The sequence below is a fragment of the Pleurodeles waltl genome, chromosome 7 (genome assembly GCF_031143425.1).
Source record: "Pleurodeles waltl isolate 20211129_DDA chromosome 7, aPleWal1.hap1.20221129, whole genome shotgun sequence".
NCBI classification, from domain to species: Eukaryota; Metazoa; Chordata; class Amphibia; order Caudata; family Salamandridae; genus Pleurodeles; species Pleurodeles waltl.
Window position 1 is genome coordinate 1,504,779,904 of NC_090446.1, and position 144,179 is coordinate 1,504,924,082.

Below are 144,179 nucleotides of genomic sequence, written 5' to 3' on the forward strand. Positions count from 1 at the left end.
TGCCAATTGTGGGTGAAATACTGGGTTACCAGTATGCAGTGACAACATTTAGAGGAGAGAGAACATAATCACTGGGGTCCTGGTTAGCAGGATCCCAGTGAACACAGTCAAACACACTCACTGTAGGAAGTTGGCTCTGTATGTACTATTTCAAAGGAAGAAATAGCATGCACAGAGTCCAAGGGTTCCCCTTAGAGGTAAGATAGTGGCAAAAAGAGATAATTCTAATGCTTTATTTTGTGGTAGTGTGGTCTAGCAGTAGGCTTATCAGAGGGTAGTGTTAAGCAGTTGTTGTACACACACAGGCAATACATGAGGAACACACACTCAAAGACAATTCCAGGCCAATAGGTTTTTGTATAGAAAAATATATTTTCTTAGTTTATTTTAAGAACCACAGGTTCAAGATTTACAATCAATACTTTAAATGAAAGGTATTTCACTGAGGTATCATAGGAACTTTGAATCAGCAAAATAGCATGTACAGTTTTGACAAAAATGGCAATAAGCTATTTTAAAACTAGGCACTTCGTGCAAATTTCAACAGTTCCTGGGGGAGGTAAGTATTTGTTAGCTTTGCAGGTAAGGAAACCACCTACAGGGTTCAAAGTTGGGTCCAAGGTAGCCCACCGTTGGGGGTTCAGGGCAACCCCAAAGTTACCACACCAGCAGCTCAGGGCCGGTCAGGTGCAGAGGTCAAAGTGGTGCCCAAAACGCATGGGCTTCAATGGAGAAGGGGGTGCCCCGGTTTCAGTCTGCTAGCAGGTCAGTACTGCGACTTCGGAGGGCAGACCAGGGTGGTTTTGTAGGGCACCGGGAGGGACACAAGTCAGCACAAAAAGTACACCCTCAGTGGCACGGGGGCGGCCGGGTGCAGAGTGCAAACAGGCATCGGGTTTGTAATAGGGTTCAATGGGAGACCCAGGGGTCTCTTCAGCAAAGCAGGCAGGCAAGGGGGGGGGCTCCTCGGGGTAACCACCACCTGGGCAAGGGAGAGGGCCACTTGGGGGTCGCTTCTGCACTGGAGGTCGGATCCTTCAGGCCCTAGGGGCTGCGGGTGCAGTGTCTTTACCAGGCATCGGGTTCTTAGAAGCAGGCAGTCGCAGTCAGGGGAGCCTTTGGATTCCCTCTGCAGGCGCCGCTGGGGGAGGCTCAGGGGGGTCAACTCTGGCTACTCACAGGGTAGCAGTCGCTGGGGAGTCCTCCCTGTAGTGTTGTTTCTCCGCAGGTCGAGACGGGGGCGTCGGGTGCAGAGTGGAAAGTGTCACGCTTCCGCCGGGAAACTTGCAGTCCTTTAAAAGTTGTTTCTTTGTTGCAAAGTTGTATCTTCTTTGGAGCAGAGCTGCTGTCCTCTGGAGTTCTTGGTCCTTTTAGATGCAGGGTAGTCCTCTGAGGCTTCAGAGGTCGCTGGACCCTGGGGGACGCGTCGCTGTTGCAGTTTTTCTCGAAGTGGGGAGACAGGCCTGTAGGGCTGGGGCCAAAGCAGTTGGTGTCTCCGTCTTATCTTCAGGGCTTTCAGGTCAGCAGTCCTTCTTCGTCTTCAGGTTGCAGGATTCTAGTTTCCTAGGTTCTGGGGTGCCCCTAAATACTGAATTTAGGGGTGTGTTTAGGTCTGGGTGGGCAGTAGCCAATGGCTGCTGTCCTTGAGGGTGGCTATACCCTCTTTGTGCATCCTCCCTGAGGGGAAGGGGGCACATCCCTATTCCTATTGGGGGATCCTCCAAAATCAAAATGGAGGATTTCTAAAGGCAGGGGTCACCTGAGCTCGGGACACCTTAGGGGCTGTCCTGACTGGTGGGTGACTCCTCCTTGTTTTTCTCATCATCTCCCCTGGACTTGTCGCCACAAGTGGGGGCTGTGTCCAGGGGGCGGGCATCTCCACTAGCTGGTGTGCCCTGGGGCATTGTAACACGAAGCCTGAGCCTTTGAGGCTCACTGCTAGGTGTTACAGTTCCTGCAGGGGGAGGTGTGAAGCACCTCCACCCAGAGCGGGCTTTTGTTTCTGTCCTCAGAGACCACAAAGGCCCTCACCACATGGGGTCAGAAACTCGTCTCTCAGCAGCAGGCTGGCACAGACCAGTCAGTACTGCACTGAACAATTGGGTAAAATGCAGGGGGCATCTCTAAGATGCCCTCTGTGTGCATTTTTTTATAAATCCAACACTGGCATCAGTGTGGGTTTATTATTCTGAGAAGTTTGATACCAAACTTCCCAGTATTCAGTGTAGCCATTATGGAGCTGTGGAGTTTGTTATTGACAGACTCCCAGACCATATACTCTTATGGCTACCCTGCACTTACAATGTCTAAGGTTTTGCTTAGACACTGTAGGGGCATAGTTCTCATGCACCTATGCCCTCACCTGTGGTATAGTGCACCCTGCCTTAGGGCTGTAAGGCCTGCTAGAGGGGTGACTTACCTATGCCACAGGCAGTGTGGGGTTGGCATGGCACCCTGAGGGGAGTGGCATGTCGACTTAGTCATTTTCTCCCCACCAGCACCCACAAGCTGGCAAGCAGTGTGTCTGTGCTGAGTGAGGGGTCACTAGGGTGGCATACGACATGCTGTAGCTCTTAGAGACCTTCCCTGGCATCAGGGCCCTTGGTACCAGGGATACCAGTTACAAGGGACTTACCTGGGTGCCAGGGTTGTGCCAATTGTGGAGACAATGGTACATTTTAGGTGAAAGAACAGTGGTGCTGGGGCCTGGTTAGCAGGGTCCCAGCACACTTCTCAGTCAAGTCAGCATCAGTATCAGGCAAAAAGTGGGGGGTAACTGCAACAGGGAGCCATTTCCTTACACTCACATCAGGCAGAAAATGGTGGTAACATGCCAAAAAAAGGGTTCTTTCCTACACTAGGGGTTACCAAAAGAAAGGGGTCACAAAGCTTCCCCATGGGAGGGGTGGTGAGACACCTAAGGACAAAAACAAAGATTATTCGCAAGGGCCCCAAAAAACTGCTCAGGGGAGTGGGCCCAAACTTCCTCACAGTCCACAAATGGGTACAAGGGTAAATCCTTTGATCGCAAGAAGGCCTGGTGTCACAACTGTAAACAGCATGGACACCAAACTAGAGACATGGCCTGTCCCAAGAAAAATCCCACTAGCACTACTCCAGTTAGTACTGGAATAGCCAGTCTCCAGGTGGGATCAAGAGTGTGCTCAGAGTAAATCAGGGTTCACACTGCAACTACTCTAGTCTCTGAGGGTGGGGTGGATATAACCACACTGGGTGCCTGGCCGCCTAACATGCAAAAATACAGACAGACGCTCTTAATCAATGGGACAAAGGTAGAAGCCCTGAGGGATACAGGTGCTAGTGTCACCATGGTGACTGAGAAACTGGTTTCCCCACGACATTATTTGGCTGGACAAACATATCCATTTTCCAGTGCTGACAATGTAACTAAAGTCCATCCCATGGCTATGATGACTTTAGAATGGGGAGGGGTTACTGACCTGAAACAGGTAGTGGTCTCTTCTGCAATTCCAGTGGAATGCTTGCAAGGGACTGATCTTGAGTCCTCAGCTCGGGCTGAGGTTGAGCTCAAAACCCAGCCAGCCATGCTGGGAATCCCTAAACTGGTGTGTGTGAAAAACAGAGCAGAGCACATGGTGAAAAAGAAGTGTTGGAGCCTGGAATTATGGCCCAAACTTGCAAGAGAAAGGGTAAGAGGACTGGGGGACCGGCCTCTGAACAGCAAAAGAAACAAGACCTCTGTTCCCAGGAAGATGTCTTATCCCCTGAGGGAACTGAGTCCATGGTGCTGGAGCTTTATCATGAACAGCTGTGCCAGGGACAAAAGACTTGTCCCACTCTTGAAGGCCTGAGACAGTAAGCTGCTGAACAGGAGAAGGGAGATGGCAGCGACTCCCACAGGATCTATTGGGAGGATGGAGTCCATTAAGCTGAGGCTAGAGACCCAAACCTGGTGCCACTAGGAGAGTGGTGGTGCCTCAGGAGTTTAGAGAGTTTATCATCACTTTGGCCCATGCCATCTCACTAGCTGGGCCTTAGGCACAGACCAAAACATGGAGCAGACTTGAAACCACTTTTATTGGCCCAATATGTCCCAGAAAGTAAAGGCGTTTTGTAGCTCCTGTGAAACATGTAAAGCCAGTAGCAAAATAGGAGGCCATCCAAAGCCCCCCCTTATTCCACTACCTGTGGTGAGGGTTCCCTTTGAAAGGGTTGGGGTGGACATTGTGGGTCCACTTGAACCATCCACTGCCTCAGGGAACTAGTACATACTGGCAGTAGTGGATCATGCTACCAGATATCCTGAAGCAATTCCCCTTTGGTCTACTACAGCTCCTGCACTAGCCAATGCCTGAATGGTATTTTTACCAGAGTGGGTTTCCCTAAGGAGGTGGTTTCTGACAGAGGTACAGACTTCATGTCAGCCTACCTAAAACACATGTGGAATGAGTGTGGGGTGACTTATAAATTCACCACACCACACCATCCACAAACCAATGGTCTCGTAGAAAGGTTTAACAAGACTTTGAAGGGCATGATCATGGGGCTCTCTGAAAAACTCAAAAAGAGATGGGATATCCTCCTGCTATGCCTGCTTTTCACCGACAGAGAGGTGCCACAGAAGGGAGTAGTGTTTTCCCCTTTGAGCTTCTGTTTGTCCATCCTGTGAGGGGACCACTAGCACTTGTTAAAGAAGGCTGGGAGAGACCTCTCCATGAGCCTGAACAAGATGTGCTTTGCCTCCGCTCTAGGATGGCTGAGTACATGGAAAAGGCATCAACAACCTTGAAGCCAGCCAACAACTACAGAAGTTGTGGTATGACCAAAAGGCTGCAATGGTTGAATTTCAGCCAGGGCAGAAAGTCTGGGTTCTAGAGCCTGTGGCTTCCAGGGCACTTCGGGACAGATGGAATCACCCTTACCCAATCCTAGAAAAGAAGAGTCAGGTCACCTACTTCGTATACCTGGGCACTAGCAGGACACCCAAGAGGGTGAATCACGTTAACTGCCTGAAACTCTATAATGATGGTTACTGATGAGGATCAGGAAGCAGAGAGTGAACCTCTCCCTGACCACCTCTCAACTGACTCTAAGGATGGGTCAGTAGATGGAGTTGTCTATTCAGACATCCTCTCTGCCCAACAGCAAGTTGACTGCAGGTAAGTGCTGAGCTCTTCTTTTTGACCCCTGGTCAGACCCAAGTTTATACCCATGATGTGGACACAGGAGACAGTTTACCTGCCACAAACACAATTTATAGACAATCTGACCAAGTCAAAGAGAGCATCAAAGTGGAGGTCCACAAGATGCTGGAGTTAGGGGTAATATAGCACTCTGACAGTCCATGGGCTAGCCCAGTGGTCTTGGTCCCCAAACCTCACACCAAAGATGGCAAGAGAGAAATGGGGTTCTGTGTGGACTACAGAGGGATCAGCTCTGTCACCAAGACAGATGCACACCCTATACCCAGAGCAGATGAATTAATGGACAAGTTGGGTGCAGCCAAAATTTGAAGTAACTTTGACTTAACTACAAGGTACTGGCAAATTAGGATGGGACCTGGAGCAAAAGAAAAGACAGCATTCTCTACACCTGATGGGCTTTGTCAGTTTATTGTTATGCCCTTTGGCTTAAAGAATGCCCCTGCCACCTTCCAAAGGTTGGTGATTCACGTCCTTGCTGGTTTGGAGTCCTGTCTTTAGCTCCAGCTGGCAGGATCACCTGGCCCACCTGGGGAAGATTTTGCAGGCCTTGCAATCAGCAGGCCTCTCTATTAAAGCATATATGTGCCAAATAGGACAGGGCACAGTTGTATACTTGGGCCACCTTGTAGGTGGGGGGCAAGTGCAACCTTTACAACCCCAAATCCAGACAATTCTGGACTGGGAGACTCCAAAACCTAGACTCAAGTCAGGGCATTCCTTGGCTTGACTGGGTAGTACAGGAGGTTTGTGAAAGGATGTGGGCCCATTGTGACTCTTCTCACTGAACTGAGCTCAAAGAAGATGCCAACGAAGGTAAGGACTCTTGACTGTCAAAAGACCTTTGTCCCCTGAAAGAAGCAATATGCTCAGCACCAGTTCTTAAAGCTCGAGATTATTCTAGGCAGTTCATGGTGCAGACAGATGCCTCTGAACATGGGATAGGAGCAGTCCTATCCCAAACCAATGATGATGACCTTGACCAGTCTGTTGCTTTCTTTTGCCAGAGGTTACTCCCAGGGAGCAGAGTTGGAGTGCCATTGAGAGGGAGGCCTTTTCTGTGGTTTGGTCCCTGAAGAAGTTGAGGCCATAATTGTTTGGTACTTACTTTGTGGTTCAAACTGACCACAGACCTATCAGATGGTTAATGCAAATGAAAGGTGAGAACCCTAAACTTTTGAGGTGGTCCATTTCCCTACAAGGAATGGACTTTGTAGTGGACCACAGACCTGGGGCTGCCCATGGTAATGCAGATGGCCTTTCCAAGTTCTTCCACTCAGACAATGAAGACTCTCTTGGGAAAGGTTAGTCTCATCCTCTTTCATTTGGGAGGAGGGTTGTGTAGGAAAGTGCCACTGTTGGCATGGTAACCTCCCCACTTTTTGCCTAGTGTTGATGCCAACTTTGATTGAAAGTGTGCTGGGATCCTGCTAACCAGGCCCCAGCACCAGTGTTCTTTCCTAAAAAGTGTACTGTTGTTTCCACAGTTGCACAACTCTGGCACACAGTTAAGTTTCTTGTATAAGGTACCCATGTTTCAAGGGCCCTTTGGCCAGGGAAGGTCTCTAAGGGCTGCAGCATGTATTATGCCACCCTAGGGGCCCCCTCACCATGCACATGTACACTGCCTTGCAGCTTGTGTGTGCTGGTTGGGAGAAAAAGATAAATTCAACATGGCACCCCTCCCAGGGTGCCACGCCCACAAACCACTGCCTGTGGCATAGTTAAGTCATCCTTCTAGCAGGCCTTACAGTCCTAAGGCAGGGTGCACTATACCACAGGTGAGGGCATAGCTTCATGAGCAATATGCCCCTACAGTGTCTAAGTCCGTTCTTAGACATTGTAAGTGCAGTGTAGCCATATGCTCTGGGAGTTTGTCATTACGAAGTCAAAAGCTCTGTAATGGCTTTACTGAACACTGGGAAGTTTGGTATCAAACTCTTCAGCACAATAAACCCACACTGATGCCAGTGTGGGAGTTACTGAAGAATGCACACAGAGGGCATCTTAGAGATGCCCCCTGGTTGTTAGCCCAACTGCTACTGTAGGACTGACCGTTCTGTGCTAGCCTGCCTCTTTCAGACAAGTTTCTAACCACATGGGGTGAGTGCCTTTGTGCACTCTGTGGTCAGAAACAAAGCCTGTCCTGTCCATAATGGCTACACTGAATTATGGGATTTATTGAAAAATACATGCAGAGGGCATCTTAGAGATGCCCCCTATATACCAGTCCAAATGCTAGTGTTAGGCTGACCAGTTCCTGGAGTAGGGGCACCGGCGAGTGGGGAGGCTGCAGCCCACGCGGCCCAAGAGGCGGTGAGCACAGAAGACGAGGGGACCAGTTCCTGCCAGCCTGCCACATCCAGACGGGTTTCTGGCCACATGGGGTGAGTGCCTTTGTCACTCTTTGGCCAGGAACAAAGCCTGCACTGGGTGGAGGTGCTTCACACCTCCCCCCTACAGGAACTGTAACACCTGGTGGTAAGCCTCAAAGGCTCAAGCCTCAGATTACAGTGCCCAGGGTACTCCAGCTAATGGGGCTGCCTACCCCGTGACAAAGCCCCACTTTTGGTGGCAAGTCCGGTGGGAAAATTAGGAAAAACAGGGGGGAGTGACCATCCCAACCAGGACCACCCCTAAGGTGTCCAGAGCTGAGGTGACCCCCACCCTGCAGAATCCTCCATCTTGGTTTGGAGGACAGGGACCAATAGGTTTAGGTTTGGGCCCTCTGACCCCTAAAACATCCCTAAATCTAGGATTTAAGGGCCTCCTTGAACCCAGCTCACTAGAGTCCTGGCAACCTAACAAGAAGAAGGACTGCTAAGCTGAAACCCCCCACCAGAGAAGGAAGACAACAACTGCTTTGGCCCCAGCCCTCCCGGCCTGTCTCCTGCTTCAAAGAACTTGCAAAAGAACAGCGACACGTCCAGGGGGACCCGTGACCTCTGCCCAGCTCCAGAGGACTGCCCTGCACCCAAAAGGACTAATAACTCTGGCCCTGTCCAAGAAAAGTCAACAACCAAGGACTCCAGCCTCACTCTGAATGCGTGAGTCCTAACCACTCTGCTCCCGATGTCCATGGTCCATGTCCAGGTGGCTCAACCAGCAAGCCAGTCCCTAGACAATTCTGACGAAGTCACAACCTGGTTTGACCTCTCCACCCCATCCACGATGCCTGCAGAGGGAATCCTGGGGACTCTCTTGACCGCGAAAGCTCCGGACAAAGATATCCGATGCAAAAGGACCCACTGCACCGCAGCCTCCATCCCTTGGAGAAACCGACACCTGGTGCAGCCACATTGAGCAGGTGGCCGTCCTCCCTGTCCAACTGGTGGTGTGCCTGAAACACAACCTGGACCTCGTCTGCAGCCTCTGAGTGACCTCTGGTGTCCCCTCATAGATCAGCATTTGAAGCCTGATGTCCTGTGCCCCTGATGGTGTGTGTTTGGTGCCTACTTGTGTCCCCTCCAGTGCTCCTTTAATCCCCTCGGTCTGCCCTCCGATTTGCAGGCAGACCTGATTCCAACTACCCCGTCTCCATAGAAGCCCACGTTAAAATTGCTCATCTTTGACCTCTGAACCTGGCCTGCCCTGTATTGCTGGTGGTGGGTGTTTGGGGTTAACTTGAACCCCAACTGGTGGACTTCCTAAATACCGGACACTGAAACTATAAGTGTTGTACTTACCTGCAAATCGAACTAACATTTTTTTCCCCCAGGAACTGTTCTGAAGATTGCGCAGTGCCCATTTTTAAAACCAAAAATTGCAAATATTTCAAAAACTGGATAACTTATCGATTTCAAACACAGTACTGTTGATACCTGTGTAAAATACGAATCTATTGAAGTACTTACATGCAACTTGAATCTTGTGTTTCTAAAAATAAATTAAGAAAATATATTTGTTCTATATAAAAACCATTGGCTCGGAGTTAAGTCATTGAATGAGTGCTTCTTCTATTGCCTGTATGTGTACAACAAATGCTTTGCACTTCCCTTTGATAAGCTTAACTGCTCAACCACACTACCACAAAAGAGAGCATTAGTATTATCTTCTTTAGCTTCTGTTAAGCCTCTGGGGAACACATGGCTCTGTGCACACTATATCTCACTTTAACATAATAAATACAGTCAGCTTCCTACAGTGATGCATCAGACATGCATGCTGGAATAGGAAGTGTATGTGTCCTGTTGTGGATGGAAGTGTGCGAATACTGTTTGTGATCCTATCATATTTCTGCATGATGTGTCTACATGACTGTGTCCTTCTTACTGTGTCTCCCATCCAGGTCAGCGTCGATCAGAAAAAATCCATGTGGAAACCCATCGCCAAGAAAGTGCAGACCCTGGGGGTCCATAGCGGCCGAGCACCCACTGCAGGAAGCAGTGGGAGGCCCTAAGATGCTAGGCATGGACGATCACGAGAAGCACCGGTTGAGGACCGCCTCCCAGCGAGGAGGGGTTGCGCATCAGACCCTGAGCCCCCTAATGGCCTGCATGCTGATGGTGGTGTATCCGAAGTTGGATGGGTGCTTGGGGGCAACACAGCAGCCACACTGGGGTGAGTAACAGAGTGTAGTTCTTGTGTTATTACACCCGGAATGGACAGGATGAGTGTGATGTTCAAAGGTAAATGTCTATTGTACATATGATACGAATGTAGCTAGGCCATTTGTGTAAATGGTGTGTAGGTATGTTTGATTGGTAGTGTATGTACCTATGGCTGTCAGACCTGTGTAAAGTTGTACTGTCTGGGATTGAATTGGGGGAAAGTGACAGTCAGGTTCAGTTCTGATCATGAAAAGTTGGTTCTGTGAGGGCATATACAGGTTGGCATCACAGTGCAAGGTTGTTACTCTGGGATTCCCTTAGCATAGCTCTGATCTGGATTCATAGAGGCATGCCATTATGCAGCAGATACTGAGTTGTACTGTTCAAATGTGATGGTTGTGTTCACTTACGTTTGTGCAGCTATTTGGGAGTTTTGATGAATGTGATACTGTAGTAGCTGTTGCATACCTGTAATTGCTATACTTATGGCTAAAAATGTGCTGATATATGCTTGATGTGTAGATACTGACCCTGTGCTCCCGTTCATGCTGTCCCACCCTCCCTCCTTGTCCTTTTCTTCCCATGTGTGCATTAGCAGCAGGCAAAGGAGTAGGGGCACTAGTGAGTGAGGCGGCTGCAGCCCACACGGCGCAAGAGGCGGTGAGCACAGACGCAGAAGGGGCCAGTGGGTTAGAGGGAGAGGGGAGCACCACGGGGTGGACAGGAACTGCAACATCTGACTTCGATACCTCCTCTAATGGAATCTTCCTGGCGGTGGCGGACCCTTCTGGGACCAGCCCAGCAACATCCTTATTCGCCACCCCCTGACCAGCACCGCCTTCTATAGGAGGCTGGCCTGGTTTGTAGTGGGTACCTAAGGTACTTAAACCTTATACCAGGTCCAATTATCCCTTATTAGTGAAGTGTAGACAGTGTCTAGAAGCCATGCTCCCTATGGGTAGAGTGGATGAGCAGCCAAGGCCTAACTAGGAGACATGTAAAGCTCATTCATTACCACTGTAGTAACACAGTACTCACACACATGAAAGAAAATACTCAGTGCTACAAAAATAAAGGTACTTTATTTTGGTCACACAAATGTCAAAAATACCATCCCTTAGGAGGTAAGTACTACATAAATTATATAGACTCGTATGCAGAAATAGCTGTAGAAACAGTTAGAAAACAGTGTAAATAGTGAAAATCACAATAGTTAGAAATGGGCCTAGGGGGAATACAAACCATTGACTAAGTGGAATGCAAAAGTCAATTTCCTAGCTAGTCAAATGTAGTGTGTAGAGGGGTGCTGGGAGTATTAGAAAACACTAATGGTAAGTAATAGAACCCACCCCAGATCCCAGGAAAGCAGGAGTAAATCACAGTAAGTTTCCTACAGCACGCACAGAGAAGTAAAGAAGAATATTCAAAAACCCAGAAGAGACTTGAAAACACAAAAAATTGATTCATGGACCTGAAGACCTGAAGAAGGGGACCAAGTCCAAGAATCACTGAAGAGTCCTGAGAGAACAGGAGCCCCTGCTAACCCGGAAGAAGGTGCAAAAGAAGAACGACTGGTAAAGAACAACAGTCAGTACTGCACCCAAGAAGACTGATGCGGGTTCCTTGTTAGTGCATGTAGGAAAGTACCATCTTGCCTGGCATGTTAACCCCCAATTTCACTGTATATACGTTTGTTTTTGCCCATGTGTCACTGGGATCCTGCCAGGCAGGACCCCAGTGCTCATAATGTATGCCCTGTATGTGTTCTCTGTATGGGTCCTAACCGTATCACTGAGGCTGTGCTGAGGTACCCAGGGTATTGGGGTTCCAGGAGATCCCTATGGGCTGCAGCATTTCTTTTGCCACCCATAGGGAGCTCTGACAATTCTTACACAGGCCTGCCAGTGCAGCCTAAGTGAAATAACGTCCACGTTGTTTCACAGCCATTTACCACTGCATTTAAGTAACTTACAAGTCACCTATATGTCTAGCCTTCACCTGGTGAAGGTTGGGTGCAAAGTTACTTAGTGTGTGGCCACCCTGGCACTAGCCAAGGTGCCCCCACATCGTTCAGGGCAAATTCCCCGGACTTTGTGAGTGCGAGGACACCATTACACGCGTGCACTATACATAGGTCACTACCTATGTATAGGGTCACGATGGTAACTCTGAACATGGCCATGTAACATGTCTAAGATCATGGAATTGTCACCCGAATACCATTCTGATATTGGGGGAACAATTCCATGATCCCCCGGGTCTCTAGCACAGTACCCGGGCACTGCCAAACTGCCTTTCCGGGGTCTCCACTGCAGCTGCTGCCAACCCCTCAGACAGGTTTCTGCCCTCCTGGGGTCCAGGCAGCCCTGGCCCAGGAAGGCAGAACAAAGGATTTCCTCTGAGAGAGGGTGTTACACCCTCTTCCTTTGGAAATAGGTGTGAAGGCTGGGGAGAAGTAGCCTCCCCCAGCCTCTGGAAATGCTTTGATGGGCGCAGATGGTGCCCATCTCTGAATAAGCCAGTCTACACCGGTTCAGGGATCCCCCAGCCCTGCTCTGGCGCGAAACTGGACAAAGGAAAGGGGAGTGACCACTCCCCTGACCTCCACCTCCCAGGGGAGGTGGCCAGAGCTCCTCCAGTGTGTCCCAGACCTCTGCCATCTTGGAAACAGAGGTGTTGGGGGCAGACTGGACTGCTCTGAGTGGCCAGTGCCAGCAGGTGACATCAGAGGCTCCTTCTGATAGGCTGTTACCTCTCTTGGTAGCCAATCTTCCTTCCTTGGTAGCCAAACCTCTTTTTCTGGCTATTTAGGGTCTCTGCTTTGGGAAATTCTTCAGATAACGAATGAAAGAGCTCACCAGAGTTCCTCTGCATCTCCCTCTTCACCTTCTACCAAAGGATCGACCGCTGACTGCTCAGGATGCCTGCAAAACCGCAACAAAGTAGCAAGATGACTACTGGCAACATTGTAGCGCTTCATCCTGCCGGCTTTCTCAACTGTTTCCAGGTGGTGCAGGCTCTGGGGGCAGCCTGCCTTCACCCTGCACCGGAAGCTCCGAAGAAATCTCCAGTGGGTCGACGGAATCTTCCCCCTGCTAACGCAGGCACCAAAAGACTGCAACACTGGTCCTCTGGGTCCCCTCTCATCCTGACGAGCATGGTGCCTGGAACTCAGCAACTCTGTCCAATTGTCTCCCACAGTCCAGTGACTCTTCAGTCCAAGTTTGGTGGAGGTAAGTCCTTGCCTCCCCACGCTAGACTGCATTGCTGGGTACTGCATGATTTGCAGCTGCTTCGGCTCCTGTGCACTCTTCCAGGACTTCCTTCGTGCACAGCCAAGCCTGGGTCCCCGACACTCTATCCTGCAGTGCACAACCTTCTGAGTCCGGTGTCGTGGGACTCCCTTTTGTGACTTTGCGTGGACTCTGGTTCACTTTCCTTCCAAGTGCCTGTTCAGGTACTTTTGCATGTGCTGCCTGCTTCTGTGGGGGCTCCCTGAGTTGCTGGGCACCCCCTCTGTCTCCTCCTCCAAGTGGCGACATCCTGGTCCCTCCAAGGCCACAGCAGCTCCCAAAAACTTCTACCGCGACCCTTGCAGCTAGCAAGGCTTGTTTGCAGTCTTTCTGCGTGGGAACACCTCTGCAAGCTTCATCGCGACGTGGGACATCCGTCTTCCAAAGGAGAAGTCCCTAGCTCTCTTCTTTCTTGCAGAACTCCAAGCTTCTTCCATCTGGTGGCAGCTTCCTTGCACCCTCAACTGGCATTTCCTGGGCTCCTGCCCACTCTCGACTCTGTCGCGACTATTGGACTTGGTCCCCTTGTCTTCCAGGTACTCAGGTCCGGAAATCCACTGTTGTTGCATTGCTGGTGTTTGTTCTTCCTGCAGAATCTCCCTATCACGACTTCTGTGCTCTCTGGGCGTAATAGGTGCACTTTACACCTACTTTTCATGGTCTTGGGGTGGGCTATTTTTCTAACCCTCACTGTTGTCTTACAGTCCCAGTGACCCTCTACAAGCTCACTAGGTCTGGGGTCCATTTGTGGTTCGCATTCCACTTTTGGAGTATATGGTTTGTGTTGCCCCTATACCTATGTGCTCCTATTGCAATCTATTGTAATTCTACACTGTTTGCATTACTTTTCTTGCTATTACTTACCTAATTTTGGTTTGTGTACATATATCTTGTGTATATAACTTATCCTCATACTGAGGGTACTCACTGAGATACTTTTGGCATATTGTCATAAAAATAAAGTACCTTTATTTTTAGTAACTCTGTGTATTGTGTTTTCTTATGATATTGTGCATATGACACCAGTGGTATAGTAGGAGCTTTACATGTCTCCTGGTTGAGCCTAAGCTGCTTTGCTATAGCTACCTTCTATCAGCCTAAGCTGCTAGATACACCTCTTCTACACTAATAAGGGATAACTGGACCTGGCACAAGGTGTAAGTACCTCTGGTACCCACTACAAGCCAGTCCAGCCTCCTACACCCTGGGGATCATGGAATTGTCCCCTGGATACAAGAATGGTATTGGGGTGACAATTCCATGATCTAAGACATGTTACATGGCCATGTTCGGAGTTACCATTGTGACGCTATACATAGGTAGTTACCTATGTATAGTGCATGCGTGTAATGGTGTCCCCGCACTTACAAAGTCTGGGGAATTTGCCCTGAACGATGTGGGGGCACCTTGGCTAGTGCCAGGGTGCCCACACACTAAGTATCTTGGCACCCAACCTTCACCAGGTGAAGGTTAGACATATAGGTGACTTATAAGTTACTTATGTGCAGTGGTAAATGGCTGTGAAATAACGTGGACATTATTTCACGCAGGCTGCAGTGGGAGGCCTGTGTAAGAATTGTCAGAGCTCCCATTGGGTGGCAAAAGAAATGCTGCATCCCATAGGGATCTCCTGGAACCCCAATACCCTGGGTACTTCAGTACCATATACAAGGGAATTATATGGGTGTACCAGTATGCCAGTGTGAATTGGTAAATTTCTATCCTGCAGTGACAAATTTAGAAAGCAGAGAGAGCATAAACACTGAGGTTCTGGTTGGCAGAGCCTCAGTGATACAGTTAGGCACCACACAGGGAACACATATAGGCCACAAACTTATGAGCACTGGGGTCCTGGCTAGCAGGATCCCAGTGACACATAACAAACATACTGACAACATAAGGTTTTCTCTATGAGCACTGGGCCCTGGCTAGCAGGATCCCAGTGAGACAGTTAACACACCCTGACATATACTCACAAACAGGCCAAAAGTGGGGGTAACAAGGCTAGAAAGAGGCTACCTTCCTACACCAAACGACAGTCTACAACCTCACATAGGCCTAGAGTCCATTCGTGATTCGCATTCCACTTTTGGAGTATATGGTTTGTGTTGCCCCTAGGCCTATGTCTACCTATTGCATCCTATTGTGATTCTACATTGTTTGCACTACTTTTCCTACTGTTACTTACCTGTTTTGGGTTTGTGTAAATATAATTTGTGTATAATACTTACCTCCTAAGTGAGGGTATCCTCTGAGATACTTTTGGCATATTGTCACTAAAATAAAGTACCTTTATTTTTAGTAACCCTGAGTATTGTGTTTTCTTATGATATAAGTGGTATAGTAGGAGCTTTGCATGTCTCCTAGTTCAGCCTAAGCTGCTTTGCTATAGCTACCTTCTATCAGTCTAAGCTGCTAGAAACACCTCTATTCTACTAATAAGAGATAACTGGACCTGGCACAAGGTGTAAGTACTACAAGGTACCCACTATAAGCCAGGCCAGCTTCCTACAGTGCAGATGATGTCCCACGCCAGATGGATGATTGCAGTCTGGTTTGTGCTGCTGGATTCTGACAACAAGCCTTGGCACACGTAAAGCTCTCAGTTAGAAAATTGCGCTGCCTGGGACCAGGAGGGACTCAGTGGACTCTATCCAAGGGGGAGAGTTAGAGGGGACTCTCTGCATCTCAGAGAGTCCTCAGAAGACCTGACATACAGGTAAAAATGGGGGTAACATGCCAAGGAAGATGGTACTTTTTGTAAAAAATTTATTTATTTATGCGTTAGTAACAAATAAAAGATGCCCTTACAACATTAATGCTGGCATAGCCACGTTCTATTACATCAAAGAAACATCTCAGTCGGCTCATAATAAGGAGGATCTCAGGAAAGTCCCTCTCGGTGGTACTAGACAAAGTCCAAACGTAATGTTAGATGTCAGTCCTCAGATAGCGTAGAGCCGGACTAACCACAATAAACACTTTGGCTGTAAGGGCGAAGAACAGAATAGCAATCAACAGACATACAGCAAGGAAGTCAGGAAAGGGAGCAGACATCTCCATCATCAAACTTCACCGCCAGCAACAGCACACAGGAGGGGCGACACAAGGAATTCCCACAAGCGTACCCAATCAGCAAGAGCGCACTTTAATTGTGAACTGACTCCAGATAAGAGCGCAGAGGCGCCCAAATATCTTGCGGCCTAGAACTCACTGGAGCCAACTCCCAATAAATCGGCAATTGTTCCTGACAGAACGCAGCATCACGCAGAAAGTCAGAGACCCGAGGAGGCCGGCTGCGGCCCCAACAAATCACAACCCGGCGTTTAGCTAAAATCAACAACATGCCCACTAATCTCCGCACAGCCAGCGGCACCCCATCCAACCTGCCCAGCAGCGCCTGCACAGGACAGGGGGCCAACTCCAGCCCAGTCATCGCCTCAATCGCATGTAAAACTTCGAGCCAGAAGTTGTGTACTTCCTCACAGTGCCATGCCAGATGAAGAAATTCAGCATCAGGAGCATGACATCTTTCACAATTAGCATCTGCGCGCAGCCCCATAGCACAAAGCCTCGAGGAGTATAATATAGGCGATGTAGAAATTTGAAGTGAATGAGGCGCAGCCTGTAATTTGGTGATAACGCCCTCATATGCGCACAACACGCCCTCCAGACTTCATCCGAGATGTCCTCTCCTACATCAGCCGCCCACTTTGCTTTAGCAGCCATCGCCAATCCGCCCCTTTGTTCCTCCATACAGCCATACAATTTAGTAATAATCTTCTTCGGCGACCGTGCACTCCACAGAACCTCCAGCGCACGACATGTTAGCGGAATCTCAGGGAGACCAGGATAGCGAGCACGAAGCACTGCACACACCCGCAGCACATATTACTGATGTAGCGCTCCACCACGCTCATCACCAAGCGCCGCTTCCGGGAAGATCAACCTCCCTTCCACAAACCAGTCCCCCAGGAGCGACAGATCCGAATCACTGAGATAGTTTTGCAGCTGCGAGTTGCGAAACATCGCCTCATCGGCCACAACGGCCACCGCCATCGACGGCACAAAGGGCTCACGCACCCCGGAACGCTTCACTAAAGCCAACCAAGCCCTGACAGTACATGCCACCGTGTCCACACACCTGGGGCGAGGCCGAGCCAAGCCCCCCAGTACTCGCTCCAGAACACCCGGCCACACCGCATCGCTTTCTGGGGCGAGATGCGGCATGTAACGAATCGGGCGGATCCAGTAATATGCAAAATGGGCCTGCGTACAAAAGTAATAAAGCTCTAGGTCAGGCACCGCAAGCCCACCCAATTCAAACGGTAATGTCAGTTTTCCCCATGCGGTACGAGGTTGACCACCGACCCAGACCAGTCGAATCATAGCGGAGCGGAGGCGCTGTAAAAAGCAGGCCGTGAGGACGAGAGGAAGGTTAACAAAGAAGTGTAGGAATTTAGGCAGCACCACCATTTTAGCTATAGCGATCCACCCCGTCAATGACAATGGCAGGGAGCACCACATCTCAATTCTATCTTCCAGCCAAGATATAGCTGTACCATAATTGGCCAACCAGAGCGTCTCAACATCACAGCTCAGCCAAACTCCCAAATACCGAACCAGGCCGCACGCCCACCCAATAGGGTATCGTGAAACGCAAGCCGCCGTCCCCAGCGAAAGAGGCAGCACAACAGACTTAGACCAATTTATCGCTATTCCAGAAAGGCCACCAAATCGAACAGTCTCATCCAACAGAACAACTAGATTTCGACCAGGCTCACGCACATACAGCGCAATGTCATCCGCATGCATAGAGATCAAAATAGGCCGCTGACGCAACGGCAGCCCCTTATCATTATGGTGCTGTCACAAAAAAGCTGCCAGCGGTTCCATCGCAATCGCAAAGAGCAACAGAGACAAAGGGCACCCATGTCTGGTCCCGCAAACCTCCAGGAAAGGGGCCGACATGCTGCCATTCAGCCACAGACGGGCAACAGGTTGCATATATAACAGACGGATCCAACTCCCAAATCGTGCACTCATCCCCACTCTGTCAAGAAGCGCAAACATGTATTGCCACACAACGAGTCAAACGCCTTTGTGGCGTCCAAAAACACCGCTGCAGCCTCATCGTCAGTGGCAACCGAGCCAGCAGCCGCTAAGAACGTCCGCAAGTTGTGCACCGTAGACCGGCCCGGAATAAACCCAGACTGATCCGGCAACACCAGTTTCGCCATCAGGGGCTGCAGCTGTGCCGCTATCATCTTGGCCAAGATCTTATTATCTATGTTAATCATAGAAAGTGGGCGATACGAATCACAGCTATGTGGATCCTTACCAGGCTTGAGAATTGTGACTATGAGTGCCTCCTGGGGGGAAGCCGGAAGAATTCCATTCCGCAGTGCCTCGGCATAGACCTCCAGCAAATGGGGCACGAGGATATCAGAATATTCCTTATAAAACGCAGGGGTCAAACCATCCAGGCCAGGGGCCTTATCCCCAGGCAGACTGCGAATCGCAGCCTTTACAACTTCCTCAGAGAAAGGAGCATCAAAATATACCCTATGCACATCATCGAACCAGAGCAAGCTAATCTCAGAGAAGTAGTCCTGAACCACCTCAGCAGGCAATTCAGCAGGAGCGGCGTACAGATCCAGGAAAAATTTGGTGAACACCTTCATAACGCCATCCATCCCCACCACGCGCTCTCCCCCCAAGTCATTCACCTCATTGACATAACTACTGGCCCAGGGCCTACGGAGCATATTCGCCAATGTTCGCCCGGCTCTCTCTCCCTCACCGTAATACCTCGCCCTTGCAAACCTCCCCAGGAAACATATCTCCCTCATGGAGGTCTCTTCATACGAAGATACTGCGGCTCTAAGGGCTGCCAGTGTGTCGCCAGACCAATCCGCCACCAAAAGAGACTCTAACTCCACTATCTGTGCTTGTAGATCAACCAACTTCCAGCGCAGTGCCCGCAGTACACTGTGCTGTTTCGAAATACAAATCCCATGAATAACCACTTTAAAGGCCTCTCACAGTGTGCCTGCCGACTTCACAGACCCACCATTTTCCTCAAAATAAAGGACAATATCCCGACGTATCTCTTCACGAAACGCCTCATCCCGAAGCGCCCCCTGGGGTAAACGCCACATAAAGGCACAAGCAGGGCCACCAGGCACAGCAAGCTCCAATCTGACCGGCGAGTGGTCCGACAGTGGACGAGCCAAATGATCCACCGACCGAATCCACAGCGCCACTCCACTAGCTGGAGTGCCCGTGGGTGCTGTAACAAAGGGGGTGAGCCTTTGAGGCTCACCGCCAGGTGTTACAGTTCCTGCAGGGGGAGGTGAGAAGCACCTCCACCCAGTACAGGCTTTGTTACTAGCCACAGAGTGACAAAGGCAATCTCCCCATGTGGCCAGCAACATGTCTGTTGTGTGGCAGGCTGCTAAAACTAGTCAGCCTACACTGGTAGTCGGTTAAGGTTTCAGGGGGCACCTCTAAGGTGCCCTCTGGGGTGTATGTTACAATAAAATGTACACTGGCATCATTGTGCATTTATTGTGCTGAGAAGTTTGATACCAAACTTCACAGTTTTAAGTGTAGCCATTATGGTGCTGTGGAGTTCGTGCATGACAGATTCCCAGGCAAAAAGTCAGGGGGTAACCATGCCAAGAAGGCATTTCCTTACACAGCCCCCCCCCCCCTAAATGAAAGAGGATGAGACTAACCTTTCCCTAGAGAGTCTTCATTTTCTAAATGGAAGAACCTGGAAAGGCCATCTGCATTGGCATGGGCAGTCCCAGGTCTGTTTTCCACTATAAAGTCCATTCCCTGTAGGGAGATGGACCACCTCAACAGTTCTGGATTTTCACTTTTCATTTGCATTAGCCATCTGATAGGTCTGTGGTCAGTCTGAACTACAAAGTGAGCACCAAAGAGGTATGGTCTCAGCTTCTTCAGGGACCAAACCACAACAGGCTGGTCAAGGCCATCATCATTTATTTGGGACAAAACTGCCCCTATCCCATGTTCAGAGGCATCAGTCTGCACAATGAACTGCTTGGAGTAATCTGGAGCTTTCAGAACTGGTGCTGTGCACATTGCTTGTTTCAGGGTGTCAAAGGCCTGTTGGCATTCTACAGTCCAGTTTACCTTCTTGGGCATTTTCTTGGAGGTAAGTTCTGTGAGGGGTGTCACTATGGATCCATATCCCTTCACAAACCTCCTGTAGTACCCAGTCAAGCCAAGTAATGCCCTGAATTGAGTCTAGGTTTTTGGAGCTGCCCAGCCCAGAATAGTCTGGATCTTAGGCTGGAGTGGCTGAACTTGGCCTCCACCTACAAGGTGTCCCAAGTAAACCACAGTTCCCTGTCCTATCTGGCATTTGGATGCCTTGATAGAGAGGCCTGCTGCTTGCAGAGCCTTCAAAACCTTCTTCAGGTGGACCAGGTGATCCTGCCAGCTGGAGCTAAAGACAGCAATATTGTCAAGATAAGCTGCACTAAAGGACTCCAAGCCAGCAAGGACTTGATTCACCAACCTTTGGAAGGTGGCAGGGGCATTCTTTAAACCATAGGGCATAACAGTGAACTGATAATGCCCATCAGGTGTGGAAAATGCTGTCTTTTCTTTTGCTCCTGGTGCCATTTTGATTTGCCAGTACCCTGGTGTCAAGTCAAAGGTACTTAAGTATCTGGCAGCACCGAGTTTGTCTATCAGTTCATCTGCCCTTGGAATGGGGTGGGCATCTGTTTTGGTGACAGAATTAAGTCCTCTGTAGTCCACACCAAACCTAATCTCTCTCTTTCCATCTTTGGTGTGAGGTTTGGGGACTAAGACCACTGGGCTAGCCCAGGGGCTGTCAGAGTGCTCAATGACTCCCAATTCCAGCATCTTGTGGACTTCCACCTTGATGCTTTCCTTAACTTGGTCAGACTGTCTGAAGATTTTGTTTTTGACAGGCATGCTGTCTCCTGTGTCCACATCATGGGTACACAGGTGTGTCTGACCAGGGGTTAGGGAAAAGAGCTCAGTATACTGTTGCAGGACCTTCCTACAGTCAGATTGCTGTTGGCCAGAGAGGGTGTCTGAATAGATCACTCCATCAACTGAGCCATCTTTAGGGTCTGTGGAGAGGAGATTAGGGAGAGGTTCACTCTCAGCTTCCTGGTCCTCATCTGTTACCATCAACAGATTCACATCTGCCCTGTCATGGAAGAGTTTGAGGCGGTTCACATGGATCACCCTTTTGGGGGTCCTGCTAGTGCCTGGGTCCACGAGGTAGGTGACCTGACTCTTCTTCTCAAGCACTGGGTAAGGGCCACTCCATCTGTCCTGAAGTGCCCTGGGAGCCACAGGCTCCAGAACCCAGACTTTCTGCCCTGGCTGAAATTCAACCATAGCAGCCTTTTGGTCATACCAAAACTTCTGGAGTTGTTGGCTGGCCTCAAGGTTTTTACTTGCCTTTTCCATATACTCTGCCATCCTTGAACGTAGGCCTAGTACATAGTCCACTATATCTTGCTTAGGCTCATGAAGAGGTCTCTCCCAGCCTTCTTTCACAAGAGCTAGTGGTCCCCTTACAGGATGGCCAAACAGAAGTTCAAAGGAGGAAAACCCTACTCCCTTCTGAGGCACCTCTCTGTAGGCGAAAAGCAGACATGGCAAGAGGACATCCCATCTCCTTTTGAGTTTTTCAGGGAGCCCCATGATCATGCCTTTCAATGTCTTGTTAAATCTCTCAATAAGACCATTGGTTTGTGGATGGTATGGTGTGGTGAATTTGTAAGTCACTCCACACTCATTCCACATATGTTTCAGCTATGCTGACATAAAGTTGGTACCTCTGTCAGTCACCACCTCCTTAGGAAATCCCACTCTGGTAAAAATACCAATGAGTGCTTTGGCTACTGCAGGGGCAGTAGTCAACCTAAGGGGAATTGCTTCAGGGTATCTAGTAGCATGATCCACTACTACTAGTATGTATTGGTTCCCTGAGGCTGTGGGAGGTTCAAGTGGACCCACTATGTCCACACCCACTCTTTCAAAGGGGACCCCCACCACTGGAAGTGGAATGAGGGGGGCCTTTGGGTGTCCACCTGTCTTACCACTGGCTTGACAGGTGGCACAGGAGACACAAAACTCATTGACCTTCTGGGACATGTTGGGCCAATAGAAGTGGTTGATTAATCTCTCCCACATCTTGGTCTGTCCCAAATGCCCAGCAAGAGGAATGTCAAGAGCTAAGGTTAGAATGAACTCCCTAAACTCCTGAGGCACTACCACTCTCCTAGTGGCACCAGGTTTGGGATTTCTTGCCTCAGTGTAAAGGAGCCCAGCTTCCCAATAGACTCTATGGGGGTCATTCTGACCCTGGTGGTCATTGACCGCCAGGGTCAACGACCGTGAGAGCACCGCCAACAGGCTGGCGGTGCTCTCAAGGGCATTCTGACCGCGGCGGTTTGGCCGTGGTCAGAAAGGGAAAACCGGCGGTCTCCCGCCGGTTTTCCGCTGCCCTCAGGAATCCTCCATGGCGGCGCAGCTTGCTGCGCCGCCATGGGGATTTCGACACCCCATACCGCCATCCTGTGCACCGCCAGGAACAGGATGGCGGTATGGGGTGTCGTGGGGCCCCTGGGGTCCCCACAAAGAATTTCAGTGTCTGCTTAGCAGATACTGAAATTCGCGATGGGTGCAACTGCACCCGTCGCACCCTTCCCACTCCGCCGGCTCCATTCGGAGCCGGCTTCCTCGTGGGAAGGGGTTTCCCGCTGGGCTGGCGGGCGGCCTTCTGGCGGTCGCCCGCCAGCCCAGCGGGAAACACAGAATCACTGCGGCGGTCTTCGGACCGCGGAGCGGTGTTCTGGCGGGGGAACTCTGGCGGGCGGCCTCCGCCGCCCGCCAGAGTTAGAATGACCCCCTATGTGTTCCTGTGTTTTGCCATTGGACTCTTCAGCAGCTTGCTGCCTAAGGCCTTCAAGAGAGGGACAGGTTTCTTGCCCCTTACACAACTGTTCCCTTGAGGGTCCCCCTGGGCCTAGGAGCTCAACCTGATAAGGTTCTAACTCCAGGGGCTCAGTTCCCTCAGAGGGCAGAACTTCTTCCTGAGAAGAGAGGTTCTCTTTTTCTTGTTGTGTTGAAACTGGTTCCCCAGTTTTATTTCCTTTTCTCTTGGAGGGTCGGCCCCTTTTTCCAGGCTCCAACACCACTTTTTCACCCTGAGCCTTGCACCGTGCCCTTGTCTTGACACACAACAGTTCAGGGATACCCAGCATGGCTGCATGGGTTTTGAGTTCTACCTCAGCCCATGCTGAGGTCTCCAGGTCATTTCCAAGCAAACAGTCTACAGGGATATTTGAGGAGACCACCACCTGTTTCAGGCCATTGGCCCCTCCCCACTCTAAAGTTACCATAGCCATGGGATGTACTTTAGTCTGATTGTCAGCGTTGGTGACTGGATATGTTTGTCCAGCCAGGTATTGACCAGGGGAAACCAGTTTCTCTGTCACCATGGTGACACTGGCACCTGTATCCCTCAGGCCTTCTACACTTGTCCCATTAATTAAGAGCTGCTGCCTGTATTTTTGCATATTAGGGGGCCAGGCAGCCAGTGTGGCTAAATCCACCCCACCCTCAGAGACTAATGTAGCTTCAGTGTGGACCCTGATTTGCTCTGGGCACACTGTTGATACCACTTGGAGACTGGCCAATCCAGTGTTAGCTGGAGTAGAGTTAGAAGTGGAACCTTTCTTGGGACAGGCCTTGTCTCCAGTTTGGTGTCCTGGCTGATTACAGCTATGACACCAGGCCTTTTTGGGATCAAAGTTTTTTACCAAAGTGGATTGTGAAGCGGCTCTGGGCCCTCCCTCCTGAGCAGGTTTTTGGGGCCCTATAGAAGACTCTTTACTTTTCCCTTTGGATGTCTCAACACTCTTCCCCTGGGGAGTCTGTGACCCCTTTCTTTTGGTCACCCCCTGTGGAAGTCTTGGTCACCCTAGTCTTGACCGAATGGTCCGTCTTCTTTCCCAATTCTTGTGGAGAAATTGGTCCTAGGTCTACCAGATGCTGATGCAGTTTATCATTGAAAGAATTACTTAACAGGTGTTCTTTCACAAATAAATTGAAAACCCCTCATAATTATTTACACCACTGCCTTGAATCCAACCATCCGGTGTTTTGACTGAGTAGTCAACAAAATCAACCCAGGTCTGACTCGAGTATTTTTGAGCCCCTCTGAACCTAATTCTATACTTCTCAGTGGAGAATCCAAAGCCCTCAATCAGGGTAGCCTTCATGAGGTCATAGGATTCTGCATCTTTTCCAGAGATTGTGAGGAGTCTATCCCTACACTTTCCAGTGAACATTTCCCAAAGGAGAGCACCCCAGTGAGATCTGTTTACTTTTCTGGTTGCACAAGCCCTCTCAAAAGCTGTGAACCATTTGGTGATGTCATCACCATCTTCATATTTAGTTACAATCCCTTTAGGGATTTTCAGCATGTCAGGAGAATCTCTGACCCTATTTATGTTGCTGCCACCATTGATGGGAACAAAACCCATCTCTTGTCTTTCCCTTTCTATGGCTAGGAGCTGTCTCTCTAAAGCCAATCTTTTGGCCATCCTGGCTAGCAGGAGGTCCTCTTCACTGAGGCTATCCTCAGTGATTCCAGAGGTGCTGGGCTCTCCTGTGAGAGAAGCAGCATCTCTGACTATCACTTTGGAGTCAGGGTTGGAGGGGCCCTGGCCTCCCTAACTAGGACTGGAGGTGGGAATTCCTCCACATCACTAGCTTCCCCCCCGGGAGGTCATCCTCAGAGGGGTTGTTCTTGGCAAACTCTGCCAAAAGCTCCTAGAGCTGTACTTTGATCTGGTTTGAACCAGTTCTAATCTTTTTTGTTTTGCATAGAGACCTTAACTCTGACATCCTAAGATTCAGGTAAGGGGTGACGTCAAGTTCCATCACATTCTCTTCTGCATTAGACATTATGGGGGTCATTCCTACTTCGGCGGGCGGCGGTTGCCGCCCGCCAAGCGGGAACCGCCGAATGACCGCACCGCGGTCAAAAGACCGCGGCGGCCATTCTGGCTTTCGCGCTGGGTCGGCGGGCGACCGCCAGAAGGCCGCCCGCCGGCCCAGAGGGAAACCCCCTTCTACGATGAAGCCGGCTCCGAATGGAGCCGGCGGAGTCGAAGGGGTGCGACGGGTGCAGTGGCACCCGTCGCGATTTTCAGTGTCTGCAAAGCAGACACTGAAAATCATTATGGGGCCCTGTTAGGGGGCCCCGCGACACCCGTTCTCGCCATCCTGTTCCTGGCGGTTTTTACCGCCAGGACCAGGATGGCGGGAAGGGGGTCGGAATCCCCATGGCGGTGCTGCGAGCAGCGCCGCAATTGAGGATTCTTTGGGGCAGGGAAAAACCGGCGGGAAACCGCTGGTTTCCCTTTTCTGACCGCGGCTTTACCGCCGCGGTCAGAATGGCCCCAGAAGCACCGCCAGCCTGTTGGCGGTGCTTCCGCGGTCGTTGGCCCTGGCGGTCCATGACCGCCAGGGTCAGAATGACCCCCTTTGTTTCTAAAAGTTGGAATACTTTTTAAGAATCTAAGACTATCTCTAGAACTTAATTAAAACTTTTACAAAACTTTTAAACTCTAAAAGAAATGCTAACAGTAACTAACACAAGGCCCTAGCAGGACTTTTAGCAATTTAGAAAAATAGCTAAAATTTCAAAAATCAGTTTCTAATGACAATTTTTGGAGTTTAGTTATGTGATCAGCTATTGGCTGAGTAGTCCAGCAAATGCAAAGTCTTGTACCCCACCGCTGATCCACCAATGTAGGATGTTGGCTCTGTATGTACTATTTCAAAGTAAGAAATAGCATGCACAGAGTCCAAGGGTTCCCCTTAGAGGTAAAATAGTGGAAAAAAGAGCTAATTCTAATGCTCTATTTTGTGGTAGTGTGGTCGAGCAGTGGGCTTATCAGAGGGTAGTGTTAAGCATTTATTGTACACACACAGGCAATAAATGAGGAACACACACTCAAAAGACAATTCCAGGCCAATAGGTTTTATAAAGAAAAATATATTTTCTTAGTTTATTTTAAGAACCACAGGTTCAAGATTCACAAACAATACTTTAAATGAAAGGTATTTCACTTAGGAACTTTAGGAACTTTGAGTTAGCAAACTAGCATATACAATTTTCACACAAATGGCATATAGCTATTTTAAAACTAGACACTGCAATTTTCAACAGTTCCTGGGGGAGGTAAGTGTTTGTTAGTTTTGCAGGTAAGTAAACCACCTACGGGGTTCAAAGTTGGGTCCAGGGTAGCCCACCGTTGGGGGGTTAGGGCAACCCCAAAGTTACCCCACCAGCAGCTCAGGGCCGGTCAGGTGCAGAGGTCAAAGTGGTGCCCAAAACGCATAGGCTTCAATGGAGAAGGGGGTGCCCCGGTTCCAGTCTGCCAGCAGGTAAGTACCCGCGTCTTCGGAGGGCAGACCAGGGGGGTTTTGTAGGGCACCGGGGGGGGACACTAGTCAGCACAAAAAGTACACCCTCAGCGGCACGGGGGCGGCTGGGTGTAGTGTGCACAGGCGTTGAGTTCGCAATAGGTTTCAATGGGAGACCAAGGGGTCTCTTCAGCAATGCAGGCAGGCAAGTGGGGGGGGGATCCTCTGGGTAGCCACCACCTGGGCAAGGGAGAGGGCAACCTGGGGGTCGCTCCTGCACTGGAGGTCGGATCCTTCAGGTCCTGGGTGCTGCGGGTGCAGTGTCTTTACCAGGCGTCGGGTCTTTGAAGCAGGCAGTCGCGGTCAGGGGGAGCCTCAGGATTCCCTCTGCAGGCGTCGCTGTGGGGGCTCAGAGGGGCCAGCTCTGGCTACTCACGGTCTCGTAGTCGCCGGCGAGTCCTCCCTGTGGTGTTTGTTCTCCACTAGTCGAGCCGGGGGCTTCGGGTGCCGAGTGCAAAGTCTCACGCTTCCGGCAGGAAACGTGTGTTGTTTCAAAGTTGCTTCTTTGTTGCAAAGTTGGAGTCTTTGTGGAACAGAGCCGCTGTCCTCGGCAGTTCTTGGTCCTTCTAGATGCAGGGTAGTCCTCTGAGGCTTCAGAGGTCGCTGGACCCTGTGGAATGCATCGCTGGAGCAGTGTCTTTAGAAGTGGGGAGACAGGCCGGTAGAGCTGGAGCCAAAGCAGTTGGTGTCTCCATTTTCTCTGCAGGTTTTTCAGCTCAGCAGTCCTTCTTCGTCTTAGGTTGCAGGAATCTATCTTGCTGTGTTCTTGGAGCCCCTAAATACTCAATTTAGGGGTGTGTTTAGGTCTGGGGGGTTAGTAGCTAATGGCTACTAGCCCTGAGGGTGGCTACACCCTCTTTGTCTCTCTGTCTCTTCCTCCTCGCTCCCCCTCTGCAATCTTCTTCTGTGTTCTTCTGTTCTTCTCTTCTGTTCTTCTGTTCTTCCCTTCTGTTCTTCTGTGTTCTTCCGGTCTTCTGGGTTCTTCTTCTCTGTTCTTCTCGGTGCTTCTGTGTACTTCTTCTCGGTTCTTCTGTGTTCTTCTCTGTTCTTCTCTGTTCTTCTCTGTTCTTCTGCTCTTCCGATCTTCTGTGCTTCTGTCTTCTGTTCTTCTGTTCTTCTGTTCTTCTGTTCTTCTGTCTTCTGCTCTTCCGGTCTTCTGTTCTTCTGTCTTCTGTTCTTCTGTCTTCTGTTCTCCTGTCTTCGGCTCTTCTACCTCCTCCGTCTTCTTCCCCCGAGCCTGCCCTCCTGCTCCTTCCTCATCCCCCTCCCTCACTCGCCTCCCCCTCTCTCACCCCTAGCTAACCCGTTCGCTATCTACCTCCCTCACTCCTCCTATCTTCCTATCTCTCTAGCTCCCTATCTCACTATCTAACTCCCCCACTCTCCACCTCCTCCTACCTACCTATCTGTCTATCTATCTATTTCCCTATCTATCGACTTCTCTATCTATTTTCTCTATCTATTTCTCTATCTCTCCCCCCCTCCCGCCACCCCCTCTACTACCTATCTCCCTATCCTCTCACTCTACCTCTCTCCCTCACCCACCTCTACAACCCCCCCTCCCCTATCTTCACAACCCTACTCCTATCTCTCTCCCTAATCTCCAAACCTCCTAACACTCACCCTCCTCCACCCTAAACCCCCTCCCCCAGCTCCTCTCACTCTACCTGTCCCCCCCTCCCTCGCGCTTTCCCGCCGCGACCTCCTGCACGCCCCCGCCCCCCAGCTCCCATTCGCCCCCAGCTGACCCCTCCCCCCCCCTCCTACCTCTTATGGCGGCCGCTGCGCGACAGTGGTAGCGACCCTTGACCCAAGGGTAGGTCGCTCCCCCTGCCGCTGCAGCTCCTCCAAGTTCCCGAGTTCCTGTGTTCCTGAGACCCACCTAACTGTAAGTACCCCCCTCCTCCCAGCCCCTCGCCCTGCCCCGCGCCACTCACCTTCTCTCCTGCTCCTGCTTCTTTTCCTCCTCTCTGTCTCTTCCTCCTCGCTCCCCCTCTGCAATCTTCTTCTGTGTTCTTCTGTTCTTCTCTTCTGTTCTTCTGTTCTTCCCTTCTGTTCTTCTGTGTTCTTCCGGTCTTCTGTGTTCTTCTTCTCTGTTCTTCTCGGTGCTTCTGTGTTCTTCTTCTCTGTTCTTCTGTGTTCTTCTGTGTTCTTCTGTGTTCTTCTCTGTTCTTCTCTGTTCTTCTCTGTTCTTCTGCTCTTCCGATCTTCTGTGCTTCTGTCTTCTGTTCTTCTGTTCTTCTGTTCTTCTGTTCTTCTGTCTTCTGCTCTTCCGGTCTTCTGTTCTTCTGTCTTCTGTTCTTCTGTCTTCTGTTCTCCTGTCTTCGGCTCTTCTACCTCCTCCGTCTTCTTCCCCCGAGCCTGCCCTCCTGCTCCTTCCTCATCCCCCTCCCTCACTCGCCTCCCCCTCTCTCACCCCTAGCTAACCCGTTCGCTATCTACCTCCCTCACTCCTCCTATCTTCCTATCTCTCTAGCTCCCTATCTCACTATCTAACTCCCCCACTCTCCACCTCCTCCTACCTACCTATCTGTCTATCTATCTATTTCCCTATCTATCGACTTCTCTATCTATTTTCTCTATCTATTTCTCTATCTCTCCCCCCCTCCCGCCACCCCCTCTACTACCTATCTCCCTATCCTCTCACTCTACCTCTCTCCCTCACCCACCTCTACAACCCCCCCTCCCCTATCTTCACAACCCTACTCCTATCTCTCTCCCTAATCTCCAAACCTCCTAACACTCACCCTCCTCCACCCTAAACCCCCTCCCCCAGCTCCTCTCACTCTACCTGTCCCCCCCCCTCCCTTGCGCTTTCCCGCCGCGACCTCCTGCACGCCCCCGCCCCCCAGCTCCCATTCGCCCCCAGCTGACCCCTCCCCCCCCCTCCTACCTCTTATGGCGGCCGCTGCGCGACAGTGGTAGCGACCCTTGACCCAAGGGTAGGTCGCTCCCCCTGCCGCTGCAGCTCCTCCAAGTTCCCGAGTTCCTGTGTTCCTGAGACCCACCTAACTGTAAGTACCCCCCTCCTCCCAGCCCCACGCCCTGCCCCGCGCCACTCACCTTCTCTCCTGCTCCTGCTTCTTTTCCTCCTCTCTGTCTCTTCCTCCTCGCTCCCCCTCTGCAATCTTCTTCTGTGTTCTTCTGTTCTTCTCTTCTGTTCTTCTGTTCTTCCCTTCTGTTCTTCTGTGTTCTTCCGGTCTTCTGGGTTCTTCTTCTCTGTTCTTCTCGGTGCTTCTGTGTTCTTCTTCTCGGTTCTTCTGTGTTCTTCTCTGTTCTTCTCTGTTCTTCTCTGTTCTTCTGCTCTTCCGATCTTCTGTGCTTCTGTCTTCTGTTCTTCTGTTCTTCTGTTCTTCTGTTCTTCTGTCTTCTGCTCTTCCGGTCTTCTGTTCTTCTGTCTTCTGTTCTTCTGTCTTCTGTTCTCCTGTCTTCGGCTCTTCTACCTCCTCCGTCTTCTTCCCCCGAGCCTGCCCTCCTGCTCCTTCCTCATCCCCCTCCCTCACTCGCCTCCCCCTCTCTCACCCCTAGCTAACCCGTTCGCTATCTACCTCCCTCACTCCTCCTATCTTCCTATCTCTCTAGCTCCCTATCTCACTATCTAACTCCCCCACTCTCCACCTCCTCCTACCAACCTATCTGTCTATCTATCTATTTCCCTATCTATCGACTTCTCTATCTATTTTCTCTATCTATTTCTCTATCTCTCCCCCCCTCCCGCCACCCCCTCTACTACCTATCTCCCTATCCTCTCACTCTACCTCTCTCCCTCACCCACCTCTACAACACCCCCTCCCCTATCTTCACAACCCTACTCCTATCTCTCTCCCTAATCTCCAAACCTCCTAACACTCACCCTCCTCCACCCTAAACCCCCTCCCCCAGCTCCTCTCACTCTACCTGTCCCCCCCCCTCCCTCGCGCTTTCCCGCCGCGACCTCCTGCACGCCCCCGCCCCCCAGCTCCCATTCGCCCCCAGCTGACCCCTCCCCCCCCCCTCCTACCTCTTATGGCGGCCGCTGCGCGACAGTGGTAGCGACCCTTGACCCAAGGGTAGGTCGCTCCCCCTGCCGCTGCAGCTCCTCCAAGTTCCCGAGTTCCTGTGTTCCTGAGACCCACCTAACTGTAAGTACCCCCCTCCTCCCAGCCCCTCGCCCTGCCCCGCGCCACTCACCTTCTCTCCTGCTCCTGCTTCTTTTCCTCCTCTCTGTCTCTTCCTCCTCGCTCCCCCTCTGCAATCTTCTTCTGTGTTCTTCTGTTCTTCTCTTCTGTTCTTCTGTTCTTCCCTTCTGTTCTTCTGTGTTCTTCCGGTCTTCTGTGTTCTTCTTCTCTGTTCTTCTCGGTGCTTCTGTGTTCTTCTTCTCGGTTCTTCTGTGTTCTTCTCTGTTCTTCTCTGTTCTTCTCTGTTCTTCTGCTCTTCCGATCTTCTGTGCTTCTGTCTTCTGTTCTTCTGTTCTTCTGTTCTTCTGTCTTCTGCTCTTCCGGTCTTCTGTTCTTCTGTCTTCTGTTCTTCTGTCTTCTGTTCTCCTGTCTTCGGCTCTTCTACCTCCTCCGTCTTCTTCCCCCGAGCCTGCCCTCCTGCTCCTTCCTCATCCCCCTCCCTCACTCGCCTCCCCCTCTCTCACCCCTAGCTAACCCGTTCGCTATCTACCTCCCTCACTCCTCCTATCTTCCTATCTCTCTAGCTCCCTATCTCACTATCTAACTCCCCCACTCTCCACCTCCTCCTACCTACCTATCTGTCTATCTATCTATTTCCCTATCTATCGACTTCTCTATCTATTTTCTCTATCTATTTCTCTATCTCTCCCCCCCTCCCGCCACCCCCTCTACTACCTATCTCCCTATCCTCTCACTCTACCTCTCTCCCTCACCCACCTCTACAACCCCCCCTCCCCTATCTTCACAACCCTACTCCTATCTCTCTCCCTAATCTCCAAACCTCCTAACACTCACCCTCCTCCACCCTAAACCCCCTCCCCCAGCTCCTCTCACTCTACCTGTCCCCCCCCCCTCCCTCGCGCTTTCCCGCCGCGACCTCCTGCACGCCCCCGCCCCCCAGCTCCCATTCGCCCCCAGCTGACCCCCCCCCCCTCCTACCTCTTATGGCGGCCGCTGCGCGACAGTGGTAGCGACCCTTGACCCAAGGGTAGGTCGCTCCCCCTGCCGCTGCAGCTCCTCCAAGTTCCCGAGTTCCTGTGTTCCTGAGACCCACCTAACTGTAAGTACCCCCCCTCCTCCCAGCCCCTCGCCCTGCCCCGCGCCACTCACCTTCTCTCCTGCTCCTGCTTCTTTTCCTCCTCTCTGTCTCTTCTTCCTCGCTCCCCCTCTGCAATCTTCTTCTGTGTTCTTCTGTTCTTCTCTTCTGTTCTTCTGTTCTTCCCTTCTGTTCTTCTGTGTTCTTCCGGTCTTCTGGGTTCTTCTTCTCTGTTCTTCTCGGGCTTCTGTGTTCTTCTTCTCGGTTCTTCTGTGTTCTTCTCTGTTCTTCTCTGTTCTTCTCTGTTCTTCTGCTCTTCCGATCTTCTGTGCTTCTGTCTTCTGTTCTTCTGTTCTTCTGTTCTTCTGTTCTTCTGTTCTTCTGTCTTCTGCTCTTCCGGTCTTCTGTTCTTCTGTCTTCTGTTCTTCTGTCTTCTGTTCTCCTGTCTTCGGCTCTTCTACCTCCTCCGTCTTCTTCCCCCGAGCCTGCCCTCCTGCTCCTTCCTCATCCCCCTCCCTCACTCGCCTCCCCCTCTCTCACCCCTAGCTAACCCGTTCGCTATCTACCTCCCTCACTCCTCCTATCTTCCTATCTCTCTAGCTCCCTATCTCACTATCTAACTCCCCCACTCTCCACCTCCTCCTACCTACCTATCTGTCTATCTATCTATTTCCCTATCTATCGACTTCTCTATCTATTTTCTCTATCTATTTCTCTATCTCTCCCCCCCTCCCGCCACCCCCTCTACTACCTATCTCCCTATCCTCTCACTCTACCTCTCTCCCTCACCCACCTCTACAACCCCCCCTCCCCTATCTTCACAACCCTACTCCTATCTCTCTCCCTAATCTCCAAACCTCCTAACACTCACCCTCCTCCACCCTAAACCCCCTCCCCCAGCTCCTCTCACTCTACCTGTCCCCCCCCCTCCCTCGCGCTTTCCCGCCGCGACCTCCTGCACGCCCCCGCCCCCCAGCTCCCATTCGCCCCCAGCTGACCCCTCCCCCCCCCTCCTACCTCTTATGGCGCCCGTCCGCGCCTGGCCCGCGCCCAGCGCCACGACCCCTGGTCCCCAGCTCCCCCAAGCCCCGCTGATCCGCTACGACCCCACCACCCTCCACGCCCTCAACCCAGGGCGCTCCAAAACCTGCTTCCTAGCTCACCCCAAACGCACCCATGGACCCTTCGCCTGCAACTCCTGCAAACGCATCTTCCACCACGCAACTACCACGACCACAAGCCCACGCGCCATCAACCACCTCAAGTGCATCCTGATCAACGCTCGTTCCGTCCACAAGCACGCCGTTGAACTTTGGGACCTCCTGGACTCCACAGCCCCGGACGTCGCCTTCATCACGGAGACATGGATGAACGCCTCCTCTGCTCCAGACATCGCTACCCGCCATCCCCGAAGGCTACAAGATCTCCAGAAAAGACCGCACCAACCAAGTAGGAGGAGGTGTCGCCATCATCTTCAAAGACTCCATCAGCGTCACCACCTCCACCGAAGACCCCCCCCTCGCCGCTGAACACCTGCATTTTCAGATTCGCACCGACCCAAGGACCACCCTCAGAGGATCCCTCGTCTACCGTCCTCCCGGACCTCGCGCCTCTTTCAGCGACGCCATCGCCGACTTCATCTCCCCGCACGCCCTCGCCTCACCGGACTACATCCTCCTAGGCGACCTCAACTTCCATCTGGAACAAAACAACGACCCCAACACCACCACCCTGCTCGACAACCTCGCCAACCTCGGCCTCAAACAACTGGTGAACACCGCCACCCACATCGCCGGACACACGCTCGACCCTATCTTCTCCGCCAGCAAACACGTCTTCTTCAGCCACACCTCTGCCCTACACTGGACCGACCACAGCTGCGTCCACTTCACATTCCGACGCGAGACCTCCCACCTCCGCACTCAACCCATCCCTCATCGACAGTGGAACAAGATCCCTGAAGAGCAACTCTTCTCCGCTCTCGCCGCCAACCAACCCACCCTCACCACCGACCCCAACGACGCAGCTCTCAACCTCACAAACTGGATCTCCAACTGCGCTGACAACCTTGCTCCCCTCAAACGCACGCATCGACAGACCAACACCAAAAAACCTCTCTGGTTCTCTGACACCCTCAAAGAATCAAAGAAAACTTGTCGTGCCCTTGAGAAGGCCTGGCGCAAGGACCACACCGCTGACAACATGACCGCCCTCAAGAACGCTACACGCGAACACCACCACCTGATCCGCACTGCCAAAAGGAACTTTTTCACCGACAGACTAGACAAAAACAGCCACAACAGCAGAGAACTCTTCAGCATCGTCAAAGAGTTCTCCAACCCCAGCGCCAGCGCCAACGCCGTCACGCCCTCACAGGATTTGTGCGAATCCCTCGCCACTTTCTTCCATCGCAAGATCAGCGACCTCCACGACAGCTTCGGACACCAGACCCAACCATACTCCACTGAACCCGCTTCCCCGGACATCACCCTCAACAACTGGACCCACATCAACACGGAAGAAACCAAATCCATCATGAACTCTATCCACTCCGGCGCCCCTTCGGACCCCTGCCCGCACTTCATCTTTAACAAAGCCGACGACATCATCGCCCCGCACCTCCAGACCGTCATCAACTCTTCTTTTTCTTCTGCTACCTTCCCCGAATGCTGGAAGCACGCTGAAGTCAACGCCCTACTAAAGAAACCTACGGCTGACCCAAGCGACCTGAAAAACTTCCGCCCCATCTCTCTTCTACCTTTCCCAGCCAAGGTAATAGAAAAGACCGTCAACAAACAGCTGACCACCTTCCTGGAAGACAACAACCTGCTCGACCCTTCACAAACCGGATTCCGAACCAACCACAGCACGGAAACCGCCCTCATCTCAGTCACAGACGACATCAGAACCCTGATGGACAACGGTGAAACAGTCGCCCTCATTCTCCTCGACCTCTCGGCTGCCTTTGACACCGTCTGTCACCGCACCCTAATCACCCGCCTACGCTCCACCGGGATCCAAGGCCAGGCCCTGGACTGGATCGCCTCCTTCCTCGCTAACCGCTCCCAAAGAGTTTACCTCCCTCCGTTTCGCTCAGAACCCACCAAGATCATCTGCGGCGTACCTCAAGGCTCATCGCTCAGCCCGACACTCTTCAATGTCTACATGAGCCCCCTCGCCGACATCGTACGCAAGCACGACATCATCATCACCTCCTACGCCGACGACACCCAACTTGTACTCTCCCTCACCAAGGACCCCGCCAGCGCCAAGACCAACCTACAAGAGGGTATGAAGGACGTCGCAGATTGGATGAGGCTCAGCCGCCTAAAGCTGAACTCTGAAAAAACGGAAGTCCTCATCCTCGGCAACACCCCGTCCGCCTGGGACGACTCCTGGTGGCCCACGGCCCTCGGCACCGCACCAACCCCCGCAGACCACGCCCGCAACCTCGGCTTCATCTTGGACCCTCTTCTCACCATGACCAAGCAAGTCAACGCCGTGTCCTCCGCCTGCTTCCTCACTCTCCGCATGCTCCGTAAGATCTTCCGCTGGATCCCCGCCGACACCAGAAAAACCGTGACCCACGCCCTCGTCACGAGCCGCCTGGACTACGGCAACACCCTCTACGCCGGGACCACAGCCAAACTTCAGAACCGCCTGCAACGCATCCAAAACGCCTCGGCCCGCCTCATCCTCGACGTACCCCGCAACAGCCACATCTCCGCACACCTGAGACACCTGCATTGGCTCCCAGTCAGCAAAAGGATCACCTTCCGTCTTCTCACCCACGCACACAAAGCCCTCCACAACAAGGGACCGGAATACCTCAACAGACGCCTCAGCTTCTACGTCCCCACCCGCCCCCTCCGCTCCGCTGGCCTCGCACTTGCTGCCGTCCCTCGCACCCGCCGCTCCACGGCGGGTGGGAGATCTTTCTCCTTCCTGGCGGCCAAGACCTGGAACTCCCTCCCCACCAGCCTCAGGACCACCCAGGACCACTCCGCTTTCCGGAGACTCCTAAAGACTTGGCTGTTCGAGCAGCGATAACCCCCCCTTTCCCCCCTAGCGCCTTGAGACCCGCACGGGTGAGTAGCGCGCTTTATAAATGTTAATGATTTGATTTGATTTGATTTGTGCCTCCTCCCTGAGGGGAGGGGGGCACATTCCTATCCCTATTGGGGGAATCCTCCATCTGCAAGATGGAGGATTTCTAAAAGTCAGAGTCACCTCAGCTCAGGACACCTTAGGGGCTGTCCTGACTGGTCAGTGACTCCTCCTTGTTTTTCTCATTATCTCCTCCGGCCTTGCCGCCAAAAGTGGGGCCGTGGCCGGAGGGGGCGGGAAACTCCACTAGCTGGAGTGCCCTGGGGTGCTGTAACAAGGGGGGTGAGCCTTTCGAGGCTCACCGCCAGGTGTTACAGTTCCTGCAGGGGGAGGTGAGACGCACCTCCACCCAGTACATACTTTGTTACTAGCCACAGAGTGACAAAGGCACTCTCCCCATGTGGCCAGCAACATGTCTGGTGTGTGGCAGGCTACACGGGTAGTCGGTTAAGGTTTCAGGGGGCACCTCTAAGGTGCCCTCTGGGGTGTATGTTACAATAAAATGTACACTGGCATCAGTGTGCATTAATTGTGCTGAGAAGTTTGATACCAAACTTCACAGTTTTCAGTGTAGCCATTATGGTGCTGTGGAGTTTGTGCATGACAGACTCCCAGACCATATACTCTTATGGCTCCCCTGCACTTACAATGTCTAAGGTTTTGCTTAGACACTGTAGGGGCATAGTGCTCATGCACTTATGCCCTCTCCTATGGTATAGTGCACCCTGCCTTAGGGCTGTAAGGCCTGCTAGAGGGGTGACTTATCTATACCTATAGGCAGTGTGAGGTTGGCATGGCACCCTGAGGGGAGTGCCATGTCGACTTAGTCTTTGTATCCCCACTAGCACACACAAGCTGGCAAGCAGTGTGTCTGTGCTGAGTGAGGAGTCCCCAGGGTGGCATAAGACATGCTGCAGCCCTTAGAGACCTTCCCTGGCATCAGGGCCCTTGGTACCAGGGGTACCAGTTACAAGGGACTTACCTGGATGCCAGGGTGTACCAATTGTGGAAACAAAAGTACAGGTTAGGGAAAGAACACTTGTGTTGGGGCCTGATTAGCAGGCCTCAGCACACTTTCAAATCATAACTTAGCATCAGCAAAGGCAAAAAGTCAGGGGGTAACCATGCCAAGGAGACATTTCCTTACAAACGTAAAGTATCAGGAAGAGGAGGAGTATGAGGAAGCCTATGACCCCCAATTTTATGCAGAACAACAGCAATACCAAAAGGGAGCATATATTCCATCCTCCCTATTGACCGACCTCAGAGCGATGTTGGCTGACTACAGCAGGCGGTTTCCCCCTCAAGGAGAACAACCTCCCCCATCGCCCGTCTCTGGGGTTACCACTCAACATCAGAGGCCAACTTCCTTACCTCTCACGAATGTGGCTACTCCTGATATGACACTTCCTCAGGATACAGACATCTCAGAGGGAGATCAGGAAGAAGGGGAGCTCATGGACACTCACTCCGAGTGGGACGAATACATCATCCCTGCTCCTCCTTCTCCTTCTCAATCTAAGGTGGAATCCCTACCAGAAGACATAGGAGCGTTTCACAATCTTCTCGAGAGAGCTGCCAAGCGTTTTGCTTTACTAATGCCAGCCAAGCAAAACAACTGTTTCCTTTACGACTTTAAGGAACCTTTTCAGAAATGCGTGCGCTCTATCCCAATGGTTAACTACCTGCGGGAAGAGGGTCTTAAAGTCATGCATAATCCGGCTACAGTTACTGCAGTACTACCTTGTTTAGATAAGAAATACAAGGCACCGGACAATGCACCAACATGTCTAACTGGACACCCTCCTCCGGATTCGGTGGTAGCTCAGGCAGCACAAAGAAGATCTAAGAACCCTTCTGCCCCCATTTTCCCACCCCCAGACAAAGAGGGTAGACGGCTGTATAATATAGGTAAAAGGTTTTCCTCTATGGCTAGCCTAGTGGTAAAAGCTGCCAACTCTTTGGCTATATTGGCTAGGTTTGATAGGCAACTTTGGGCGGACATGGCACCTTATATTGCCCAGTTGCCAGAAGATACAAGATCAGAGACAAACAAAACTGTGCAGGAGGGTCAGCGCACGTCCGCAGAACTTATCGACTTTGCAATGGACATTGCAACCACTGCTTTTTGACAGCTCGCCGGTGTAGCGGTGCTTAGGAGGCAAGGTTGGCTTAAAGCTACCTCTTTCCGTCCAGAGGTGCAAAATAAAATCTTGGACTTACCTTTTGATGGCCAGGCGTTGTTTGGAAAGCACATTGATGACGTCTTACAATCCATCAAATCGGACACAGACACAGCAAGGCCACTAGGGACCCTGCAATATCAAAAGTCTTCCTTTCGACCTAGAGGGCGTGGCCAACCCTCATACAGAGGAGGATATCAACAACACAGATATTCCACCTATCCTTCCTCTTCCCAACAATATCGCCAATACTACTCAGAGAGACAGCCGCCGCAACCAACCTATGGTAGACCTGGAGGTCATGGACGCTCAACCCGCCCGGCCAAAGATTCGACTCGTATAACCTGATGCATCCGAGGCTCAGGCTACGTCCAACTCTCCTCCTTTCATTCTGGGCGGGAGGATATCACTATTCCTCGAACAATGGCAAGCCATCACTTCAGACAAGTGGGTCCTACAATTAGTGGAACGGGGCCATACTTTAGATTTTGCCCAACTACCTCCCTCCAACCCCCCCCCCCGCAGCACTCCTTCAAGATACCCTCAACAACTCAAAAATGAGATCGAAAAAATGCTTCTCAAAGGAGCTATAGAGAAGGTACCTCGAGCCCAGCGGGGAACAAGATTTTATTCCAGGTTCTTCCTCATTCGGAAAAAGTGGAAGGATTGGAGGCTGATCCTCGATTTAAGGGAGCTAAATGCCTACTTAAAAAAGCAATCGTTCCGTATGATCAGCCTACAAGACGTCCTCCTGCGTCTCAACCAGGGAGATTTCATGTCTACTTTAGACCTACTTCCACATACCCATCCACCCGGCCCAGAGAAAATACCTGAGATTCACCGTAGCCGGCAGCCATTTTCAATTCCGTGTCCTTCCTTTCGGACTGAAATCAGCTCCCAGAATATTTACCAAATGTCTAGCACCAATCGCAGCCTTTCTCAGAAGGAGAAAACACCAAATGTTTCCATACTTAGACGATTGGCTGATAAAGGCAAAGACCTACGCAGGAGCGCATAGATCAACAAAAAAGTGCGTTTCCTTACTAACCAACCTCGGACTCACCATCAACTGGGAGAAATCCAAACCTCTACCAGCACGAAACATTACCTTTCTAGGGGCAAAACTGGACACACAATCCACCATTGCATGTCCCACTTTAGAGAGGCAACAAAGTTTACCGACTCTAGCAAGTTTCATACAGAAAAGAAGCAAGGTTACTGTCTGTCTGTTCAAGTCTCTATTGGGCATGATGTCTTCATGCACACCTCTAGTTCCTCTATGCTGTTTAAAGATGCGCCCCTTACAGGAGCAACTGAATTGTCAATGGCTCCAAGTGTCAGGCACTTTCGAGGATCAGATACTCATAACTCCAACAATACTCAGGGCCCTGAGATGGTGGTCTCTAAGGCATCATCTATCAATCGGCCTTTCGTTTCTACAGCAGCCAGCTCTGTGGACCATAACGACGGATGCATCCCTGGAAGGCTGGGGGGCTGTGCTACAGGATCCTCAAATAAGTGGCAAATGGCCACCGCATCTGGCATCAATGCATATCAGTTGGCTGGAGCTCAGAGCAGTGCACCTGGCCTTACAGGCGTTTCTTCCCAAGATATCAGGATCGAGAGTGGTAATAAGGACGGACACCACCACCACGATGCATTACCTCAACAAACAAGGAGGCACAAGATCTCTCACTCTCTCCAGAGAAACCCAGACAATCTGGAATTGGGCCTCGCAGCAAGGCATCACATTATCAGCGGTACATGTGCCGGGAATAGACAACAAGACAGCAGATGCACTCAGCAGGCAGAAGTCGAGCTGCCACGAGTGAGAGCTAGACCAGTCAATAGTGAACCACATTTTTTCCCAGTGGGGAACACCAACAGTAGACCTGTTTGCAAGCAAGCACAACGCCAAATGCCAGTTCTTCGCAAGTTGGCATCACCAGAAGGGATCTTGGGGGAATGCGTTTTCGATAGTCTGGTCAGACATCTTTGCTTACGCCTTTCCTCCAATTCCGTTGATCCCACGGGTCCTCATGAAGATAAAAGCAGAGCTGTGCACTCAGATATTGATGGCTCCGTACTGGCCGCGTTGGCATTGGTTCGCGGAACTTCTTCTTCTGTCAATCATGCCTCACATTCCGCTGGAGCCGTTTTCTCAAATATTGACAATGAACAATGGCCAAGTTTGGCACCCAGATCCGAAGTCGATGCGTTTATCAGCATGGCTCCTGACCACAGGGAGTTCGCACATTTGAATATCCCACAGGAATATAGGGATATTCTGTCAAAAGCCAGAGCGGATAGCACCAATAAAACTTATTATTGTAAATGGAGACGATTCTGTGCCTGGTGTCATCAACGACAGATTGACCTGTAAGTCTTACCACCAGAGGAAATATTACCGTACCTATGGCAGCTAGCTCAAGCTGGCCTGGCACATTCTTCCATTAAAGTTCACCTAGCAGCGATAGCTGCATACAGATGTTCGGATGCTACACCCTCACTCTACTCCTCTCGTCTGATTAAGAGGTTCTTGAAGGGGCTTTTCAGAGTTTTCCCTCCTTTCAGGCCACCACCTCCTTCTTGGAGCCTAAATATCGTCTTAGCACAACTGATGAAGCATCCGTTTGATCCGATCCATCGTGCTTCTCTCAAGTTTCTTTCATGGAAGGTTGCTTTATTGGTAGCTCTCACATCAGCTAGGCGAGTCAGCGAGGTGCAAGCTCTCTCCATTCAAGATCCTTTCCTGCAGCTTAAACATGACAGACTGCTAATGAGCACTAACCCGCATTTTATTCCAAAGGTTCCTTCAGACTTTCACATCAATGAACCTTTAGTCTTCAATATCCTTTTTTCCTCATCCATCCACTCCGGCTGAGAGGGCATTACACTCCTTAGACATTAAAAGATGTGTTCAATTCTATTTGGACAGGACTAAATATTTTCGACGCTCTAATCAGCTGTTCGTAGCATACAGTGCTCCTAGGAAAGGACATCCACTCTCCAAGCAGAGTATTTCCAGATGGATCGCCTCAGCCATTCACTTCGCCATCAAGCAGCGGGCAGACCTCTGCACTCACCTGTACATGCTCGCTCCACGAGGGCAGTCTCATCGTCAGCGGCGCTGTTCGCCAGAGTTTCACTACAAGACATTTGTAGGGCAGCAACATGGAAGAGCTGCCATACATTCACAAAACACTACTGTAGGAAGTTGGCTCTGTATGCACTATTTCAAAGTAAGGAATAGTATGCACAGAGTCCAAGGGTTCCCCTTAGAGGTAAGATAGTGGCAAAAAGAGATAATTCTAATGCTCTATTTTGTGGTAGTGTGGTCGAGCAGTAGGCTTATCAGAAGTATTTGTTGCACATACACAGGCAATAAATGAGGAACACACACTCAGAGACAATTCCAGGCCAATGGGTTTTTGTATAGAAAAATATCTTTTCTTAGTTTATTTTAAGAACCACAGGTTCAAGATTTACAAACAATACTTTAAATGAAAGGTATTTCACTTAGGAACTTTAGGAACTTTGAATTAGCAAAATAGCATATACAGTTTTCACATAAATGACATATAGCTATTTTAAAACTAGACAGTGCAATTTTCAACAGTTCCTGGGGGAGGTAAGTGTTTGTAGTTTTTGCAGGTAAGTAAACCACCTACGGGGTTCAAGTTTGGGTCCAAGGTAGCCCACCGTTGGGGGTTCAGAGCTACCCCAAAGTTACCACACCAGCAGCTCAGGGCCGGTCAGGTGCAGAGGTCAAAGTGGTGCCCAAAACGCATAGGCTTCAATGGAGAAGGGGGTGCCCCGGTTCCAGTCTGCCAGCATGTAAGTACCCGCGTCTTCAGAGGGCAGACGAGGGGGGTTTTGTAGGGCACCGGGGGGACACAAGTCCACACAAAAAGTACACCCTCAGCGGCACGGGGGCGGCCGAGTGCAGTGTGCAAACAAGCGTCGGGTTCGCAATAGGATTCAATGGGAGACCAAGGGGTCTCTTCAGCGATGCAGGCAGGCAAGGGGGGGGCTCCTCGGGGTAGCCACCACCTGGGCAAGGGAGAGGGCCACCTGGGGGTCGCTCCTGCACTGCAGGTCGGATCCTTCAGGTCCTGGGGGCTGCGGATGCAGTGCCTTTACCGGGTGTCGGGTCTTTGAAGCAGGCAGTCGTGGTCAAGGGGAGCCTCGGGATTCCCTCTGCAGGCATCGCTGTGGGGGGTCAGGGGGGTCAACTCTGGCTACTCACGGTCTCGTAGTCGCCGGGAAGTCCTCCCTGTGGTGTTTGTTCTCCTCAAGTCGAGCCGGGGGCGTCGGGTGCAGAGTGCAAAGTCTCACACTTCCTGCGGGAAACGTGTGTTGTTTCAAAGTTGCTTCTTTGTTGCAAAGTTGCAGTATTTGTGGAACAGAGCCGCTGTCCTCAGGAGTTCTTGGTCCTTCTAGATGCAGGGCAGCCCTCTGAGGCTTCAGAGGTCGCTGGTCCCTGTGGAACGCGTCGCTGGAGCAGTGTCTTAGAAGTGGGGAGACAGGCAGGTAGAGCTGGGGCCAAAGCAGTTGGTGTCTCCGTCTTCTCTGCAGGTTTTCAGTTCAGCAGTCCTCTTCTTCTTAGGTTGCAGGAAGTTCCTAGGTTCTGGGGAGCCCCTAAATACAGAATTTAGGGGTGTGTTTGGGTCTGGGGGGTTAGTAGCCAATGGCTACTAGCCCTGAGGGTGGCTACACCCTCTTTGTGCCTCCTCCCTGAGGGGAGGGGGGCACATTCCTATGCCTATTTGGGGAATCCTCCATCTGCAAGATGGAGGATTTCTAAAAGTCAGAGTCACCTCAGCTCAGGACACCTTAGGGGCTGTCCTGACTGGTCAGTGACTCCTCCTTGTTTTTCTCATTATCTCCTCCGGCCTTGCCGCCAAAAGTGGGGCCGTGGCCGGAGGGGGTGGGAAACTCCACTATCTGGAGTGCCCTGGGGTGCTGTAACAAAGGGGGTGAGCCTTTCGAGGCTCACCGCCAGGTGTTACAGTTCCTGCAGGGGGAGGTGAGATGCACCTCCACCCAGTACATACTTTGTTACTAGCCACAGAGTGACAAAGGCACTCTCCCCATGTGGCTAGCAACATGTCTGGTGTGTGGCAGGCTGCTAAAACCAGTCAGCCTACACAGGTAGTCGGTTAAGGTTTCAGGGGGCACCTCTAAGGTGCCCTCTGGGGTGTATGTTACAATAAAATGTACACTGGCATCAGTGTGCATTAATTGTGCTGAGAAGTTCACAGTTTTCAGTGTAGCCATTATGGTGCTGTGGAGTTTGTGCATGACAGACTCCCAGACCATATACTCTTATGGCTACCCTGCACTTACAATGTCTAAGGTTTTGCTTAGACACTGTAGGGGCATATTGCTCATGCACTTATGCCCTCTCCTATGGTATAGTGCACCCTGCCTTAGGGCTGTAAGGCCTGCTAGAGGGGTGACTTATCTATACCTATAGGTAGTGTGAGATTGGCATGGCACCCTGAGGGGAGTGCCATGTCGACTTAGTCTTTTTATCCCCACTAGCACACACAAGCTGGCAAGCAGTGTGTCTGTGCTGAGTGAGGAGTCCCCAGGGTGGCATAAGACATGCTGCAGCCCTTAGAGACCTTCCCTGGCATCAGGGCCCTTGGTACCAGGGGTACCAGTTACAAAGAACTTACCTGGATGCCAGGGTGTACCAATTGTGGAAACAAAAGTACAGGTTAGGGAAAGAACACTGGTGTTGGGGCCTGATTAGCAGGCCTCAGCACACTTTCAAATCATAACTTAGCATCAGCAAAGGCAAAAAGTCAGGGGGTAACCATGCCAAGGAGACATTTCCTTACAAACGTAAAGTATCAGGAAGAGGAGGAGTATGAGGAAGCCTATGACCCCCAATTTTATGCAGAACAACAGCAATACCAACAGGGAGCATATATTCCATCCTCCCTATTGACTGACCTCAGAGCGATGTTGGCTGACTACAGCAGGCGGTTTCCCCCTCAAGGAGAACAACCTCCCCCATCGCCCGTCTCTGGGGTTACCACTCAACATCAGAGGCCAACTTCCTTACCTCTCACGAATGTGGCTACTCCTGATATGACACTTCCTCAGGATACAGACATCTCAGAGGGAGATCAGGAAGAAGGGGAGCTCATGGACACTCACTCCGAGTGGGACAAATACATCATCCCTGCTCCTTCTTCTCCTTCTCAATCTAAGGTGGAATCCCCACCAGAAGACATAGGAGGGTTTCACAATCTTCTCGAGAGAGCTGCCAAGCGTTTTGCTTTACTAATGCCAGCCAAGCAAAACAACTGTTTCCTTTACGACTTTAAGGAACCTTTTCAGAAATGCATGCGCTCTATCCCAATGGTTAACTACCTGTGGAAAGAGGGTCTTAAAGTCATGCATAATCCGGCTACAGTTACTGCAGTACTACCTTGTTTAGATAAGAAATACAAGGCACCGGACGATGCACCAACATGTCTAACTGGACACCCTCCTCCGGATTCGGTGGTAGCTCAGGCAGCACAAAGAAGATCTAAGAACCCTTCTGCCCCCATTTCCGCACCCCCAGACAAAGAGGGTAGACGGCTGTATAATATAGGTAAAAGGTTTTCCTCTATGGCTAGCCTAGTGGTAAAAGCTGCCAACTCTTTGGCTATATTGGCTAGGTTTGATAGGCAACTTTGGGCGGACATGGCACCTTATATTGCCCAGTTGCCAGAAGATACAAGATCAGAGGCAAACAAAACTGTGCAGGAGGGTCAGCGCACGTCCGCAGAACTTATCGACTTTGCAATGGACATTGCAACCACTGCTTTTCGACACCTCGCCGGTGCAGCGGTGCTTAGGAGGCATGGTTGGCTTAAAGCTACCTCTTTCCGTCCAGAGGTGCAAAATAAAATCTTGGACTTACCTTTTGATGGCCAGGCGTTGTTTGGAAAGCACATTGATGACGTCTTACAATCCATCAAATCGGACACAGACACAGCAAGGCCACTAGGGACCCTGCAATATCGAAAGTCTTCCTTTCGACCTAGAGGGCGTGGCCAACCCTCATACAGAGGAGGATATCAACAACACAGATATTCCACCTATCCTTCCTCTTCCCAACAATATCGCCAATACTACTCAGAGAGACAGCCGCCGCAACCAACCTATGGTAGACCTGGAGGTCATGGACGCTCAACCCGCCCGGCCAAAGATTCGACTCGTATAACCTGATGCATCCGAGGCTCAGGCTACGTCCAACTCTCCTCCTTTCATTCTGGGCGGGAGGATATCAGTATTCCTCGAACAATGGCAAGCCATCACTTCAGACAAGTGGGTCCTACAATTAGTGGAACGGGCCATACTTTAGATTTTGCCCAACTACCTCCCTCCAACCCCCCGCAGGACTCCTTCAAGATACCCTCAACAACTCAAAAATGAGATCGAAAAAATGCTTCTCAAAGGAGCTATAGAGAAGGTACCTCGAGCCCAGCGGGGAACAGGATTTTATTCCAGGTTCTTCCTCATTCGGAAAAAGTGGAAGGATTGGAGGCCGATCCTCGATTTAAGGGAGCTAAATGCCTACTTAAAAAAGCAATCGTTCCGTATGATCAGCCTACAACACGTCCTCCTGCGCCTCAACCAGGGAGATTTCATGTCTACTCTAGACCTGAAAGACGCATACTTCCACATACACATCCACCCGGCCCAGAGAAAATACCTGAGATTCACCGTAGCCGGCAGCCATTTTCAATTCCGTGTCCTTCCTTTCGGACTGAAATCAGCTCCCAGAATATTTACCAAATGTCTAGCACCAATCGCAGCCTTTCTCAAAAGGAGAAAACACCAAATTTTTCCATACTTAGACGATTGGCTGATAAAGGCAAAGACCTACGCAGGAGCGCATAGATCAACAAAAAGAGCGTTTCCTTACTAACCAACCTCGGACTCACCATCAACTGGGAGAAATCCAAACCTCTACCAGCACGAAACATTACCTTTCTAGGGGCAAAACTGGACACACAATCCAACATTGCATGTCCCACTTTAGAGAGGCAACAAAGTTTACCGACTCTAGCAAGTTTCATACAGAAAAGAAGCAAGGTTACTGTCTGTCTGTTCAAGTCTCTATTGGGCATGATGTCTTCATGCACACCTCTAGTTCCTCTATGCTGTTTAAAGATGCGCCCCTTACAGGAGCAACTGAATTGTCAATGGCTCCAAGTATCAGGCACTTTCGAGGATCAGATACTCATAACTCCAACAATACTCAGGGCCCTGAGATGGTGGTCTCTAAGGCATCATCTATCAATCGGCCTTTCGGTTCTACAGCAGCCAGCTCCGTGGACCATAACGACGGATGCATCCCTGGAAGGCTGGGGGGCTGTGCTACAGGATCTGCAAATAAGTGGCAAATGGCCACCGCATCTGGCATCAATGCATATCAGTTGGCTGGAACTCAGAGCAGTGCACCTGGCCTTACAGGCGTTTCTTCCCAAGATATCAGGATCAAGAGTGGTAATAAGGACGGACACCACCACCACAATGCATTACCTCAACAAACAAGGAGGCACAAGATCTCTCACTCTCTCCAGAGAAACCCAGACAATCTGGAATTGGGCCTCGCAGCAAGGCATCACATTATCAGCGGTACATGTGCCGGGAATAGACAACAAGACAGCAGATGCACTCAGCAGGCAGAATTCGAGCTGCCATGAGTGAGAGCTAGACCAGTCAATAGTGAACCACATTTTTTCCCAGTGGGGAACACCAACAGTAGACCTGTTTGCAAGCAAGCACAACGCCAAATGCCAGTTCTTCGCAAGTTGGCATCACCAGAAGGGATCTTGGGGGAATGCGTTTTCGATAGTCTGGTCAGACATCTTTGCTTACGCCTTTCCTCCAATTCCGTTGATCCCACGGGTCCTCATGAAGATAAAAGCAGAGCTGTGCACTCAGATATTGATGGCTCCGTACTGGCCGCGTCGGCATTGGTTCGCGGAACTTCTTCTTCTGTCAATCATGCCTCACATTCCGCTGGAGCCGTTTTCTCAAATATTGACAATGAACAATGGCCAAGTTTGGCACCCAGATCCGAAGTCAATGCGTTTATCAGTATGGCTCCTGACCACAGGGAGTTCGCACATTTGAATATCCCACAGGAATATAGGGATATTCTGTCAAAAGCCAGAGCGGATAGCACCAATAAAACTTATTATTGTAAATGGAGACGATTCTGTGTCTGGTGTCATCAACAACAGATTGACCTGTTAGTCTCACCACCAGAGGAAATATTACCATACCTATGGCAGCTAGCTCAAGCTGGCCTGGCATATTCTTCCATTAAAGTTCACCTAGCAGCGATAGCTGCATACAGACGTTCGGATGCTACACCCTCACTCTACTCCTCTCGTCTGATTAAGAGGTTCTTGAAGGGGCTTTTCAGAGTTTTCCCTCCTTTCAGGCCACCACCTCCTTCTTGGAGCCTAAATATCGTCTTAGCACAACTGATGAAGCATCCGTTTGATCCGATCCATCGTGCTTCTCTCAAGTTTCTTTCATGGAAGGTTGCTTTATTGGTAGCTCTTACATCAGCTAGGTGAGTCAGCGAGGTGCAAGCTCTCTCCATTCAAGATCCTTTCCTACAGCTTAAACATGACAGACTGCTAATGAGCACTAACCCGCATTTTATTCCAAAGGTTCCTTCAGACTTTCACATCAATGAACCTTTAGTCTTCAAATCCTTTTTTCCTCATCCATCCACTCCGACTGAGAGGGCATTACACTCCTTAGACATTAAAAGATGTGTTCAATGCTATTTGGACAGGACTAAATATTTTCGACGCTCTAATCAGCTGTTCGTAGCATACAGTGCTCCTAGGAAAGGACATCCACTCTCCAAGCAGAGTATTTCCAGATGGATCGCCTCAGCCATTCACTTCGCCATCAAGCAGTGGGCAGACCTCTGTACTCACCTGTACATGCTCGCTCCACAAGGGCAGTCTCATCGTCAGCTGCGCTGTTCGACAGAGTTTCACTACAAGACATTTGTAGGGCAGCAACATGGAAGAGCTGCCATACATTCACAAAACACTACTGTAGGAAGTTGGCTCTGTATGCACTATTTCAAAGTAAGGAATAGTATGCACAGAGTCCAAGGGTTCCCCTTAGAGGTAAGTTAGTGGCAAAAAGAGATAATTCTAATGCTCTATTTTGTGGTAGTGTGGTCGAGCAGTAGGCTTATCAGAGGAGTAGTGTTAAGTATTTGTTGTACATACACAGGCAATAAATGAGGAACACACACTCAGAGACAATTCCAGGCCAATGGGTTTTTGTATAGAAAAATATCTTTTCTTAGTTTATTTTAAGAACCACAGGTTCAAGATTTACAAACAATACTTTAAATGAAAGGTATTTCACTTAGGAACTTTAGGAACTTTGAATTAGCAAAATAGCATATACAGTTTGACATATAGCTATTTTAAAACTAGACCGTGCAATTTTCAACAGTTCCTGGGGGAGGTAAGTGTTTGTTAGTTTTTGCAGGTAAGTAAACGACCTACGGGGTTCAAGTTTGGGTCCAAGGTAGCCCACCGTTGGGGGTTCAGAGCAACCCCAAAGTTACCACACCAGCAGCTCAGGGCCGGTCAGGTGCAGAGGTCAAAGTGGTGCCCAAAACGCATAGGCTTCAATGGAGAAGGGGGTGCCCCGGTTCCAGTCTGCCAGCATGTAAGTACCCGCGTCTTCAGAGGGTAGACCAGGGGGGTTTTGTAGGGCACCGGGGGGGACACAAGTCCACACAAAAAGTACACCCTCAGCGGCAGGGGGGCGGCCGGCTGCAGTGTGCAAACAAGCGTTGGGTTCGCAATAGGATTCAATGGGAGACCAATGGGTCTCTTCAGCGATGCAGGCAAGGGGGGGGGGCTCCTCGGGGTAGCCACCACCTGGGCAAGGGAGAGGGCCACCTGGGGGTCGCTCCTGCACTGGTGGTCGGATCCTTCAGGTCCTGGGGGCTGCGGATGCAGTGCCTTTACCGGGTGTCGGGTCTTTGAAGCAGGCAGTCGTGGTCAGGGGGAGCCTCAGGATTCCCTCTGCAGGCGTCGCTGTGGGGGGTCAGGGGGGTCAACTCTGGCTACTCACGGTCTCGTAGTCGCCGGGAAGTCCACCCTGTGGTGTTTGTTCTCCTCAAGTCGAGCCGGGGGCGTCGGGTGCAGAGTGCAAAGTCTCACACTTCCGGCGGGAAACGTGTGTTGTTTCAAAGTTGCTTCTTTGTTGCAAAGTTGCAGTATTTGTGGAACAGAGCCGCTGTCCTCAGGAGTTCTTGGTCCTTCTAGATGCAGGGCAGTCCTCTGAGGCTTCAGAGGTCGCTGGTCCCTGTGGAACATGTCGCTGGAGCAGTGTCTTTAGAAGTGGGGAGACAGGCCTGTAGAGCTGGGGCCAAAGCAGTTGGTGTCTCCGTCTTCTCTGCAGGTTTTCAGTTCAGCAGTCCTCTTCTTCTTAGGTTGCAGGAATCTGAGTTCCTAGGTTCTGGGGAGCCCCTAAATACAGAATTTAGGGGTGTGTTTAGGTCTGGGGGGTTAGTAGCCAATGGCTACTAGCCCTGAGGGTGGCTACACCCTCTTTGTGCCTCCTCCCTGAGGGGAGGGGGCACGTTCCTATCCCTATTGGGGGAATCCTCCATCTGCAAGCTGGAGGATTTCTAAAAGACAGACTCACCTCAGCTCAGGGCACCTTAGGGGCTGTCCTGACTGGCCAGTGACGACTCCTTGTTTTTCTCATTATCTCCTCCGGCCTTGCCGCCAAAAGTGGGGCCGTGGCCGGAGGGGGCGGGCAACTCCACTAGCTGGAGTGCCCTGGGTTGCTGTAACAAAGGGGGTGAGCCTTGGAGGCTCACCGCCAGGTGTTACAGTTCCTGCAGGGGGAGGTGAGAAGCACCTCCACCCAGTACAGGCTTTGTTACTAACCACAGAGTGACAAAGGCACTCTCCCCATGTGGCCAGCAACATGTCTGGTGTGTGGCAGGCTGCTAAAACTAGTCAGCCTACACGGATAGTCGGTTAAGGTTTCATGGGGCACCTCTAAGGTGCCCTCCGGGGTGTATGTTACAATAAAATGTACACTGGCATCAGTGTGCATTTATTGTGGTGAGAAGTTTGATACCAAACTTCACAGTTTTCAGTGTAGCCGTTATGGTGCTGTGGAGTTTGTGCATGACAGACCCCCAGACCATATACTCTTATGGCTACCCTGCACTTACAATGTCTAAGGTTTTGCTTAGACACTGTAGGGGCATAGTGCTCATGTACTTATGCCCTCATCTATGGTATAGTGCACCCTGCCTTAGGGCTGTGAGGCCTGCTAGAGGGGTGACTTATCTATACTTATAGGCAGTGTGAGGTTGGCATGGCACCCTGAGTTGAGTGCCATGTCGGCTTAGTTGTTTTATCCCCACTAGCACACACAAGCTGGCAAACAGTGTGTCTGTGCTGAGTGAGGGGTCCCCAGGGTGGCATAAGACATGCTGCAGCCCTTAGAGACCTTCCCTGGCATCAGGGCCCTTGGTACCAGAGGTACCAGTTACAAGGGACTTACCTGGATGCCAGGGTGTGCCAATTGTGGAAATAAAGGTACAGGTTAGGGAAAGAACACTGGTGCTGGGGCCTGGTTAGCAGGCCTCAGCAGACTTTCAAATCATAACTTGGCATCAGCAAAGGCAAAAAGTCAGGGGGTAACCATGCCAAGGAGGCATTTCCTTACATACTGCTTGGAATCTCTATCTCAGGGAGAGGTTGCAGTGGGTCAAGCGGTTCTCAGGAATCTCTTCAGGTGAAGGTGAGCCATCTCTTCTCCATCCCTCCATCCTAGAACAGGTATGCACATTGTTTATATCCCTTGTATTCGCTTACACAGTTAAAAAAAAGGAAAGTAAACAAGAGTAAGAAAACATTCTGACAGACAGATAAGTCGTATTACATACGTGTTTTGAGATACTTTTTGCTTTGTCATTCTGGATATCTATATGTGTATATATTTATTTATATATATATATATATATATATATATATATATATATATATATATATATATATATATATGTATATATGTATTTATATATATATATGTATTTATATATATATAGAGGTATACCTTTATAGTTACATAGATTTATATACAGGAATATAATGAGATTTCATGTATCAAGGTGTTTTCGATCAAATATGTTATTATACTACAATGTGCATAGCTACTGCTCTCTACTCTGATTCAAGCATGTGAATCTAGGAAAGTTCCAATACTGGAGTAAGAAAATAAGTTACTTACCTGTAACTGTAGTTCTCCAGTATTGGAATCTTTCATAGATTCACATGCGACCCACCCGCCTCCCGGGAGAAGCTCACTTCACCTCTCTCTCTCTCTCTCTCTCTCTCTCTCTCTCTCTCTCTCTCTTTTTTCCTATATTGTACGCACTTGTGCTTGGAAAATGTGAGGTGCTGGAGCTTCTCTCAGGAGGATTCTAGAGGGTGCTGTCGCCTGATTGGTGGATGCTCAAGTTTGGTCCTTTTCACAAAATGACTCTGATAGACTGTTAAATTGAAGAGGCCTAGGGCCTTTTTTCTTTGTTATTATATCTTGACACTACTTGTGTAAATTATACCGGGGACTCCCATCTCGACGACGGGGAATAATTCAAGCATGTGAATCTATGAAAGATTCCAATACTGGAGAACTACAGTTACAGGTAAGTAACTTATTTTCTTCCATTCGGGTACCGTTCAGGTAGTGGGGGACGTGGCTTGATTGAGGTCGGGCCCTTAGTTGGCCCACCTCCAGGATGATTAATTCCCTGTGTGATCCTGTGTGTGGCCGTGTTATATAGTAGGAGACAGTTAATGCTTCCAAAGCGGCTGTCAGCTGACTCCCTTCCGATGGCCGCCACAATCCTTGACATGTAACTACTGAGGAAGGGGAAGGGGAAGGTCCCGCTCCGGTTTCCGCAGCACCCGGTGGGGGGGGTGCCGCGGTCGTCCATTACGGGCTCCTAGAGTTCGTCCGCCGAGCGCAGAGTGAGGTCAGGGCCAGCCAGCAACGGGGAGGGGGATGGGCTGGAGTCCCCTCCATGTGAGGTTGTGTCATTAGTATCTGTTTCACTCCTGTTGTCTAATAATGATCGGATGAATGAGCTGGTTTCCTTTAGGATTTGTGCTTGGTCTGCTGCCATTTGTGATTTTGTTGGGCGCGACGTTGCTTTAGACTTCCATTCTTCGTTCGCTGCATCTTCCTTGGCTGGGTCTACCAATCCTTTGGCATGGATCCATGTCCATGCTTCTTCAGGTGTGTAAAACATAAGAGTTTTTTCATCCATGACTATGCGCAGGCGTGCTGGGAACATGAGTGAGTAGGTGATATTGTGTTCATGCAGTAATTGTTTGATCTTAACATATGCGACTCTTTTGCGCTGTACTTCCATCGTGTAGTCTGGGTAAGCCTTTACCTTGCTATTTTCCAGACTGATTGGGTTTGAGGTTCTAAAGTGTTGAAGGACCGATTCTCTTTCTCTATAGTTTAGGAACCGCGCTATCAGAGTGCGAGGTGGCGCTCCGGGCTGAGGGGTCTGCCCGGGATTCTGTGGGCTCTCTCCATCACTGGAGCATTGGCGGGGTCCTGCTCGTTCAGTGTGTTTTTCAACCAACTCTCTATGAATTCCTCTGCTTTTGGGGACTCAATACGTTCTGGGATGCCTGGAAATCTGATGTTATTACGTCTTGAGAGACCACCAGCGTCTTCAGCCCTGTGTTGCAGTTGAGCTATATCCGTTTCCATTTGTTGGATTTTGGCTCTGATGTCTGCCACTTCTAGTTGGACGGTTTTTAATGCCGTTTCTGTATTGTGCACCCTTTCTGTTAATTTGCGATGGTCACAACATTGCGATTCAGCGGACTGGCGGCGGACCCCCACCTCCTCCCCCACAACTAACAACATGGGAGGAGCAGGTCTTGACCATCATGCATCCAGAGGGCCTCGGAGGAGTTGGTGGAGGAATGGACACTGGTAAGTCAAATCTTAACTATTCAACCCCTCACCCTACCCGCATGCTATCACACACCCCCACCCTCACCCCCTCCCCTATCACTCCAACTCCTCACTAATGTACTAATAACACAAACCACACATCCCAACACCAAGCCCTGCATGACACAACAAAGCATGGACACCCCTCACTAAAGCATGCCCACTGCACATACCCAGAACACCCCCCCAACCATCATCACACAAGCCCCCACACAGGAATGCTTGCACTGGGGTACACGCACACCCACCCATTGCACACCATGACACACACACATGCAATAATCATGCTCTTATACCCTGCAGGACCAATACGTAACGTCACCAGACAGGAGGGTCCAGACATCTCCACTCCACCCACAGAAAAGGCCCACAGTGACGACAGCAGCTCTGGCCAACTGGATCCAGATGACCAGCCTGGACCATCGTGGGCCTTGGGACAGTCAGTTCCCCTTGCACAGGCACAGCCCAACACTGACCTTCCACCCTCTGGTAACACCAGCACAGCACCCACCCAGCAGGCCCATACCTCCGCACCCAGGACACGTCAATCAACTGTGGGGGTCATTCTGACCCTGGCGGTAATTACCGCCATGGCGGAGGTCGGCGGTAGCACCGCCAACAGGCTGGCGGTGCACCGCTGGGCATTCTGACCGCGGCGGTTCAGCCGCGGCCAGAAACGGAAAGTCGGCGGTGTCCCGCCGACTTTCCGCTGCCCTTGAGAATCCTCCATGGCGGCGGAGTGCGCTCCGCCGCCATGGGGATTCTGACACCCCCTACCGCCATCCAGTTCCTGGCGGTTCTCCCGGCGGGAACAGGATGGCGGTAGGGGGTGCCGCGGGGCCCCTGGGGGCCCCTGCAGTGCCCATGCCAATGGCATGGGCACTGCAGGGGCCCCCGTAAGAGGGCCCCAAAAAGAATTTCAGTGTCTGCCTAGCAGACACTGAAATTCGCGACGGGTGCAACTGCACCCGTCGCACCTTCCCACACCGCCGGCTCAATTCTGAGCCGGCGTCCTCGTGGGAAGGGTGTTTCCCGCTGGGCTGGCGGGCGGACTTTCGGCGGTCGCCCGCCAGCCCAGTGGGAAAGCCAGAATGACCGCCGCGGTCTTTTGACCGCGGAGCGGTCTTTCGGCGGGAACCGCGTGGCGGGCGGCGACCGCCGTCCGCCGCGGTCAGAATCACCCCCTGTGTGTCCACCACTACAGGGAACCCAGGATAACCCACCACCCCAACAACAACAGGGACCTGGGGGCAGTGGTAGTGGGCACACGGTCCAGGGGACGGAGGCACAGGAACACAGGGGAATTGGGAGGGCTGCTGTGCGACAGGGGGCGGACAGGCCAAGGGAACCCACTCTCCACGAGGCCCTCTCCTCCATCATGGGGGCATACCACCACTCCCAGGAGACGATGGCTACGGTCCTGGCCAAGTTTCAGGAGACCCAGCGCCTGCAGGAGGAACAGTATTTGGGGTTCAGGGAGGAGCTCAGAACCATCAGGTCCGCCCTGGGCACCATCGTAGGGGTGCTGAAGGACATACAAAAGACCATGAGGGACACTGTGGCACTCCAAGGGGCCCCTGACACTAGCCTGGACGATGAACTGCCCACCACCTCCGCTGGCGCTAGTGGACAGGACGCCCCGCCACAGGACCACCACACCAGCACCCAACCCCTTGCAGACTGAGAACCACCCCGCAAGCGGTCCCTGAGATCCAAGAACAGGACAGAGCAAGATGGCAAGACCACCGCCAGGAAATGAGGCCACCCTGATTGTCATCCCACTGTCCCACTTTGTTACCATGTCCAGATTGGAACTGCCCCAGCTCCACTTCCTAGGCCCATATGGGCAAAGCACCTGTGAGACTAATAGACTGGACTCTGCCATGGACATTCCTCCACCATCATCCCTCACCATTTTACAACCCCCCTCCAATAATTAGCACTTCAATAAACACCCTTGAAGCACAAAACAATCTGGAGTCAGTCTGTGATTTTGAAAATGTGTATTAGCTATGACGATGACAAAATCCGTTAAAAAATGTAATGTCAACATACCTATGTCACACATCACAAGTCCATGAAGGATGCAAGCAGATGACACACGTTGGTAACCACACCTGTGAAACCGTAATGGAAATGTATCACTCAGTTAGCAAATACTACTTCAAATTGACAGACAGAATAGAGGTAGAAGTGTGAAAGTACTTGTAGTAGGCAGGAATGTGTTCTCACCTGTGTGTCACTGAAAATATTGCTGTATGACTGACTCCCTGTTTTCAATGTCTTCTTCCTCTGCTTCCTCCTCATCACTGTCCACAGGCTCCACAGCTGCCACAACACCGTCATCTGGACCATCCTCCTGCAGAAAAGGCACCTGGCGTCGCAAAGCAAGATTGTGAAGCATAGAGCAGGCGATGATGATCTGGCACACCTTCCTTGGTGAGTAGAATAGGGATCCACCTGTCATATGGAGGCACCTGAACCTGGCCTTCAGGAGGCCGAAGGTGCGTTTGATCACCCTCCTAGTCCGCCCATGGGCCTCATTGTAGCGTTCCTCTGCCCTAGTCCTGGGATTCCTCACTGGGGTCAGTAGCCATGACAGGTTGGGGTAACCAGAGTCCCCTAATAGCCACACCCGGTGCCTCTGGAGTTGACCCATCACATAGGGATGCTACTATTCTGCATAATGTAGGTGTCATGCACAGAGCCAGGGAACATAGCATTTACCTGCGAGATGTACTGGTCTGCCAAACATACCATCTGTACATTCATCGAATGATAACTCTTCCGGTTCCTGTACACCTGTTCACTCCTGCGGGGGGGACCAGAGCTACATGGGTGCCATCAATAGCACCTATGATGTTGCGGATATGTCCCAGGGCATAGAAGTCACCTTTCACTTTAGGCAAATCCTCCACCTGAGGGAAAATGATGTACCTCCTCACGTGTTTCAGCAGGGCAGACAACACTCTGGACAACACGTTGGAAAACATAGGCTGGGACATCCCTGATGCCATGGCCACTGTTGTTTGAAATGGCCCACTTGCAAGGAAATGGAGCACTGATAGCACCTGCACTTCAGGGGGGATTCCTGTGGGATGGCGGATTGGTGACATCAGGTCTGGCACCAACTGGGTACACAGTTTCTGGATTGTGGCACGGTCAAACCTGTAGGTGATGATCAAATAACGCTCCTCCATTGTTAACAGGCCCACCAGCGGTCGGTACACCGGAGGATTCCGCCATCTCCTCAAATGTCCCAGCTGACGGTGCCTAAGATGACAACAGCGACCACAGAGTCAACAAATTCTCAGGTATGTACCCACAGCTACACAGAACACGACACCAAATACAAAATTCTTCCTGTATGTGTGTTGAGTGTAGGCCTAGGTATGTGTGACGCAGTAGTAAATGAAGCCATGTGGCCCCCTGAAATGGCGGCTGGCTGACCTCTAAACTGGGACAATGGAATGTGAGGTAACTGCGCTGGCTTTGTACACCGTCGCGGTAGGCGGTCGTAGACCGCGGCGCAATGCTGCATTGGTTAACATTGGACCCTATGGGTCCCAGGAACCAATGATGAAGTGCGCCGGCGGTGATGATACGCACTGCCTCGGACGTCACCGCCGCGGACGTCACCGCCATTTTCTATCTGTTCAATCACTCGATACCTGATCTTCGACAGGAGAGGACCTACACTGCAAGTGCTGCTGTGACCTCGGTCTGGAAGAGACAATGGCTTGTGCGTCTGGGGAAAGGGCCCCTGCCTTCACTGCACAGGAGTTGGAGAAGCTCGTGGACGGGGTCCTCCCCCACTACACGCTACTCTACGGTCCTCCAGACCAACAGGTAAGTACACAGGGAGCACGTTGTATGGGCTATGCCTGGGTGGAGAGGGCTGGATGTCAATAGGAAGGGGGCAGAGTTCTGCGAGCATGAAGGACTGTGAATGCATGTGCCACATGGCAAGGGTAGGGATGTGGGCCACTCACTTCGACAGTGCAGTTGGTAATGACTTCACTTCTTCCCCTGTACATGTCATGTAGGTCAGCGCCCACCAGGAGAAGGATATTTGGCGTGCCATCGCCAAGGATGTCCGGACCCTGGGGGTCCACCAGAGACAGTGCACCCACTGCCGTAAAAGATGGGAGGACATTCGCCACTGGAGCAAGAAGACGGCGGAGGCTCAGCTGGGGATGGCTTCCCAACGTAGGAGGGGTGCCCGTCGCACCATGACCCCCCTTTTGTTCCTGATCCTAGCAGTGGCCTACCCTGAGTTGGAGGGGCGCATGAGGGCATCACAGCAGACACAAGGGGGTGAGTACACTCACATTCTCATGACTTTGCGCGCAGTGGAGGGGTCTGGGTGGGGGAGGAGGGCTGTGGGTTTCCCTAGGCCAGGGCGAGTTACGAAGGCTAGGCCCCTCCAGAATGCAGGCCATGTGCCACTCCACCCCACCTCTGTAGAGTGCCAAGTACAGGTATACATGCCCCTGTGTCATCTATGTGAACAGATGACACTCATAGCCATGTAGGCCATATCCCAGGAACTGCATCTGTAGAGGCCAAGAGCACGGCGTAGTGCAGGGGGCTGCTGTGTCTGTATTGTCCGCCAACGGTAGCGGTAAGCCATGCATTCAACCTGTCTTTCTTCTGTTTCCCACCCCCTTTTTGTGGTCTCCCTGTTCTTTTGTGTATCAGCATCATCAGGCGGAGGTACAGTGGCACCGGAGCACGAGGGAGCTGCATCCCACATGGCCATTGAGGGCCACACCACGGACTCAGAATACACCAGTGGGACGGAGGGCGAGGGGAGCTTCACGTCGGTCACCGGATCAGCAAACAGCGACACGGACTCATCCTCCGATGGGAGCTCCCTTGTGGTGGCGGCACCATCTGTGCCCCCCACTTCTACAGGTACAGCCGCCACCCCCCCTACCAGCACCGCCCTCCCAGCAGCCCCTCAGCCTTCGCTCCGTGCCCGCTCACCCAGGAGGGTGGGCATCACCTTCGCCCCAGGCACCTCAGCCCCTGCCCCAGTCACCCCTGCTGCCCTCAGTGAGGCCATTGACCTCCTCAGGTCACTCACTGTTGGGCAGTCTACCATTGTGAATGCCATCCAGGGTGTAGAAAGGGAGTTGCAACACACTAATGCAGTCCTGGAGGGCATTCATTCTGGTCAGGCTGCCCATCATCGAACCCTGCAATCTCTGGCCTCAGCACTGATGGCAGCCATTGTCCCTGTGTCTAGCCTCCCCCCTCCAACTTCCTCCACCCAGAACCAATCCCCTGTACCCCAGCCTATCCCAACCACACCATCAGACAAGCATGCATACACCTCATCACACAAAAGTAGCTCAGGCAAACATAGGCACCACACATACCACAGGCACTCACACAAGCATCACCCACATACAGATACAGCAACATCCACTGCCTCCACTGTGTCCCCCTCCTCGTCGTCTCCCTCATTCCTCCCAGTGTTGTCTACACTTTCACCTGCATGCACTACATCTACAGGCACTAGGACTCGCACCAGAACACCCAGCACCACACCCCACTCACCTGCACTCACCACCCCCACTACCATTTACACGTCCCCTGTGTCCTCTCCCAGTGTGTCTGTGACGCCCCCTCCCAAAGTACACAAACGCTGGCACCCACACACCCAACATCCATCCACCTCACGACAGCCTCCAGTACCTGCACCTGCACCCGCACCCAAATCATCTAAAGTTACACCTCCTACAACCACCTCCTCTTCCTCCACTCCCAGACCCCCTCCAGCTACCCAGTGTTCGTCAGAAACTTTTCCTGAGCAACGTTGACCTCTGTCCCACCACCTCCACCCCTCCAATTCATAGGTCCCGTACTAGCACCTCAGCCAAAAAAAGTCCGGTACCAGTGGTGCGTGTTAGAGGTCTGTGGAGTGCACCGGCCACTAGGGCAGCCAGTGTGACACGGAGCCAAAGCACTGCCAGTCCACCCCCTGTAAAGCACCTTAAGTTGGACAGTGCCCGACGGGAGAGGGTGAAGACTCCTGCCGGCAAAACAGCTCACAAGGGTCCCGGGGGGAGTGCCGAGTCAGCTGTGACTCCTCCCAAGGCGGTGAAGGGGCAGAAGAAGTCTCCAAAGTCTGGTAAGAGCAGCACGGCGGAGAAGGCTGCCATCCTCCCCGCTGGCCGGGACGCCACCGCCAGCACTATCGTCACTGGTCCGGAGACCACCGCCAGAGTCAGTGCCCTGGAGGGCAGCACTATCGTCACAGGTCCGGAGACCACCGCCAAAGTCAGTGCCCTGGAGGGCAGCACTATCGTCACTGGTCCGGAGATCACCGCCAGAGACAGTGCCCTGGAGGGCAGCACTATCGTCACAGGTCCGAAGACCACCACCAGAGTCAGTGCTCTGGAGGGCAGCACTATCGTCACAGGTCCGGAGTCCACCACCAGCGTCAGTGCCCTGGAGGGCCCGAGCAGCCACAGCCCCGCTGGGCACTGAGGGACCATCATGCCACACACCGCTGCACAGGTCAGAGACTGCAAAGTCAAGCACCGCTGAACAGGGCAAAGACCGCTGAGCAGGGCAAAGACCGCCATGGCTAAGCACCGCTGAATAGGTCAGAAACTGCAAAGTCAAGCACCGCTGAACAGGGCAAAGACCGCCATGGCAAAGCACTGCTGAACAGGTCAGAAACTGCAAAGTCAAGCACCGCTGAACAGGGCAAAGACCGCCATGGCAAAGCACTGCTGAACAGGTCAGAAACTGCAAAGTCAAGCAGCGCTGAACAGGGCAAAGACCGCCAACTCAAGCATCGTTAGCCCATGTGCAGCTGGGACAGTGACGGAACTGGGACTGTCACGGGGAGCGTGATGCACTCTGGGCACCAGTCCCCCTCCAGAACCAGTGGAGACATGCATCCACTACCTCTGTCCTTCACAGGATGAAGCACTCTGGGCACCAGTCCCCCTCCAGAATCAGTGGAGACATGCATCCACTACCTCTGTCCTTCACGGGATGAAGCACTCTAGGCACCAGTCCCCCTCCAGAACCAGTGGAGACATGTATCCACTACCTCTGTCCTTCACAGGATGAAGCACTCTGGGCACCAGTCCCCCTCCAGAACCAGTGGAGACTGTTATCCACTTGAGAGACTGTGGCTTTGCACTCTCCAGGATGCAGCAGTGGGCAACCCACCTACTGTAGAGACTTGAGAGACTGTGGCTTTGCACTCCCCCGGATGGTACAGTGGGCAACCTACCCACTTGTGAGACTTGAGAGACTGTGACTTTGCACTCCCCAGGATGCATCAATGGGCATGGAGCCCCGTCGTGGATCTGGCGTGGTGCTGTAATCCGGCTGAGGTGCCTCCCCTTCCCTTCCCCCTGAGGTGCCTGTTGTATTTCTATCTGATGCCCCTGCAGTGTTCTCTCCGTTTGTGGACAGGTATCTAGCTTGGGGCTCGCCCATGCTTTGTGGGCCCAGTGGTCCACGGACATTGAAATGTGCATACCTGCACTACTAATCGTGATGTATATATTTGGAATGTGTATATATTTCTGTATATATGAGCTTACTGTATTTGGATACATTACAATTGTTCAACTAATTTGGTTTTGTCTTTGCATTCTTCCAGGGGGTTGTGGGTTGTTACTGAGATGTTTGGAAATGCATTGGTGTGTGTGGTGTAGTGTGCGAGGGTCGGGTTGGGGGTGGGGGTGTTGCATGTGTGTCCCCCGGACTTTTGCCTCCCCCCTCCCCTATGTCGTAGGTGCTGTACTCACCGTTGTCTTCGGCGCCGCCGTTGCTGGTGTTCGTAGAGGAGCAGGAAGACATGCGCAGGGAGTATTTGTAGTTCCGGCTCCATGGTGGCCTCCTTCCTCGTGGAGTGTGTTAAGGTGAGTTTTTTCCCATTGCAAAAGCTGTTTCCGCCGTGTTTTTATCCACGGTGAATCCGTCCCGGAAAAGGTGGCGGATTGGTGGGTTGTAATTGTGTGGGCGGTACATTGTCTTCCGCCTGTCTGTTGGCGGTGACCGCCGCGCTGCTTGTCTGTACCGCCGTGGCGGTCGGAGTGTTAAAGTGGCTGTCTGTGTTGGTGGTTTCCGCCACGGTCATAATTTCCTTTTTTTTCGCCGGCCTGTTTGTGGTTTTACCGCAGCTTTAACACTGTCCGCCAGGGTTGTAATGACCCCCTTAGTGTCCATTATTACTTGCATGATTTTGTCAAACTGGAGGGAGTGCGCGCGCAGTGTTTCATTCAGTTGAAGAAGTGTTGCTGATTGCATGTCCGAATGACCTGCTGACGGGGAGGGGGGGTCGCCATCCCCGTGGATCCCTGGTTTGGGGTATTTTGGTTTAACCATGCTTTTTCACAGGGGCAGCCCCGTCTGCCCCGCGAGTCAGGACCGAGTTGGAGGGAGTCGTCGGGGGGCACAGGCAGGGCGATTGCAGGGGCCCTCGCACAATGGGGAGACTACACGGAGTTGTCAAATGGGCCGATGTATTCTGCACGGGTAGTGCGGCTGGTAGTTCTGTGTGACTGTGGGCCAGAGGCAGTGCCCCAGAGAGTTTGTTCATCCAGGGCCGCGGCCAATCATGCGCCCATCTATGTTATAGTTTATATAGAATGCTATCCTTACTGGCAGTCCACTTTACGCCCTCAGCCCAGCTCACCATCTAGTATGTGAGCCCACTCCGCTCCCAGCTCACCTTGTTTCTTGTTGCCCGCTTCCTGTCCTTCCCGAAGTGCTATGACTTTGTTCCCTTTTCAAGCTGTGCTTTGTACCTCTGATTGTTTTATTTCTGATGATGACTGTCGCCTTTCCACCTAGATAGTTGGATTGTCAGGAGTCCACTTGTTATGTTGTACTTTTCCTGGGTCTCCTATGTTCCTATTTTATTTATTTTTAAATTTTTAATTATTCCGCCTTTATGCTGAGTTTCTAATTGCGCCGCTTTCCTGTGACTCCATCAGCTCCACTTCTGCGGTGGTCTCCACGTTCTCTGCCCTGCAGATGGGGGGTCAGCCCCCGTCCTCGCCTCCGCGCGCTCGGCCCAGCGCACACTGAGTTCGATCTAAGTGGGGGCGGGGGGCCGCGCTCCATCCCAACAAGGAGCCCAGCGCGATCCCTTCAGGAAAGCGCTGATCCGGTGATCGAAGCAAGGAGCAGGCTCCCATGTGCCGTGTGTATTCGCCCGCTCGTGTCGAGTACGCCCACAGGCCGCCCGGCTGGGGCGCGGCCGGGCTGGGGCGCAGCACATGCAGCTCACCTCATTGGGGATAGCCCCCGTACCGCGGCTCTCACCCCCAGTCGTCCCCGCGGTGTCGAATAAGAAAAGCTCTGGGGGGGGACCCAGGGGGACCAGACAGCCACCCCCCAGCGCACAGTGCAATCAGGCAAGCCCCGCTGCCCCGGGCGTAGGCCGCGCCGCCGCCTCAGCGTCCCTGGCTCCCAACAACATGCGCTGCCTCCATGAGCCCCGAAATCCTTAGGTACGTTCCCGGCCGGGAAGGGAGATCTTTGCCAGCATCGATCCCCGGGCATAGGATGCGGCAGGGCACAGGATCTATAAAGTATTGGTGGGCCATGAGCGGAGCTCTTCGTTTAAGCGTCCGCTCCGGCAGCCATCTGGTCCACGCCCCCCTCCTCAGATCTTCTAAGTGCCTGTTCAGGTGCTTTGCGGGCGCTGTCTGCTTCTGCGTGGGCTCTCTGTGTTGCTGAGCGCCCCTTCTGTCTCCTCCAAGGGGCGACCTCCTGGTCCTTCCTGGGCCCTGGCAGCACCCAAAATCCTCAACCGTGACTCTTGCAGCTAGCAAGGCTTGTTTGCGGTCTTTTTGCGTGGAAACAACTCTGCATCCTCCAGCACGCCGTGGGACATCTTCTGACCAAAGGAGAGGGTCCTGGCACCTTCCGTTGTTGCAGAATCTTTGGCTTCTTCCACCCGGAGGCAGCTCTTTTGCACCTTCATCCGGGGTTTAGTGGGCTCCTGACACCCCCCTGGACACTGGCGTGGCTCTTGGACTTGGTCCCCTTCCTTTACAGGTCCTCAGGTCCAGGAATCCGTCTTCAGTTGTTTTCCTTGCAGAATCCCCTATCTCGACTTTACTGCGTTTCTGGGGTAGGAGGGTAACTTTACTCCTACTTTTCAGGGTCTTGGGGTAGGGTATCTTGGACACCCTTAGTGTTTTCTTACACTCCCAGCGACCCTCTACACACTGCACTAGGCCTGGGGTCCATTTGTGGTTCGCATTCCACTTTTATAGTATATGGTTTGTGTTGCCCTAGGCCTATTTCTCCCTATTGCATTCTATTGTGTTCTACAATGTTTGCATTTCTTTTCTAACTTTTACTTATCTGATTTTGGTTTGTGTGTGTATATTTTGTGTATATTACTTACCTCCTAAGGGAGTATATCCTCTGAGATACTTTTGCCATATTGTCACTAAAATAAAGTACCTTTATTTTTAGTAACTCTGAGTATTGTGTTTTCTTATGATATAGTGCTAAGTGATATAAGTGGTATAGTAGGAGCTTTGCATGTCTCCTAGTTCAGCTTAAGCTGCTCTTCTATAGCCACCTCTATCAGCCTAAGCTGCTAGAACACCTCTAATCTACTAATAAGGGATAACTGGACCTGGCACAAGGTGTAAGTACCACAGGGTACCCACTATAAGCCATGCCAGCCTCTTACACCTCCACGTTGCGAGACCGCCATGGAAGATCCACAGGGAGAGGCGGCAGAAAATGCTCAAGCCATGCTGCAGACTGTTTAACAACAAGCCCAAGAGTTACAACAGGTACGGGCAGAGAACAATGCACTACGACAGGTCTTGTCTTCCCGTTCAATGGACATACCACCTGTATCTGCCGCAACTCCTCGATATTCTCAAGATCCTCTAAAGATAAAGGAATTTTTGGATGCCCTGACAGTTTTCTTTGCCTTTCGACCACTCCAGTTTTCCCCGGATAAGGCTAAGGTGGGCTATCTTTTCAGCGCCTTGTCTGGTCCTGCGCTTGCTTGGGCAACTCCTCTGGTTTCTGCAGAAGATCCAGTCCTGACTATTTATCCCTCTTTCCTGACTCTTTTCAAACAGATGTTTGAGAGGCCTGGGGTAGAGGCAGCAGCTGAAGAAGCCTTATGTGACATTCAACAGGGCAATCAGGATGTTCTGCAGTATATAACTGGTTTCAAACAGCTGGCAGCTGAAACTTCTTGGGTGGAACGCACGTTTATAACCCTATTCCGCCGAGGCCTGCGTGAAGAAATTAAAGATGAGTTTGTACATTCTTCTCTAGCTTGTTCCTTGAAGGAATTAATGGATCAAGTTATGAACATTGGATATAGACTTCGAGAGCACAAGATGGCGAGACGTAGAACGCGAGCTCCATTCCAGTCTGGTACCTTTCGTACTAGCAGTTGGCGAACGGAAGAAGTTCCATCTGAAGCCACTCCATCTCCCCCTGAAGAACCCATGCAGATCGATCTTGTTCGTGGTCTCTTGACGGAATCAGAAAGGGAGGATCGAAGACGAAAGGGACTTTGGTCCTCATTACAACCCTGGCAGTAAATCCCGCTTACCGCCGTGCAGAAGACTGCCAACATACTGCTGCGGTCCGGTACAGGTATTAAGACCCACAGCCCGGAATCCGCCACAATACAGACATCAACACAAGTGCGCCACACCAAAGGTCAGTGATAAACTGGCGATACCAAAACCGACACCGTCACGCCAACAGGAATACACCCACACTATCACGACCCACGAATTAACGCAGTGGTCTTTCAACCACGGTAATCCATTGGCGGTACATACCGCCGCGCTCAAAATACACACACATATACAAAACACATCCACATTGGACAATTCGAAATACACACACCTGATACACATACACACCACACCCACACACCCACAACACTATAAAACATACACCCACATTACCCACAAACCCTTACTACCAGAAATTTGAAAGCAGGCCAGAGAGAGACACTACCTAAAACAAAACCAGCATCCACAGACACACAACACCATCACTTACACAACATCCACGCACCTCAAAAAACACACACCAACACACCCTCTCACACATCACAATAGACATCTCCTCACACATCACCCACACCACATCATGGCACCTCAACGACACCCCAGGTTTTCTGAGGAGGAGCTCAGGGTCATGGTGGAGGAAATTGACCGGGCAGAGCCACAGCTATTTGGATCACAGGTGCAGCAGACCTCAATTGCAAGGAAGATGGAGCTAGGGTGCAGAATTGTTGACAGGTTCGACGCAGTGGAACAGCATCCAAGAACACGGGATGACATCAGAAAGAGGTGGAACGACCTACTGGGGAAGTTGCGTTTCGTGGTCTCCAGACACCAGATTGCTGTACAGAGGACTGGCGGTGAACCCTCACCTCCTCCCCCACAACTAACAACATGGTAAGAGCAAGTCTTGGCAATACTGCATCCTGAGGGCCTCGCAGGAGTAGCAGGAGGACTGGACTCTGGTAAGGCAAATCTTTACTACCTTATCCCCTCCACCTGCATGCCAATACATACTCCCACCCTTACTCTCACACCCATCACCCCAACAACCCACAGATACCCCCCAACACAACCCACACATCCCAAAACCAAGCCCTGCATGTAACATCAATGCATGGACACCCATCACCCAAGCATGACCTGTGCAGAGACTCACTCATGCCCTAAAATCACCAATCGCACAAGGACAAAGCCAATAATGCAAGCACTGTAGTAGAGGGTCAACCACCCATTGCACACGATGGCACACACAGGTACAATAATTATGCATTTACACCCCAACAGGACCCCTACCCAATGTCACTGGACAGGAGGTGCTAGACATATCCAGCCCCCCCCCCCCAAGAAGAGTCCCACAGTGATGACAGCAGCTCTGCAGGCCTGGATCAAGATGACCAGCCCCACCCATCTGGGACCTCGGGACAGTCGGTTCCCCTGACACTGTCACAAGCGACCGCAGAGCCTCCCCCCTCAGGAAACACCAGCACAGCACCCACCCAGCGGGCCCATCCCTCTGTCCCCAGGACATGTCAATCAGCAGTGTGTCCACCACTACAAGGAACCCAGGCAAACTCACCAACCCAAGAAAATCGGGAACCTGTGGGCAGTGGCAGTGGGCACACGGTTCAAGGGACAGAGGCACAGGATAACAGGGAAACTGGGAGGACTGCTGTGCGACGGGGGGGGGACAGTCCTAGGGAATCGACACTCCACGAGGCACTCTCCAACATCATAGGAGCTTACCATCATTCCCAGGAGATGATGGCAACAGTACTGGCCAAGTTTCAGGAGACCCAGCGGCTGCAGGAGGAACACTACCTTGGGATCAGGGAGGACTTGAAATCCATTAACACCACCCTGGTCACCATTGCAGGGGTGCTGGCAGACCTTCTCAACACCAGGGGGGACACAGTGGCACAACAAGGGGCCCCTGACACTAGCCTGGACGATGAACATCCCTCCACCTCCGCCGGCACTAGTGGACAGGAGGCACCGCCACAGGAACAACAGGACACCAGCACCCCACCCCCTGCAGATGGATAACCACCTGGCAAACGGTCCCTGAGATCCAGGAACAAGACAGAGAACATTGTCAAGACCCCCACCAGGAAATGAGACCCCCGTGAATGTCACCCTTCTCTCCCACTATGTCACCCTGTCCATCCTTAAACTGCCATTGCTCCACTTCCTATGCCCCTTTGGACAATGCACCTGTGAAACAAATAGACTGGACTCTGCCATGGACATTCCTCCACCATCCCCCCAGCCCATTTTACAACCCCCTCCACTTATTAGCACATGTATAAACACACTTCAATCACAAAACAATCAGGAGTCAGTCTGTGCTTTCACACATGTTCAATTGCAATAACTATGGAATATAGCAATGTCAATTTACTTGTTCACATACAAATGTAACACAGCTGTAGGCCAGCAGTAAACATAGCAGAGGGCACAAAGTGGGACCCAGATCTGTGAAATGGAAAGTCAAAGTGACAAGTCAGGGTCCATACACTAAATGAAAATGACAGAATTATGCTAGTCCCAACAATAGTATGAGATGTGGGAAGCAGTGACATCTTCTTACCTGTGTCCCACTGGAAGTATTGCATGATGATGTTGTTTCGGATGTAGATATCCTCTTCTTCTGCCTCCTCTTCTTCACTGTCCACAGGCTCCACAGCTGCGACAACACCACCATCTGGCCCATCCTCGTGCAGAAAAGGCACCTGGCGTCACAAAACCAGGTTGTGCAGCATACAGCAGGCCACAATTATCTGGCACACCTTCTTCGGTGAGTAGTATAGGGAGCCCCCTGTCAGATGGAGGCACCGGAATCTGGCCATCAGGAGGCCGAAGGTGCGTTCAATCACCCTCCTAGTTCGCCCATGTGCCTCATTGTAGCATTCCTCTGCCCTTGTCCTGGGATTCCTCACTGGGGTCAGTAGCCATGACAGGTTGGGGTAACCAGCGTCACCTGCAAATGTCAAGGGACAACTGTTAGACACACACTAACCCTTAGGGACAACCCCATACCCAGACACCTATGTCAACTGTATTGGGACCTTGGCCTCACCTATTAGCCACACACAGTGCCTCTGGAGCTGCCCCATCACATAAGGGATGCTGCTATTCCTCAAAATGTAAGCGTCATGGACTGAGCCAGGATACTTGGCATTCACATGGGAGCTGTACTGGTCTGCCAAACACACCATCTGCACACTCATAGAATGGTAGCTCTTCCGGTTTCTTTACACCTGTTCATTCCTGCAGGGGGTACAAATGCCACATGTGTACCATCAATGGCACCAATGATGTTGGGGATATGTCCCAGGGCATAAAAGTCACCTTTCACTGTGGACAAATCCTCTACCTGAGGGAACACGATGTAGCTGCGCATGTGTTTCAGCAGGGCAGACAACACTCTGGACAACATGTTAGAGAACTTTGACTGGGACATCCCTGATGCCATGTCCACTGTTGTTTGAAAAGACCCACTGGCCAGGAAATGGAGTACAGACAGAACCTGCAGGGGGGATTCCTGTGGGATGGCAGATAGCTGACATCAGGCCCGGCTCCAACTGGGCACACAATTCCTGGATTGTTGCACGATCAAGTCTGTATGTGACTAGGATGTGTCTCTCTTCCATTGTCGACAGGTCCACCAGGGGTCTGTACACCGGAGGATGCCGCCATCTCCTCACATGCCCCAGCGGACATGCCCTATGGAGGAGAACAGCGAGCAGAGAGTCATCCAACACTGAGGTATCACAATGTGTTATTTGCAGAAACGTTATTAATCCGCTATGTGCCGGTATCTCTCTATATTCCCAGCCTAGACAGGTGTGACGCAGATAACATCCATCCCATGTGGCCTCCTGGAATGGCGGCTGCCTGACCTGTAAGGTGGGACAAGGGTATATGAGGTAACTGCGCTGGCGTTGTACACCGTAGTGGTGGGCGGTCGAAGACCGCAGCGCAATTCTGCATTGGTTAACATTGGGCCCTATGGGTCCCAGGAGCCAATGACGATGTACGCCGGCGGTGACGGTACGCACTGCCGCGGACGTGACCATAATTTTCTGTCTGTTCACTCACTTGATACCTGACCCTCAACAGGAGAGGACCTACACTGCAAGTGCTGCTGTGAACTGTGTCTGGAAGCGACAACGGCTCATGTGTCTGGGGAAAGGGCCCCTGCCTTCACTTCGGAGGAGTTGGAGAAACTAGTGGATGAGGTCCTCCCCAGTACATGCAACTGTATGGTCCTCCAGACAAACAGGTGAGTACACTGTGAGCATGCTGCATGGGCAATGCCTGTTTTGAGTGTTGTGGATGGAAGATACATGGGGGGCTGAGGCCTGCATGTGCGGATGGTGAGTGTATGTGCGTCAGGGCAAGGGTGGGAACTGGGGGGCAATGAGTATGACGGTCTGGACGGGTAAGTAATTTCTTTCCCCTTGTACCATTCCTCTAGGTCAGCGCCCACCAGAAGAAGGGTATTTGGCGTGCCATCGCCAAGGATGTCCGGACCCTGGGGGTCTACCACAGACGGATCACCCACTGCCATAAAAGATGGGAGGACCTGTGCTGCTGGAGCAAGAAGACAGCGGAGGCCCAGCTGGGGATGGATGGCCTCCCAACGTGGGAGGGGTGCCCGCCGCACCATGACCCCCCCTGATGTTCCAGATACTGGTGGTGGCATATCCGGAGTTGGATGGCCGCTTGAGGGCATCACAGCATCCACAAGGGGGTGAATACACTCTCATTCACCTGACTCTGCGTGTATTAAGAAGTGTCTGGGTGGGGGTGGTGGGCAGTGGGTTCCCCAAGGCCAGGGCGAACTTGGTAGGCATGGTCCCTTGTGAAGCAGGCCATGTGGCACCCAAAACCCACCAGTGGTAATAGCCATCTACACATAGTCAGGTCCTGTGACTTCCAGGTGTGCAGTAATTGGTCTTAAGCCTCGTACCTCATGGTCAGCTGAAATTTCTAGGAACTGTCAGTGCATGGCATAGTGCAGAGGGCTGCTCCCTGTGTGTTGTGCCCACCAACAGTAGGGGTGTTGCATGCACTGAACATGTCTTTCTTCTGTCTCCCCCCCCCCCTTTTTATGGTCTCCCTGTTCTTGTGTGCAATAGCATCCTCAGGCGGAGGAGCATTGGCACCGGAGCAGGAGGGAGCTGCAACCCACTTGGCCCTGGAGGGCGAAACAACGGACAGGAGCAGACAGCAGTGACAGCGACTCCTGCTCTGATGGGAGCTCCCTTGCGGTGGCGGGCACCTCTGTGCCCACTGCATCAACAGTTACAGATGCCACCCCCCCCCCCCCACCAGTACAGCCCTCCCAGCAGCCCCTCAGCGTGTGTCCCGTGCCCGCTCACCCAGGAGGATAGTGGCAAGACAACTAAGGCACCATCAAAGCTGAAGAAGGGCCAAAAGCTGAAGAGCAGGTCAGGAGAGGGCATAGTGGCAGTGACTGAGGGACCAGTGTCACACTTTCTGTCCACGACCACACGAACCTGTACTGCGGCGAACACCGCTAGCTTCCCCGCCACCTGCACCGCCCCCGGCACATCTACAGCTTCAGCGACAGTCCCCAGCCTCTTCCCCAGTGGGCAGCCGTCCAAGGCTGCAGGAGACGTCCTGCTGTGTCCCTCATCAGGTGCTGACCCATGCACCGCCGCCAGCACTGCCGCAACAGACACCGCCGCAAGCACCACCAACGGCCCCGCGGCATCCTCGGACACAGGCAGCACCGCTGACATGGCTACCATCCCCAGTGGTCAGTCGTTTGAGGCTGGAGGAGAGTTCCTGGACCCTGGGCAGCTTCCATGAGGTATTTCTTCCATCACTGTTTGCACCTGCAGGTGGAAGGCGCAGCCCCAGCAGTGTGGGGTATGTTGCTGCCTCCATGGCTTATCATGCTACCTGAACCTCGCAAATCTCGTGGCACGCACACCCAGGTGAGGGAATTGTACCGTCCACACTGCACGTGGAGTACTCTGGGCACCATGCCCCTCCAGAACCAGTGGAGAGATACATCCACTACCTCAGTCCTTGGCAGGATGAAGCACTCTGGGCACCATGTCCCCTCCAGAACCAGTGGAGAGATACATCCACTACCTCAGTCCTTGGCAGGATGACTGTGGGAGGCTGCCCTGGCTTGTAGTGGGTACCAAAGGTACTTACACCTTGTGCCAGGTCCAGTTATCCCTTATTAGTACAATAGAGGTGTTTCTAGCAGCTTAGGCTAATAGAAGGTAGCTATGGCAAAGCAGCTTAGGCTGAACTAGGAGACATGCAAAGCTCCTACTATACCACTTATATCATATGCACAATATCATAAGAAAACACAATACACAGTTACTTAAAATAAAGGTACTTTATTTTTATGACAATATGCCACAAGTATCTCAGTGAGGACCTGCAAGGCAAGAGGACCAAGTCCAATAGTCGCAACAGTGTCCAGCGGGGGCAGGAGCCCAGGAAACCCCGGATGAAGGTGCAAGGAAGCTGCCTCCGGATGGAAGAACCTTGGAATTCTGCAAGAACGAAGAGGACTAGGAACTTCTCCTTTGGAAGACAGATGTCCCACGTCGCGATGAAGGTTGCAGAAGTGTTCCCATGCAGAAATACCACAAACAAGCCTTGCTAGCTGCAAGGGTTGTGGTAGAGGTTTTTGGGTGCTGCTGAGGACCAAGAAGGACCAGGATGTCACCTTTTGGAGGAGGAGACAGAGGGGCCACTCAGCAACTCAGAGAGCCCTCACCGAAGCAAGCAGCACCCGCAGAAGTACCCCAACAGGCACGTAGAAGATTATTGAACCGGAGTCCACACGAAGTTACAAAGGAAGGTCCCATGACGTCAAAGGCCAACTCAGCGGGTTGTGCACTGCAGGATGGAGTGCTGGGGACCCAGGCTAGGCTGTGCACAAAGGAAAGGGTGCACAGTAGCCGGAGCAGCTGCAAATCACGCAGTACACAGCTTTGCAGTCTAGCGTGGGGAGGCAAGGACTTACCTCCACCAAACTTGGACTGAAGAGTCACTGGACTGTGGGAGTCACTTGGACAGAGTAGCTGTGTTCCAGGGACCATGCTCATCAGGATGAGAGGGGACCCAGAGGACCGGTGATGCAGTGTTTTGATGCCTGCGTTAGCAGGGGGAAGATTCCGTCGACCCACAGGAGATTTCTTCGGAGCTTCTGGTGCAGAGTGACGGCAGGCTACCCCCAGAGCATGCACCACCTGGAAACAGTCGAGAAAGCCTGCAGGATGAGGCGCTACATTGTTGCTTGTAGTCGTCTTGCTACTCAGTTGCGGTTTTGCAGGCGTCCTGGAGCAGTCAGCGGTCGATCCTTGGCAGAAGTCAAAGAGGGAGATGCAGAGGAACTCTGGTGAGCTCTTGCATTCGTTATCTGAAGAATTCCCCAAAGCAGAGACCCTAAATAGCCAGAAAAGGAGGTTTGGCTACCAAGAAAGGAGGATTGGCTACCAAGAAAGGTAAGAGCCTATCAGACGGGGTCTCTGACGTCACCTGCTGGCACTGGCCACTCAGAGCAGTCCAGTGTGCCCCCAACACCTCTGTTTCCAAGATGGCAGAGGTCTGGGACACACTGGAGGAGCTCTGGGTACCTCCCCTGGGAGGTACTGGTCAGGGGAGTGGTAACTCCCCTTTCCTTTGTCCAGTTTTGCGCCAGAGCAGGGCTGGGGGATCCCTGAACCGGTGTAGACTGGCTTATGCAGAGATGGGCACCATCTGTGCCCATCAAATCATTTCCAGAGGCTGGGGGAGGCTACTCCTCCCCAGCCCTTCACACCTATTTCCAAAGGGAGAGGGTGTAACACCCTCTCTCAGAGGAAATCCTCTGTTCTGCCTTCCTGGCCCAAGGCTGCCTGGACCCCAGGAGGGTAGAAACCTGTCTGAGGGGTTGGCAGCAGCAGCAGCTGCAGTGGAAACCCCAGAAAGGTAGTTTGGCAGTACCCGGGTTCTGGGCTAGAGACCCGGGGGATCATGGAATTGTCCCCCCAATATCAGAATGGTATTGGGGTGACAATTCCATGATCTTAGACATGTTACATTGCCATGTTCGGAGTTACCATTGTGACGCCATACATAGGTAGTGACTTATGTATAGTACACGCGTGTAATGGTGTCCCCGCGCTCACAAAGTCTGGGGAATTTGCCCTGAACGATGTGGGGACACCTTGGCTAGTGCCAGGGTGCCCACACACTAAGTAACTTGGCACCCAACCTTCACCAGGTGAAGGTTAGACATATAGGTGACTTATAAGTTACTTATGTGCAGTGTAAAATGGCTGTGAAATAACATGGATGTTATTTCACGCAGGCTGCAGTGGCAGGCCTGTGTAAGAATTGTCTGAGCTTCCTATGGGTGGCAAAAGAAATGCTGCAGCCCCTAGGGATCTCCTGGAACCCCAATACCCTGGGTACGTCAGTACCATATACAAGGGAATTATATGGGTGTACCAGTGTGCCAATGAGAATTGGTAAATTAAGTCACTAGCCTGCAGTGACAAATTTAGAAAGCAGAGCAGAGAGAGCATAAACACAAGCAGAGAGGTTCTGGTTAGCAGAGCCTCAGTGATACAGTTAGGCACCACACAGGGAACACATATAGGCCACAAACATATGAGCACTGGGGTCCTGGCTAGCAGGGTCTCAGTGACACATATCAAACACACTGACAACATAGGGTTTTCACTAGGAGCACTGGGCCCTGGCTATCAGGATCCCAGTGAGACAGTAAAAACACCCTGACATACTCATAAACAGGCCAAAAGTGGGGGTAACAAGGCTAGAAAGAGGCTACCTTTCTACACAACCCCCCCCGCAAACGAAGGACAATAAGGCTAACCTTGGCCAGTTGAGTCTTTATTGTCTAAGTGGTGATAGGTAGAGTAGCTCTGTAATAGATTGGTTACTCCCTTTATCATCCACTATATGGTTACTTCCCTGTGGGGATGTAAACCACCCTGTTTGAAGTTTTTTGGCTAACCAGCAATGTGAAGTTATATTTTCAGAGTTCCTATTAGTATGTTTTAGTTTAGAGCAATGGGATTTGTCCACTGGACCTATATCAAGTGATGAGAATGCCAGACAGGGATGCTGTCTCAATAAAGCCATAGCTGGGCAACAACTTTGTCCATATGGCTGCAATAGAGAACAGGGATGTTGTTTCTCTTGAGTTGGAACAGGGCAGGGATGCTGTCCTATGAGCTCCACATTAGGGCAGGGCTGCTGTCCTAAGTGTTGTGAGGCCGTGCAGGGTTTCTGCACTAACGTTTCTCTGGGAGGGTTGGGGGGATTCTCCCTGTTAACTAAAATGGTGCACTTTTTCTCACCAATATTAGTTATCCCACAGAGAGGTACTTTTACCTCAGGGAGTTCAGCTGTGCCAGCTGATGGTTCCCTTGTTACAGGTGCCGCCCCAGGAGAGGTTTCTCCTAACACGGGAATGGTATCCTGAATGGCAGGGTTGGTAGGTGATACTGTGATGCCCTTTTTACCTGTTGTTGAAGGATCCTGAGTTTTCAGGCCTTTTTCTCTCCTTTGCTTTTTCATTTCAGTAGAAATGAGAGGAAGCAATTCCTCAGGGATACCCAGCATGGCTGCATGGGTATTAAACTCTACCTCAGCCCACCCTGAGGCCTTTAAGTCATTACCTAAGAGACAGTCTACAGGTAAGCTAGGTGATACTACCACCTGTTTAGGGCCAGTAACTCTACCCCAACTAAGCTGAACTATAGCTAAGGGAAGAAACTTAGTGGAGTTATGGACATCAATAATCTTGTACTGTTGTCCAATGATGTGTTGTTCAGGAGACACTAGGTTTCCAGTCACCAAAGTGATCCTGGCACCTGTGTCCCTGTAGGCCTGAGCCTCAACACCATTTATTGAAACTGTCTGCCTGTACTTATCCATTGTAAGGGGACAAGCAGCCAGTGTGGCAAGGCCAATGCCACCAGGTGTGACAGAAACTGTCTTGAGACTGACTATCCCAGTTCTATGATGGACCCATAAGTGAACCCAACTACACCCTTATTTTGACTGTTGCCAGCAGTCCCACCACTATTACCACTACTGCTAGGGACACTAGAGTTTGATGTATCAGTGGTGGTAGGCTCAGGGGGTTTACCTGGACAGGACTTATCCCCTGGCCTATGGCCCTTATTTTTACCTACAAAGCACCAAGGCTTTTTGATGTGTGTTTGTTGTGAAGAAGAGGAATAATTTGTTGTATCCACACCCCCAGAAGAGTGTTTAGGATTTGAAGAAGGATCTTTGATTTTACCGTTATCCCCATGCTTATCCTGAGATTTCTCACCATCTTTTGTCTTGCCATCCTTGTCACCTCCTGTATGAACTTTTCTGTTCACTCTTGTTCTGACCCATTTGTCTGCCTTCTTTCCCAATTCTTGGGGAGAGGTCAGATCGTAGTCTATCAAGTACTGGTGTAACAAATCAGACACACAATTGTTAAGAATATGCTATCTCAGAATAAGATTGTACAGGCTTTCATAGTCAGCTACCTTACTGCCATGTAACCACCCTTCCAAGGCCTTCACTGAACAGTCCACAAAATCTGTCCAGTCTTGAGAAGACTCTTTTCTGGTGTCTCTCAACTTAATCCTGTATTGTTCAGTGGTTAAGCCAAATCCATCCAAGAGTGCATCCTTCAATACTGTGTAGTTGTTAGCTTCACTTTCTCTAACAGTAAGGAGCCTTTCTCTTCCAGGGGATCCTCATCAATAGTCATAAACATTGAATATTCCCGCCCTTGTGCGGGGACCCCGGAGCATATATAAAATACCCACATATTAAGTATGAAATATGTACGAAAAACATATATAGCATTTTTAGTAGACAAATGTTCATACCAAACTCATATATACAAGTGTAAAACAGCAATGCAGACTATAATCATAAACAGGCTAAAATGCTTTATTTCTATGGAGTTTTTTTTTTTTTTTTGTTAATTCTTTTTAAAATTACAATAAGAGAAAAAATATCTACCAAAGCCCCACCACTGGGCCTAGGGAAATAAGGAGTAGTAATCCTCAGAGAAAAAAGAGAAAAAACTACATTGAAAAACACTAGAGCATTCTTAGCCAATAGGCTGCATGCAGGTTAACACAGGAGAACCATAAAAACGTTGGCACCGTGCCTTTAAGACCCTGAGCACCTCCAGTATCCCACCATGCCTCAGGGGTGAAGGAGAGGTGACAGTTGGTTCACAGTTAGGTCAGTACTTTTTTACGGTGACAAGCTGTGTAGCCGATTCGAAAGATAGTGTGTCCTGCACTTCTAGGAGACGTGCGTCCGGGGAGGAGGGTGGGTTGTTTATGTCTTTGATGAGGATACCCCTGGAAGAGAACTAGGATTTACAGGTAAGTAACTTATCCTTCTCTTCCAGGGGATCCTCATCAATAGTCATAAACATTGAATAGATTAGCAAGCCCATCCCTTGACTCTGCGGACTGTCCAATAGAAGTGCAGGAATAGATAAGTATCATGCAAACAAATTTCTCAGAGAAGCTTGCCCAACTTGGGCGTCTGCTCTTGCATCTGAGTCCAAACAGTAATGTCTAGTAAATGTATGTACAGACTTCCATGTAGCAGCCTTACAAATTTCAGAGATTGGAACATTATGAAGGAGGGCAGCAGTAGACGCCTTTCCTCTTGTGGAATGCGCTTTAGGTCTAGCAAGTAGTTGTTTGTTAGCCAACTGGTATGCATTAACAATACAAGAAACTATCCATCTTGATATGGTTCGTTTTGATGCTGCCTCCCCTGTTCTCAAATGACCATAATTTATAAACAAGTGGTTGGAATGTCTAATCAGTTTGGTTTTATACAAATAAAATTTTAGCACTCTTTTCAGATCTAGGGAGTGCAAAGCTTTCTCCGCCGGAGTCTCCGGATTGGGGAAAAAAGTTGGTAGAGAAATATTCTGATTGATGTGAAATTCTGACACCACCTTCGGTAGGAATGATGGAAGAGTTCGTAGGCATATCTAAGACCAGCTGTTGCTGTTTAAGCTTTAGTCTGGTATCTTTAACCCTCAACTTTTTGAGTTCCCTTTCTAACAAGTTATTCTCAGGGTGGGTGGGTTGGGTATGCTTTGACACAGATGACAAATTGGAAACTGCAGAGGGGGGCCTGTCCCTAACTGTCTGGACCCTGGTAACCTGGCCTCTAGGAATAAAGGATGCCCTACTGTGATGGGAACCTCTATCACTACCAGCATTACTGGGTGTCCCGCTATGGGGCAGACCCTTGTCAGAACCCTCCCTAGCTTCCTCAGGGGGATCCTCTGAATCAGACTGGGAAGCTTCTACTAACCTCTCATTTGATGGGCCAGACTGGTTCTGGTCATCCACCATAAGCATGTTAAACAGAAACTCTTTTGCAGGGTTCTTTCCTATAACTAAACCTCTATCTAGGCAGAGACTCCTTAAGCTCTTGTAGTTCAAAAGTAGCATTGACAGTTTTGAGAGTGGAATCTACCACAGACATGATAGTAAAAGGTTTAGAGATAGTGAGAAGAGAGAAAAAGTTTTAGAACTTTTGAAAGTACAGAGAAAAAACTTTTTCTAACTTTTAGAAAACTTTTAGAAGTTTTAAGAAACTTTTCAAAACTTTGTAAAAAGTTTTAAGATAGAAAAGCAAACTTTTTTGGTTAAGTGTACATACACTGAACTGTTTGGTATATGATTCTCTTATGAAAAGTACAAAATTACAAAGTGGTAAAGCAGTTACAATTACTTATCCCACCGCTGCACTACCCATGTAGGAGGCTGGCCTGGCTTGTAGTGGGTACCAAAGGTACTTACACCTTGTGCCAGGTCCAGTTATCCCTTATTAGTAGAGTAGAGGTGTTTCTAGCAGCTTAGTCTGATAGAAGGTAGCTATGGCAAAGCAGGTTAGGCTGACCTAGGAGACATGCAAAGCTCCTACTATATCACTTATATCATATGCACAATATCATAAGAAAACACAATACTCCGAGTTACTAAAAATAAAGGTATTTTATTTTTATGACAATATGCCACAAGTATCTTAGTGAGTACCCTCAGTAAGAAGGTAAGTAATATACACAAGTTATATGTACACAAACCAAAATTAGGCAAGTAAGAGTCAGAAAAGTAATGCAAACAGGGTAGAATTACAATATGTTGCAATAGGTGAACATAGGCCTAGGGGCAACACAAACCATATACTCCAAAAGTGGAATGCGAATCACAAATGGACCCCAGACCTATAGGAGCTTGTAGGGGGTCGCTGGGACTGTAAGAAAACAGTCAGGGTGTGAAAGATACCCCACCCAAGACCCTGAAAAGTAGGAGTAAAGTACACCTACTACCCCAAGAGAGCACAATAGTTGTGATAGGGGGATTCTGCAAGAACAACAAACACCAGCAGTGCACTGACAACGGATTTCCGGACCTGAGGACCTGCAAGGCAAGGGGACCAAGTCCAATAGTCGTGACAGTGTCCAGGGGGGGCAGGAGCCCAGGAAACCCCGGATGAAGGTGCAAGGAAGCTGCCTCTGGATGGATGAAGCTTGGAATTCTGCAGGAGCGAAGAGGACTAGGAACTTCTCCTTTGGAAGACAGATGTCCCACGTCGCGATGAAGGTTGCAGAAGTGTCCCCACGCAGAAATACTGCAAACAAGCCTTGCTAGCTGCAAGGGGCACGGTAGAGGTTTTTGGGTGCTGCAAAGGACAAGGAAGGACCAGGATGTTGCCTTTTGGAGGAGGAGACTGAGCGGGTGCTCAGCAACTCAGAGAGCCCTTACAGAAGCAGGCAGCACCCGCAGAAGTACCCCAACAGGCACTTAGAAGATTAGTGAACTGGAGTCCACATGAAGTTACAAAGGAGGGTCCCACGACGTCAGAGGCCAACTCAGCGGGTTGTGCACTGCAGGACGGAAAGCTGGGGACCCAGGCTAGGCTGTGCACAACGGAAATCCTGTAAGAGTGCACAGAAGCCGGAGTAGCTGCAAATCACGCAGTACACAGCTTTGCAGTCTGGGACACACTGGAGGAGCTCTGGGCACCTCCACTGGGAGGTACTGGTCAGGGGAGTGGGCACTCCCCTTTCCTTTGTCCAGTTTCGTGCCAGAGCAGGGCTGGGGGATCCCTGAACCGGTGTTGACTGGCTTATGCAGAGATGGGCACCATCTGTGTCCATCAAAGCATTTCCAGAGGCTGGGGGAGGCTATTCCTCCCCAGCCCTTCACACCTATTTCCAAAGGGAGAGGTGTAACACCCTCTCTCAGAGGAAATCCTTTGTTCTGCCTTCCTGGGCCAGGGCTGCCTGGACCCCAGGAGGGCAGAAACCTGTCTGAGGGGTTGGCAGCAGGAGCAGCTGCAGTGGAAACCCCAGAAAGGCAGTTTGGCAGTACACAGGTTCTGTGCTAGAGACCCGGGGTTCATGGAATTGCCCCCCAAATACCAGAATTTCCTGTTCTCTCCGTTTCCAGTCAGGTATCATGTGTGGGCCACGCCCATGCATTTTGGGTCCAGTGGTCCACGGACAATGATTAGTACACTATCCGGACTTGTGTAATTGGTGTACATATTTGTATATACTAAATTTGGAGTTTTTACTAATGGATTTTTAATTATTATAATGTTTACAATCATTTCCTTTTGTCCTTGCATTCTTCCAGGGGGCGGGGGGTGTATATGTAATGTTGCTGCATGTATTTGTGTGTATGTTGTGTGTGAGGGTGGGGGTGTTGCGTGTGTGTGTCACTCTCTTTCCTCCCCCCCTCTTTTGTGTTGTAGGTGCAGTACTCATTGTGGTCGCCGCCGCAGCCACTGTTCATACTCCTGGTAGAAGAGGAGGTAAACCAACATGGGTAACACTTGAAGTTCGGGCTCCATGGTGTCCTGGTTCCTCGTTGGGTGTCGAGAGGTGAGTGTTTTCCCTTCTGTGTACTGTTTACGCCGTGCTTTTGGTAGTGTTGGTTCCACCCCGGTAAAGGTGGCGGATAGGCCTCTAGTAATACAGTGGTCGGTACTTTGTCTCCCGCCTGTCTGTTGGCGGTGTCCGCCACGCTGTTTGTTTCTACTGTGGTGGTGGTCATAGTGTTAAAGTGGCTGTCTATGTTGGTGGTTTCCGCCACAGTCGTAATCCCATTTTTTTTCTGCCAGCCTGTTTGCGGTATTACCGCCGCTTTAACGCCGACCGCCAGGGTTGTACAGAGGGGCATTGTCTGTATTGTGGTAAGGCCGGCCATCTGATTCATAGTTGTCCGGTACGTCCCTCAAGACCTGCAGGAAACGCCAGCTCCCGTTCTCTGTAAGGAGGAAGGAGATGGGAGGGGCTGAAGTACCATCAATATGTTACTCCAGAGAAACTATGTCCACCCTCTTTATCCTCTCGGTCAAGTTACAAAGTTCACAGAATCAAGAAGAACATCTCCTGGCGCTCATAGTTTGTGGAGCCAGGGGAATCTATTTGGATGAGACCTGGGCTATGAATAAAGGAATTCCCCGTATTCCTAAAGAAACATCTGAGCTGGTACACACGGTGGATGGCTCTCCGTTAACCTCAGGTCCTGTGGTGGCTTCAACTCCTACACTTTGTTTGACATTTAGGGGGCACCAAGAACATGTTGCCTTTGATCTTATAGCCTCACCAAATCCCATTATGATTTTAGGAATGCCCTGGTTAACTCGACACAACCCCTATATCAATTGGGAAACAAGAACTATGGGGCTGATTCTAACCCCGGCGGTCTTCGACCGCCGGGGCGAGGGTCGGCGGGAGCACCGCCGACAGGCCGGCGGTGCCCCGCAGGGCATTCTGACCGCGGCGCTTTGGCCGCGGTCAGAAAGGGTAAACCGGCGGTCTCCCGCCGGTTTACCGCTGCCCTCAGAATCCCCCATGGCGGCGCAGCTTGCTGCGCCGCCATGGGGGATTCTGACCCCCCCTACCACCATCCTGTTCATGGCGGGAAAGCCGCCATGAACAGGATGGCGGTAGGGGGGGTCGCGGGGCCCCTGCCTTTCCCATGCCAATGGCATGGGCACAGCAGGGGCCCCCGTAAGAGGGCCCTGCAAGGTATTTCAGTGTCTGCCTTGCAGACACTGAAATACGCGACGGGTGCTACAGAATTAGAATCACCCCCTATATCTCTAACGTCTTTGTTTTGTCCAAGGAGCCAAGATGTTTACCAAATTAGATTTAAGGGGTGCCTATCATCTTCTTCGGATCAAGAAAGGTGATGAATGGAAGACAGCTTTCCGTACTCCTTTCGGGCACTATGAGTACCATGTCATGCCTTTTGGACTGACCAATGCACCCTCTGTTTTCCAGCGATTTATGGATTCAGTGTTCTCTGATGTATTAAGCCAATATGTAGTCATTTATTTGGATGATATCTTGATATATTCCCATGATTCTGAGCTACATACAGATCATGTCCTGCAGGTCCTGGAAAGACTTAAGAAGAACCAATTATTTTGTAAACCAGAGAAGTGTGAATTCCATAAGACCGAAGTAAGGTATTTGGGGTTCTGTATCAATCAACACGGAATATCCATGGATCCTGACATGGTCAGTGCCATTTTAGATTGGCCTTCTCGAGTGTCTATTAAGGAAACGCAATGTTTCCTTAGTTTATTAAACTTCTATCGTCGGTTTATTCAGAACATTCCCCACGTACAAAGTGTCATAACACAAAGAATTAAGAAAGAGAACCAAAAGAAGGCTTCTTCTGGACCGAAGATGCAGAACGCACCTTTCAAGAGTTGAAGAAAGCCTTTACCCAAGCACCCATTTTGCATCATCCTAACATTACCAATAATGTATTGTTGTGACTCATGCCTCAGACAGAGCTATTGGGGCAGTTATGCTGCAGAAACAAGACAACAATGGATTGGAACATCCTATCTTTTATCTTTCTCACATCTTATCAGAAGCAGAACGCAATTATTCTGTACTGGAACAAGAACTACTTGCTCTCAAAGTAGCATGTAAGGAATGGAGGCATTTCTTGATGGGTTCCAGAGAGCCTTTTGAAGCCAGGACTGACCATCGCAATCTCCAATGTCTTCGGAGTTTCCAATGTCGCAACAGTCGTCAAGCAAGATGGGCTTTCTTCTTTAGCCAGTACGATTTTGTGATCACATACATACCTGGCTCCCAGAATTCAGTGGCAGATGCCTTATCCCGTAGATATCCTGATGTAGCCAAGAACTCCTCTCCACATCTTATTGAGTCTATTAAAATTATCGGAGCTACTCAATCTTTTCAAGAACGTGTTAAATCAAAGTACCAGTTTCTGTCTACTTCAGATTGGGATAAAGTGACTCCTTTTTTGCAGAAGAAGGACGACTACTTCTATCATCAACATGATCTTTTCTTACCTACCAAGAAAGTGCAGATAGAAGCACTACAAATGTGTCATGATTCCCCGATAGCCGGTCATCGAAGAATCAGTAAGACCCAGGAGCTGCTTCAACAATCATTTTGGTGGCCTTCGCTTAAGACAGATACTGAAACCCATGTGTCAGCATGTCCAGTATGTGCTCAGACTAAAACACCCCGAACTAAAGCAGCAGGTTTATTAAGGCCTTTACGGGTTCCTTCAGCTCCTTGGTGTACTCTATCCACAGATTTCATATGTCCTTTACCTACCTCCTCTGGTAACCATGTAATCATGGTGACAGTAGATTCATTCACCAAGATGGCACACTTCTCAGCCTTAAAGAAACTACTGACAGCCCCCGAAATGAGTTGCATCTTTATGTGGGACATTTTTCGTTTCCATGGTCTCCCGCAAGAGGTAATTTCGGACAGAGGGCCTCCATATGTGTCACGTTTCTGGAGAGCCTTTTGTGCCTCATTTAACATTGAGATTTCCTTATCCTCTGGTTTCAATCCACAAACAAATGGTCAAATCTAAAGAGTGAATCAAGAACTTCAACAGTGTCTGAGATCTTACTGTAATGCCACACAAAGTAATTGGTCGGCGTTTCTTGCTCTTGTCGAGTTCTCCTATAAGAACACAGTACATAGTACAACCAAGACCACACCTTTTTATTGCACCTATGGATTTCATCCGAGGATTTTCACTACAGTTTCCCGAACATCCTCTTTTGTTCCTGCGGTAACTTCTTTTTCACATCAGATCCGCCAAATCCAGAGCCTACTTCATACAACTCTCTTAGCTTCAAAGCAAGCAATGAAACGAAAGGCGGATCATTATCGACAAACTGCACCTTTGTATCAAGTAGGCCACAATGTGTGGCTTTCTTCCAGATGTCTACCTTCCCGATTTTAAATCAATAAATTTAAACCACGTTTGTATGGACCCTTTTGGATTTTGCAAATCTTGAATCCTGTGTGTCTCCGCTTACCTCATACTTGGAGGGTTCATCCTGTTTTTCATGTGTCCCAGTTAAAACCCTTTGTTCCTGGTCCATTCCACCGCCATTTCCAGCATCCTCCTCCTCTGTCCATTAACTGACAGCCTGAATATGAAGTGCAGGAAATTTGTGATTCCAGAATTTCTTGGCGCAGACTGCAATATTTGGTTCACTGGAAGGGCTACCCACTCAGTGACTGTTCTTGGGAGGATGCTTCCTCCATCCATGCTCCCCGTTTGGTTTGCCTGTTTTTTGACCGTCATCCTGACAAACCTGGGGCCTTGGGAGGGGACCTACTGTAACGCCTCGCCTTGACGCGGCGTCTCTTTCTGCCTTTGCAGCAGGAACGCGCTGCCGACACTCGGAGCACCGTTCCCTGTGTTTTTTGGTAGCGCGTCCTGGGAAGCGTGTATTACGTCTCGGTCGCGTTACACTTACCTGTAGACATTTTTTCCTCTTTTTCTGTTGGTGGTGGGTTTTTCTTTGGTCTTTTTCCTTCTTCCCTTTGTCCTTGCTTGTGTCCATCTTGTCTTCTTCCTGTTTGTGTCCCAGCATGCTCTTTTTTTATATACTGCTTTCTTTTGCCTATTATTGTCTATAGGCTTTTTCCCAATTCAAGATGGTGTTCTTTCCCTTTCCTGTGATGTCACGTCCCCTTTTTTAGTATATAAGTCAGTCAGTCTTGCTCTACCTTGCGTTGCAAACACTTCCTTGTGGTTGTGCTCTTCGCTCCTGTTCGTTGTTCCTGCTTTTTTGCCTTGGAATATTTTTGCCTATTTTGTTCCCGTCGTCAAGTCCTGTTTTTTTTTCTTCTCTTCGGGAGTTCCTGTTTGAGGTTTTTCCCCAGTGTTTGGGGTTTTTCCCTCTGGGACTCCTTCTGGAGGGTACGGTCTGCTTTGGCATTTCCTGTTAAGCGGCACCGTGGCTACTAGAAAGGGTCGCCCTTATCTGGGATTATCCAGAACCTGTAGAAGACCGGGTGCATTTGCCAACCCTGTATCCAGAGGTGAGAAGTCAAGCGCAGTTCGTAACAGATAGTCACACTCGTAAGGGTGCTCCAGTCACAATGGCAACCATTGCTGAATGAATTTCAGCTGCAGTTAAGACCTGCCACTCAGACTCAATCCCCTCACAGAGAAATGTAGGGTGCATTCAACTGGGACAGTTCCACTTCAACTACTTTGTACCTCTGGAGAAGATGTGTTGTGATGCGACTTGGAAGAGTGTGCATTTTATTCATGCAGCATTATTACCTGAAATCGATGCAGCGCAATCATACAGAGGTTGAATTGGTTTTACTATACCATTTATTTCATTAAGGGAAGCCTCTTTTGGTTCCATGTGTTTATGTATTCATGCAGATTTTAATGTAGGATGTTTTTATATATATATATATATATATATATATATATATATATATATATATATATATATATATATATATATATATATATATATATATATAAATGTATTATGTTGCATATGAATGTTATGTACATATTTTCTACCCACCATCCACTATTTGTGCTAATACTATAAGATATACAAATACAGTAACTGCTTGCTATTCTGTTTCAAGCATGTGAATCTATGAAAGATCCAATACTGGAGAAGAAAATAAGTTACTTACTTGAAACTGCAGTTCTCCAGTATTGGTATCTTTCATAGATTCACATGCGACTCACTCTCCTCCCCAGAGAGGCTCCCCTTATAGCTCGGGATTATCTATTCCCACTTATGCTTAAAAATCTGAGGGAGTCAGCCTCTGTTGGGAGTGCTCTAGAGGGTGCTGTCGCCTGATTGGTTATAGTTCAAGTTTGGTCCTTTTTTTAAAAAGGGACATGGCTAGGCTATTAAACTGACCTTTTCATTGCCATTATAGCCTATGATAGTGATATATATACTGCTTTTTTGAATTACCGGGGACTCCCATATCGACGACTGGGAATGATTCAAGCATGTTAATCTATGAAAGATACCAATACTGGAGAACTGCAGTTACAGGTAAGTAACTTATTTTCTTTTGTAATATTGGAAGCTCTGACTTGGCACAGAGAAGCAGACAGGCTTTGAGAAGGCTGCCCAATAGTGATTTCTGTGGATGGTGGAGTGCAGGGGAGAAGACGCCAGGCATGAAAGCTGCCCCAAGGCTGGGTGTCAGGGGACGGGGTGGAGGGAGCCCGCAGCCAGAGCCACTGTGACCGTGTGCACACAAACTCAGCCACTGTGGGAGAGGTGAGCTGTTGCAGTCAGGAATGCATGTGCCTGTCAGTAAGTCAGGTCAGATGATGCCAAGTCGCCTGAATAACTTTGTAACACTTTCTCTACTCGCACAAAAAGGCGTATTTTTGACCAGCCACCCGGTGTTATCCTGGGAGGACTTTCTGCCACCAGAGGTCCATTCAGGCACTGGCACATTCAGACACGGTTTTAAAGTCTGGTGCTGGGCACAGAAACACTCGCATAATCCTGTTGAAAAGGACTCATGAGTGTGTGGGGAACCGCTTTTCTGGTGGGCATCCAGAATCAAGCCATCCTCTCTTAGGTGTTGCTGCAAGCTCCTGAAAGCGGCAAGAAAACTGGTTTTAAAGTAGTTTTCATTAGTTACAGCTCTTTAATAAAGTTAAATAAGTTGTTCCACTTTTAACACATCACCTGTTGCACGGTTAGCTGCTGGGAAAAGATGGGGTGAAAAAAATACGCATTTTCTTCAAAGTTCGCTTGAAGGTAGTGAATTAGATGCAACTGTTATGAAATTCATTTTATTAAATCTGAGTTCAGCATTGTTGGTGATCTGTAATTACGGGTCTGCGCAGGGATTCCGGGGGATGTATACCTCCGGCAACCTGTGCACACTGTCTTATCTCATTCACAGAGCAGGGCGCACAGATGGACGTTGACTGAAATAAAGTCTTAGAGGTCGACTGTGTCCCCTGACAGGCACAAGCGAAGAGCCCACATTCCATGTTAATATTGTGTTTTTTTAGCCCTGCGAGATAACCACACACTGTACACCAAAGGTAACATCAAGAGTGAAGGGCACACCGGCGTATTAGGATAAGTTTTAACACTCTGGCCCTCGTTACAACCTTGACGGGAGCCGCCCACCAAGTTTGGGCCGCCAGGCGGCCGCCAATGCAGCCACACTTCCGCTGCGGTCATTTTGAGATCCCCGCTGGTCCGGCGGGCGGAAACCTTGTTTCCGTCCACCGGCCCAGCGGGGATCACGGCTGCAACACACAAGCCGGCTCCAAATGGAGCCGGCGGTGTTGCGGCTGTGCGAAGGGTGCAGTTGCACCCGTCGCGCTTTTCAATGTCTGCATAGCAGACAGTGAAAAGCTGCACAGGGCCGTGTCAAGGGGCCCCTGCACTCCCCGTGCCGCCATCCTTTTCCTGGCGAAAAGGCTGGCGGTAGGGGAACTCGTAATCCCCAGGGCGGCGCTGCAAGCAACGCTGCACTGCGGTTTAAAACCACCGGGACTGAAGTGGCGGTAAACCGCCGGTCCTGGCGGTGCGACCGTGGCGCTTCCGCCGCAATCGTAATGCCATGGGAAGCACCACCAGCCTGTTGGCAGTGCTTCCGTTGGAACAGCCCTGGCGGTCTTTGACCACCAGAGTTGTAATGACCCCCTCTGTGTCAAGACGTATCACGGTCTTCTAGTTTCATTTCCAAGTCCTCAAAGCTGTTGAAGACATTCTTAGCCCTCGCAATCCTATAGCACAATAACCCCCATTTCACACCAACTAAGTGACTGATGTGTCGTTTGTGTTTGGACGTGTCTTTTCTGCCACAGTAAAGGGAACTTGAAGCCAGCTGCATACAACTAGGAAAAAGAAAAAAACTTATAATGGAAATGCTTTCAGTGAGTAATGGAAAGGGGGTGACATGTCACTGCTGCCGGCACCTAATGCGCAGAGAAAGGTGAACACAATACAAATGTGTGGGCTCCTACCCCCTCCCCAGGGCTAAATAGATTGTTGGATGGGGGCCGCAAGACCCCTCTCAAGGAGCCAATGATGACCCTTGAGACTGCCACACCCCAGGGCCGGTTCCTGCTATGACTTGAGGTGCCTGCCCCAGAGCATAGCAGTTTTGTGTGGCTTGGCTGCAGTTTTCGTAGCTGCTGTCAAGCCACAACAAACACTCTTCTTGCAGCAAGGGAGAGTATTCAAACAGCTCTCCCTCACTGCGAGCAGTGGTTTCCTCTGTCTCCCTGCCCACAGAGATGCAGGCAGGGAGACAGAGGAAACTGCTCTCACAAAGAGGTAGTTGCTTTAGCAGCTCCCTCTCTTTGACAGCAGTGCTGGTTTCTGTAGGAGGCAGAGAGCCAGCTGGGACTGTGGGGGCCTTCAGGCTTCCCCAACAGTCCCCAACATTGTGACTGGGTGCCCTGGGGGGCTCCCAGGTTACATGGCCGGGCACCAGCGGATCATGTTCCCAGGGTCGAGATCAGCCCTGGGGAGGGAGGCCATGACCTCCCATCCCCATAAACAAAATAATTAGATTGTACCCCGGTGGGGTCCCCAGGGCCGAGATCGGTCTTGGGAGGGGTATGTGGCCCCGTTCCCCCCCCCCCAGAAAAAACAATAATTAGGCTGCGCCCAGGGGGATGTTGTCCCCAGAGCCGAGATCTGCCTGGGGAAGGGGGCACACAGGAAAAAAAAAGTCAAATATTTATTCTGGACCCCGGGGGATGAGGTCCCTGGGCCGAGATGGGTCTGGAGGGGGGAGCCATGTGGGCTTGGGATGCAATAGCGGTTGGACGCAGAGCTGGCCCTCCGGCCAACCCCAGCTGGAGGTGGTTGGAGTAACGTTTAGTAATGAAAATTACTTTACGTTAAAAAAAAAGTAGAAATTCACTGAAAAAAACAAAGGTTTCAGGGATGTTATAGTTAAGAAATGGAATTAAAAACACAAAGATATTCACTGGAAAAAAACAAAGGTTACACTGACGTTATAGTTAGGCTCACAATTTAAGTGTACAAAACCATAGAAATTCAAATGTTATAGTTATCTCAAGTAACTATAACTCGTGCCCTTAGGTAACTATAACTCACTTCCTCACCATGCACTGCTAAGTACTCCCAAAATTAAGACACTCATGACATCTTTGATAACAACATTGATAATATCAATGTAATATTTGTAGTAACATTTTTGATGGAAAAACTGCTCATGGCGGGGGCGCGAGTTATACCTACCTTAGTGCACGACTTATACTTACTTGATTTAACTCTAAGTATAACATATGACTTTCTATGGTTTTGTACATTTAAAATGTGAGCCTAACTATAATATCCCTGTAACCTTTGACAGACCTTCCAACTTCTACAAAAATCACACTGTGTGAGGAGAGGGTGGCCTTGAAGAGGACAGGGCCTGGTGCAGAGAAGCACCTAAGAGGCACTTTTGCTCTCCACCTGGCTCCAAGCCCCCTCCTCTAAAAAAGAAACAAAAGCTTGCTGAGGCTTTTGCCGATGTCCTCAGGTGTTTTCACACCCACTGAAGGATGTTGAAGGTTGAAAGCCTCTAAAAACGGGCTGAAGACCTCTGTTTACAGTGGTTTTCAGCTTGTTCTCCCCTGCCATTGTGTGAGATCGGCTCCTCACCAGCTGTATCGCGTTGCCAGATTTTTTCAGTGAATATTTGTAGGAAGCTGGCCTGGTGTGTTGTGGATACCTGTGGTACTTACACCTTATACCAGGTCCAGGTATCCTCTATTAGTGAAGTGTAGGCAATGTCTAGAAGCCAGGCTAGAGGTTGCTGTGGATGAGCAGCCAAGGCTTATCTAGGAGACATGCAAAGCTCATGCAATACCACTGTAGTCACACAGCACTTACACACATGAAAAAAAACACTTAGTTGTACAAAAATAAAGGCACTTTATTTTTTTAACAAATCACCACAAAATACTAGAAGGGCAACCCACCAATAGGAGGTAACTAATACACTAAATAAATACACTATTAGTCAGAAAAAGGCATAGAAAAGGTTAGAAATAGTGCAAATAGCAATAAACAATAGTGACTGTAGGGGGGTGTAAGGAAATGCCTCCTTGGCATGGTTACCCCCTGACTTTTTGCCTTTGCTGATGCCAAGTTATGATTTGAAAGTGTGCTGAGGCCTGCTAACCAGGCCCCAGCACCAGTGTTCTTTCCCTAACCTGTACCTTTGTTTCCACAATTGGCACACCCTGGCATCCAGGTAAGTCCCTTGTAACTGGTACCCCTGGTACCAAGGGCCCTGATGCCAGGGAAGGTCTCTAAGGGCGGCAGCATGTCTTATGCCACCCTGGAGACCCCTCACTCAGCACAGACACACTGCTTGCCAGCTTGTGTGTGCTGGTGGGGAGAAAATTACTAAGTCGACATGGCACTCCCCTCAGGGTGCCATGCCAACCTCACACTGCCTATAGGCAAATAGAAGTCACCTCTCTAGCAGGCATAACAGCCCTAAGGCAGGGTGCACTATACCATAGGTGAGGGCATAGGTGCATGAGCACTATGACCCTACAGTGTCTAAGCAAAACATTAGACATTGTAAGTGCAGGATAGCCATAAGAGTATATGGTCTGGGAGTCTGTCATACACGAACTCCACAGCACCATAATGGCTACACTGAAAACTGGGAAGTTTAGTATCAAACTTCTCAGCACAATAAATGCACACTGATGGCAGTGTACATGTTATTGTGAAATACACCCCAGAGGGCATCTTAGAGATGCCCCCTGAAAACATACCCGACTTCCAGTGTGGGCTGACTAGTTTTACCAGCCTGCTGCACACCAGACATGTTGCTGGCCACATGGGGAGAGTGCCTTTGTCACTCTGTGGCTAGTAACAAAGCCTGTACTGGATGGAGGTGCCTCTCACCTCCCCCTGCAGGAACTGTAACACCTGACGATGAGCCTCAAAGGCTCACCCCTTTTGTTACAGCACCCCAGGGCACTCCAGCTAGTGGAGTTGCCCGCCCCCTCCGGCCACGACCCCACTTTTGGTGGCAAGGCCGGAGGAGATAATGAGAAAAACAAGGAGGAGTCACTGGCCAGTCAGGACAGCCCTTAAGGTGTCCTGAGCTGAGGTGACTCTGACTTTTAGAAATCCTCCATCTTGCAGATGGAGGATTCCCCCAATAGGATTAGGGATGTGCCCCCCTCCAATCAGGGAGGAGGCACAAACATGGTGTAGCCACCCTCAGGGCTAGTAGCCATTGACTACTAACCCCCCAGACCTAAACACACCCCTAAATTGAGTATTAGGGGCTCCCAGAACCTAGTAAGATAGATTCCTGCAACCTGAAGACGAAGAAGGACTGCTGACCTGAAAGCCCTGCAGAGAAGACGGAGACACCAACTGCTTTGGCCCCAGCCCTACCGGCCTGTCTCCCCACTTCAAGAAAAACTGCACCAGTGACGCGTCCCCCAGGGTCCAGCGACCTCTGAAGCCTCAGAGGACTACCCTGCATCTAAAAGGACCAAGAACTCCTGAGGACAGCGGCTCTGCTCCAAAGAAGAAACATCTTTGCAACAAAGAAGCAACTTTTAAAGACCACACGTTTCCCACCGGAAGCGTGAGACTTTGCACTCTGCACCCGATGCCCCCGGCTCGACCTGCGGAGAAACAACACTACAGGGAGGACTCCCCGGCGACTGCGACCCTGTGAGTAGCCAGAGTTGACCCCCCTAAGCCCCCCCAGCGACGCCTGCAGAGGGAATCCAGAGGCTCACCCTGACCGCGACTGCCAGCTTCAAAGAACCCGACGCCTGGTAAGGACACTACACCCGCAGCCCCCAGGACCTGAAGTATCTGACCTCCAGTGCAGAAGCAACCCCCAGGTGCCCTCTCCCTTGCCCAGGTGGTGGCTACCCCGAGGAGCCCCCCCCCCCTTGCATGCCTGCTTCGCTGAAGAGACCCCTGGGTCTCCCATTGGACTCCATTGTAAACCCGACGCCTGTTTGCACTCTGCACCCAGCCGCCCCGTGCCGCTGAGGGTGTACTTTTTGTGCTGACTTGTGTCTCCCCCGGTTTTCCTACAAAACCCCCCTGGTCTACCCTCCGAAGACGCGGGTACTTACCTGCTGGCAGACTGGAACCGGGGCACCCCCTTCTCCATTGAAGCCTATGCGTTTTGGGCACCACTTTGACCTATGCACCTGACCAGCCCTGAGCTGCTGGTGTGGTAAATTTGGGGTTCCCCTGAACCCCCAACGGTGGGCTACCTTGGACCCAACTTTGAACCCTGTAGGTGGTTTACTTACCTGCACAACTAACAAACACTTACCTCCCCCAGGAACTGTTGAAAATTGCACTGTCTAGTTTTAAAATAGCTTATTGCCATGTGTGTGAAAACTGTATATGCTATTTTGCTAATTCAAAGTTCCTAAAGTTCCTAAGTGAAATACCTTTCATTTGAAGTATTACTTGTAAATCTTGAACCTGTGGTTCTTAAAATAAACTAAGAAAATATATTTTTCTATATAAAAACCTATTGGCCTGGAATTGTCTTTGAGTGTGTGTTCCTCATTTATTGCCTGTGTGTGTACAACAAATGCTTAACACCACCCTCTGATAAGCCTACTGCTCGACCACACTACCACACAAAATAGAGCATTAGAATTCTCTCTTTTTGCCACTATCTTACCTCTAAGGTGAACCCTTGGACTCTGTGCATGCTATTTCTTACTTTGAAATAGTGCATACAGAGCCAACTTCCTAAAGGGGAGCACAAACCATACGCAAATAAGGCACCCCCACCTAGGTAAGTGAAAATGTGTAGAGGGGAGCTGGGAGTATCAGAAAACCACAAAGGTAACACAGTACCCCCCAGTGACCAGGAATGCAGGAGTGAAACACTGGATTTTCCCCCAAAACAGCCAAAAGTAGGAAAAAAAGAAAGAGAAGACACCCAGGCTAGACTGGAAGAAAACCAGCAGTGGATTCTTGAAGAAAAAAGACCAGTGGAGGGAGGGGACCAAGTCCAAGAGTCACAGTGGAGTCCAGGAGGAGTAGGAGCTACTTCCCACCCAGCTGTAGTTGCAGGAGTTGGTCGATGGTGATGAAGACCAGGTCAGCACTGCAGCCCTGGAGCCAGAGAAGAGTTCCTGATGGATGCAGATGATGTCCCACGCTGAAAGAAAGATTGCAGACAGGTGTCAGTGCAGTAATTCCACCAAGCAGCCTTGGCAAAGGCAAACTCAGGGTTAGTGGAAAAGTGGTGCTGCCAGGTACCAGCAAGGCCCAGGAGGACTCAACCCAGGAGGGAGAGTCACAGGGAACCCTCAAGTCGCAGACAGTGTACAGGAGCAGAGGCAGCATCAGCAGGAGTCCCACAGGACGGGGACACAGGAGTCGCAGAAGAAGCCCATGCAGCACTACAAAAGAGGATTCCACGCCGCAGGAGGCTGTGCTGTGCAGGATGGAGTGCTGGGGGCTGGAGCTACACGTTGCCTGGAGATCCCTTGGAGGAGATGCAAACAAGCCTTGGCAGCTACAAGAGATGTGGTGCACAGGGGTACTGTCCTGCGTGGGAAGGCAAAGGCTTACCTCCACCAAAGTTGGTCAGCTGGCAGAGAGGACTAGGACGGCTACTCCAGACCACTACCCGTGATTTAGCTCAAAATGAGGGGAGATCCATGCAGCCGTTCGTTATTTGCTGTATGTGCTTGTGGTTGCAGGGGAGGGACTCCTTCACTCCAAGGTAGATTCCTTCTTCTTCTTCTTGTGCATGCTGAAGAGTTGCAGTCTTCTGAGGATGCACATCTGGGCAAATGTGCAATGGTCTCCAGCGACGTGGAAACAAAGTTGCAGAAGAGCCTTCTTCGTTGTAGCTGAGTTTGTCGGTTCCAGTGGCCAGAAGTAGAAGTAGAGGTTGCAGAGGAGTCAGGCTGGTATCTTGCAAGCCGAATCTGAGAGACTCTAAATAGCCCTGAAAGGGGATTGGTCAACTAACCAGGTAAGCACCTATCAGGAGGGGGCTCTGACGTCACCTGCCCGGCCTGGCCACTCAGATGCTCCCTGAGTTTCCTGCCATCCTTGGAAACAAGATGGGAGAACCCAGGGACCCTCTGGAGGAGCTCTGGACACCACCCCAGGGGTGGTGATGGACAGGGGAGTAGTCACTCCCCTTTCCATTGTCCAGTTTTGTGCCAGAGCAGGGACTGGGGTCCCTGAACCGGTATGGACTGGTCTATGCATAGAGGGTACCAAATGTGCCCTTCAAAGAAAACCAGTGGCTTGGGGAGGCTACCCCTCCCAAGCCAGTAACACCTATTTCCAAAGAAAGAGGGTGGTACATCCCTCTCCCAAAGGAAATCCTTTATTCTGCCTTCCTGGGGTTGATCAGATCAATCAGCATGAGGGCAGAAACCTGTCTGAGAGGTGGCAGCAGCTGGGCTGCCCACAAAACCCCATAAGACTGGTGGTAGCAATGATGGGGGTCCTCTAAGTATCTCCCATAGTGCTTTGAATCATACTTCTAATACTTGCAACAGTATTGGTGTATGATTCCAACATGTTTGATACCAAACAGGCCCAGGTTCAGAGTTACCATTATGTAGCTGGGCTTAGGTAGTGACCTATGTCCAGTACACTCGTAAAATGGCGTCCCCACACTCACAAAGTCCAGGAAAATTGATCTGGAGTTTGTGGGGAAACCTCTGCAAGTGCAGGGGTGCCCTCACACCCAGGTACCTGCAACCTGCCCTCTGACCTGAAATGGCTTACAAATGGGGTGACTTAAAGTGATCTGGTGTAGTGAGCTGTAGTGAAAACGGGTGCATGCACCCGTTTCACGAAGGCTGCAATGGCAGGCTTGCAGAACCCTTTGCATTGGCTCCCTATGGGTGCAGAATAACTGCTGCAACCCATATGGATCCCCTGGAACCCTAATGCCCTGGGTACATTGGTACCATATACTAGGGACTGACATGGGGGGACCAGTATGTCAATTGTGGGGATAAAAAGTTACCAGCAACCAAGAGAGCACAGTCAGTGTGGTGTTGGTTAGCAGGATCCCAGTGAACAGTCAAACACACTGATAAACAGGCAGAAAGTGGGGGTAACCAAGCTAGAAAGAGGCTACTTTCCTACAATACATTTATTATCTACTGCTGATCACCAGTAAATACTTATAGTTAGGAACATTTCCATAAATGAAAATGTTTTTGTTTTGTCAATAACTTGGGTGCCGTTTGATGAATCTTCACAGACGTTTCAAAACTTATACTTTAATCAGTTCAGCTGCTGTCTTAAACGTTTTGGGAGTGATCCATCAAATAGGGTTGAGAAAAATGGGGGGGCAAAAACACTTTTTCCCCATTCTACGTCAGTGGGATTTTTCACATTTTTTAACACCGCTATAGCTGAATGGAATTACACCAAATTTGGCAGAAAGCTAGCTCTTGGTCCAGAAAGCATGCATTTTGTCATTTAGTTTAAATCCCTTCAGTGATTTTGGAGATATTAGAGTATAAAAAGTATAGATATCTAGTGACATGGATCCTCTACAGATCCAACTATCCCGTGCTGATATCTGATTGGCTGCCAGCGCTTCAGCCAAGTCCCACAAAAAAGTGAAACAAAAAGAAAAGGGGCCAGCGTAGGGTCACCCTGAGGCCCTAGTCTTGGCCCCGCCAAGGCTAAAAGCATTTTTCCTGTAAAATGTCAGGAAAATCTGAATATTCGGACCCATGGATTTTCCCGACATTAAAAAAAAGGTCAGTCTCCCGCCCTTTTTAGGTCAAGCCTGTGTGAGCATGCTGCACATGAACTTGCTTGCGAGAGTATTGTTTTCAGTAAAAGTCAAAGATCCCGCCCACTGCTAGCCACAGGTTGACTCCAGTGCCGCTTTTCTTTGCTGCCTAATTGGTTAACGCAGATGTGTCTGTTAGACTTGGCATCATAGCCATGGTCTCCCCTAACGTTGTGCCTCTACTTCCCAGGCTCTTTCTGTATGCTGGACTCTATTTTTGCTGTTTTGTTTGCTCTGGACACTTTACCACTGCTGACCAGTGCTAAAGTATAAGTGTTCCCTGTATAAATTATATGTGTACATTGGCTCATCCATGATTGGCATATTTGATTTACTAGTATGTCCTTAGTAAAGTGCACTAGAAGTGCCCAGAGCCTCTAAATCAAATGCTACTAATGGGCCTGCAGCACTGATTGTGCCACCCACATAAGTAGCTGTAGGATGATGGCTCCTTGTTGCTGTTACTGCAGTCCTGCTAACCAGGCCCCAGCACCAGTGTTGTTTCACTAAAAATGTACCATTGTTTGGTCAATTGGCACATCCCTGGCACACAGATAAGTCCCTTGTAAAATGTACCAGTGGTACCAAGGGCCTTGTGACCAGTGAAGGTCCCTAAGGGCTGCAGCATGTGTTGTGCCACCCTAAGGGACCCCTCACCTAACACATGCACAGTGCCATTGCAGATTGTGTGTGTTGGTGGGGAGAAAAAGGCAAAGTCGACATGGCATCCCCCTCAGGATGCCATGCACACAAATTACTGCCTGTGCATAGGTATGTTACTCCTCTAGCAGGCCTTAACACCCTAAGGCAGGGTGCACTATACCACAGGTGAGGCCATAGCTGCATGAGCAATATTACCCTGCAGTGTCTAAGAACATTCTTAGATATTGTAAGTACAGTGTGGCCACATTAAGTATATGGTCTAGGAGTTATGTCAAAACGAACTCCACAGTTCCATAATGGCTACACTGAACACTGGGAAGTTTGGTATCAGACTTCTCAGAATAATCAACCCACACTGATGCCAGTGTTGGATTTATTACAAAATGCACACAGAGGGCATCTTAGAGATGCCCCTGTATTTTACCCAATCCTTCAGTGCAGGACTGACTGGTCTATGCCAGCCTTGTACTGAGGGACGAGTTTCTGACCTCCTGGGGTGACAGCCTTTGTGCTCTCTGAGGCCAGAAACAAAGCCTGCACTGGGTGGAGGTGCTTCACACTTCCCGCCTGCAGGAACTGTAACACCTAGCAGTGAGCCCCAAAGGCTCAGGTGTTGTGTTACAATGCCCCAGGGCACTCCAGCTAGTGGAGATGCCCCCCTGCCCACCCCCCCACCTCCCCAGACACAGCCCCCACTTTTGGCAGCAAGTCCGGGGAGATAATGAGAAAAACAAGGAGAAGTCACCCCCTCAACCAGGTCCACCCCTAAGGTGACCAGAGCTGAAGTGACCCCCTCCTTAGAAAATCCTCCATCTTACTTTGCAGGATTTAGCCAAATAAGATTAGGGATGTGCCCCCTCCCCTCAGGGAGGAGGCACAAGGAGGATGTAGACACCCTCAGGGACAGTAGCCATTGGCTACTGCCCTCCAGCCCTAAACAGACCCCTAAATTAAGTATTTAGGGCCGACCCTGAACCCAGGAAATCAGCTTCCTGACGACCCTAATAAGAAGAAGGAGTGCTGACCTGAAACCCCTGCAGAGAAGAAGGAGAAGACAACTGCTTTGGCCCCAGCCCTACTGGCCTGTCTCCAGATTCAAAGAACCTGCAACAGCGACGCATCCAGCTGGCCCAGCGACCTCTGCCGACTCTGAGGACTGCCCGGCAAATCCAAAGGACCAAGAAACTCCTGTGGACAGCAGCTCTGTCCAAAGCAACAAAGAAGAAACTATCTTTAAAGGGACTCCCACCTCAATCCTGAAGCGTGAGTCCCCAATACTCTGCACCCAACTGCCCAGGCATGTGTCCAGAGAAAACAACATCGCAGAGAGGACCCCCAGGCGACTCCCACGTGTCCACCCTGAGACGACCTCCCTGCACCCCAACGACGACACCTGAAGAGAGAATCCAGAGGATTCCCCTAAGCGCAACTGTCCGGTAACAAAGAACCCGATGCCTGGAAGAAGCACATTGTACCCACAGCCCCCAGGGCTGAGGGGAACCAACTACCGGTGTAGGAGTGACCAGCAGACGGCCCTCATCTTTGCCTGGTCGTTGGCTGACCCGAGAAGTCCCGTGCCCCGCCTGCATCGCCAGAGTGACCCCCGGGTCCCTCCATTGGTTCCAAATAAAACCCAACGTCTTGTTAGCCCACTGCACCCGGCCGCCCCTGTGCAGCTGAGGGTATATTTTGTGTGCCTGTTTGGGACCCTCCAGTGCTCTACAAAACTCCCCTGGTCTGCTTCTCAAGGATGCAGATACTTAGGGCCAGATGTAGCAAAACTAGGTTTTGCGACTCGGAAATTGCGACTCCGAGCGACTCGCAATTTCTGAGTCGCAAAACCATATGCAGAAAGGTGTCTCAGACACCTTCTGCGAGTCGCTATGGGGTTGCAAAGACCCACCTCATTAATATTAATGAGGTGGGTCGCAATTTGCGCCCCCATAGCGACTCTGGGCACTCACGGGGATGGAGGCCTGCTGGGAACAGCAGACCTCCATGTCTGTGACTGCTTTTAAATAAAGCAGTTTTTTTTTTTCCAAGTGTAGCCCGTTTTCCTTAAAGGACCGGCCCTGTGTTGCTGGTGCTGGGTGTCTAGGGTTGACTTGAACCCCCAACGGTGAGCTGCCTATGCCCCAGAGACTTAACTTGTAAGTGTTTTACTTACCTGACAAACTAACCTCTACTTACTACTTACTTAGAATATTTTTATATATAAAAACCTATTGGCCTGGAGTTAAGTCATTGAGTGTGTGTTCTCATTTATTGCCTGTGTGTGTACAAGAAGCCTAACTGCTCAACCACACTACCACAAATAGAGCATTAGTATTATCTATTATTGCCTCTGTCAAGCCTCTTGGGGAACCCCTGGACTCTGTGCACACTATCTCTCACTTTGAGATAGTATACAGAGCCAACTTCCTACAGTAGCCCTGTAAATATTGCTCAGACCTGCCATTGCAGTGTCTGTGAGTGCAGTTTTAAACTGCCAATTCAACTTGGCCAGTGTACCCACTTGCCAGGCCTAAACCTTCCCTTTTTATACATGTAAGGCACCCCTAAAGTAGGCCCCAGGTAGCCCCAGGGGCAGGGTGTAGTGTATATTAAAGGTGGGACATGTACGTATGTGTTTTACATACCCTGACAGAGAAATACTGCTAAATTTGGTTTTCCCTGCTGCAAGGCATATCTCTCTCATAGGTTAACACGGGGCCTGCCTTTCAATATTGTTATAGTGCAGATTCCCTTTGGGAGAAGATAGACATTTGGAGTCTGGGGTCTCTGAACTCACAATTGGTTTTTAGATTGTGTGTTTGAAAATACCACTTTTAGGAAGTAGGCATTTTCTTGCTTAATCCACTCTGTGACTCTGCTTGTTTGTGGATTCCCTGTCTGGGTCAGTTTGACAGTTGGGCTGTTTGCATCTCTCTGCTAGACAGTGACACAAAGTGAGCTGGGGCGTAGCCTGCATATCCGGGTGGGCCACCTGGGCTGAGTAGAGGGGAGGAGTGGCCACTTACACTTGAAAGGGTTGTACCTGCCTTCACACAATGCAGTCTCCAACCCCCTGGTGTGTGTCTGGGGCCTGTTCTGGGCAAGGCAGGATCTTGAAAACAAAAGAGACAAGGCAGAAAGGGGTATAAGAAGAGCACCCAAAACCCTGAAAATCAGATTACTTCTGGAACCAAAAGGAATCTCTGCCAAGGAGAAGAGCTGGAGAGCTGGAGGAGGAGTACTGCCCCTTTGCATGTGTCTGTAGCTACTTCTGCCTGAGAGAGGACAAAGACTAACTTTTGTGTGACTTCCCACTGGTGAAGAATCTCCAAGGGCTTGAACTGAGCTTGCCTCCTGTTGTTGAAATCTCAGGGACATCAACGACTTCTCTCTGCCAGCACCTTGGCTTTCTGCTGAGAGTCCTGCCTGCCAAGTGGTGCCCTCACCTGTCTCTGGGCCATCGAAAGGTGCAGCTGGTGGAAAAGGACATAAATCCATGCAAAGACCGCCATGCGGGGAAACTTTGATGCACCACCCTCCTCGCGGCTGAAAAACGACTTACGGCTAACATCAATGCTCCACCTGCATCGCGGCTGGAAGATCGATGCAATGTGGCTGCAGAAACGGTGCGCAACACCCGCAGCAGTTGCTGTTAATGACACAAGCCCCCACGCAGCACGGTTTCCCAACACCGCGCTACCGGATTTCGATGTAACATCATTGGGCGCGGAAAATCAATGCAAAGCCTGCCCGGACCCAAGGTGCCTGTCCAGGTCAACGCATCGCTCTCTTGCGGGAGAGAAGAAACGACGCCTGCCGACCCAATCGGAAGGTGAACGACGCACGTTCTCGCTTGCGAGTGAGAAATCAACGCATCGCCAGCCTTTTCCGACGCAAATTCGCCCGTGCAGGTTTATTTTGACGCTACCCAGGTACTTTTGTACGCTAACAACATTTTCACTGTTTTCTAAAGGATTTAAGGCTCTTTTGTTTTTTAAGTTCATGACTTGTGTATGTTGGATTTTTTTTATTTTGGTCTTGTTTTGTTTAGATAAATATCTATTTTTCTAAACCTGTGTTGTTATTTTGTAGTGTTTTCACTGAGTTACTGTGTGTGTTGGTCCAAATACTTTACACATTGCTTCTGAAGTTAAGCCTGCCTGCTCGTGCCAAGCAACCAAGGGGATGAGCCGGGGGGTTAACTGAGGGTGATTCTCCTTTACCCTGACTAGAGTGAGGGTCCTTGCTTGGACAGGAGGTAACCTGACTGCCATTTCTAACATTGGTGATCAGCGGTTGGGATTGGACTTGTATTTGTACTTGACACACAGTGATTAAGTGTACACTACTGTTTTCAGTGAATACCATTATGTGACCACATACTACTTGTCTTTGTGATTTTTGCTTTTTTCTCTTTTGTGGATTTTTCCCCTACTTCCATTGTGTGGTAATCCTTGATTGACTTTTGAACTCCATTTGGGAACTTCTGCCTTTGAAACTTTGCACTTTTAACTCTTCATCATGTCTCAATCTGGATGTGCATCAGCTGGAGCAGCTTTTGATTCAGGGACACTGAAGAGCTATAGAGTTACCCAGTTGAGGCAATTCTGCAAAAACCTTGCTGGTCCCATTAAGGACTCCACCAGGGCCAGGAAGGAGGAGCTGCAAAAGGCACTGAGGGCCTGGGTAACAGCCAAGGAAGCTGAAGGGCACAAAGAGGAGGAGGAGGAAGAGAAATCCGTCCACAGTGGTTTAGTGGGTGGGTCTGTTATGCCCAGGGAGAGGGTCTCCAGGGCAGGTAGTAGTGTGTCATCCAAGAGTGTGACTCCTGAAGAGTTGCAGGACAGACAGGCAGAGAGAGCTCATCAGTTGGAGTTGGAGAAAATGCGGATGCCATAGATGAGAAAAAGTTAATGTTGGCTCAGCTTGAGGGAGCTAGATCAGAGTAGCCAGTCTAGTAGGGATGGTGGCAGCAATAACACAGTACAGCCTGAGAGGAGGGTGCACATTCCTTAGGACCTTGTGAAGAATTACAAAAGGGAGGATGACATACTGTTGTGGTTCAATGGGTATAAGTCGGCTGTCCATATGAATCTGGTCCCTGAAGCTCATGGGGGGGGGGGGGGTGGGTCTGTGGAAGCACTTCAAGGGGCACGGTCCCTGAGCTGTCACAGTGGCAGCAGGAAGGGGGAACCACCAGGGAAGAATTCTGTGAGGCACATAAAACATGCCCTACTCTGGAGGGTTTGCGGCGGCAGGCTGCTGACCAGGCATCTGGCAAGGAGCCTAAATCACATCTGATTTACTGAGAGGATGGCCTCCTATATAGCGAGCCTAAGGTTCCTGAGCCTGGGCCAGTCCGTGTGCTGGTGGTATCCCAGTGCTTCAGAGCCTTCCTTCTGGGTCTGGCTCATGATGTGCCTTTAGCTGGACATTTGGGGCAGGACAAGACCTTTGAACTGCATGTCACCCACTTTTACTGGTCCCTAATGCGCAGGCACTCGGATGCTCATTGTAAGTCTTGCCCAACTTGTCAGGCAAGTGGTGGGGGGGATGCAAGACCCCCTACAAACTTTCCCTGTGGTTAGTGCCCCCTGTGAATGGGTTGGTATTGACATTGTAGGGCCTCTGAATCCCAAGACAGCCATGGGCAACAGGTTTATCTTGGTCTTGGTGGACAATGCCACCCAGTACCTGGAAGCCATTCCTTTAAGATTGATCACTGTACATGTGGTGGGCCGTACCTTGATGGGGGGGGTTTACCCGCATGGGGTTCCCCAAGGAGGTGGGGTCCGATAGGGGTACCAACTTCATATCAACCTATATGAAGTCTCTGTGGAGGGTGCGTGGGGTAACGTACAAGTTCACCACACCGTGCCACCCACAAAGCAATGGTCTGGTTAAGAGATTCAAGCGCACCTTGAAAGCATGATTATGGGCCTGTCATAACCCTTGAGGCAGAAGTGGGACGTCCTCTTGCCATGCCTTCTGTTCGCTTACAGGGAGGTGCCTCAGAAAGTGCTTGGCTTTAGTCCTTTTGAGCTGTTGTATGGCCACCCTGTGAGGGGACCTTTGAGTCTGGTAAGTGAGGAGAAAGTCCCTAGTAACCCCCCCCCACCCCTACCAGGATGTATTCAGTTACATGCTGGCTCTGAGAAACCAGACTGCCCGCTTCAGAGCTCTCGCACAAGAGAACCTGGAAGCAAGCCAGGAAGACATGAACCTCTTGTATGACCTGAATGCCACTCTGGTCGAGTTTCAACCTGGTCAAAAGGTGTGGGTGATGGCACCAGTGGAGCGTAGGGCGCTCCAGGACAAGTGGACCGTGCCATTTGAGGTGGTGGAGCACAAGAGTGAAGTCAACTACCTGGTGGATTTGCGGACTCCCAGAACCCCTTTAAGGGTCCTGCATGTGAACTGTCTCAAGCCACACTTTGAGCGAACTTAATTGTCCATGCTCCTAGCAACAGGAGATGAGGTGGAGGAAGAGAGGGTGCCTCTTCCTGACCTCCTGTCTGCTGGAGAAAAAGATGGGTCTGTGGAGGGAGTGATCCTCTCCCCCTCCCTGACCCCAGACCAGCAGAGGGACTGTTGACAGGTGTTGGGTCAGTTCGCTTCACTGTTCTCCTTGATCCCAGAGGTCACACACGTGTGTACACACAATGTTGACACTGGGGACAGCCCACCTGTTAAACACAAGTTTACAGAGTGACTTACAGAGTGAGGGCTAACATTAAAGATTTAGGGGGTCATTTCAACCCTGGCGGTACAGGTACAAGGCTGGCGGGGCTTCCAGGGTCATTACGAACGCGGCGGAAGCACCTCGGTTGCACCGCCTGGGCCGGCGGTCCCGCCACAATGGCCCCAGCGGTAGTAATCCACCAGGGCAGCGCTGCTAGCAGCGCTGCCCAGGGGATTACGAGTCCCCCTACCGCCAGCCTTTTCCTGGCGGTTTGAACCGCCAGAAAAAAGCTGGCGGTACGGGGAGTCGCGGGGCCCCTTGACAGGGCCCCATGCGGCTTTTCACTGTTTGCTATGCAGACAGTGAAAAGCGCAACAGGTGCAACTGCACCCGTTGCACGGCCGCAACACCGGCGGCTCCATTTGGAGCTGGCTCCCATGTTGCGGCCCAGCGGGGATGTCATAATGGGATCCGTGGGAGTGCGGCCGCATTGGCGGCCGCACGGCGGTTACAACTTGGCGGGCCTCATGTTGTAATGAGGGCCAAAGTTTCTAAAATGTTAGCGTTGGGGTTATTGAGTTTTCCAGCAGCCCTTGGGCCAGCCCTGTGGTTCTGGTCCCCTAGCCTGCTGCTCCTGCTGCCACTCCAGAACTCCGGTTCTGTGTGGATTACCAGGGACTCAATGCGGTCACTAAGACAGACGCACACCCCATCCCCTGAGCTGATGAGCTGATTGACTGGTTGGGAGCTGCCAAGTACGTTTGATCTTAACTCTGGGTACTGGCAGATCGCCCTGACTGAGGGCGCTAAGGAGAGGTCTGCATTCTCCACACCAGATGGGCACTACCAGTTTAGGGTGATGCCCTTTGGAATGAAGAATGCCCCTGCCACCTTTCAGAGGTTGGTCAACCAGGTGTTGGCTGGTCTGGATGATTTTAAGTGCCACCTACCTGGACGACATTGCTGAGTTCAGTTCCACATGGGAGGAACACTTGCAGCACCTCTGCAAAGTGTTGGAGGCCCTACAGAAGGTAGGCCTAACTATTAAGGCAAGCAAGTGCTAACTAGTGCAGGGTTCTGTGGTGTACTTGGGACACCAGGTGGGGAGTGGGCAGGTGGCACCCCAGTAGTATAAGGGATTACCTGCCATCAAACTTTTTTGACAGGAGCCACATCCCATGATGATGTAGGCAATGACATAAATGCCCTGCCCCGAGGTTGTCAATCAATCACCGTGACTGTCATGTGTCTGTGGCTGTGTGATTGATAGCCCTTAGAGCCTGTGCCTGGTGTCTGTGTGTGCCCGGACATGTTCAGGCTGTCAAAGGGTTGTGAAAAATTACAGCCCTAACAGCTTGGACAGTGTGTGCACGCCCACCTTTTCACGCTTAGACCGCATATAAGGCTCCCATAAGTGGCCAGTGTTAAGCATCAGAGTATTCTGATCAATAAGAGCCCTTAAGTGTGATGGCGGCAGGAGCGAAGCCTCGTGTAGTGGTGCAGAGGGTGGAAATAACCCCATCGACATGGAAGATCTTGAAGAGGCTATTCAGCCGCATACTTTGCCTGTTTATGAAGACATGGGTTTTTGGCGACCCTGAGTCTGTCGTCATACAACAACCGAGCTCAGGCTCTGGTCATGCGATGATGGAACTCAACGACTCTCAAAAAGTGTGAAATATGCACGAAAAATATATATATATAGCATTTTTGGTAGACAAATGTTCATACTAAACTCATTTTTTTTTTTTTTTAAACAGTCTTTTTCAAAATTACAATAAGAGAAAAAACTTTCCAAAGCCCCATAGCTGGGCCCAGGGAAAGAAGCAGTAGCAACATCAGTGAAAAAAGAGAAAAAAACTACATTGAAAACAATGGAGCATTATTAGCCAATAGGCTGCATGCAGGTTAACACAGGAGAACCATAAAAACTCTGGCACCGTGCCTTTTAGACCCTGAGCACCTCCAGTATCCCACCATGCCTCAGGGTTGAAGGAGAGGTGACAGTTGGTTCACAGTTAGGTCAGTTCTTTTTTCCGGCTTCTTCTGAGAGGATCCTGGAGCATTGAGCTCTCAGTTTTTCTGAGTTTTTCTCAGAAAAATACTTCAAAACAGCTTTTTTTCTGCTTTCACTCGACATTTTACACCTTTGTCTGAGTAAAGAGACTTTTTTTTCTGACTGAAAAATGCCTTCTCTTTTTGTGAAGTGCCCTTCTTGTGGGAAAAAGAAGGCCCAGTCAGACCCACACACTCTCTGCATTGTGTGTTTGCCTCATAGTCACTGCCCTGACACTTGCAGACACTGCAAGAACATGTCAAAGAGGACTCTGAAGGACAGGGAGAAGATCAGACTCCATGGTCTTCATGAGAGGCAGAAGACATCGTCCTCTTCACTTCCCAGGCAGCCAACAAGCCAGTCTCAGGAGAGACAGGCTAGATCGACGTCAGCAGGTAGGAAGGTACCTGTTTGTTCCCCGTCGACATCATCGCTGCCACCGTCACATCGCCATAGATTGCCGTCGACGGCGACCCGACCTACGTCGAAGGACGAAGGAACGTCGAAGGAACATGGCCACCACAGGGGCAGATCTCCGTCGACGGTATCCCACCGATCGACGTTGAGCCAGCACCGGCGTGCCCGTCCAAGGCCTCGCACCCCTCAACGGCACGAAAGACGACGTCGAAATCGCCTCAACGGCAAGAGCAAAGACATCCGCCGTCGACGAACCATCACTCGACGCCGAGGCACACGACGTCGAGCAGGTCGCGGTCAAGGGATCGCCGGTCACCGTCGAGGCGCTTGACGTTGAGACCAGAGCAACCCACGTCACTCCCTTCGACGTCGTTGCAACTGTCGACGTCGACACACGTTTTGCCTGTCTTACAAGGGGAAGAGCATCGGCTACCGCCGGAGGATAAGACCACCCCAACATCTCCAGTGGTCTCCATCAGGAGTGGTTCGTCTGGGCGATCGAGAGCTGCATCGTCTGGGCATGTCTCGCCCATCAACTTGTCGCCAAGATGGTTGGAGAGCCTTAATAGAACGACTGCCTCCCAAGACTCGCAATACTCGAGGATGTACTCACCTTTGGCTTCTCTCCCGAGAACACCATCACCAACAGCGCGAGCAGGACGGGCTCGTTCTGCGTCTCGCCAGTCGAGCGCTAGGCCTCAACGCGCTGCTACAATATCTCGGAGCAGGTCACACTCCCAGAGAAGATCTACATCACAGTCACACAGTCACAGAAGGTCTCCTTCTTGGTCATCGTCAGGATCCTCAGTTAGAGAGTACTCCCATACACTAACAGATTCTCCACCAGCTAGAGTTTCCCCGGTGGACGATATCACAACCTTTAACGAGGTGCTTCTCAGGGAAGCACAAAAGCTGAACATAGAGGTCCCGGAACCTTCAACCTCCTCATCCGTGATATTTGAAACCCTGCAGCATAGAGCGGTTTCAAAGAAATTGCTACCGCTGGTGCCTGGGCTTTTACAACCAACCATGGACACCTTTTTAGCACCAGCCACCCTCAGATCAGCTCCTGCTAGGATCTTGAAGAAATATAAGGCACCTGAGCAAGATCCTTTGTTTCTCAGGACTGATCCACCGCCGGACTCAGTCATATTGGCCGCAGCCCGGAAGACACACTCAGTGGCATCATCCTCCACGGTTCCACCGGAGAAGGAGAGTAGGCACCTGGACTCTCTGGGGAGGAAGATGTGTGGCACGGCAGCTTCCATGATGAAGGTCTCCAGTGCCTCCGCACTCTTAGGCAGATATGACCGATCACTCTGGGACTCACTGAGCAGGTTTACAGAGAAACTGCCTAGGGAGGACAGACAGGATTTTCAGGAGATCCTTCAGGAGGGGTGTCTGGTCTCCAATCAGGTCATCAGTGCAGCAGCAGATGGGGCAGACTTAGCAGCACATGGTTACGCGCATGGGGTCTGTGTGAGGAGGTCTTCCTGGCTGAGTGACAGGATTGAAGCAGGAAGCGCAGCAGCGTATCCTAAACCTTCCGTTCAACGGTAACTCGCTGTTCGGTACCCATACAGATGAGGAGATGGCGCTTATGAAGACGGAAGTGGACACCATGAGAGCAGTGGGCCTGGAGAGAAAAAAGGACTTCAGGCGAAGGTATAGACCTTACGACAGGCGCCCTTTTCAGTAGAGGGTTCAAACCCCTCATTGGTCCCAGAGGCCACAACAGAGACAAGGGCATCCACTTTTCCAATTTCGTAAGACCATGAGAGACCCAGGGTCAAGCAGACCGCAGCAGTCCACACCCAAAGCTCCAGCAAAGCAATGAGGACCCTTAACACCGTGCACCACTCCGGTGGGGGGAAGTATCACAGCGTTCATTCACGAGTGGCGTGGCATAACAAAAGACAAATGGGTGCTCAACATTGTAGAGAATGGGTACTCTCTTCTTTTCAGACAACGTCCTCCTCACTTGACACCAACCAAATGCAATCCGGCTCACATGAGCCTATTACGCAAAGAGGCTCACGTCCTTTTACGGAAAAAAGCAATGGAAAAAGTCCCAGCCGCGCACAGAGGGAAAGAAGTATACTCCCGCTATTTTCTGGTAGCAAAAAAAGGTCAAGAAGGAGTTTTCAGACCGATTCTGGACTTACGCTTACTGAACAAGTACATAAAAAAGCAAAAGTTCAGGATGCTGGCTCTCCACCAGATTTTCCCTCAGCTACATCGAGGAGACTGGATGTGCTCCATAGACCTGCAAGACGCGTACTTTCATATCCCGATCATTCCCAAGCATCGGAAATTCCTACGCTTCCGGATAGCCTCCCAGCACTATCAGTTCAAGGTGCTTCCGTTCGGCCTAAAATCTGCCCCTCGCGTTTTCTCAAAATGCGTAGCAACAGTAGTGGCGCATCTAAGGAAGCAAAAAATATTCACTTACCCATACCTAGACGACTGGCTACTGAAAGCCTCCTCTCCGGAGCAGACGAGAAGTCATCGGGACATTGTGCTCAGTGTTTTCAGATCTCTAAGTCTACAAGTCAACTACCAAAAGTCCACACTAGTTCCAACGCAAAATCTCCACTACCTGGGAGCAATACTGGATACAGAGGTCGCAAGAGTGTATCCTTCGGAGGAACAACTATTATCAATAAAGAGAAAGTGTCAAGACCTTCTAAAGTCCGACGCACCTACGGCCCGTCAGGTGACATCTCTACTCGGTTCCATGGCCTCGTGCATTTTTATGGTCCCGAATGCCAGGCTGCATATGCTACCTCTTCAAGAGGCGCTGGAAAACAACTGGAACCAGAGCACAGGCCGCTGGGAGGACAGAATGCGCCTTCCGATAGGAGCACGACAATCATTACAATGGTGGATGCACAGACTTCACCTGTCAGTAGGAGTTCCGTTTCACCAGCTAATCCCGGCAGACACTCTGGTAACGGATGTGTCGCTTCAGGGATGGGGAGCTCATCTGGGTTCCCTTCAAGCTCAGGGCCTATGGTCTGACAACGAAAAAGAGTACCACATCAACCTGCTGGAGCTCAGAGCAGTTCATCTGGCTCTCAAGTCTTTTGCTCCATCGATTCGAAGAGAACTAGGATTTACAGGTAAGTAACTTATCCATTTTTAACTAATAGCTGACTTTCTTTTTAGCCGTGGGAGTCAGCGACCAAAAGAAGAGCTGTCGAGGAGTTGAAACCAAAGGTTAACGCTGTAAATTTTAATTGCTTTTGCTGTTCAAATCAGAGTGAAAGTTCCACAAACCAAAACAGCGAATCGTGTAAGAATGGTGTTTGTCCCTACAATGTCTTGAGCATTAAAAGGGAAACGTCGAGCATCCTCTACGCTGGCTTCTGGGCTGTTAAAGGTTTTGCAGCGACGGCTGTGAAAGCTTGTGTGAAACGTGACTATTATACCGAGTGTTACGGCCACAAAATTAACGATGCAGGCCAGGAAGGCCACGAATGTCTAAACCCGTTGTGTGACCCAGGAATAACCAGGCAAATCTGCAGCTTGCTAGATCCGTACAATGTGTATTAACTGTTAAGAGGTGGGTGCGGAATGTCAACTTTAAAGAAAAAATTTCAACCTGATATGATTAAAGTTTTGTCGATCGCACTCTGTGAGCTCCGATACTCGTGTGATCCACACTCAAAGCTTGAAAGTATGCAAAGTCAGGGTGCTGCCGTTGACAGAAGTATGGTAGAAGGGATCACAGAAAGACTTATGTGTGATGTTTACTTTAAAAACGAATAACGGGCACTTTAGCCCCACGGAGACTGTTTTAAGAATGATGAGACAACCTGATAACGTATCGTAGTTGTATTATGTAATGTACCTATGGCTGCCAGACCTGTGTAAAGTTGTACTGTCTGGGTACATTTCAGATCATGAAAAGTTGGTTCTCTGAGGGCATACACAGGTTGGCATCACATTTCAAGGTTGTTACTCTGGGATTCCCTTAGCATAGCTCTGATCTGGATTTATAGAGGCATGCCATTATGCAGAAGATCCTGAGTTGTGCTGTCCAAATGTGATGGTTGTGTTCACTTACTTTTGGGCAGCTATTTGGGAGTTTTGATGAATGTGGTACTGTAGTATCTGTTGCATACCTGTAATTGCTATACTTATGGCTATAATGTGCTGACATATGCTTGATGTGTAGATATTGACCCTGTGCTCTCGTTCAAGCTCTCCCACCCTCTCTCTCGTCCTCTTCTTCCCATGTGTGCATTAACATCAGCAGGTGGAGTTGGGGCACCGGCAAGTGGGGAGGCTGCAGCCCACTCAGCCTAAAAGGCGGTGAGCACAGACGCTGAGAGGACCAGTGAGTTAGAGGGAGAGGGGAGCACCACGAGGGAGTCAGGAACTGCAACATCTGACTCTGATACCTCCTCCAATGGAAGCTTCCTGGCTGCGGCGGACCCTACTGGGACCAGCCCAGCAACATCCTTATTTGCCACCCACTGACCAACACCGCCCTCTGTAGGAGGCTGGCCTGGTTTGTTGCGGGTATATAAGGTACTTGCACCTTATACCAGGTCCGGTTATCCCTTATTAGTGAGGTGTAGACAGTGTCTAGAAGCCAGGCTCCCTAGGGGTAGAGGGCATGAGCAGTCAAGGCCTAACTAGGAGACATGTAAAGCTCATGCAATACTACTGTAGTAACACAGTACTCACACACATGAAAGAAAATACTCAGAGCTACAAAAATAAAGGTACTTTATTTTTGTGACACAAATGCCAAAATTATATACACTAGTATGCAGAAATAGCTGTAAAAACAGTTAGAAAACAGTGTAAATAGTGAAAATCACAATAATTAGAAATGGGCCTAGGGGGAACAAAAACCATATACTAAGAAAGTGGAATGCGAAAGTCGATTTCCTAGCTAGTCAAGTGTAGTGTGTAGAGGGGTGCTGGGAGTATTACAAAACACCAAAGGCAAGTAAAAGAACCCAACCCAGAGCCAAGGAAAGCAGGAGTAAATCACAGTAAGTTTCCTAGAACCCGCACAGAGAAGTAAATAAGAATATTGCAAAACCAAGAAGAGACTTGAAGACAACAACAATTGATTCATGGACCTGAAGACCTGTGGAAGAAGGAGACCAAGTCCAAGAAGCACCGAAGAGTCCAGAGAGAACAGGAGCCCCCGCTAACTCGGATGAAGGTGCAAGAGAAGAACCACTGGTAAATAACAACATTCAGTACTGCAACCAAAAAGACGGATGCGGGTTCCTTGTTGGTGCAGATGATGTCCCACGCCGGATGGATGATTGCAGTCTGGTTTGCCACACTGAATTCCGCCAACAAGCCTTGGCATACACAAAGCTCGCGGTTAGAAAATGGCGCTGCCCGGGACCAGGAGGGTCCTGGTAGACTCTATCCAGGAGGGAGACTTACAGGGGACTCTCAGCAACGCAGAGAGCCCTCAGAAGACCTGACATACAGGTAAAAATGGGGGTAACATGCCAAGGAAGATGGTACTTTCCTACAAGATGCACATTGCCTCACAACTTAAAAGAAAACAAACGGAGCGCGATTGCGCTATGTAAACCCCAGCACGATCACGCTGCGGGGAAAATGAACAGATAAAGTAGTCTAGAAACCAGGCTCAATACATCAAACCTCATATCTTTCTAGTAGTTTACTGGTGCTGTGTAGACGGGCTAAACACCGGAAAAGGCATGATGTATGCATGCCTTTCACAAATGAAAGCAAGCAGATTTTAAAGAGCAAGCCCAGGAACCAATAAAAGAGACTGATGTGACCTGGGCATGGTTTGAAGCCCAAAGAGAGATTACTTTATGGACGGAGCACGGAGCGCTTTGCGCTCACCCATAACAAGGAGGAGTCACCCACCAGTCAGGACAACCCCTAAGGTGTACTGAACTGAGGTGACCCCTGTAGGAGGCTGACCTGACTTATAGTGGGTACCTAGTGGTACTTGCAGCTTGTGCCAGGTCCAGTTAGCCCTTATTAGTAGATTAGTAGTGTTCTAGCAGCTTAGGCTGATAGAGGTAGCTATAGCAGAGCAGCTTAGGCTGAACTAGGAAACATGCAAATCTCCTACTATACCACATATATCACTTAGCACTATATCATAAGAAACACAATGTTACTAAAAATAAAGGTACTTTATTTTAGTGACAATATGACAAAAGTATCTCAGAGGATATACTCCCTTAGGAGGTAAGTAATATACCCAAAGTATATGCACACAAACCAAAATGAGGTAAGTAACAGTAAAATAAATAATGCGAACACTGTAGAACACAATAGAATGCAATAGGAGACAATAGGCTTAGGGGCAACACAAACCATATACTCCGAAAGTGGAATGCGAACCACGAATGGACCCCAGGCCTAGTGTAGTGTGTAGAGGGTCAGTGGGAGTGTAAGAAAACACTAAGGGTGTCCAAGATACCCCACCCCAAGACCCTAAAAAGTAGGAGTAAAGTTACCCTACTACCCCAGAAAGACAGTAAAGTTGAGATAGGGGATTCTGCAAAGACAACAACTGACTGCACAGCACTGAAGACGGATTCTTGGACCTGATGACCTGTAAAGGAAGGGGACCAAGTCCAGGAGTCACGCAAGTGTCCGGGGGGGGCAGGAGCCCACTAATCCCCGTATGAAGGTGCTAAAGGGCTGCCTCCAGGTGGAAGAAGCCAAAGATTCTGCAACAACGGAAGGTGCCATGAACTTCTCCTTTGGTCAGAAGATGTCCCACGGAGTGCTAGAGGATGCAGAGTTGTTTCCACGCAGAAAGACCGCAAACAAGCCTTGCTAGCTGCAAGAGTCACTGTTGAGGATTTTGGGTGCTGCCAGGGACCAGGAAGGACCCGGAGGTCGTCCCTTGGAGGAGGAGACAGAGGGGGCAATCAGCAACATGGAGTGCCCATGCAGAAGCAGGCAGCACCCACAGAAGCACCTGAACAGGTGTTCAGAAGATCTGAGCATGACGGTTGACTCAGCACAATAAAAGAGGGTCCCACGAAGTCGGAGTCCAACTCAGCGAGTTGGGCAATGCAGGACGGAGTGCTGGGGACCTGGGCTAGGCTGTGCACAAAGGAAGTATTGCAAACGTGCACAGAAGCCCTAGCAGCTGCAGTTTACGCAGTACACAGGATTACTGTCTGGCGTGGGGAGGCAAGGACTTACCTCCACCAAATTTGGACAGAAGGGCCACTGGACTGTCGGGCACACTTGGATCCAGCTCCTGTGTTCCAGGGACCACGCTCGTCAAGATGAGAGGGTACCCAGAGGACCGGTGATGCAGAAGTTTGGTGCCTGCGTTAGCAGGGGGAAGATTCCGTCGACCCACAGGAGATTTCTTCTTGGCTTGTGGTGCAGGGTGAAGGCAGAGCATGCACCACCAGGAAACAGTTGAGAAAGCCGGCAGGATGAGGCGTTACACTGTTGCTGGTAGTCTTCTTGCTACTTTGTTGCAGTTATGGAGGCGTCCTGGAGCAGTCAGCAGTCGATCCTTGGCAGAAGTCAAAGAGGGAAGGGCAGACCCACAGGAGAGACCCTAAATAGCCCACAGGGGAGGATTGGCTACCAAGAGAGGTAAGAACCCGGCGTTCCGAGTGGACAGACAGATGATGGGCGGGGGTGGATATGAGCTGGCCCTTAATGCCCCTGTGAGTGCACCCGCTGCCGGTGCACACAGCGATGGTGGTAAGGGCATGGTGTGATGCTACCCGCTTCCTTGGTTGGGGTACTTCCTTGACGACGCAGACACCCTGATGGTGTAGTGATCTATTGGGGCACCTGAATACTCTGGGCGGGTTGCGCGGGCGGTCTCTACTGGGCATCGAGCATTTGGGGGATGTCTGGAGAGGCCAGGCACTTGTACCTTTTGATGTCCTCCAGCAAGAATAAGCTATGGTGGGCAGAGAGTGGTTCAGATACTTGCAATTTTGTCATGCTCTGGCCAGATACGTCCTGGAGCATGAGCAACAGCCTGAGGTGGTCTCTCTGGAATACCGCCTGCTGACGGAGCCTCTGGTGGCCAAGCCCATCTTATTATTGTACAAATCATTGGTGAATAGTTCCCTGGATCTGATGACTGCCCTGCACACTAAATGGGAGGCGGACGTGGGGACACAGGACGACGAGGACTGGGGGGAGGCGAGACGGGGTCCTTGGGAGGTGGCAATTAAAGCACGATTTAGATTGATTCAGTTACAGATCCTACACAGAGCATACTACTCCAGGGTGGTGCTGCACAAGATGGGCAGAGCGTAGACCTCGCAGTGTTTGCAACGATGCGGGATGAAGGGTACTTTCTATCATATACTTTGGACCTGCCCAGACATACAGATATATTGGGCAGGGATTGCCGGGGTAGTGGCCCAGGTGCTGGGGAAGGAGGTCCCGTTGGACCCCAAGCTGCTTCTGCTCAGTGTGGCGGGGGAGGAACATTGGCCGAAACATCAAGCCCTATGGCTGGCTATTGCTGCAATGGTCACCAAACGTAACATAGCGCGGGCGTGTGGTGCTGAATCTCTGCCAGGTATTCCGGGATGGAAGACGGACCTGGACTGGTTCTGCGGCACAGAAAAAGTAAACTACGAGAGCAGGGGCTGCCCCAAGAAGTGGGAGAAAATACATGGAGGTTGGGGGCTAACAGGTGCACGGTGTGACTAGTGGAGGGCTGGGTGCTGGTGAATCAGGGATATGGGATTGAGATGCACTTGTCTTCTTGACTGGCTGGGTTGCCCGACTAACATGTCTGAACCTGGACTCTAGATAACTGCTATGATTGGTTCCTATGTAACAGATTGAAGATGGGACTTTTATTGCCGTCCGCTATAATGTACAATGGCTTTTTGTTGTTAAATAAAAAGAATTATAAAAAAAAAGAGAATATGTTAATCTCTACTTCTATTCTGCTCTTCTTACCTCCATTCTTTGTGCAGCAAGAGTTTTATTAGACACAGTGCTTTATTTCTAAAAGAATAAGTTCTGACGCTATTACACTTATTTCTCTTTCTTTCCCTTTGTCCTTTTCTCTCTTGCTTGGGGAATGTGTGCAATGAGATAAAATAAGTGATGAGTGCCGTGGGCTCCTCCAGCTGCCATAGTCTCAGTTTAAGCACTAATTAAATGAGGAATTATGTAAATATTTTGTATTTGAGGATCGGATTATACTTTTAGTTCAGAGAAGAGAATCCAGACACATAATATGCTTATTTTCAAACAAGATTTAAAAAGTATTATCTTTATTTTCGTCCCAGGCCAGATCAAACAAGCATTGGAAAAGCCAGTAGATCTGGCTTTGGGGCTACTGGCTTTGCCAATGCTTGTTCTCTTTGCTATAGTTTATTCGTTTTACTATTCAAAAGCGTCAACTTGATGGGCATTTTAGAAAGGCAAAGATATTCTAATATATAACAAAAAGCATTCTAAGATATCTACCCTTACAGGTGTATGCATATCTATGTATATGAACTTCAGATGGTTTTGTAGATTTCTCCAAAACTAGTCTAAGATTGCCACCTGTACATTCAATAGTTATGCCCCCCCCCTCGCCATGAGAGAATCTTCACTTGCGAGGGGGGGCATAGGCTTTTATTTTTATGCACAAATAAAAAATCCTGGGTTGGGATTTTCTTTTTGAAGATAAAATAGTATGTGTGCAGTATGGTTCTGTCATTTTGATGGTTGTGACAGTGATTCCTGTTAATGCTAGAAATGGCCACTGATACAGCGGAAATTTCTAAATTTGCTGGGCAGCACTGTGTCAGGGTGACGCAGTGATCTAATATGTCAACCTAGCAAAGAAACAATCCACCCACCAACATATAAATCGGGCCTAACGGACTGATTTAGAGTTTAGTAAATGGGTCACTGTCACAAATGTGACAGTTATCACTTCTATCGTATTATACATACATTATATCCAGTGGCATTTGTAATACGGCAGACTGGATAGCCGTCACATTTGTGATGGAGTATCCCATCCACCAAACTCCAATCTGGCTCTAAGCCATTTACAGAAATTGGGTGATGCTTGCAATTCAGTGAGCTTGCTTGCTTCTTTGGCAAACAGCTCTCCCTCGCTGCGAGCAGAGGTTTCCTCTTTCTCCCTGCCTGCAAAGATGAAGACAAGGAGACAGAGGAAACAACTGTTCTCACAGAGAGGGAGCTGCTTTAGAAGCTCCCTCTCTGTGACAGCAATGTTGTCTCCCGCAGGAGGCAGGGAGCCAGCAGTGACCGTGAAGGCCTTCAGGCTCCCCACACGGTCTCCAACATTATGACTGGGTAGCACCCTTGTCACATGGCCAGGCCCTGGGCGATGGGGCCCTGGGATGAGATTGTTTATGTTTGACTGGCTGTGGGAGATTGGGACCCCAGAGTGAGATTGGCCAGGGGACGGGGGGGCGCACGCCTCCCCACCACCCAAAATGAGCGGGGATGAGATACCGGAGGCTGAGATCGGCCGGGGGGGCATGGAGCCGTGCACGCGCGTTAATATAAATTAACGTATATAATATAAATTACTTTACTTTAAAAAAAACATAGAAATTCACTGAAAAACAAAGGTTACAGGGATGTTATAGTTAGGAAATGGAATTTAAAAAACATAGAAATTTACTTTAAAAAAACAAAGGTTATGGGCACGTTCTAGTTAGGCTCACATTTTAAATGTACAAAACCATAGAAATTCTCCAGTTATAGTTAGTTATCTCAAGTAACTATAACTCGTGTCCTAAGGTAACTATAACTCACACCCTTGCCATGTACTGCTAATTACCACACAAACTACAGCACTCATGACATGTTTCATAACATCTTTAATAACATAATATTTGCAGCAACATTTTTGAGGAAAGAACTCTGCATGGTGGGGGCGCAAGTTATAGTTACCTTGGGGCACGTGTTATGGTTACTTGAAATAACACTATAAATGATGAATTTCTATGGTTTGTACATTTGAAAAGTGAGCCTAACTATAACTTTATAGCTAGGCATACCAGCCAATCTAAGGGTTGGAGAAAGTCTCTTAGCAGTTGGAGGCCCTCTATCTTGAAATGTTGATATACCAACAACTCGTTGAAATCTCGAAGATTTATCACTGATTGTTGAACTCCATCTCACTTCTCTACCAAGAAGCTGTTGCTGATGAGGGTTTGTCCAGCATATGGCCCCTTTGTTGAGGAGGGCCTCGACCTCTATGTCTATGAGCTTGGTTTCTGACATTGAAAAGGAGAGAGGAAGAGGAAAGTGTGTCTGCAGAGGAGTCCCATAGAATTCTATGTGAAACCCCTGGACTGTTTGGAGTACCCAAGTATCCATCGTAAGAGACTCCCATGCAGGTAAACACAGTGCCAACATGCCCCCACTTTTTCTTGGGAAGAGGAGCAAACACTCACTGTTGGAAGAGTTGGTAGTTTGCCCTTTGAAGCCACCTCTGCCTCTGAAGTGTTGACCTCTGGTGGGATAGAAGGTCATGAAGCGGGCCTGATCCTGATAATGTGTCACCCGGGGCACTGTCTGGTGGTCTGCCAGACATTGCCGTGCCGGTCTGACGAGGAGACTGCCCAATAATGACCCTTGGCATCCTAGTGGATGCTTGAGGTCTCTCCTGCAAATACTGACACTCCCTCTCCCTGCATGCATATTTATTGGAACAGTGTACTATTTTTGTTTACAGATTCAGGTCTTGGGAGACCGTACACTGGACCACAATTCTCCCAGTCCCTCTTGCTTTTTTTGATAAATCCTCTGAAGAGCCATCCTCTGACTCTTCCACATCAACATTCTCTTGTGAATGGGCTTCTGTCCAGGCCCTCAGCGCCTTTTAGTACTCCTCTTTCCTGGAGGTACTCGAATCCCCTTGCAGAACCCTTTCAGATAGCTGACAGTATATGTCTCCAGCTTATCTTGAGACCCAGATTAAAATGCCAAGCAGGAAAAATTGCAGCAAAAGGAGAATAATCAAATTTACCTTTAACTGTGGGTAGGTAGTGTACACATAGCTATTGTATGTCACTGTACAAACACAAGGTAATCACCCTTGTCCAAATAGGAACCACAATCCTAGTCAGGGTAAGTCACACACAATCCAAATTATCCTGTGCCCTCCCTCTGGTAGCTTGGCACTGAGGAGTCAGGCTTAACTTAGAAGGCAATGTGTAAAGGATTATACAATAAATCACACAATAACACAGTGAAAACACCACAAAAATACACCAGACAGGTTTAGAAAAATTTAGGATATTTATCTGGCTAAATTAGGGTCAAAATGATAAAGATTCAATCAGCACAAGTTAAGACATCACTTTTGCAAGGTAAAAAAGGTTAAAAAGAGTCTTAACTCCTTAAATCTTAGACATCAACAGTTGTCTCTTGTTTACACAAAGTACCTAGTTTGTGTGAAAAATAATACACACGGAGACCACAGAGGAAGAGATGCGTGGAAAAATAGGGTGTGTGTAGGATTTTCAACGCAGCACAGATGGTGCGTTGTTCTTTTCACGCTGCAAGGGTCTTTGCATCGATTTCCAGCATGCAGTCTTGGTTCCTCACTGCAATGCGGGGATCTTTTTGACACCCATGGACGATGCAGAAAATTCCTGGGCGTGCGGGAAGAAGTCACAGTTGTTGCATTGGTCCTGTATGGCGATGCGTCAAATTTTCTGTCGCACGGCAGGCGTTGCGTTGATTCTTCACTCGGGAAGTCAGACTGCGTCACTCCGGCTCGGCTTTGCTATGACTTCTCAGCCGCAAAACAGCTGTGCATTGTTTCCTGCAGGCTGTGCAGTGATTTTCGTTGGACAAGGAGTTTCCTGAAGAGTAGAAGTCTTTTTGGCCCTGAGACTTCAGAAAAAGGGAGGCAAGCTCAATCCAGGCCCTTTGAGGAGCACTTCTCAGCAAAGTCAGAGGGCATCAGCAGGGCAGCAGTATTTCTCAGCAAAGAAATCCAGATGAGTCCTTTGGGTAGCCAGGCGGTCCCTTTTGACAGGTTGCAGGTTCAAGTCCAGAAGTGTCTGAGTTGGTGGGGTTGGGGACCCAGTTTATATACCTAAAAATGCATTTAAAGTGGGGGCGACTTCAAAGAGTGGTTTTGAAGTGCACAAGTTCCCTTTTCAGTACAGTTCTGTCTGCCAGGGTTCCAGTAGGAGGTTTGGCAGTCCATTGTGTGAGGGCAGGCCACTAGCCTTTAAACTTTGTGTCAGGCCCTCCACCCTTCCAGCCAGGAAGACCTAATTCAGTATGCAGATGAGTGCAGCTATGACTGAGAATCCTGTGTTTGTGGCTGTCTGGGTGAAATGCACAAGGGAGGTGTCAACAAGCCCAGCCCAGACGTTGATTGGAGACAGGCTGTGATGCACAGATGGATTTTAAGTGCAGAAAAATACTCACTTTCTAAAAGTGGCATTTCTTGAATAGTATATAAAGGCCAACCTCACCAATAAGCAAGATTTTCTATTACCATTTTGCCCATACTAAATATGACCTGGTTACCCCCTTGTGATCAGATTCTGCCACTCAAATAGTATGTGAGGGTTGCCCTAATGTTATCCTAAGAAAGGAGCAGGTCTCACAGTAGTTAAAGGATGACTACATGGTTGTAGCTTTCAGAGCAGATATAGCAACAGTGGCTCTGTCAGCTTAAGGACTGGGGTTTCCAGTAAATTTGTTAGTGAGACCGGAGGCTTCCAATGAGCAGGGTGTAGGGGGGGGGGGGAATGACCCCAGGAACACAGCACCCACAGATTTAAAGGGATAGAGCCTGAGAGGGTGTTTCTGAATTTGCCCCAGAAACGGATGACCTCAAAAGTGTTCTTTGGTAAATCAAGGCGGAATACAGGCCCGCCAGGTGTTATTGGTGAGACATATGGCACAAAAGAATCCCCCAGGGCTGGCTTCGCTGTAATATACAGACCCTGCAGTAGGAAGCAAGCCAAGGGAATAGAGTAGGCACAGACTATCGACCCCAAAGCATGGAACGTCAGTCTCCAGGCTCGGTATGACAGAAACGATGTCTCTGCAGCGCATAACAGGTGCACAACGCATAGCGGAGACAGTGCCTGGGGTCCGCCTATAAGAATGCCACCAGGCACTCGGGGGCCCGCATTGCGGCCTCTCGCATCCCTCAGCAATTAGCAGCCGCGTAATAAGCGCCTGATGTTCCCACAGCAATAACAGGGATCTTTAGGAGAAAAAAAACACACGTAGGAATGTTCCATAGAAGTCACAGGACAACAGTATTATTATAAATACTCCATAGTTCTGTTAATGTTCTTTAAGTAATAATTTATTGGCAAGATGAATAAACAACAGCCTCCAGCCACAACCAATAGCGAGCATTTCTCCTCACAGCTGTCAACTGTCACAGCAACAGTTATAGAATGCTGGTAGGAACCAACTGGGAAGACAAGGGGAAAATGGGGAAGGAATTGAATGGTACACTGGGACCCCTACAGGCAGGCATGTACAAAATGAAAGGAACGTGGAAATAGAGAATGTACATTTTATACAAAACATTACTTGTGATACATTACAACACTTCTCCTTCCCATAGAAGACATTCATAGAATGTATGAAGGCAATACCCTGTTGGGAAATCAAGTGAGCATGTAATCTTTGTGCCAGACAGGAACTACACGAACCCTAGCTCTGTGATTATTCCCATTATATTTCAATACATCATTTGGCTTTCTATCCATACATGAATACTTCTGAGTTGGACAATGAGGTGTTAATCTGTCCATGCTCCACATTCTGCCAGCCTCTAATGTTAGTACATTTTTCATCACCTCTGTTGTATTTATAGGTTTGGAAAATGTACATTCACACCCTTGGCAAATGTCTGGTAGTTTAACCATTACCCGATTGCCAACATTCCATCTTCCTGACTTGGAACCATGCTATTGGTCATATCATTTTTTGTACCCTTCCTGATGTCTTTTGACTTGATTCTTCATTTTATCTCTAAGAACCCCTTTTAGGCTCTCCTCCACCCAGCCAGTTGGGGGTCAGTTTGGTTCCTGGTAACCTCCCTTTGAGTGCTAAGAAGGGTGAAACATTAGTAACTGAATTAGGGGTTGTATGATAGGACCAAATCCTTTTTTGAAGTGCTTTATCAGGAGGACTCCTTGATATGTGTGCGGTTTGGATACACTCTTTGATCATATGGTTGACGCGTTCCTCCAACCCATTTGCTCTAGGACAATACAGTGCTGTTTTGTGATGTATGATAGGCAATCTCACTTCTGAAGAACTCACGCATTTCTTCAGAAGTGAATTGGACACCGTTGTCTGTTACTATAGTGCTAGGCACACCTTTTGTCATGAATGTATTGGTTAAGAAATTCACCAGAGATTAAGTTGTGATGCTGCTAACTACTTTGATGGTGATCCAATGAGAGTGATAGTCTACCAGTACCAACATAAATTTACCAGCCCACATGGAAAGTTTTAATGGACCAATAATGTCGAGACCCAGTTTATCCCAAGGTTTGGATGGCACACTCACGGGGATAGTGGTGCGCACCTGGTGTTCTTGCTTTTGTCGCTCATGGCACAGGTCAAACAAACCTTGACTTTATTTTCCACAATTTGGTCCATGCTCAGAAACCAGTAAGTGGCCCTGACTTTAGCCTTGGTTAAGCTTCTACCTAAGTGACCTTCATGGGCCAAATGCGTAATCCTATCCCACAAGCCCTTACGTGGTACTATCCTTTCCCCTCTCATGACTTTGTCATCAACAATACTTAATTCTTGTCTCACAGCCCAAAAATGTTTTAGATCCTGATCTATGTTATTAGACTTTGGGGGCCATCCTTGGACTATCCTTACCTTCACATTTAATAGAGTAGGGTAGTTTTCCATGCAAGTGTTCCACTCCTCCCTTGTAATGCTACGGATATCAATCATTAATACAGGCTCTTCAGATTTATTCGCCTTTTCCTCCTCCTGTACACACGGTAGCCTGGATAGACAATCTGCTACAGAGTTTTTTTTTACAAGAAACATATTCGATTTTGAAATTGTAACCTTCCATACCTATGAGCCATTTAGCTATTCGAGGAGTAGTGGTCTCCCTCCCCTTTGTTGAAACTATATAAATCAGAGGCTTATGGTCAGTGAGTACAGTAAATGGTAATCCCCAAAGGAAGTATTTAAAGTGTGAAATAGCCCAAGTATATTCAGGTGCTTCACGGTCTATCGTGAAGTAATTACATTCCGCATCTTTTAATGTTCTGGAAGCAAACATTATGATTTTTCCTCGCCTTCCACCATTTGAGTTAGGGATGCTCCAATTCCTTTCCCACTGGCATCAGTGGTTAGGATGGTTTTACCTCTGGTGTCAGAATTTCCCAAGGAAGGGGCACTAACAATGGCTTTATTGATAGACTCAAAGGCTTCATGGCATTCCCCATCCAATTTGAAATGAGTACCTTTTTTAAGAGGGCTCTAAATGGTGCAGTAATATCTGCAAAATTCTTGATGAATTTAGTCATGTATTTAACTAACCCTAAAAGGATTTTAATTCCTCCTTGTTTGTTGGAGGAGGAGCATCTTTTACAGCATTAACTAAATCAATTTTAGGTTTAATTCCATGTTTGGAACTCGTATGTACTAGGTAATCTACTGATTGGACCCCCAACTGGCATTTGTCTTTTCTTATGGTTAGACCTGCTTTTTTGAGTGCTGACATAACTTCCATTAATGAGTTGTCTTGATTAGTTGTAGAATTGCCATATATAAGTATGTCATCTCGGAAGCATAAAACATTCTTTATCCCCTCCAAATCTTTTTGCATAACTCTCCGGAACACTGCAGCCACTAAAGCAAAACCGAATGGCATTCTGCAGTACCTGTACGCTGCAAATGGAGTTATAAATTAGGTTAAGGATTTGGAATCTTTGTGTAATTCTATTTGGTGGTATGCTGAGGAGAGATCGATTATGCTAAAATGGTTTGCCTCTCCAATTACGCTGATTATTTATTCTGGGCAGTGGAAATCTATCCACCCAAATATTTGCATTGAGATCTCCTAAGTCAACAAAGAGATGAAGACCTCTCCCTCTAGACTTTTGCGTGACTACAATTGGAGCTAGCCATTAGGAACTTTCTATAGGTTCTATGGTTTTCTGCTTGACCAGTTTATCCAATTCCTCTTATAAAGGGTCACACATTAAATGGGGAGTTGGTCTTACCTTATGTATTACTGGTACTGCGTTGTTTTTTAGTTTGAGTTTATGTTGGAAACTTTTTAGATGGCCTAAATCATCATTAAATACTTCAGAGAACTCTTCACATAGTTGCTTATACCGTCCTGAGTTCTCTCTTTCTTCCACAATTGATAACACATGTTCTTGGCTGTTAGGATCAAGTTTGATTCCTAAAGCTTTTTGGTGAGCCCAACTGTAAGGAAATGCCTCCTTGGTGTGGTTACCCCTCACTCTGTGGCCAGGAACAAAGCCTGTACTGGGTGGAGGTGCTTCTCACCTCCCCCTGCAGGAACTGTAACACCTGGCGGTGAGCATCAAAGGCTCACCCCCTTTGTTACAGTGCTACAGGGCATCCCAGCTAGTGGAGATGCCCACCCTTCCAGCCACTGCCCCCACTTTTGGCGTCAAGGCTGGAGGAGATAATGAGGAAAACAAGGAGGAGTCACTCCCCAGTCAGGACAGCCCCTAAGCTTTGGCTACTGCCCTCCCAGACCTAAACACACCCCTAAATTGAGTATTTAAGGGCTCCCACAACCGAGGAAGATAGATTCCTGCCACCTAAAGAAGAAGGACTGTTGACCTGAAGACCTGCAGTGAAGACGGAGACGACAACTGATTTGGCCCCAGCCCCACCTGCCTGTCTCCCTACTTCGAAGAAAACTGCAACAGCGATGCATCCCAACAGGGTTCAGCGACCTCTGAAGCCTCAGAGGACTACCCTGCATCTAAAGGACCAAGAAGCTCCTGAGAACAGCGGCCCTGTTCAAGAAACTGCAACTTTCTGCAACAAAGAAGCAACTTTTAAAGACCACACGTTTCCCGCCGGAAGCGTGAGACTTTCCACTCTGCACTCGACGCCCCTGGCTCGAAAACTAACACTACAGGGAGACCTCCCCGGCGACTGCGAGCTCGTGAGTACCCAGAGTTGACCCCCCCTGAGCACCCACAGCAACGCCTGCAGAGGAAATCCAGAGGCTTCCCCTGACCGCGACTGCCTGCTTCAAGGAACCCGACGCCTGGAAGGAAACCACACTGCACCCTCAGCCCCCAGGATCTGAAGGAATCGAATTCCAGTGCAGGAGCGACCCCCAGGCGACCCTCTGCCTCGCCCAGGTGGTGGCTACCCCGAGGAGCCCCCCCTGTGCCTGCCTGCATCGTTGAAGAGACCCCCGGGTCTCCCCATTGATTCCTATATGAAACCCGATGCCTGTTTGCACTCTGCACCCGGCCGCCCCTGTGCCGCTGAGGGTGTACTTTCTGTGCCTGCTTGTGCCTCTCCCCCCCCCCCGGTGCCCTACAAAACCCCCCTGGTCTGCCCTCCAAAGACGTGGGTACTTTTGCTGGCAGACTGGAACCGGGGCACCCCTATTTCCATTGAAGCCTATGTGTTTTGGGCACCACTTTGACCTCTGCACCTGACGGGCCCTGAGCTGCTGGTGTGGTAACTTTGGGGTTGCCCTGAACCCCCAACGGTGGGCTACCTTGGACCCAACCTTGAACCCTGTAAGTGTTTTACGTACCTGTGAACTTAACATTTACTTACCTCCCCCAGGAACTGTTGATTTTTGCAGTGTTCACTTTTAAAATAGCTTATTGCCATTTTTATCAAAACTGTACATGCTATTGTGATTATTCAAAGTTCCTAGAACACCTGAGTGAAATACCTTTCATTTAAAACATTGTTTGTAAATCTTGAACCTGTGGTTCTCAAAATAAACTAAGAAAATATATTTTTCTATATAAAAACCTATTGGCCTGGAATTTGTCTTTGAGTGTGTGTTCCTCATTTATTGCCTGTGTGTGTACAACAAATGCTTAACACTACCCTCTGATAAGCCTACTGCTCGACCACACTACCACAAAATAAGCGTTAGAATTATCTCTTTTTGCTACTATCTTACCTCTAAGGAGAACCCTTGGACTCTGTGCACACTATTTCTTACTTTGTAATAGTATATACAGAGCCAACTTCCTACACCTCCCAATTCAAACGGAAGCTTTAACTTCTCCCATGAGATTCTAGGTTGACGGCCTGCCCATGCCAGACGAACCATGGCTTAGCGAAGGCGCCTCAGAAAGCACGCCGTGAGAACTACGGGCAGATTCACAAACAAATATAAAATTGTAGGTAGCACTATCATTTTGGCGATGACAATTCATCCTATCAGCGACTTTGGCAAGGAGCACCACATCTCAATCCTGTCTTCCAACCAGGACATAACTGTACCATAATTAGCCATCCAAAGCGTCCCAACATCACAGCTCAGCCAGACCCCCAAATACCGTACCGGGCCACTGGCCCATTCAATAGAATATCGGGACTGGAAATCTGCCGTCCCCGACGACAGAGGCAGCACCACAGATTTAGACCAATTGATTGCTATACCTGAAAATTCACCGAACCGTACAATCTCATCCAGCAGAACATCTAAATTTTTACCAGGCTCCCGCACATACAACGCAATGTCGTCAGTGTACATGGAGATCAAGATGGGCTGCTGCAGAAACTGCAGCCCCCTGTTATTGTGGTGCTGGTGCAAACAGGCCGCAAGCGGCTCCATCGCTATCATGAAGAGCAGCGGGGAGAGAAGGCATCCCTGCCTAGTCCCCCGAGCCACCTGAAAAGAGGCCGATATGCTTCAGTTCAAGTGGAGTCGAGCAACAGGCTCTGTATACAGTAAGCGAATCAAGTTCACAAAACGCTCGCTCAGACCCACCCTACCAAGGAGCGCAAATAGATACTCCCACACAAACAAATCAAAGGCCTTCGTGGCATCTAGAAACACTGCCGCTTCATCATCCTCAGCAGTAATCGAGCCGACAACCGCAAAGAATGTCCGCAGGTGGTGCGCTGTGGACCGTCCCGGGACGAACCCGGACTGATCCGGGAGCACCAGCCTTGTCATCAACGGCTGCAACCGCGCCGCGATTATCTTGGCCAAGATTTTATTATCAATGTTGATCATAGAGAGCGGGCGATATGAATCCAGGGGCCTTATCTCCAGGCAGGTCGTGGATCGCAGCCTTAACCTCCTCCATTGAAAAGGGTGCGTCGAAATACGCCCTGTGGGCGTCCTCAAACCAGAGTAAGCTAATCTCCGAGAAGTAGGCCTGTACGACCTTGGCTGGCAGCTCAGCAGGTGCCGAGTACAAGTCCGTAAAGAACTTGGTGAACACTTTCATGACTCCATCCGTCCCCGTCACCCGCTAACCCTCCGAGCTGTCTATTTGAGTGACATAACTACTGGCCCAAGGTTTACGTAGTAAATGTTCGTCCAGCCCTCTCACCCTCTCCGTAGTGCCTCATCCTGGCAAACCTCCCCAAAAAGCATATTTCCCTCTCAGAAGCTTCCTCATACAAAGAGACCGGGCGTTGGAGATCCGCCAGTGTGTTGCCGGACCAATCCACCACCAACTGGGCCTCCAGATCCGCTATCCGTGCCTCCAGCTCAGCCAACTCCAGGCGCAGCATTCGCAGCACACCATGCTGTTTTGAAATGCAGCTCCCACGAATTACCACTTTAAAGGCCTCCCATAGCATCCCCGCCGAGTTCACAGAACCACCATTTTCCGCAAAATAAAGGACAATGTCCTGGCGAATCTCCTTGCGGAACACCTCATCTCGGAGAGCCCGCTGAGGCAAGCGCCACGTGAAAGTGCGTCCTGGGCTGACAGCGTGCGCGCCATGTGCTCCACCAATTGCGTCCACAGCGCTACATCGCGCGAGCCCAGCCAGCGATCAATTCGAGACCAACTATTGTGCACATAGTTAACACACGTTCCCTCTCTCTCATCTCCATGTTTCACCTGCCATATATCCACCAGCGCACCATCATCCATGACTGCGGACAGAGCACGAGCAGCCGCCACATGCTGCATCCTGGCCAAACTCTCCCTGTCCCATTCCGGATCTAGGATCACGTTAAAGTACCCCCCCCCAAATCACACTACCTCCTCCCAATGACTTGACCAGTGGCCAAACCTCCCTGAAGAAATCCGGGTTGCCTGTATTTGGACCATATACTGCCACAAGTCTGCAGGGCCTGACCAGGTTCGTCCAGCAATGCCCTCCACAAGTGCGGGCCTCCCCCAGCCAGCGGGGACCCCTCAGCCCAGGCCCGGGACCTCCCTGCCTCTAAGCCCAGCACCGCACCGGGCCAAGTCGCCCGTCCCAGAGGCAGAAACACCGGGCCCAGCAATGGTACAACTCTCCACACGTCAGCTTTGCCAGTCTAGCAGGTTCCGTGGCCGGCTCTCAGAATTCACCACCAAAAGGCCCCCGGGCCCGATCCAGCCAGCGCAGCCGCCCGCAGCAGGCCCGCCCAGGTCCTCCAACACTGGGCAAATTGAGCCGCCACGTGGCCAGCAGCCCCCTAACAGGGTCCACTAGCCCCGCACTGCTCAATGGGGCGACCCCTGCGGCAACCTCAGAAGCGCCGCTGCGCCAGCTCACCGCAGGGGTCCAATCAGCCAGTGCTCTCCAAGGGCGATCAGCTCCAACAGGCCTCAGAAGATTGGATTCCTGTGCAGGGCCGCCCAGCCCGCCAGCGCCGCAGCCAACCTGCCTCGGTCCTCAGGAGCCACCCGACCGCAGGCTGCAAAAGATCGTGGAGAGCCGCGGTCCGATCAAACCGCTGATCCGGCCCCGCGATCAGCCGCCTGCCACCAGCCCGCAGCAGCGCCACACAAGGCAGCGCCTCACACCTCCTCCAGCTCACCAACCCGGCCCAGGAAGCCCTCGGCCAGGCGCCACACGTCGGCCGATCCCGCCAGGCCAGGCCTCCACTGCCGCAGCTGGCAGCACCTGCACCTCCGCAGTGCCGCCCGGCCCAAAAAACAAAGATGTCACCGCCCTGCCAGGATAAATGTAAAACTGAGGCCCCGGGCCAAGCAGAGCCTCACAAAGTGCTGGCCATCTTGCTGGCAGGCTAGCTTCGCCCCCCAAGTTAAATATAAACTTACCGGTAGATAGTATTAATTGTCAAGTTGTACTCAGTATACTTAGCCAAACCCCTTAAATAGTTTGGTTTGGTTGTTCAAGTCTTTATGCTGAGAGTATATTTTATAATATTGAACTGCGTCAGACAGTGTGGCAGGTCAAATGTAGAAACAAACAGTACTTCCTCAAATTATTTCCAGACTGAAAGTTCTGCTCACCTCAGGGAAATTATTCTCGGTCTCCTGTTTGTTTTTTCCAGCGTCCGCCTGTGACAAGGGACTTGACCATTTTACCATTTATTTTTGTCAACTTATCAGGCCATAAAAATTAAGCATTTTACAAATACCAATCCAACGTAACACTTTAAAAATCACATAAAATAAAAACATGTCAGTAAAAACTACACTTAACATTGGAGCTTAGACGTGTGCCACAACGCTCTGCCCAATTTACTCCACATTTCATGTAAATGCTTTTTTACTGTGGCTAACTAATCGCGCCATCGTTTATTTACATAATACGCAGGACTGTTCTGTAATGGCGTTATGGACCTAAAAAGTTAAATAACATAACCTGGCGCTAGTCATTTGGGACCTTTCAGTACAAACCTCCAGTTGATGACGTCCCAGAAACTATCCCTGTTTTACCTCGTCCTGCACCAGTTTCCCCAGGTTGGTGACACCTGTAGGACGCTGCGAGCAGATATTCTCATGCCAGCTGCAAGTACATTGATGAACGTAGCTTCCATGCCTCCAAGGTCTATGTTTAAACCATTGTCACAATGTGTTTTTCGTCTGATCGCATGCATAGCATTTCCGCTTCTTTGCACTTCCTGACTCCTTGTGTTCTAAAAAGTGGGCGTAAGTACAGTTTACAAAGTTTGAGCGTAAAGTGACATAATAAAAGGAACTGAGATAATGTTTCTTGGCTGCCATGAAGACATGGACAGCAATCTGATCTGCCCTGGGGGACAGGCTGCCATTTATTGGTTACCGCAGTCACTGGTAGTGTGCCCACACAAAATTTTAAATAAAGAGCTCTTTTTTCCTCCGGGTAGATACTATCTATGAAAGCAGCTGGTTTGAGTTCTTGATTAAATAAGACATGTTTTGGTCCCAATATGCCTTTTTTATAGCAAGTAAACTAGGCCTTCTGATTTTTTCTGGATGAAGCCAGAGTTCTTCCAGGCCTATTGCAGCCAGGGTGGTTGAGATGTGTTTAAACCAAGGCAGTTTCTGATAGTTTTGTAGATTCATGATGTCAATCAATACATCTTTATATGATTTAAGTTCCTCTTTTGCCCAAATGCGAATCTAGTATCTCATTGGAACTAATGCAATTTAATCCTCAATTTTCCTCATTTTTAGATCTATTCTTATCGCATTCATCAGTGTGGCATTGCCTAGACAAAGTAATCGGCGTATGAATTTATTTTCAGTTACTTGTATTGGTGCAGTCTTTTTGAATCCCCAAATCTCTGTGCTGTATAGTGCTGCTGCCCTTGCTTTTGTTTTGTACGCAAGCTGTGCAGAACTTACAGAGTGATTACCTGTGGCTTTTGTAAATCTAAGTATGGCTCCAGCTTGTTGGGCCAGGGAGATATTACTTTTATAGTCTTGTAGTTTCCATGTCAGTTTATCATCCAGCCTACCGCCCAGGTAATCATAGGTCGCCACTTGGGCCATAGGCTTTTTATTCACCCTGAAGGTCACTTGCATCTTCTGTTTTTGATTGAGAATCATGAACTTAGTTTTGCCCTCATTGATCGCCATGTTCCTCAAGGCACAAAATTATTCAAAACCCTTTAGTAGACGTGCATTGCTATCTCCGTTCTTGCCAATAGTACAGCGTCATCTGCGAAGAGCAGGATAGGTATGCTTTCGTTAGCTAGTTTCGGCATGTCCTAGTTTAGGTTCCTCAGGTTTTGACCTACTTCATTTATATCGCAATTAAATAGAGTTGGGGTCAAGACACAGCCTTGTTTAACACCTCGCTGGATTGGATTCTCTGCCGTATAGTCATTTCTCGTGCTGTATCTGACCCTGGTGGTATTTCCTCTATGCAGTAAAATTAACAGCCTTAAGATTTTTTCTGGTATTCCCTTTTCCGACAGTAGCTGCCATAATGTTTGGCGATTCATGCTGTCAAATGCTGTTTGAAGATCCACAAAGACCAGGTATAATGGGGAGTCCTTTAAGGTGACATATTTTGCACAAATCATGTTCAACTTAAAGAGTTGATCTGTTGTGCTTTGACCCCTCCTGAAACCAGCTTCATGTAACAATAATAGATCTCCATCCTCTAACCACTGGCCTAGGCGCGACTGGATCAATTTTCCCAACACTGTCAGCAATGAGATTGGCCTGTAGCTATACACCATGTCCCTTGGCCCTTTTTTGTGGATTGGAACAATTATTGATTTCCTCCATGAAGACGGAATTACCTCAAAGTGCCAAACGCTGTTAAATAGGCGAGCTAGAACAGGTAGCCATAACGATAGTTGGTTACGATAGACGTCTGAGGGAATGCCATCTGGTCCTGCAGCCTTATGCGACTTTTGGAGAAGGATAGCATGTTTAATTTCTTTCTCACTGAATTCAAACACTAGCTCCATGGCGCGTGGAACAGCATGGATTATTTGCATAGAGTTTGCACTGGAAAGGTTGTTGGGGACTGATTCAGTCTGTGTTTTGTATCCTGATACAATGGGCCGCTTTAATGATACCACATAAGTTTCTTGGGATGGCGATGCCTTGCTTGATTTGTGGTTGCTGCCATCCGACCCTTGGCTGAGACTATTTGGATTATTGATGCTCCTAGGTACCATTTTATCCTCTTCCTGATACAGGGCGGTGAAGTGCTTTACACAGAGTTGTGGGTTGATATTCAACTCTAGATTTTTTGGGGGGCCTTCACATCACCACCTAATTATCTCCCAGAAGTTTTTAGAGTTTCGAGCCGAGATTGCATGCAAGAGGTCTTTCCAAAGCTTGTGTGGAAAAGTCTTCTTCTTATATTACAGTAATTTCTTATATTGTTGCCTGCACTCGAAAAAATGTTGCTCATTGAAATTATTCAGATGCCGGTTCTTTAGTGCTTGTGAAAGCGCCTTTTTTCATTTTAAGCACTCGCCGTCGAACCAGCCCTCAGTCGTTTTTGGGTTGGTTTTGAGATGCCTAGTTGTTTCCTTTGATGTTTGTAATAGCAAATTGTTAAAATTATGAAAAAGGAGTGAGGCCTCATTGCCTGGTAGGTTGAGGAACATGGAGAGTGATGACAACCAGGTCTGTCTAGGTGCTTCCATAAAAGATTCGACCACATCTGTCCTTACAATGTTTTTGCTGTTTGGTCTCAGAGCTATTGTTATGCTATTTCTTTTATATAGGGGATCAGATTTCCCAGGTCTCATGTCCGGGTGGGCCATTAGCAACGGGTTGTGGTCACTCTCTATCCTGTCCCTTATTTCCATGTCGATAACATAGTGCCAGACTTTGATGTTTATTGCCATATAGTCAATAATACTTTGCCTTTTCCCAATTTGGAAAGTAGATTTGAAAGCTCTATCTGAGTGTGTTCTGCCGTTTAGTATACAGGTCCCTCCTTCTATTAGAGCTTCAAAGATTAATTTTCCTTTCTTGGAGCCTTGGCAACGTTGAGTAGGGGGGATCAGAATATTCCATGCATGATCTTCCTCTACTACTTGTTCATCCCCGAGAATAGAATGGGGTTTGGGGTTAAAATCGCCACATATTAGTAGGATGCTTTTACAGAACTGAGGGGGGCGGTCATGCATGTGGCCAAATGCTGGATTCAACAGGCCTTTAGATCTTTTATTTAAGATGTATTCCTTGAGCAGCCGCACACCTGGCTTGACTTGTACGCAGCTGATAGGAGGGAAATACACGTTCACTATTTCGAATGACCACTCCTCGTATTTTACTGTTAGCGTATGAATTTCCTTGATTAATACAACATGAGTTACTGCAGAATTTTCCAGCAGTGAAGTTCTAATCCAGATGATCAAGCCTCCTGTTGGTCTTCCTTTTTTGTGTTTAATTGCGGGTAGATGAAAGGTGGAGAACCCATCTAGATCGATGGCATTAATAGACCAACTTTCCTGGAAGCAACTGATATCTTGTTGTTTAATTAATTTTACCCAGTCCTTGTCCTCCATTTTGGCTTTTAGGTCTGCAATATTCCAGTTTAGAATTTTTAGTGGTAGACTAGTTCTATCTTTTGTACTCGGCAATCCAGTTTTTGCTACAGGCTTCTAAGTGACTGTTCATCATATTTCTGTGGCAGTAGGGGGTTACCCATGATGTTTCTTGGGGAATTAACAAGCAGGCGGAACCTCATGTTGCTCAGGTTTGTTCGTTCAGGTAACTGTTGTTTGGAGCTAATTGCTTCCTGCAATATTGAGCTAGAGTTGCCTTTTGCCTCGTACCTGCTTGGCGCATTTTGCTTTTGAACTTTTGCGAGGAATATTGATGGATACAGTTCCTTTTGCTGGATGACAATGGCTATTCCCCAGGTCTTCAACAGACTGGAGCATTTTAGGATCTGTTTGACTATCTATGACAAAACCTAGACTGTTTCTGTTGATTCCCCACTTTCTAACCCTTTGCTTTGTATGAATTTTACTGAGAGCAGATCTTTATTCATTACGTTCTGCAGGGCTGGCATGGAATTAACCAGATGTAGAATATTACACCTATTTAGAATGTCTTGGCTCCCTCTTGAGGAATATTCGGGGATAAACATGATCGCGTCTTCGTGCTCTTTACTTCTTTCAATGTGGCTCTTGGTATGCTCACCGCCTCCCTGCGACCAACTTCCTTGCGATCGATTATCTTCCTTTTCGTTACTATTGGTGATAGCTACTGATCCTGTAGATACTGGCTCTTCCTGATCTTTTATCCTTCAGTAATACATCTCTGTATTCTTACGCCCTTCATGTCTTTGCCTTTTTGACAACCAGTATTCAGTTTTTACTTTATTTTCCCAGTCAAGTGCTGGGCGCAATAGGCAGGCAGGCGGTGACCCGCCCGAGCCGGCTACTGTAATTTCCTAGGCTGACCTGAGAAAAATATGTTGTTTTTGTCTGAGGTACAGGGGCTGGAACTATTGAATTGTTATTAGTTTCCCCACATGTGATTATTCTTGTACTTTGTTTGCTTCCTGTTGGCTCAGGGCTCTTTGCTCCTGACTTCACTTTTACTATTTGCTTGTGGTGTCCCCTCGATAATGGAGTTAAAGAATAGCTGGCAGTTTCTATTATGATTCCCCACTACGTTTGGGTAAAGTACTTGGGCTAGATATTCTGTTTTTGTAACTACGGAATGCTTGTCTTTATCGGTGCTTGACTTTGATTTTGATGTCTCCGGGCTCCATTTGTATGTTCCATTGACTAAGGCACTGCTTGCCTCACTTAACCCTAGGTTTGCTAATAGATCTATTTCTGCTATTTCCGGACTCTTCATGTTGCCTGTACCATGGATAAGTGCTTGGCTTCCCCTAAGTCCTGTGGGTATGCGATTTATGTGAGAATGGTAAGTGCAGCTTTTGTCGCACAATAACCCTGTTTTTTTGTTCGTGAAGTTACTATCTTTGTCCATTGCTATCCCAGGACTCTCTGCCTTGATATTTTGGTCTATATGCTGCTGTTGGGCGGGCTGATCGGCAATTTTTCTGATTTGCCCTGCTGGGCTTAACTGTCGCAACAGATTTGGTGCCTTTTTTGCTATAACTTTTTTATTCCCTCTAACAGTTTTCTATTTATTTTTCCACTTCCCTCTTTGTTGAAGCCTTTTGCTCTGGGCCCTCTTTCCTGCTATATTCGAAGCTTCCGTTCCTGATACAAAGCTTCCCTCTGTCTTGTCTATGCAAATGTTCGCGTTTGGGCAGTCTTCTCGACCTGGGCTTGGCGGCCCTTCTCCGTCTGTTGGCATTCCTGGAGTTCTGGACTCCATTTCTGTGGGCTTGTGGTTGCACACATATGAGCTTTTGAGGCTGTATTTGCAATCTTCAATTATATTTTTTATTACCTTCGGGACTTCCAGTAGTTTTTCCAGCAATGGTCCACAGGCTTTCCTGTCCACCTTGTCAACCACAGCCTGATGTCTCAGATTTTCCCAAACAGCACCCTCTACCAGGGCCATCCTATAATCTATGGTCTTTATTGAGGCTGTAAATTGTTTGGTCAGCTCAAGTTGATTGTTGAGTTTAAGGAACTGGGCCATGATTGGTGTTCAATTGAGTCCAAGGTTGTACATATAACTTTCATGGTACTAAGAATTGGTTGATCTAGTGAGAAATCGTCTCTTTTTTCCAACCTTGCCCATTATGCTTATTAATTGTTCGCCTTCTGAGATCTTATCATCCTTGCCCCCAAGGCCTTTTATTAGAGTGCCATCCAGGAAATGTAGGTCTTCCGATGTTATGCTCTATTGGGGCTGTATGTTACCAATTACAGAGTTGTCAAGTGAGGAGAGCTCTAGGTTTACGGGTTTGCTTTGTTGATGGTTGTTCCATTTCAGGTCCCTTTATATTTTGATGTACTATTGGCTCTGCTTTGACGCATTCTGCAGGGATTGTTTGTGAGGTGCTCCCAGGGTTTGATAACCCTGTTTGGGCTCAGTAATAATTCCTGTGTAATTCATGGTTTGTTCTTTGCTCCCCTAGGGAATGGCCCCGCTTTGGTGGGTTATTTAGTTCCGCTTCACCACCCTTTGGGGAGTCGGTCATTGGTCGAGATGATCGCAGCAAAGATGAAGGAATATCTGGCTGCCAAATCTCCAATTGCTCTAGTTCAACTCCCCTTACCTTGGTGTCACCTTTTTCCCCCAGTGGCTGTACTATGGAGTCACAAATCATGGAGCTTTGCATCTGCAGCCAGTCAGTGGTCGAATTAAGATAGTTATAATAGTTGGTTATAGTGTTTGCTTTTGATTTGGCTCTCCTTGTCTCCTTGTCCACAGCTAATCCCATGTGCGTCAAAGTGTTCTGTTGTTTCCTGCTTGGGGGGCTTGTGGGGCCCATCTCAGTTTTTCCTACATTCGATGTTGCATACCCTATGTCATGGGTCATGCTCCGGCCTTCCCCCCCACTGGGTCTCTTGTCCTCCATATCGTCGGGCCGGCGTAAGGTTCCAAATCCAAATCTGGCACCCCACCCGTCTTCTCTACTGATTTACTTTCATTGCCAGGGCTTTGTTGAGCACCCCCAGCTGCGGCCTCTACTTGCCTTGCGAGTTTCCCTTGGGTTGGTTGTGAGGTTCCGAGGTCCTGATCAAGCCCGGAATCTTGCGGATGGTCGAGCTCCTGCTTTGAACTTTGGAGGTTCGTTGGGGGGTTGGTCCTTCGTTGGTCTCCTTAGCCCTCTTTGTTTTTCCCCTTGTTCCAAACATCCTGTGGGTGCGTGGCTTCACCTTTAGTTACTTGCTAGATCTTTGAGATCCTTAAATTACTTTTTGTTGTTCTGTTTGTTGTCGTTGTTGGGCTCTTGCCATCTAATACGGTCTTCCAGGGGCTAGTGTACGCGGTATAACTGTCCCTCTGGCGTCGTTAGCATCTGCTCCGCTCCTCTCCTCTCCTTATCTGTCCTTATCTGTCTCTTTTCTTCCTCCTTTCTTCTCCCCTTATAGGCCGCTCGTTCGCAGCTCGATTGTCTATGGGTTATTACGGGCTATTAAGGGTTATTATCAAACAGTTAAGCTACTTGCGTCTATTGGCGTCTATTTGGCATCTATTTGGCGTCTTCACTCCTCTCCTCTTCTCACAGGAGTGCCTGGCCTCAGCCACACGAGGACTATGCAGGACCCAGAAGCCAGGTACCCGACAACTAGAGGAAAGTACCATATTGCCTGGCATGTTACCCCATTTTACTTGTGTGTCAGTTTGTTTTTGCCTCTGTCACTGGGATCCTGCTAGCCAGGACCCCAGAGCTCATAGATTGTGGCCTATATGTGTTCCCTGTGTGGTTCCTAACTGTATCACTGAGGCTCTGCTAACCAGAATCTCAGTCTTTATGCTCTCTCTGCTTTTAAAATTGTCACTACAGACTAGTGACCATTTTCACCAATTCTGATTGGCACACTGGAACACCCTTATAATTCCCTAGTATATGGTACCTAGGTACACAGGGTATTGGGGTTCCAGGAGATCCCTATGGGCTGCAGCATTTCTATTGCCACCTATAGGGAGCTCAGACAATTCTTACACAGGACTGCCACTGCAGCCTGAGTGAAATAACGTCCACCTTATTTTACAGCCATTTTACACTGCACTTAAGTAACTTATAAGTCACCTATATGTCTAACCCTCACTTAGTGTAGGTTAGGTGCAAAGTTACTGGGTGTGAGGGCACTCTGGCACTAGCCAAGGTACCCTCACATTGTTCAGGGCAATTTCCCCGGACTTCGTGATTGCGGGGACACCATTACACGTGTGCACTACATATAGGTCAATACCTATATGTAGCTTCACAGTGGTAACTCTGAATATGGCCATGTAACATGTCTAAGATCATGGAATTGTCCCCACATGCCAAATCTGGTATTGGGGTGCCAATCCCATGCATCCCGGGGCTCCAGCATGGACCCCGGGTACTGTCAAACTAGCTCTCTGGCGTTTTCTCTGCAGCAACTGCTGCTGCCAACCCTCAGACAGGTTTCTGCCCTCCTGGGGTCTGGGCAGCCCAGACCCAGGAAGGCAGAACAAAGGATTTCCTCTGAGAGAGGGTGTTACACCCTCTCCCTTTGGAAATAGGTGTTAAGGGCTGGGGAGGAGTAGCCTCCCCCAGCCTCTGGAAATACTTTGAAAGGCACAGATGGTTCCCTCCTTGCATAAGCCAGTCTACACCGGTTCAGGGATCCCCCATCCCCTGCTCAGTAACCACTCCCCTGTCCATCACCACCCCAGGCATCACCACCCCAGGCTGCCCAGAGCTCCTCTGGTGTGTTCCAGCCCTCTGCCATCTTGAATTCAGAGGTGTGAGGGCACAATGGAGGCCTCTGAGTGGCCAGTGCCAGCAGGTGATGTCAGAGACCCCTCCTGAAAGGTGCTTACCTGGTTAGGTAGCCAATCCTCCTCTGAGGGCTATTTAGGGTCTCTTCTGTGGGTTTCTCTTCAGATAACGAATGCAAGAGCTCACCAGAGTTCCTCTGCATCTCCCTCTTTGACTTCTGCCAAGGATCGACCGCTGACTGCTCCAGGACACCTGCAAAACCGCACCAAAGTAGCAACAAGACTACCAACAACATTGTAGCACCTAATCATGCCGGATTTCTTGACTGTTTCCTGGTGGTGCATGCTCCTGAGGGCTGTCTGCCTTCACCCTGCACTGGAAGCCAAGAAGAAATCTCCTGTGGGTCGACAGAATCTTCCCCCTGCTAACGCAGGCACCAAACTTCTACTTCACCGGTCCCCTGGGTCCTCTCTCATCTTGACGAGCGTGGTCCCTGGAACACAGGAGCTGGATCCAAGTGACCCCGACAGTCCAGTGGTCCATCTGTCCAAATTTGGCGGAGGTAAGTCCTTGCCTCCCCACACCAGACAGTAATCCTTTGTACTGCATGAACTGCAGCTGCTAGGGCTTCTGTGCACTTTTGCAAGGAATCCTTCGTGCAAAGCCCAGGTCCCCAGCACTCCGTCCTGCATTGCTCAACTCGTTGAGTTGACCACCGGCTTCGTGGCACCCTTCTTTCTAGTGTTGAGACGACCGCTGTGCTCAGATTTCTTGAATGCCTGTTCAACTGCTTCTGCTGGTGCTGCCTGCTTCTGCTTGGGCTTTCTGTGCTGCTGAGTGCCCCCTCTGTCTCCTCCTCCAAGTGGCGACCTCCTGGTCCTTCCTGGGCCCGGGCAGCACCCATTTTCTTCAACTGCGACTCTTGCAGCTAGCAAAGATTGTTTGCGGTCTTTCTGCGTGGAAACAACTCTGCATCCTCCAGCACGCCGTGGGACATCATCTGTGCAAAGGAGAAATTCCTGGCATCGTCCGTTGTTGCAGAATCTTCAGCTTCTTCCACCCGAAGGCAGCCCTTTTGCACCTTCATCCAGGGTTTAGTGGGGTCCTGCCCCCCGCACACTTGCGTGACTTTTGTACTTGGTCCCCTTCCTTTACAGGTCCTCAGGTCCAGGAATCCGTCTTCAGTGCTTTGTAGTCAGTTGTTGTCTTTGCAGAATCCCCTATCACGACTTTACTGTGTTTCTAATGTAGTAGGGTAACTTTACTCCTACTTTTCAGGGTCTCGGGGTGGGGTATCTTGGACACCCTTAGTGTTTTCTTACACTCCCAGCGACCCTCTACACACTACACTAGGCCTGTGGTCCATTCGTGGTTCGCATTCCACTTTTGGAGTTAATTGTTTGTGTTGCCCCTAGGCCTATTGTATCCAATTGCATCCTATTGTATTCTACAGTGTTTGCACTACTTTTCTAACTGTTTACTTACCTGATTTTGGTTTGTGTGTATATTTTGTGTATTTTACTTACCTCCTAAAGGAGTGTATCCCCTGAGGTATTTCTGACACATTGTCACTAAAATAAAGTACCTTTATATTTAGTAACTCTGAGTATTGTATTTCTTATGATATAGTGCTATGTGATATAAGTGGTATAGTAGGAGCTTTGCATGTCTCCTAGTTCATCCTAAGCTGCTCTGCCATATCTACCTTCTATCAGCCTAAGCTGATAGAAACATCTCTAGTCTACTAATAAGGGATAACTGCACCTGGTGCCTGCGTTAGCAGGGGTAAGGTTCCGTCGACCCACGGGAGATTTCTTCTTGACTTCCAGTGCAGGGTGAAGGCAGGTGACCCCCAGAGCATGCACCACCAGGAAACAGTCGAGAAAGCCAGCAGGATGAGGCCAATAAGCACCTATCAAGAGGGGTTTCTGACGTCACCTGCTGGCACTGCCCACTCAGAGCTGTCCATTGTGCCACAACACCTCTGAATCCAATATGACAGAGGTCTGGGACACACTAGAGGAGCTCTGGGCACCTCCCCTGGGATGTACTGGTCAGGGGAGTGGTCACTCCCCTTCCCTTTGTTCAGTTTTTCACCAGAGCAGGACTGGGGGATCCCTGAACCAGTGTAGACTGGCTTATGCAAAGATGGCCACCATCTGTGCCCATCAAAGCATTTCCAGAGGCTGGGGAGGGCTACTCCTCCCCAGCCCTTCACACCTATTTCCAAAGGGAGAGGATGTAACACCCTCTCTCAGAGGAAATCCTCTGTTCTGCCTTCCTGGGCTAGGGCTGCCTGGACCCCTGGAGGGCAGAAACCTGTCTGAGGGGTTGGCAGCAGCAGCTGCAGTGGAAACCCCGGAAAGGCAGTTTGGCAGCACCCGGGTTCTGTGCTAGAGACCCAGGGGATCACGGAATTGTACCCCCATTACCAGAATGGTATTGGGGTGACAATTTCATGATCTTAGGCATGTTACATGGCCATGTTCGGAGTTACCATTGTGACGCTATACATAGGTAGTGACCTATGTAGAGTGCACGCGTGTAATGGTGTCCCTGCACTTACAAAGTCCGGGGAATTGCCCTGAACGATGTGGGGGCACCTTGGCTAGTGCCAGGGTGCCCACAAACTAAGTAACTTGGCACCCAACCTTCACCAAGTGAGGGTTAGACATATAGGTGACTTATAAGTTACTTATGTGCAGTGAAAAATGGCTCTGAAATAACATGGACGTTATTTCACTCAGGCTGCAGTGGCAGTCCTGTGTAAGAATTGTCTGACCTCCCTATGGGTGGCAAAAGAAATGCTGCAGCCCATAGGGATCTCCTGGAACCCCAATACCTTGGGTACCTAAGTACCATATACAAGGGAATTATATGGGTGTACCAGTGTGCCAATGAGAATTGGTAAATTTAGTCACTGGCCTGCAGTGACAATTTTAGAAAGCAGAGAGAGCATAAACACTGAGGTTCTGGTTACCAGAGCCTCAGTGATATAGTTAGGCACCACACAGGGGACACATATAGGCCACAAACTATGAGCACTGGGGTCCTGGCTAGCAGGATCCCAGTGACACATAACAAACACACTGACAACATAGGGTTTTCACTATGAGCACTGGGCCATGGCTAGCAGGATCCCAGTGAGACAGTGGAAACACCCTGACATATACTCACAAACAGGCCAAAAGTGGGGGTAACAAGGCTAGAAAGAGGTTACCTTCCTACAGAGGGTCGCGGCCTGGCTTTGGGACCACGACTATCAGTGTTTCGTGCATGGAGTCAGGCAGTTGCCTTTTGTTTTGCGCGTCTAAGAGTGGTTGCAGCAGATGAGTGGCATGAGAGTTGAAATATTCTACTTGCAGGCCCTCTGAGCTAGGGGTTTTACTACATGTCATTTGTGATAGAGCTAAGCGTAACTCTTCTAAGGTGATGGGGCCATCTAGTGTCTGCACTGTCAATAATGTGCTGGTTTTGGGGGACCAATGACAATAGTTCAGCCAACTGTTGTTCAGTTGGAGGGGAGGGAGGCGTATATAAGGAGCGATAGTACGTACAAAAGGCCTCATTGATTTCTGCCTGGGTATTGATGACGGTACCTGAGTGCAGTCTAATCACGCCTCTGGGTGAGGATTGCGATGGTTGGCGAACAAGCCATGCCAATAGTTTGCCCGATCTGTCTCCCTCTGCGTGTTGTTGAGCCTTGAAGTGTCTGTAATCATGCTTGCATAGCCTGATGTCTGCCTCCCTATGGCTTGCTCTGAGCGAATTCATTATTTCTAACGAGGATTCATTTTTGGAGACCACCACCACAGCTCTACATAGTTTGATCTCCAGTTCTTGTAGCTCTTTAGTAAGTACCCGTCTAACCCCCACAGAGGCTGCCAGGCAGTGACCGCGTATCACTACTTTGTGGGCGTCCCATTCAATAGCGCGAGACAAGGTTGTGTTCTTATTCAGCAAAAAATAGTCGGATAAACATTTGGACAGTTCCGCATGGAAGGGGGGGTCTGTGAGGGCTTCTGTCTGTAGTCGCCATGTTGGAATGCGAGTATGTGTACGGCCCCACCTCAGAGATGCGTATAATGGGCTGTGATCTGAGATGGTGCGGGCCTGGTACTCGGATGAGATTACTCTCTGGATTATAGCCGCTGATGTGAACAGCATGTCTATTCTGGTATGTAGTCTGTGCACTGAAGAGTAGTAGGAGTATTCACGGTGTGTGGGGTGGATGGAGCGGTAGCCAGCGGGGGGAATGAGCGGTCTGCGTGGGTGTCTAAGACGCAATTAAAGTCGCCTCCCCATATGCCATCTACCGCTGGGTCACTAAGGCTGCCAGCAGTAAGTGTCCTCAAAGATTCTCGTTGGCTTGTATTAGGGGTATATATCGCCACCAATGCCAGGGGGGAGCTGTCAAGGTCACCTTCCAGAATCTTGTATCTCCTTTGTGGGTTACATTGCGTGTGGGACACAATAAATGGGACCCCTGGGGCAATCCAGATCGCCACCCCTCGGGCATATGACGAGAAAGTAGTACCGTACAATGGCCCTTTCCATTTTGCGCGTGTGCTTTCCAGAGTAGGCTTAGCTAAATGTGTCTCTTGCAGCATGGCAAAGTGTATCTGGTGTCTCCTGAGATATGTATAAACTTGTTGCCTCTTGCGCATTGATGCCATACCCCTAATATTCCATGTGAATACATTATATTTTGGGATATGCTGCTGAGTTTGGGGGGGTCATAAGGTGCTTATGGGTTTAACTAGTCGTGGGAAGTGCATGGCCCCACCAAGTTTGTGTTAGTGACGTGCCCAGTGCCCGCTGAGATTAGACAGTGTTTGCCCTTGGTATTGTTAAGTGTAATCATATTGGTAACACAATTGTGACGCGGATTACTATAAACATGGTCCCATTGAAACAACGTGAGGGATACCCATTGAATGAAAAAGAAACCAAAAACTATATATAACATTAACTGTGGTAGTGGCATAGCTGGTGATGTTCCAACAGTTGCCAGCTTGGGGAAACAGTCCATATGGAGCGGGGGTGCTTTAGGTTGTTGGTTCCAAGTCATTGGGATTCCCGGCCCATGTTGCTCTTGGTGCTGGATCTCCCACCTAGATCCTTTGGTTATTAGGCCGCTGTGGCATGAGATGGTGTGGAATCCTTGATTCACACGTTTAGACCCTACGTGGATATTCGAAGCGGGCTGTGCCATTGTAAATTAGTCACGGTGCAATGCACTGAGTTATTTAGATCCTGATTGTTTAGCAAATGTCATCTGCTGTGCGTGGCGTGAGGGTAGGTCCACGGGTAGAATCCGCGGAACCAGAGTTTGCATCTAAATCTGGTTCTTCATCGATTTGGGTGGATAGGGTTGTTGGTGATGCATTAACAAAGCGAGATGCAGCCTGCAGGAGAAGGGAGCGCTCTGTTTGAGACTGTTTGGTGTGGGTTTAATGCCTTGTTTTTTGCGATGCCTGCGCATTGCCTTGGGGGGGGACCACTTTTCCACAGAGTTGCTTGGATCTATCGGGTCAGCCAGGCCCTTGGCGTACAACCAGCTCCATGCATCTTCTGGGGTTGTGAAGAAAAGTGTTCGGGAGTCGTCCTGTAAGCGAAGTTTGGCCGGAAACAGCAATGCGTACTGTAAGGAAATGGCTCCCTGTTACAGTTACCCCCCTCCTTTTTGCCTGATACTGATGCTGACTTGACTGAGAAGTGTGCTGGGACCCTGCTAACCAAGCCCCAGCACAAGTGTTCTTCCACCTAAAATGTACCATTGTTTCCACAATTGGCACACCCCTGGCACACAGATAAGTCCCTTGTAAAAGGTACCAGTGGTACCAAAGGCCCTGTGACCAGGGAAGGTCCCTAAGGGCTGCAGCATATGTTGTGCCACCCTAAGGGACCCCTCACCTAACACATGCACACTGCCATTGCAGATTGCGTGTGTTGGTGGGGAGAAAAAGGCAAAGTTGACATGGCATCCCCCTGAGGATGCCATGCACACAAAATACTGCCTGTGGCATAGGTAAGTCACCCCTCTAGCAGGCCTTACAGCCCTAAGGCAGGGTGCACTATACAACAGGTGAGGGCATAGCTGCATGAGCAATATGCCCCTACAGTGTCTAAGTCTATTCTTAGACATTGTAAGTACAGCTGTGGCCATATTAAGTATATGGTCTGGGAGTTTGTCAAAAACGAACTCCACAGCTCCATAATGGCTACACTGGATACTGGTAAGTTTGGTATCAAACTTCTCAGAATAATAAACCCACACTGAAGCCAGTGTTGGATTTATTAAAAAATGCACATAGAGGGCATCTTAGAGATGCCCCCTGTATTTTACCCAATTGTTCAGTGCAGGACTGACTGGTCTGTGCCAGCCTGCTGCTGAGAGACGAGTTTCTGACCCCATGTGGTGAGGGCCTTTGTGCTCACTGAGGACAGAAACAAAAGCCTGCTCTGGGTGGAGGTGCTTCACACCTCTCCCCTGCAGGAACTGCAACACCTAGCAGTGAGCCTCAAAGGTTCAGGCTTCGTGTTACAATGCCCCAGGGCACTCCAGCTAGTGGAGATGCCCGCCCCCTGGACACAGCCCCCACTTTTGGCGGGAAGTCCAGGGGAGATAATGAGAAAAACAAGGAGGAGTCACCCACCAGTCAGGACAGACCCTAAGGTGTCCTGAGCTGAGGGGACCCCTGCCTTTAGAAATCCTCCATCTTGATTTTGGAGGACTCCCCCAATAGGAATAGGGATGTGCCCCCTTCCCCTCAGGGAGGAGGCACAAAGAGGGTGTAGCCACCCTCAAGGACAGTAGCCATTGGCTACTGCCCTCCCAGACCTAAACACACCCCTAAATTCAGTATTTAGGGGCTCCCCAAAACCTAGGAAACTAGATTCCTGCAACCTGAAGACGAAGAAGGACTGCTGACCTGAAAGCCCTGCAGAGAAGACGGAGACATCAACTGCTTTGGCCCCAGCCCTACCGGCCTGTCTCCCCACTTCAAGAAAAACTGCACCAGCGACGCGTCCCCCAGGGTCCAGCGACCTCTGAAGCCTCAGAGGACTACCCTGCATCTAAAAGGACCAAGAACTCCTGAGGACAGCGGCTCTGCTCCAAAGAAGAAACAACTTTGCAACAAAGAAACAACTTTTAAAGGACTGCACGTTTCCCGCCGGAAGCGTGAGACTTTCCACTCTGCACCCGATGCCCCCGGCTCGACCTGCGGAGAAACAACACTACAGGGAGGACTCCTCGGCGACTGCGACCCTGTAAGTAGCCAGAGTTGACCCCCCTGACCCCCCCCAGCGACGCCTGCAGAGGGAATCCAGAGGCTCCCCCTGACCGCGACTGCCTGCTTCTAAGAACCCGACGCCTGGTAAAGACACTGCACCCGCAGCCCCCAGGACCTGAAGGATCCGACCTCAAGTGCAGAAGCGACCCCCAGGTGGCCCTCTCCCTTGCCCAGGTGGTGGCTACCCCGAGGAGCCCCCCCCTTGCCTGCCTGCTTCGCTGGAGAGACCCCCGGGTCTCCCATTGGGCTCCATTGCAAACCCGACGCCTGTTTGCACTCTGCACCCGGCCGCCCCCTTGTCGCTGAGGGTGTACTTTTTGTGCTGACTTGTGTCCCCCCCCCCGGTGCCCTACAAAACCCCCCTGGTCTGCCCTACGAAGTCGTGGGTACCTACCTGCTGGCAGACCGGAACCGGGGCACCCCCTTCTCCATTGAAGCCTATGTGTTTTGGGCACCACTTTGACCTCTGCACCTGACCGGCCCTGAGCGGCTGGTGTGGTAACTTTGGGGTTGCCCTGAACCCCCAACGGTGGGCTACCTTGGACCCAACTTTGAACCCTGTAGGTGGTTTACTTACCTGCAAAACTAACAAATACTTACCTCCCCCAGGAACTGTTGAAATTTGCACTGTCTAGTTTTAAAATAGCTTATTGCCATTTTTTGCCAAAACTGTATGGGCTATTTTGCTGATTCAAAGTTCCTATGATACCTAAGTGAAGTACCTTTCATTTGAAGTATTGATTGTAAATCTTGAACCTGTGGTTCTTAAAATAAACTAAGAAAATATATTTTTCTATACAAAAACTTATTGGCCTGGAATTGTCTTTGAGTGTGTGTTCCTCATTTATTGCCTGTGTGTGTACAACAAATGCTTAACACTACCCTCTGATAAGCCTATCACTCGACCACACTACCACAAAATAGAACACTAGAATTATCTCTTTTTGCCACTATCTTACCTCTAAGGGGAACCCTTGGACTCTGTGTATGCTATTTCTTACTTTGAAATAGTACATACAGAGCCAACTTCCTACACGTACTTAATGTTATGCTCGCGCAGGCGCTCTTTAACCCTGAAAAAAGAGCTGCATTTCTTCTGCATTTTCGCAGTAAAGTCTGGATAGGCTGTAATCTTTGCATTTTCAAATCGTATA